Raw genomic sequence first — 144,179 nt, forward strand, 5'->3', positions numbered from 1 at the left:
GTGCTTTGTAGGGACCTGGCGATGTTTAGTTCTTAGTCCTGAGCAGTTCAACTTCCACTGGGTCCAGAAAATGGGGCAGAATGGGTTATTCCAGTGGTTGGTTGTTACAGCCTCCCACATGCTTGAACACAGACCATGGATTTGTGAAGTCAGCAGGTGCAGTTATAAGACACAGCTGGTTATTTCTAATTATTTCTTCATTTCCTCTTAGTTGGTCCTGTTGATTGGTAAAAACAAATTGTAGAGTCCTAGAATGGTCTGGGTTGGAAGGGATCTTAAAGACAATTTAGTTCTCCCCCTGCCATGGACAGGGACAACTTCCACTATCCCAGGCTGCTCCAGGCCCTGTCCAACCTGGCCTTGGGATCCAGGGGCAGCCACAGCTTCTCTGGACAACCTGTGCCAGGACCACACCACCCTCACAAGGAAGAATTTCTTCCTAATATCCAATCTAAACCTTCTCTCTGCCAGTTTGAAGCCATTCCCTCGCTTCCTGTCACTCCAGGCCCTTGTAAATCATCTCCCTCCATCTTCCTTGTCAGCTGCTTCAGTTACTGCAAGGCCACAGTTGGGTCACCCTGAAGCTTCTCTTTTCCAGGCTGAACAATCCCAGTTCCCTCAGCCTTTCCTCCCAGCAGAGCTGCTCCATCCCTCTGATCATCCTGGTGCCTCCTCTGCACTCACTCCAGCAGCTCCAGGTCCTCCCTGTGCTGGGGACCCCAGAGCTAGATACAGGACACTATGGGTAGGAACAGGATTCCTGCACAGACACCATAAAGATCATCACGGAAAATTGTACAAAAAAAAGGAAAGCCAAAGCAAAGCCTCAGTGGAAGCGTTCAGCTCTGCACAAACTGAGGCTGTTTTTGCAGGAAGGACCTTCCAGGCCTGATTTCATTTTTATTTTCCCTACAGATGGAATTCCTGTCCCTCAGTTCAGACATTTATAGCACAGACATGTCCCAGGGAGCAGGTCAGCCCAGGTTGTCTTTATTGTTAATGGCAAGAGAGAGACACTTTTAGAAGACAATTTATCTGATCCAATTTAAGTGTCTTCTTTATGGTGACAGAAATCATCCCAGAGAGTCCACTGACTTCACTGAGTGGATCCCTCTTGACTTTTAAGGGAACCTGGAGAGTTCTCTGCCCCTGACAGCTCCTCTGCAGACCATAAATGATCCCAGCCACATCAGCTGCAACTCAGAGGAGTGCTGGCAGGAGCAATGCCCATCTATCAATTTTTTATGGACTGTTTGGTTTATATTTTCTGCAGGTTTTGCCTCCAGCAAAGACTTTTAGGGAACATAATCCATAAAAACCGGTGTAATTCTTGTGAAGAGGGGCAGTGTTTTCTTCTAAAAACCATAAATTTCTTCTTATTCTCAGAAGTTTCTTAAAAGGATATGACCATTTTTTATCTGAAGAGGGTAAATTGGGCTGCTCTTCCATCTCTATAAAATAATCAATTATTTCAAATGAAACCATGGCTTCCATGGTGTGGGGGAACGCTCAGTTATTGATTTCTGTGGAGAGTGGAATTTTAGTGTTAAACTCACAGGACTGTGTTGGAGGAATAACCTTTGCTCATAATCATAGAATGGGTTGCAAGGAACCATAAAGTTCATTTAGTTCCAATGCCATAATAATAATAATAATAATGTATATAAATAAATCAAATATATAAATAAATCAAAATATATAAAATAAAAAATAGAGATGGAAAAGGAATTCAGCTTAAAAAAGTTAAATACACATAATGTAGACAACCACAGTTAAGTCAGACACCTCAGGCTCCACTTGTAGGAAATTGCAAGTGTTGGATCCAACAGGTCCAGCCTGGCCTTGAACACTTATCAACACCTAAAAGTTAGGGATCCCAAGTATTTATTTCATTTGGGAAGCTGCAGATTTCAAAAAAATGTAGGAAACTGATGTAAATTCCTGCTCAAAATTTTACACCTTTGTTCTTCTGTCTACATTTTCTGTCACCTGGCAAACTAAAAATCCAGTACAATTCAGACTAAATAATTAAGGTGTAATTTAAATGACCCCTAGGATGTTTCAGCCCAACTCTAGCTAATTTTATATTCAAAGACAGAAGCAGAGTCACAGAGGCCAAGAAAATCCATTTGTCCATTATCACTGGTATTTTTTCTATCTGTGTTAGACTATCTCAAAGGATTTGGGATAAAATGACCACAGCCAGGGCTCTTTATTCAAAGCTACTTCTAATTCATGGAAAATAAAGTATTTTCTGCCATGCCTGATGGGCTGGCTGGCTTATATCTCACTTGGAATTAAAGATATTCAAAGTAACTCAGAGAAGCCATACCAGGATAATGGCAAAGTCCACATCCCTCCCTAGCTGGTAGTGACAAAATGGATTTTGATTCAGGATGTACCAGAGAGTTTGGTGAGCTGTGAGTGACAGAGGTGAAGGGAAAAATTGAGTGAAACAGGGCTCTCCAGCTGGCTTTGCTTCATCAGCAGGGAAAGTTCATCCCAAATTGTTATTCTGGGGTAATCAAAGCTACTTGTCTTTTATTTGGGTACTCGATGTGGCCTTAAGAAAATATAGAAAAAATCGTTCTGTTTCCACAAAACAATTTAGGTTTAACTAACTCAGCCCTATTAATCAAAAAGAAGCAGGGGAAAAGGAAACAGTGAGAAATTTTCATTTGGCAGTAGTCTGCAGGTACTCACAGCAGTGTGGACAGAACATCCCCCTTCCCACACAGGAATGGAAAACCTTAAACAATCTCCTCTTTCCACAGGAGCAGCACTAATATGGAAAGGATAAAGATGATTGATCCATCAAGAGCAAATTGAACCAGCCCAGGAAATTGGTATTGAGGTGGGATATAAGTTAGAAATGAGCTGGCAGAGGGCTGAAATCACACTTAGTTGAAAAAGGAATTGAGTTGTGCAGTGATTTCAGAGTGAAACGATGCGGCGTGGGGAGGAATGGGGGATGAAGGCAAACACTGCTGGCCATCTTAAACCCATAATCTCTTGTGCAGTTGATAAACTTGTGTGGAAAAGGAAATTTTCTCTTCAGGGAAATTCATCTCTTACTGTAGCAACACTTTTTGCTGCCACAGACAGGGCAGTAAAATGCGGTTTTTTCCACATGTGGATCTCTGGATGAACCAGTGAGCTCCTCCTGTTTTGACAGCTGCTGATTTTGCATGCAGGTAACGACGAGCAGGTTTTCTTTTGCAGTGTTTCTGTACTCCATCAGACGTTTCCTTTGCAGTAATAAAGAATTAGGAGAGCCCTCCAGTGGCCGAGGGGAAGGGCTGAGCTCTGGCAGAGAGCCAGACCAGCCCAGAAAACAGGGGCAGAAATATCTGTCGCATATTCCAGAGGTAGGAACTTCCAGCCCTGTTAAGGATGACTTGTACCCTGCTTACACTACACCTTTGATCCAGAGGAATTCCACAGCACTTGAAAAACTCTGTGAGTGAAATAATATGTGTGTATTCCTTCATTATTTCCATCTGAGAAAAAAAAGGCTATTTGCGTGAAGGGGATAAACTTGAGAGATAAAATAATAGCTTTTATATCTAATAACTTTACAGGAATTGAAAATGAAAACAACTTGGCCCTCACAAAATTAATTTTTAGTTTAATTTTTAATTTTAAATTCAGAATGCAATAGCTGCCAAAAAAAATCTCTTCAAAAGAAAATTAATAATTATTATTTCTTCATTTTGTAGCCCCCGAAGGTAAAGTTATGATGACCAGGTGCTTGTTGCCCAAAATATTGCTGTAAATGATGATTCTGACGATCTTATTAACTGGGAAAGGGAAGAAATGCTGAAAAATAATCTCTTCTCCCAGTCATTAATCATGGATTTTGACACCTGCTTATGATAACTGGCAGTTAGCAATGTCATGGATGGGCACTCTGAGAAGTGGTAAGAGATTTTGGAAGGTTAACGAGGAGATTTGAGTCCAGAAGAGAAGCAGCGCTTGCTTAGCACTAAGATGTTGTTATCTTCCCTTTTCATTGAGTGTGAGAACGTGTGAGTGACAAAATGTTTAATCAGAATGTTACATGTTTTCCCCAGACTCATTCTTTAATATTCATTGGGGTGAGACGTGCAGTTTTCCAAATAAAAAACACATTAACACATGATGGGGAAAGAAACCCAGCTGTGCTGTCAAGCAGATTGGGAGTGCCACACTTTCCCAGGATTAATTTGTTGCTGCACCTGTTATTAAAATATCTATCCTATTATCATCTACTTGATGATATTTACCCATGTTTTACATCTACACTGAAATAAATCTGTTTCAATGTTGGTGCTTATTTCAATTTTCAGCTGTTTTGCTTTGAATTCTTGTGGATTGATCCACGGCTTTTGTAAAAATCCACTGTAACCAATGCTGATGCAAGCAGTTATAGATTGAGATCTGAGCATCCAAAGTCTTGATAAGAGCAGAGAAAACTTGGGTTTTGAGGCTTTAAATTGTTTGCCAAGGTTTATACTTACTGTGAAAGTTCTTTCCCATAAAACGGGCACAGACAATTTACAAGTGGCTCAAAAGGGATGATTTAGAATAACGAGGTTCTGTAAGCTTTATACAGGGTCAGTAAAATTCAAAGGAAGACACAGTATTTGAACAAATATGTGTGCATTTCAAAGCAGCATTAAAGTCCTAGTCCTCAATTTCTTCCTGACATGTAAGTAAAACTCCAATACCCATCTCAGATACGTGATGTGTTGGCAGGTGAGAGCACTTTGCAAAGTACAGATGTATCTTGTGGTGAATAACATCCTACTAAGTATAATATCTAAGAGTTGTAAATTTGAAGAAGGTATTTGTCTCCAAATTAAATGAATCATCATTCTCTGAAAGTGGCCGTTTTCCTGGAGACTGTTAGAGAACCTGGTTTAGTCTAGACAGCCAAATTTTAGGTGGCTGGAAATAGGTGAGATGAATCCCTCTGCCTCTATGGACCTCTCGAATACCCTAAACTGTGCAAAACCTGAAGTACCTTGAGCTGCAGAATCAGAAATACTGGCCCTGGTGGTAAAAACATCAAAGGGTAGTGAGCCAAGCTAGGGAGGAGATCTAGAGAGAGGTAGAGGGATTTTTTATCCTAGGAGGTATCCAAAATGATGTGAGGTCACTGATTCCAGACACAGGCATAAACTATTGCAACAGAATTGTTGTAGACATCCACTCTGTTCTTCTGGGGCTGCAAATGTGTACAGCAGCAGTTTGAAAATCACAGATCAGGCATTCATTACATTCTTTTTCCTCAGTTATCATGGCCATAATAATATTATGATAATCCATTTTCATGCCTAATCATTCCAGCTGGTGTCTGGTGTGACTGGATCCTCCCCACTGTCTGTTGAAAATGATGTGTTTGAGAACCACTGTCTCAATTCTTAAAGTCAGTATTCTGCTCAGGATTCCTTCTGTTTAATTTCCAGGGCTTTTCTCTGGTGTTTGCTGAGTGTCCTGGAGTCCTTACAATAATCAGGTGGCTGGCAGAGAGATGCAAATCTATTATACAGTGTTTGTGTTGCATTGATTTCCTCTGGTAAATAATTACATTAAATCTAAGACATGGAATCTCTAAACATGATGCTGCTGGCATTGTGATAGTCCTGTCCTAAAAGGACATTTTTCTTCTCATATTTTTTCCTGATGTGTTTAATTTCAGGTATTTTTGTTTGCTCTCCCGTGAAATGATAGGCCCAAAGTCATGGGATTACAGTTACCAAAAGCTCCAGGGAGATGAGGTGGGCCAGTGGGGAAGAGCTCAGCAAACAATTTGATCTTTGTTCTGGGCATCTGGAATGGGATTAATCTGATTAATGTAGACATTTACATCAATCCAAGTTGGTTTTCCTCTTACAGACAGCAAAGATCAACTCAGGGTATTGGTTAGAGCTGGGGACAAAATCAATCTCATCAGGTGAATCACATTACAAAAGTTTTTGGGTTTTTTCTGATGGCTGCAAACCTCATTTAATTGGCATCTCTGGAAACATTTGCTCTGGAGACACCATTATAGATGTGATGTGTCCAAAATTTGTTTCCTCTCTGAAGATGTTACAAACATAACAGTTCAACCAAGGGAAAGAAAATTGTCACGAAAACTCCAGTCGCTCTACAAGGCTACTGCTTGTGCTACTCTGTGTTTCAGCTGCTTTCCCATATTTATGAAGGACTTAAATTAGGTAATCCAACGAATGAAAATCTGCTACATAGGGTAAAGCCTAAGTAATAATAGTGAAAGACTCCCTGTGACATGCTTCTGGTAGGATTCTTCCCTTTTATGAGAGGCCCAGTTTTTGCCCAGTCTAATATCCACAGGTGTCCCAGAACATTTGAGGTGCCTGAAGACAAAATGTTTGTCCTGTGGCTGCTGCTTCAGAAGGGATGGATCTTCCCAAGATCCTGAGTTTCTCTGCCAGCCTCACGCATTAAGAAATGCTGGAGTGTCTCAGATCTTGCAGGTCACACACTTTTGGGCTGTTGAGTCAAAGTCTAGATCCTTCTTGCCTATAATGGCAGCTTTGATAGCTCGTGGAAAGCAGAGAGTCAGAGCAATCTTGAGAGCTGGCAGCTCTGCAGTGTTTCAATCTGTTACAAGTCCTCAATTTTTCTCTTGGTTTGGGCCCAAAGGAGTGCAGAAGCCACAAGCCCAGGGTCCCAAAGCCAGACTGATGGTGCTCCCCCAAAAAAAACCTGAGCAAACATGAGCTGGATGGTTTAAAACTGGGAGTCAAGACACTGTAGCTACCATGTGTGCTGGGCCATGAAGGCAGGACCCCGACCCCAAAGGATTAATTCTCTTACTGCTTCTGTCAAAGTTCCTTAGGAAGCTGTACTGATTTGATCATGGCAGTTTGGAGCAGGCTGGTTTTGTTGGTGGCAGCTGATCTGGGTCATTGTCAGAGCTGGGATGCTGGGCAGCATGATCATGTGTTGTTTCTTTCTGCTTTCTGAGCTACCTGATGTTTCAAAATCAGTCGCCGTGCAGTGCCTGTGAGTTTCCAGAGGAAATGAGGGATTGACTTCTGAACCTTTTGGGGCCTTTTATTTCTGTACATCCTCCCAGCTTATGATGCATGGGATGACTACTCAGATCCTCCCAACATGCACTGAAATGCAGCACAACAAAGCAGAGTGGGAGGCAGGGAGAGCAACAGTTTGGCATATCCTGAATTAAACCACAAGGAATTTTGTGGCTGATGTGCTGTGAGGAGGAGAACAGGACAAGGCCCCTGAATCTTCACATCTTATTTGGCAGTGGTCCCATTGTCCCTAACAGAAAGAGTGGGACTAATGACACACACACATCATCATGGTCACCATCTGTTCAGATGGGACTTAATCCCCCTTTATTTTTTCTATTTTTTGTGCTTATGCTGTAAACAGAGCACCAGGCCATTGCCAGGAGTAGATAAATATATCAAATGGGTTCCTTTGTGTTCTTGTGTGGCTGTGAAGCGCTGACTCTGAATTTGACCCTGTATAAAATCAGGAGTTATTCTGGAGTGCTGCTGTGCTCTTATGCAGTAGATGATGTTCTGCACATCCATCTGAAACCGTTCACTTCAAGAAAAATAACTTTGTCAGTTTATTAGTGTGTCAAGATTGGTTCTTTTGTGTGTTTTGTGTTCTTGTAATCTCTCTGCAGTGTCTCATCATTTGTCTCATGTAACATGATTCACTCATGCAGGTTTTATAGCTGAAGTGAATGACAATGTATTAATGTGCCAAAACAAATATATTGATGTTATATTGAAATATATTGATTTGACAGCCTAAATAATAAATGGCTTGCAGCCATTTATTATTTATGCTGTTGGATCTTTTTACACCCCCAGTAAATATTTTCTGGTATTGATGTAGCTGCAAAGACTCATCACCACAGACCTGCATTTATTCATTTTATCTTTGCTCAGTAGAGTCATACTTCATTTCTAGCAATAAAGGATGTCTCCTGTTTCTAACAAATGAGTCAATCAGCTGAAACAAAGATCTCTGTTTATCTGTGTCTGATCTTCCTCTCCACATACAGCAGTTTTCAACTCTGCATGTTCAGTGTAGGTCTCAAGTACATGCAGAAAGGACCAGATTTTGAGTAAAAGTGTAGTCCTCAGTTTGAGAAGGGGTTTTCTCCAGCAGTCTACTCCTGGAGCAGAGTGAAATTCATTGTGAGGAGCCACAGTGTGGTGTGGCAGAGAAATCAGCCATATATGACATTCCCATGGCAGTTCTAGAGCTGTCTGTGGAGATCTTTAAGCTGTCCTCAATCTCTTGCTGCTTGAATTACGTTGCTCCCTGTGGTCTGAACGTGTTCCCACTCTGAAAATTGCATTTACATACCTGGAATGGGAAGGGAAGATAACTATTCTACCAGATAATGGTCACGTTGTCACTGCATTTGAAAAGTGCTGTCAGAGCAGTTTTGCAGTGCAGGTTGAGAAGGAGGGCCTTGAGCTTTGTGGTCCAGAAGCCACTTTGGTAAAGCTGTACTTTCCTCAAAGCCTTGCATTCCTTACCAGGCTGAAGAGTCCCAGTAATCTGAAAGTCAGATGCTGGAAGGACATTTCAATAATACTGGGGGATTACTGGGGGACATTTTCCAGAGAGAAAAAGGAGATGAGAAAAAATTTCCTGTGCCATTTGAAACCCTCCTCATATTTAGAAGTAACAGATCCATGACTGAGCTAACAGACCAGTTTATACATTAGGTGATGAGTCTGGATGTGATATAGATGATATAGATATAGATATAGATATAGATATAGATATAGATATAGATATAGATATAGATATAGATATAGATATATACACCTGGGTTAGGAGGAAGAGACCTAAAGAGCCAACACTGGGACCGTGACTCTGTGTGACACTTCCACACTGATGAGGTAAAATTCCTGAAAGCCACTGGCACTGGGGTATAGAGGACATTGGTGTCACCAGGTTGTTTGATGGATGATGTGCATTTCCTACCCTGAGCCTTGTGTTACAAAGCAGAACAGAGGGGTGACTGCTGTGCCTGGAGAGCAGGAGCTCTTCACATTGTCAGACAGAGAACATGAGTGATAAAACTGTCTCTGTGGTGGGACAGGAGGCTGAATACAATAGCTTTTCTTCCTCTGAAGAAGGGAAATGAGGAGAGAACTGGTCTTTTTTATTTCCTTTTTGCTTTTTTTTTTCCTCCCCTCAATATTCATCCTGGGTCTTGAAATACACAGTGGTCTCTTGATTTTGTGTAGATTGAATATCTGAGAAGTGAGAGGGTTCTGGAGCTCCTTCCACCATTCTCAAACATACACAGTGGCTGTTTGAGTTTGCATAGGGCTTTGGTGCTGCTGCATAAGCAGAGCTCATCCTTGTTACTCACTGCTAGTGGGGCAAACTAAAAGCTGTGCTCTGGCTAATTCCATCAGCTGTGGCTTGGAGTGGGTTGTAGATTAAGAAAGCAGCTGTGTAACAGTGGTGTGAGGGCTGCCATACAGAGGTTTCCATTGCCGTTTATGAGCAGAGCTCGTTCCTTTCCCAGAAGAACTGTAGGTGACCTTTTAACATGTCCTCTTAAAAGGGTCTTACTGAGCTGTGTGAGTGCAGACAGCTTTATTTGTCTGTCTTGTTCACTTCCAGAACCTTGCACATGCACCCAAACCAACCAGTGAATAGCAGCACAAGCCTGCTTTGAAGCTGGCAAAGTTTTTCTGCCTGCCAAGCACCAAATGCCAGCTTTCTTGGGATGCTGAGGAATTCCTAAGGCAGATCTCTGCTGCCTGCTGCCTGACAAGGTCTGATTTGTCTCGTGCACCATGGCATCGGCAGAGAAGCAGCAGTGTCAGCAGCTGCAGGATTTCTGTCAATCTTTCATTGAATTGAATTTGCTTCTTGCATAAAGAACAACCTTTCCACATCAAGTGAGTCCAACTAACACAGTCAGGGTTTGACTAGATCCAGTCAGAGGGAAGCTTTGATGAAGTGGTTAATTGTACCCAGGGATAGCTGCAAAAGTAGTTTTTCATCAAGAGGTTACAGTAGAACTGGGATTATTAAAGAATGGTGCTGATTTGTGGACTGGGGAACAATAAATTACTTTCCTTATTCAGACTTACTCCTAAGCAATTCCTTCATCCCCTCTATATTTATTTTTAAGTGGGTTTTTTTGATTACTAAATATATGGAACACAACAGGATTATCTGTACAATGCGTACTGCTTCTGGTTTTCTAAAGTTTGAACTGAAAACATGGAAATCAGTTTAGACTGAAGATTTTCTAGCTCTTCTCACTTAAATGAAGAAATCATTCTCCTAATCCTGAAAAAATATTTAGTTTAATTCAGGGCTATTGTTTCAGGTGTTAACCACTATAAAGAACAGAATTGAAATGAAATCCAGCTTAGTGTTCAACTCTGTAATATTTGAACCATCTTTGAAAAATCTTCAAGTGTTTATGCTGGAAAACAGGCCAGCATTTAGGAACGTGAAACATTTACCAAATTTAAAAGTAGTTACTTTTTTTGAAACTGTCATTCTTTTTTGTAATTTATGAAGTGATGCATTCCTCAAAAAATTCAGGAAACTCCAGTGCCCAAAGCCTCCAACCAGGATTTTGATTCCAGTGTGCTGAACAAACAATGTGAAAAAATAGACAGGGCAGACAGTAGGTGAGAAATGAAGACTTTTGGCTGGGCTGTGTGATTTTTCTCCTGCAGAGAGGCAGCAGAAGCAGAAAAAAAAAATAAATTTACAACATCCTGGACCAGTGTCCTGCTGACTGCTCAGTCCTGCCTGTGTGGGAGTGGCCACTGGGCTTGGGTGGTGCCGCTGGCTACCTTCAGATGCTGTCCTGTGAGGTCTCAAAGCCACCGCTGAGAGGCTCTGCTTGAGGAGCAGAAAGGAGTTTTATGAGCTCAACTGCACTGTCAGGAAGGAGAAAAGAAAGTTTAGAGCACCCTTTATCCCTCGCTCTTAAAAGTTCAAGAAGAAGGGTTTTCTCCTCAAAGCCCTGTTCAAAGCCAACCAGTAGGTTGGTGGTGGTCACGTTACATGACTGATCTCTCCTGCTTTTTGGGGTTAGAGGTGCATGGCACAAAGATCAGGTGGTGTTGGAGAGGGTTAATTTGTTGCCATTGAGATTTCTCAAGAAGGGCTGCAGTTTTGGGAACATTCACTTGGGAAGGAGATCAAGGCTCCAGAGAGAGAAGCAAAGAGATGCATTCACTTGCCTCAGAATATCACAGTGTCTAGAGAGTTAGTGCACTTGTTATTCTTGTGGGTTTTTACATATTCCAAATAAAAATACTTATCCCAAAACCACAGTGGCACTCCTCCCCTCTCTGCCATTGCAATCTGAAAATGTTTTAAAATCTCCAGATTCCCAGATGGCAGAATAACATCCTGGCTAGTTCTCTCCTCTGTGCATGTTGTGAATTTATTTGTTGTTCTAACCCAGTTATTTTTTCTTTTTCCTCTCTTTGGATGCCACAATTCTTTCGGTCCTTCAAAAGTAAAGAATAAAGCCCTTCAATCTTTAATATGAATAAAGGGAAAGTCCAGGCCTTTGCAGGGTGGGAGACAGATGTTAAAGGAAGTCCTTTACCACTGCTTTGAGCTCAGTGTCAGCACCACGTCCAATCTAAAACTGTGAACAGACTGTAAAAATTTCATTTTGGGATCCATTCCTGTCTGTCAGAGCTTCTTTGCTGTCCTTGCCTTCTGTTTCTGCATTCCTCTCTGCCACTTCCATATCTACTGATCTTGGTGTACTTCCTTACAAGTCAGTTTTCTGTTTGCTTCCTAAAATCCTTCTGAATCTGTGATCATTAATGATCCTCCTTAGCAACACTATTTTTTAGGGATTTCCTCATAGCATGATGTAGCAAGTCAGAAGGGCTGGTGAGGTCTGAGCTGCTCTCCAGCACGTCCCAGAGTGTGGAACTTCACCCAGTTCCCACTCTACTGAGCTTTGATTTTATTATGGCCAGCCTTCTGGGCAGCTCCTTCCAGACTTCTCCTCCTTGCCCTTCACCAGACCCTTCTCATCGTGTCCCCTATTGACCTCAGTTTGTCAAGCCCTTTGCTCTTCCCTCTCTCCCCACACCAGGGTTTCCTTCTTCAGAGGTTCCTCCTCTTGCTCCTGGTCAGTCTGGGTGTTCCTCCTTTCTGAAAACCTTGCTCTCTCCTACCCCTGGAAAATGAGAGGGGCATTTCTTTTCTTCCTTGTCCCCATAATGATCCATCCTTTGCTTCACAGCTCTCAGTGCCTTGTCCTGCTCTACTGTCCACCCCATCCCATCTGTGTGAGTGGCTGAAGGATGTGCTCCCTCTGTGCCTTCTCCCCGGCTGTGTTCCCAGCCCTTCCCTACTCTCCCCACTCTGCCTCTTCTGTGAGTCATTATTCCAGATTTCTTTATCCCAGACGAGGCTGGACAGGGCTTGTAGCAACCTGGTCTGTTGGAAAATGTCCCTGCCCAAGGTAGTGGGGTAGGAACTGGATGATCTTTAAGATCCCTATCAACCCAAACCTTCTGTGATTCTGTGATTACTCCAGATTCCCTTATTCCAATGCCTCTCTTCTCTCAGATCATCTCCTTCATCCCTGCTTTTATTATTTCTCTTCTTTCTCAAGGCCTGCACAGCATCCAGCACTGCAGCTCCTGGACTGGGTCCCTCCTTCCCCCTCCCTGCCCAAGCATCCCTGCTCATCCTCAGTTCCACACAGCAAAGGCAGGAATTACTTTGCTGCACAAAAAACCCGAGGAGTTATATTCCTTTGATGGCTTTTCCTGTTCTCCCTGGCTTTAATTTGCAGCGAGTATTTTTGCAAAAGTGCTCATCCCTGGAGCTAACAATAAAACTGCCTCTGTGTGTCAGAGAGAGGGAGGGAGAGGGAGAAGAAGAGGGAGGAGATGCAGCAGCATAGCGGTCTGGCAAAGTGAGGCGGCATCTGCGAGCCCAGGGACACCGAGGAGACGTGAGCCCCTCACTCCGGGCTCAGCCCGATCCCATTGGCTCCCGAGCCGCTGGATTTAAAGGGAAGAAGAGCTCGGAGGGCTGAACTGCACAGGCAGACGCAGACTCTCAGCCAAGTTGTCAGCACGCTGCGAGCAGGAGAGGCTCGCACACACGAGACTGCAGGGTGCCCGCAGCTTGATGCTCGCTTGGCTCCAGAAAGGGAAAAAGAAGAGGGGACAAAAAAAAAACAAACAAAACAACCAGAAAGGGGTGAAGGAGCCTGATCCAGTCCAGCAGTTCCAGGGGGAATAATGGATGTGACCATCTCTCAGTTCATCTTAGAAGAATTTGATGTGAACTGCAGCCTCCTGGATCGTTTACACGAGACTTTTTTAGAGAGTTCCTCTATCCCTTTCCTGGGCTTTGATGGTAGGAAATGTTACCTGGTGCAGGGCTCGGGGAAAGCTTCGGAAGTGCTGAGATTTGGTTTGTTTTGTGATGCAAAGTGGGTGGCTTTTGTGCTTTCTCAACTGCTGCTTCTTCCCTTTCTGTGTCGTTTTTTAACCCCAGGTCCGTACTGCAATGCCACCACGGATCAGATCGGGACCTGCTGGCCCAGAACCTCTGCGGGGGAACTCGTGGAGAGACCCTGCCCGGAGTTCTTCAATGGGATCAAATACAACACCACGAGTAAGTACAAACTCCTTGCCTTCTCCCGCAGATCTCGTGTTCAGAAGGCGCCTGGGGACACCCAAAATATATTTCCATTAAGGAAAAAAAAAAAAAAGTAATAATAAAAGAAAAAAAAAAATGGCTTGCTTGGGAATCAACATTTCCTCCACATTCCAGCCTGTATATTCAAACTTCTTGCCTGGAATGATGCAGATTTCTCAAAAGCGCAGACTTGTGGACACTGTTTCCTCTTTGCTGAAGTACATTTAGGGAGATCTGGGCAGAAAATATCCTCTGCAGTCTGAGGAGGGTATGTTGCGCTTTGTGTTTGTGCTACGTACAGCTCAGTGCGTTTGTAGCAGTGCTTCAGCCACCTGGATAATTAAAGATCCTTTGGCTCATGAAATACTCAGTCCTAACACCTAAAAAGTGTGTTTTGAAAGGACAGTCCCTTTTCCAGGCTGGCTGTGTGAGCAGGGGTTCAAACCGTGCTGGGAGTTGTATCTCACAAACAGAAAGAAGGCTGAGGTCTGGAATCTGTTTCAGCAACTTCATCAGGGACTGGCTGCTGAGGCTGGAGCTGCATCAGCTCTGCAAGGGGGACAGGAGAGGAAATTAGGAGGCAAATAATATTCAAAGCAAGGGAGCACGGGGGCTCCTTAGAAATCTCCTCGATGTTTTATTCTTCAAGGTAAACAATCACGATGACTCACTACAAATTTATTATTCAGGCTGTGGGACCCAGGCACTCATTTCCTTTTGCTTATCTGTCAATACTCTTTGGACCTTTCATGAAGAGTTTTTAAACATATTCATTCCAAATATGTGCACCTACTTGTTTGTCACTCATTTTTTTCTGTGTGGTTTTGACTGTAGGGATATTTCATTCCATGTTTCACTCTGAGCTGTTGCTTGGGTGTTGGTGGTCTAATTTGCAGGTAGTGTTAATCTTGTGGGGCCAGAATTCTCCCTAAGTCCTGTAAAAGAAGCACCCTGATATTTTAGGTCTTATTTTTCAACTTGTAGAAGGTGAATTCATTCTTTCCCCAGCTCTGGGTGTCATGGTCAGATAACTGGCCAAAAGTTTGGTGCATTTGCTCTGTGAAACAAAGTCCTCTGCCAGGTTTAGGGACCAGCTTCTGTCACCCCAGACTTTGAGCAGAGTAAAAGGTTGCCTCAGAGAACTGCAAAATCATCCTTGAGCCCTCTAAGCTCAGACCTGGGTTCTTTGCAATAAAATAGGTGGGAACCTGAAATGGGCTGGGCAATGCTGGCTTTGATTACAGCAGGTAGTTCACTACTTTGACAAGTCTCAGTTGAGACCAGAGGAAAATTTCTGAGAATTAAGGGCAGCTCAGGCAAGAGCAAATGTCAGAATGGATCCTAAAAGAATTTTGCCTTTTTCTCTTTCTCTTTCTTTCTTTTTAGTGGGGAATGTCAATATTTTACCGCCTGTTTTTTGTTTCTCCAAAAGACAGGAGGAAAGGAAGCAAAAAAAAAAAAAAAGCCTTATGACTGACTCCTGTCACAAACATAGTGGAGAGAATTTAAATGTTTTTCCTGTGTATGGAAGGAAAAAAAAATGCTGCATACTCCAGTTCGTTTTTTATAAACTCTGTTGATGCTTTCCGAGTTCATCAATGACTTGATTTAAAGTTCTTCCCTGCTCCTCTCCTTCTCACTGGTGGCTGATGCTTGTATTGCAGTGCTAATAAGAGTTCTTAGATTCTCTGCTCTTAAAACAATGGCATGTTAATTAAAGACTGATGGAAATATGTTATTGAAATGCTGAAGCATTATTTTCTGAGGCAATGGATATTTTTCTCCTTTCAGCATAAAATGTGAGTAGCTACCTCCAGTTATCTTAGACAGTTCCATGTGTGTAGTTCCTCCAAGCTGTAGTGCAGAAACCAGAGGGAAGGATTATATCAAAATCTGATCAACTTTTTCAATCAGTAGCCTCTTGGGAAGTAGCAGTTAATGATTAAAGCTTGGGAAAGCAGTAGGAGAGCAGGTTAAAGTTTGAATACACAGGTGCAATCTCTTTTGGCATTGAAAAATATAATTGCTACATGCAGAACACATCCAGAATTTGGGAAAACCAAACAATGACACATTCTGACCACTTGCATGATTTCCCCGAGTTGATTTGTGGGCTGCCTCGTTTGTGCAGAGGCTCATTGTGGTGAAAACCTGGGCTGTGTTCCCTGTGCAGATGATAAAATAAGCACAGACAACTGATTAAAGAATGGGAAATGGATCTTGCAAATCTCAGAGGTGAATAATACAGCTCAAAATGAAGGTCTGATAGGAGAAGGCTTGAATCAACATAAGATTTCAGCCTAGGACATGAAGTTTTGTTCTCTTTTGTTTTGCATTTTGATGAGGCAGAGGGAGAAATGATGTCTTGTTATACTGGTTTTGGGGGTTTTTTTGAGAGCAAAATCAGACCAATTTAGAAAAAGCACCTTGTACTGCCTTTCTTCTACTGAGAGCTTATCCAGCTCTAGGTTGTAACTCAGCTGTTTATTGTACTGTCAAGTATCCCATGTTCGTGAGCTGCCACCTTGTAGGAACTACAGCTTCTCCTTGCATTGATTTGGTATATCTGAGAGTGTATTTTGTGTATCTGTGAGTATATTTATCATTTGAAAGCGTGTAAAAGTTTTGGATCAGTTTCAGTGATTTCTTTTTCAGTTTTAGAAATCAGGCTCTCAAAGATTCCAATTTCCCACCAATTTCCTAAAAGCAGCTCGTCAGCTGGAGGGAATGAACTCAGTTGCACTCCCTGTCAAGGAAAGCTTTTGTGTTGTAGACACTGGCAAATCCAGACTGGAAAGTGCCCAAACTGTATGAAAAGCTTATGAAAAACTCAGAGGAGCACAAGACACTGATCCATGGCCAACTTTTGGTACTCGTGGGGCTATTTCTGCACCTCACTGTAGTCTCTTTGCATGTAGGGGTGGAATTCAAGACAAAATCAGACACACAGGTTCCTCCACAGATCAGCTCATCAAAGGCTTTGGATGCACCTCCCCTGCTTTGTGTCCATCTTGTCGCCTCTCATGCTTTGATGTTCACTCTAGCTCGGATGGGGAATGCTAACAAACCCTGCCAATGCCAGCAAATCTAATGAAAAAGCATTTGAGGCAAAAAAAACCACTTAAGAATAAGAACTTGTGCTTAGAAAACTCCCCTTCTGTTTGCCATGCTAGAATAAACTGTTTGCATAAAATATTCCCATCCTAACTGCAAGAAATTCCCGTGGTGATTCTGTGCCTGGGTCTGTGTTTCTCTGTGTCTCCTGGGAGCTGCTGAGTGACTCAGATAAGTTTCAGCTGCATCCGTAAAACAAAGTCTGTCAGTCTGTGAGGATTTTTCATCTTGGACACTTTGTTATTTTGGTGATATACTGGGTTTTTTTCCTCCCTCTTTATTTGGGAAATAAAATTACATTGACAAATCATGCTGTGGTTACCCTGCAGTATCATTTGTGAATATGGGCAAAATGCTCTTTGACCAAGGATCTGAAAATTGTACCATCCACTTAAAACGTTGCAATTTTATACCAAAGCTTATGTATTATCCTCAAAGGGGAAAGAAAATTAAAAGAAACAGGAAAAAAATAATCTGTGTTGGTGCAGTGTGTGACTGTGCACTTGTCTCTGCTCAGGTTCTATATTTAGCGAAAATAACAATAGCATTGCTGCCCTCTAGATGTGTTTGTGCTTTGACAGTGTGAAGCTTGTAGTCTTGTTTTAGGAAACATATTAATTCACTTATTAGGATATCCTAAAGCGTTATTAATTCAGCAAATGGCCTGTAATGAGTCTGGTTTTGCTGCTTGCTAAAAAGCAGTCATGCAAGCACGTACTTAGAGCGTGTTACAGGCTAAAGTATGGCTACATTACATTAACACTTCCCCTACAGATTTCCCTGTGCAAGGGGAAAATCCAGGGTTAAATGTTCATCTGATGGACAAAAGGTGTTGACTTTTGTAACCTCAACTGATTGGAGTTTGCCTCAAACACCTGGTGTGGCAGGGGGTGTCCTGTGGTGACACCCGTCCGTCATGGGCTGCTCGCTTTGCTCTGGGCTGCAGGCAGGAGCTGGAGGTATTGGAAGGTCTTGCAGATCAAAACACACAAATCTAGGTGTTTCCAAGTAATATGAACAGCTAATTTAAGTATTTAAGCTCTAACACAAGTCAGTGGAGCTCTGATTGACAGAAGGAGTGAAGCCTAGGGAGTTTCTGAGCTCAGCCTAAATGTACAGCTCAGCTCAGCAGCTCCTGCAGAAGTGATAGTGCTGTTTGATATGCTCAGGGGTATTTTGTTCCTGTTTCAGAGGGCCCAGCCTTGTTGTAGGTTTGTGTTTTATCTCCTGGGCCACACAGGTGTTGCAGATGCTCAGTGACAAATGATCCAATGCCCGTGTTCAGGCAGCCGAATTCATCCCTGGGCGTGCGTTGTGCTGAACTGATCCCACACCTGGGGATTGAGATCAAACTGCTTTTGTGATCAACAGGAACAAAAGGTCTCTGTAGCTCCAACTCCCTGCCTGCAAATCCCCCCTCTCTCTCTCTCTCTCTCAGTGAAGGGAAGCTCTTTGACTGAAATAGCCACTTCACAGGAGTGTTTTGGATATCACGAAAAGCATCGTACTCACCTTCTCCAGGGACTGTGCTGCTGAAAACAGGCACAGAATCGCTGCTAACCTTGCCCTGATGGGGCCTTGGTTCGTTCTTGTTCTGAGGGGTGTGCACCACCTTTTCCTTGGCCCTACAACCAGCTGCCAGGTGGGAATGCTTTGGAGAGGGTTGGTGGCTTAGCAACGGGGCTGTTGTTCCCGTGGGTGGGCACGGGAGAAGGAGCCCCTGGCACACGGGTCACACCTGTACCTGTTAGCAGGGCTTGCTCCACACTGAGAGAAAAATTCCTGCAGCTCATGGTTGTCTCATCTTGAACACAGAGAAATAATCTTTTGTGTGCTGAGGGAAGGGTGAAGAAGTGAATTAATTGCTCTTCTGGTTTGCTTTTCCCCTCTTTTGAAAGGGTTTAAAGGGATGATTCGATTATTAAAAGAGCTAATTTGCACAGGTTAAAACCCCATTCTTTTTTTTTATGGACATCTAACCTTTTATGGACATCTAACCTTTGCTGCTTTTCCTTCTGATTAATTGTTGTTCAAAGTTCTTCTGGAGATGTGACTCCAGCCTGCATATAAAACATGAGCCATGCTAGGAAATCATTGGTGTCAGAGTCTTGTTCGTATTTTGTGGGCAAACCCTGTCCTGATAATTACAGAAATGTGCACTTTTATAAGTGGCTGGCCTAGAGGCTCAGTTAACATTTTCACTTGTGTTTTATTTCATGTATTTTAGTGTCTTGACCACTTCTGTTGATCACATTCACGTGACTTGTTCCCCAGAGGATTTTCCGGCTTGATTTCTAAAGGCCACATTTTTGAAAGCAAAGTCCTGCTGTAAAAGACAGAGAACCCTTAAATTCTGGTGGCCTTCCATCATTACTGGAGAGAAATAAAATGCCCATCACGGGCATGCATGTGTGTTTCCAGACTCAGAAAAATTACTATGAAACCCTAAAACTATTCTCATCTCATCTGTCTTCTGTAACCTTGCTGGATGTCCAGAAGGCTTTTATCCCACTGTTTAATGACAGGGGATTTGGGATAAAAATAAATGTTTTGTAGTCAATTTTAGTTATGGAGCCACTAGAAAAAGACTTTTTTTTTGGTTAAAAAACGTCTGCAGCCTTGCAGTAGCCATATATTAGCCATGCTGGGGGGTAAAACGCAATATTTTCAGCTAGGAAGTAAAGAGTACATGAAAGTTAAAGGAAGGGACTGATGAGAAATGAAACAAACACGACAGTGGAAAAAAAGAAGTCCTGAACTGGAATTCTGGGGGAGGAAATAAAACATTATTTTTAAGCTCGTAAAGGTTCTCTCTGAGGAGATCAAATCTGCAGCTGATTAGGTCAGCTTGTCTCCAATAGCTCTGTATCCAGATTAATATTTCAACCATTTTTGTGCATTTTCTCTTGCTGGTTTTGCAAGAGAAACACAAATACACAAATACACACATCTTCCACAGATACAGTGGGAGGCTCTGGATTTCAGTCATGCACAGATGGGAGAGGCTTCACTTGGTTCCCCTCAAGTTTTTCTTCTTTTTTTTCTTTCCTTTGTGAAGTATAATTTGTGGTACGAGATGGCTCTGATTTTGCAGTTTGGAAGAAAAATAATGGAATGTTGGAGTGTTGGAAAAAAATATTTACAAGGAGGAATGAAAAGAATCCATTTTTCTTGCTCCCACTACTGTCATCGTGTAAAACATGTGATTTCTTCATTAAGCACAGAACACAAGTTAATTGCTGTACTAAAATGAGGAGATTGTTAATGTTCCTTCAGTCAACATTCAAGGACCTTTTCTCCAGCCAATTAAACACTGATTAGTACTTTTGTTCTTTGCTGATAAGTTAATGAGGTGGCTTTGCTATGGTCCTGTTGTACCTGATTTGTGTTCTCTTCAGTTTAAGCTTGACTTTTGAGGCAAACTTCACCCCCACTTTACCAGAACTGGAACTGCAGCTGCCATTCTGCACCAAACCTTCCTGATTCCCCACCAAAGTCAGTCAGACCTGAGCAATGGCACGTCTTGGAGAGGGCTTTTAATCTTGGGCCTTCGGGAGGGTCAGCAAACAATGGGTTGCCCACATTATTTTGGAGGCTTCTTTGTGAGTCTTTCCTTCCCTGAGGCAGCTGCCCCATCCACTTCTCTGGAACTTGCTGTTGTCTAAGCTGGCAGTGACTGCCAGCTGGCAAACAGATGGACTGAAGTCCGTTTCTTTCCACAAGTTTGGAATTAGATGATACTTGCAAAATCGTGTGCTTCTGAAGCTGGGGAGGAAGAGGGAATGGCTCAGGAGTAGATGGGGAAGGGAAAGAATTAAATATCTTACAAATCCTCATCTCACCATATCAGAATGAGAGGAGAAATCCCACCCAGCTGCATCCAGCGTGGGAACTCTCTCGTGGATGGGGATTTCTCATTTTACTGTGCCTTATGACCCATTTTCCATCCAGACAAGCCGTGAGAGGCTGAGGTGAGGCCGTGAAGGTGGAATGGGGCTGTTCTCGCCCGTCGTGGAGCACCTGAGATTCCCTGTGGCTCGGTGGGTTCCAGACTCTGTTTGTTGTCACAGAACCTCGGGGCCAGTGCCACCGAGGGAATGGCCACCCGCCATTCCGCCTGCCAGCCACAGGGTGTCACTTAGAGTGCAGGTAAAGCGAGTGTCCCCGGCGGCTGCTCCCAGCCACCTGCGGGGGATGGATGGATGGATGGATGGATGGATGGATGGATGGATGGATGGATGGATGCCTGGAGGGCGACCCTGGGCTTGCTCCGGGACGGAGCTGTTCCCACCCTGCTGCATGGCAAAAGAGCCTTCCTGAGGGGAAGCAGGGACAAGGACACATCGGGGAGGGATGTTCTGGGAGGGATCCCGTGTCCCCTCTTCTGTGGGGTGTTCTGGGAGGGATCCCGTGTCCCCTCTTCTGTGGGGTGTTCTGGGAGGGATCCCGTGTCCCCTATTCTGTGGGGTGTTCTGGGAGGGATCCCGTGTCCCCTCTTCTGTGGGGTGTTCTGGGAGGGATCCCGTGTCTCCTGTGGGGTGTTAGCGGAGAGCAGGTCACTGCCTGAGGGTGCGTGGTGCCTGCTTTCACCAGGGCTGCTCCGAGAGGCTGAGGGAAGGGCAGTGCTGAGCTTTGTTCCCAGGCAGGTGAGGGTTGTGGTGAGGATGTGGAGCCATTCAGGGGTGAAACAAATCTATCGAAGGAGCTTCAGCAGCCAACAAGAACCTGCCCTTGGTTGAGGCAGGATTGCTCCTGGCTGGACACACTGTGTTCATCACTGCACTGCTTGCCTTTGCATCCATCTGATCTCTCCTGCCTGGGTGCTGCCCCTGACATGAGCTGTTGGATTTTCCCTCAGCTGCTCCAGGTGCTCCCACTTGACAGGAATAACTCACAGGTGTGTTAACAGTGGGGCAATATCACCTCAGCTGTGACCTGCCTGTTGCTCCTGTTCTGCAGAACAATTAAGTCAGTTAAATTAGTCACATTTAGGTTCTTTAGGTTTCCCTCTGTGCTCTGCCATGACATGGAAGTCTCTTTGCTGTTCATATAATGGTGAATCTGTGCAACTTTTGTGGCTTGGAGGAACAGAACTTCAAGCTGCATCCTCATCCAAATAAAATTCTCCAGCTCTTACAGTCATTCAAGGCTTTGCCCAAGGTTTGCTGTCCTGGGAAAGGGAATCTCCTGTTCAGTTTTGGACCCCAACATCCAGACTTGACACCCAGATTAGAACAGCCATTCTTAGCTGCCTGAGAAGTGGATGAAAAATAAGGTTTCCCATGGAAATTGGAGGGCAATGGATTTTTAGTAGATATTTTCTTTTTTTTTTTTTTGCAGTGCGGTTTTCATTCCCCTCAGATGTTATTCTTGGAGTTCATAATTGGTAGCTCTTGGGACAAATTCATAAAATCAATAAAACTCAGATTGCTTTATGCTGACTCCTTTCTCTGCAGTGCTGGGAATAACAGAGGGCCAGATGCTGCTCCATATGAGACTTGTGCAGGGAGAAGCAATAGTTTGAAGCAAATTATAGGAATAGAAACTTAGTATTAAAAAAAAAAAAAAAACAGCAAAACCTCAAGTCTCATGAAGAGTTTTCCCTGGGAAAACAGAAGAAGGAAGAACCTTTCCCAATGTGGTTGTATTGTCCCAAACCCCTGGTGTTTGGAAAGCACTGACCATGCTGTGACAGAAGAATTAATGCAGAGGAGCTGCATCCTCCTCAGGCAGCCAGGGAGCAAACAGAGCTTTGGAAACCAGAAAATGTGTTATGGAAATGAGACAAATACAGAAAATAGGAAATTACTTTGCTAGTGCATCATCACCATTTTAACTAAACTTAGATGTGACTTCCTGGGGATTCTTTTTCTCATTTCTAAGAATTTTTATCAAACTTAAGAATTGCTAAATTATGCCAGTAATCCCTGAAACATCAGCATTTGTGTATTTCAGAGTACACGATGAGCAGTCAGGACTTGTTACAGAATCTCCAGGCTCCACATTGATTCCTTCTTTGCAACTGGAGGAGCGGATGCAGAGTTTGGAAGCAGAAGAATTTCTAAGATTGTTGTTTCTGGGCTGATCTTAGCACACTTGAACATGAAAACTCCAATCTCTGTGTGGGAACCAGTGTGGAAAACAGGAGTTTGGTTGCTGGAAATGGATTTCTAGGATTCGTAAGGGGGGACACCCTATTCCTTTGCAAGACAGCAGAGTAAGAGGCTGGAAACGAAGGGGTCAGTGAGAAGCAGGACCCTTCAGAGAGATTTCCCAGTGTTCTCCCAGAGAAAGCTCCTCACAGGTTCCTCCTGGAGGGAATTTTTTCTGTTCCAGGAGGTCTGGGGGAGAGAGAGACCCCTGATTTAGGAAGGTCTTTTTCTTCAAGGTCTTATTTTTCTTTTCAGGATATGGATGGTGACACCTTGTGTGGGACTGCAGGGATTTGGACAGGAGTGCACCTGTCTGGGGGAGTGGGACTGTGTGGGGACAGTGACCCCATCACCAGCTCACAAGGCCTTTGCAGAGAAAACCCCTCTCATTCTTAACTGAGAACACTTTGTATTAAAGAAAGACAGGATCCCACAGACCCACATTTTGGGTAATTTTGGCCATCTAATCCAAACTTCTGAATTTCCCACTCCACATAAATCTGGTGTATAAACTCACCCACTTGCCCCTATGTCATTAATTACCAAATCTCTCCCTCTCATTTGGCCTGTCTGAAGATGCACATTTCCACCAGAGCTGCCTGGGACTCAGGAAGCCTCTTGTGCAGCCCAAAAATCAGGCAGCTTTTGTTTTGTGTGAAAGTGAGGGAACAAAGTCCCACTTGGATCTGCTTTCTGTTTCCAAGCCTGTCTCAAAAGGGACAGGGATAAATCCAAGTGCAGCTGTGGTGGTTCACTGCATTGCCCAGTTCCAGGGAGAGGCTGTAGCAATAGAATACTGGATTTTGCTGCTTCTTATTCCTTTTTGGGGAGAGCTAAAAAACCCCCACAAAGGTCTTTTCACGTAGTTAAGTCATCCTTGTCCACCTACAAACCCATTCTCAGTGTGGATTTATTTATTTTTTTCATCCTATTCTGTTTTTAATCCCTTCATCTCTCCTGTGTTCACTGCATGTTTCTCCTGGGGAAAAAAAAAATCCATCAACAGTAATAACAGCAATTTTATTCCCTGTGAGCCCTTTGGTTTATTCCCTCTGTGGATGCTGAGGAGGAATGAAGGGTCTCTGAGCTGACCCAGTGAGGGGAGTGTGTCAGAAGAGCACAGACATCACAGCAGAGTGAATCAGTTTATCCTGGGAATATGTAAAAAGCTCTCCTGAAACTAGAATTCTGCTAATCAATAGCTGGATTTTTCAGCAAACAGGTGCAAAGTCTTTCCCAGAGATTCCTATTTTACTGATTCTCTGTTAGATCTCAGCTGCAAATCCGTGGCTGAGTTCCTGGGATTACAGATGAGCACCTGACCACACTCACTGTAACTACAGGGCTTCGAGAGAATCTGGAGGGGTTATTTTTTCATCACTTCTTGGACTGGTCACATTTCTGCCTGTCTCCTGTCTGTCTCCAGTGCACTATCTCTTCTAGGCTCTTTATCCAACCCCATTCTCATTTTCCCAGTCCCTGAGCAGGGACAGAAAGAGGCACGAATGAGGTAGATGTGAATGAATCACTGATGCTCTGGGACCAGATGAAAATCAACTGTGTGTGCACTCAGCTTCTGGTGCACCTGAGCTAAAATTCACCTCCTGAAATCTCAGGGAAAGAAATTGATTTTTCTGCGGTAGGTCAGTTATGTGTGTGTGTGAGTCTTTAGATTCATGAGTCGCTTTGAAAACTGCACTGGGATTTTATCACTTCCTTCTTGAAACTGAGCATTTCTAGGGATTTCAAGCGCAGAGCTGAAGAAGCTCTGGCTTTGCCTGGTGAAAATAAACCTGGTGTGGCAATATGATGTTGCAATTTGGACTAGATGAACTCTCCTGCTCCTTCTAACCCAGCATTTCTGTAGTTCTGTGATATCCCTACAAATCTCAAATGGATCCTTTTGTGGCCTCTGTCACCAACTGTTTGTTTTTCATGGTCACCTGTGACTTAGGGATGGTGTTTTTTATATGAAGAACTTGTGTTACCAGGTGTGCAACAGAGTGAGAGTCGTCTCAGGCTCTCGTTTAGATTCCGTTTACCTGTTGATACATCGTTTTTCTGCACCATTAAAATAGTTTAGTTCATCCTTTGCTTGCTTTTAGGGGAGTAGAGTGATACTCACGGGGCACTGACCTTTGTCTAGTTGCCATGTTACTTCAGTGACAATCAGCTGGAAAAGGCAGGGCTAATTGCTTTGATTTAATCCTGAAATGTCAATGACTCAGTGATGGCTCATTCATGGAAGCTCTCTGCTCGAGGCAGAAGGACTGGATAAAAATAGCTTCCTTGGGATGAACTTTAAGCGCTGGAAGTTTCAAATCACAGCATCAAAGAATGGTTTGAGTTGGAAGAAGCCTTAAAGATCACCTAGATCTGACACCTCTGCCATGAGAAGGGACAAAGGAATGGGACAAACCTGTGGGAAGCACGCAGAAAGCATTTGTGGGAAAGAACTGCAGTTGCCTCACTGCCAGCTGTGGCACAGCAGGCAAAAATCTGAGTTGCTACCCCAAAGAGCAGCAGGTGAGAGAAGAGAATTGAGGATTAAATACCAGATGTAAAGAATAAGGGTGATACTGTCCCACATCCAAGGCTGGCAGCAGAGAATAACACAGACAATTCCTGATGTCAGGGCCACCAGACCCTCTGAGCAAACTAAAACTCAACAGAAGAAAATGTCAGACCCAAAGTATTTCTCTTGTAAATGAAAAGGGGATGTGCAGCTTGATTTTTCGTGTGTTTGGCCTAAGTACCTTCTCTCCTCCCACGTCTCCATGGGCAAGGGATGCCCATAAACTGTTTTGCTTTATTATTTTTCTTGCTGCCTCTCCTCTGGCATTCTTGTCCCCTGATGTGGTGGGCAGGCACATGACAGGACCCCAGCCTTACATTAGAAGCACTCTGGTTCTGGCTGTGTTGCCTTCAGTGTGAATTCCAGGACTTCCCTGGCCTCAGCTGGCATGGATCCATCTGGGGCATCCACGTGGGGTGGTTCTGGAGCCCTGCTGCAGCGTTTGTGGCTGTGCCAGTTTGAAAGGGAAGGGATGGAGGCAGTTCCATGCTGAATGCAGCTTGTTTCAGTCAGAAGAGACAGCAAATGAGATCTGTTCATACCCTGCAGCTGGCCCCGGGCGAGCTGCTTCAGGCTCCCGTCCTTCAGTTCTGCCCTGTGTAAATTAACTCCCAATATATCAGGGACTCTGAGGCTTTCCAGTTTTGGAAAGAGTTCTCTCCTCCTTTTTTTGGTTGAGAGTGCAAGAAGTTCCTTGTTAACATGCCACCTTTGTTCCTCGGTGTCATTAATTTCTTTGGGGCTGAGCCAGTAGAGTTTTGAGGAGAGAATCTGTGTTTTGCAGTGTTCTGTAAGAGTTTTCATACAAAGGCTTTTGGGTGTACAAAGTGGTAAGCAGGCAGATGGATGTCAGTGTCTTAATATTGTTCTCTCCAGGTCTCTCTTTCAGCAATAAAATCTTCTGTTCTCAGTATGGAGATGTGAACTGAATGGAAATCATCCCTTTGTGGGGTCTGGGAAAACCAGAGATACTTTCATTAACATCTTCAGAACTGCAGAAATGTCCACTGTGAGCTTGGATATTTAATTTGTGTAAGTGATGAGTACAGTCGCCAATATATTTGTGAGTTTAGCCATAAGACCTCACAGCTCTGTATCTCTTTTAATGCCTTCTTGTCTTGGTGCTGACCTGCTGGTCTGTAGCACCTGCAGGTTTTCTGTGTGCCAGATGAAGTGCTCAGTTATCACAATCACATTTATTCAGCTATTTGCTGCTCTTCTCTGCAATGCAGGGTTGTTTCCTAGGCTACATTTTCTAGTAGAATACATGTCCTGTTGTCAGATCCCATCCAGTGGATTTGGTTTCATTCCTTGGTCCAGTGAGAATAAATCAGTGAACTGTCCTGCTTTATCAGTGGAGACTGGCTTTGTTTTCCATGAGCTGTTTTATTTTTTCAGCTTTTTTTTTTTTTTCTGAAAGCACACTTCAAATACATCGTGCAACTTTGTAGCACAGATGAAGAGGAGTTTCAAACTCTGGCAAAATAATGTGAGACAAGGGAAGGAGGAAGCAGCCTTTGATCAGGCTCTGCATTGCCTTTTTCTTGCTGAAACCTAAATAACAATGGATTGATTCTCTGCAAGGTTCTTAGTGTCAGCCCCATGGGTGCAGGGGACACTTTGGGTGCGAGCAGTGCAGGGTGTGACAGGGCCAGCAGCCCACAAGTGCAAGAAATGGAGCAACAGTGAAACCAGCAGCTTAATTCTGGGTCCAGAAAGTGCAGCATCAGGGCTTATACTTAACAAGGAGTAGAAGGAGAAACAAAGCTGCTCTTAGGACAAGGAGGGGAAAAAAGAGGACAACAAAATGGGAGAGGAGAGGGCTCAGGTTTTCCTGTGCACTGTGGGGTTTGATGGCTCGGTGAGTCTGACAGCCTGACTGGAGCTGAGGTTTCTGTCTCTGCTCACCGCAGCTCTCACACACCCATCTGTGACTCAGCCCCTGCTTTGCTCAGCTCACAGCGAGCACTTGCAATAAATCAGCGTCTTTTGAGTGCCTCCGGTTAATGTTGATCTCAGCTGTGCTCTGGGCCACAGCAGAGGGCTGGAGCCAGGCAGCTTTACAGGTGCAATCCTTATTCCTGAATGGGTGTCATTAGCTCTCCCCTCTGCTCAACCTTCACAGCTGCTTTCATTGCACTGACTGAGATGAGCTAATTACACAGATTATGCAATTTTGCTGCACATAATACGTGTAATTTTGTAATGAAGGAGTGGTGCTATGTAATAACAGTTCACACAAACCTGCCTTTGACACAAGGGTCTGGCAGGAAGCTTGGCGCAAGAAACTTTGCATAAAAGAGTTAAATAAGACCATCAGATCATTGATAGGGAAAAACTCCAGACATTTCTGTGTTCTTTTGGAAGTGCTAAAATATCCACAAAGATTGAATTTTTTTTTAATTAATAAGTAGGTTTCAGCTGCAGAAGTAGCAGTGTCCTCAATGCTCAGATGAATCTCATGAATACATGCAAATAAATGATTCATAGAAGACTTGATTTCCTTTTTTTGCATGATCAGGCAAGAGATTTTTTTGCTTGTTGCCCTGGTGGTGTTTGTTGCAGTCTTTTCTTCATAGGATAATAGAATAATTAATGTTGAAAAAGACCTCTGAGATCATCGAGTCCAACCATTAAACCAGCACTTCTTGTTTGCTTCTTTCTGTGTGGACAAGATTATTGATTATTGATGGTAAAATTAGCTTCATTTTGCTGGCACTGCTGTGGGGCTGAAGAACCATTTATTTTTTTTATAAGTTCTTAACAAACTCTGGAAAATATTTGCCCCAGGCAGCTACTGGGAGGCTCTAGGAGGCCAGAGAGGAAAGAGAGGAGCTGTACTGGTTTAACATGGCAAAGGTTTGATAGCAGGAGTGGTTATTCTGAGAAGAGGTGGTCAGGGGCTGTCCCCATGTTTGAAAGAGCCAAATTAATTAATTAAACTGCTAATTACTCACTAAACTTTTTCTCATCCTTAGAGTTTTCCATCGTATTTTAATACCCCTGTCCTGATGAGGAGAGGTGGAGAACAAGAGGTCTGGTGGGCACCTAGCACTCAGCTAAGGTCAACCCACCCCAGAGGGACATCGAATAAATGCAGGAAAATTCATCCTGATACATTTTACTCAAAATTCCTCAAGCTTGGGAATATGGGTTTGAGGGCTGAATGCTGCAGAGCACAGGCTGCTCTCCTAGGGAGAGGCTTCCAGAAGGCAAACTGGAGCATTTGAACAGACTTTTGAATTGGAATTTTTATTCAGTCTGATCTCTGACTGTATTTTACAGCAGGTGGAAATGTTTTAAATCCAGCCCGTGGTTTATAGCTAAACGCACTCCCTGCTTTTTAGTCTCAGAACACAGTCAGGATTCAGAGTGCTGACTCAGAGACGTTTTTATCTCTCAGTGAAATCATGAAGAAATTCTCTCTGCCTGCAGCAGATATCCTTTCCCAAAATAGGGACACCAGACTAAAGTGATGTTATTTTTACATGAAATTCCAGCTTAGTTGTCTCACTTCAAAGAACATCAAAATCAATCATTTTTCATAGAAACAAAGGCAGTGCTCTGTGGTATCATCACCCCCTACCAACATTTTTAAATTTCCCTGAAGTTTCTGATACCATTTGCCATGACATATCCTGTTTGGCATGGTCCATAAAATCCCACAGGGATGTGTGTTTCTGCCTTCTTGTGCTAGTTTGAAAACAAACCAGGGGGAGGCACCAAGTCAGAATAACAATTTAATGGAAATTAAAGAAAAGGAAAAGAAAGTAAAAGAAAACACTGACAGAGTCAAGATACAGCCTGAGTCCCTGTTAGGCAGGGTGGTGGTAGCAGTCCTCTGAAGTGGTGATCCTGTAGTAGAAGGGGTCTGCTCTTCCTCAGAAAGTCCAGCGGTGGCTGTGTAGCTCCTGTCCTCTGGAAATCCAGTGGAGCCACTGTCTTTGGTGCTCAGAGTCCCAGATTATATCCACGATGGGATGCTTGGTTCCTCCCTCTGGGTGGAGCATCTCACAATGGGGTAATGAGTCATGAGGCCAAGTGTTGATTAGGCTCATTAACAGAAGATAGTCCGGAGGGAGTTATCTGGGAGTCATTAACAGAAGATGGTCTGGAGGGAGTTATCTCTGAGTCATGGGCAGGACAATGATGGGCCATTAACAGCAAGATAGTCTGGGGGGAGGAGGCAAGGAAACACTGCCCCACCTGATTTCCACAGCTCATGAGGATGGTAATAGAATACACCTCAACCCAGGACACTTCTCTAACGTGGCTGCAGAGCTGAGGATCTCAGTTTCCAGTCCAGTGCCATTGTTGAGGAGCTGTGCCATGACACCTCCAAGCTTTCCTTCACTAACTGCTCTCCATTCAGGAACTTCAGTTTGGACCATTTCAGCAGCATTTGTGAATCAAATTCCCTCACAGTTATCACAAGGAAAGTTGTCTGTTGAACTGCTGCTCTCTGGCTCCCCAAACCCTCCTACAAGTGCCTTCTGTGTAACTCAGTGTTTCCGTTCTGAGACCAGTCACTTCAGCAGGTCACGAGCAACATTATTTCAGGGTGGAAGAAAGTGTAACTGGAAAGAAAGTGGTAAAAAAAAGGAGAAAATAGATTGAAAGGAGGGTTTGTAAACTGGCTGTGGTCACTTGTAATCAAGCAGCATTTCCTGCAGTCTGAAGCATCCTGTGAGTGGTTTTCATAAGTGATTTCGGTAGGAAGGTAACAGGAGTCACTGGCTTATGCATTTTGCACTGTAAATCTGTTTAAAGAGATAATGAACTGTATTCTTCTCTCAGACTGAACTAAATCCTCAGTAATCCTCTGAAGTAAATGTTTCTTCCTGACATATTAATGAGGTGCAGTTGTGCAAGGGCTAATTACAGTGATTAACTGCATTTCACAGATGATGACCAGAAGAAACAGTTACACGATGTGTATTGCATCTTCTTCGTGTTTCAAAAATAACGAGAGGAAATTTTAATTACCTTTGTACTGTCATTAGAAAAATCTTCTAACCTTCTTCTGTTGATTAATCCAAAGATAAATCCTCGAGCACAGGAAAGGAACAGACATTCTATTCTACACACTTCATGGGTAATTACTTAAAGAATCTTCCATCTATAGAAAGATTTAGATTCTATTTTTAGAGGAGAAGAGTTTGAGGGTGGTGCATCAAATGATCTCATTTCACATGATATAATTAAGATCAGACAGCTGAGAAAAAAAAAAAATCTTGGTAATCATTTAATTTTAAAAGCCATTAATGGGAACTACTCCAGCAGTTGTAGCTGCATGACAGTAAAGTCATCTTTTACTCACTAGCATTTCATTTGGGAACTGTTGTGTAGCAAATCTCTCTTTGTAAGGCACAGCAGGGGAAATGAAGATTCAGCTGTGAACTCCCTAATCAGAGAATCAGAGAATGGTTTGGGTTGGAAGGGACCTTAAAGATCATCCAGTTCTAACCCCCTCTGCCATGGGCAGGGACACCTTCCACTAGACCAGATTGCTCAGAGCCCCATCCACCCTGGCCTGAAACACTCCCAGGGATGGGGAATCTCTGTTTTTGTTATGGATAGGATTTACAGAATCATAGAATCAGAGAACATCCTGAGCTGGAAGGGACCCACAAGGATCATCGAGTCCAACTCCTGGCCCTGTTACAAAAAGGATAGGATATTGGATTTTAGAAGTAGTAAGGCTAAGGCTCTGCTAGGCTGTAAGGCCTCAGGTGTAGAAATAGTTCTCTGGGGAAACAGGAATAGAATGTACTGGGTGGGGAGGTTAGGAATAGTGAATTAGCTGGGCATGGTGAACCCGTTAGTGAATTAGCTGGGCATGGTGAACCCGTTAGTGAATTAGCTGGGCACGGTGAACCTGTCTAAAAGTAAATTGTTCTGGGTTGATATATGTTGCATGCAAGGGGGATTTCAGTGGTAGGAGCTCGTTGAGCATTATCTAAGACTAGACAACCATAGAGAGATATGGCGTAGGGTATGATTATCAATTGTTAATCCTTGTGATGTATGTTTTACTTTGAAGATTAAATCTTGTATGTGTGCCAATGTTTGAAACTGTATAAAGAGCTGAGTGAAACGATAGGCCTTTGGGAAGCCTGATTTGGGACACTAGTCCCCAGGTCCCCGGGCCCTGAATAAAGCACCGCATAAACTGACTCTCTGTTGGTTTGTGTTTGTGGTCGGTGGGCAACAGCCCCACACAGACACTCCAAAATCCCACCCTGTGCATCCCTGAGAGTGTTGTCCAAACATTCCTGGAGCTCTGGCAGCCTCGGGGCCGCGCTCACTCCCTGGGGAGCCTGGGCAGTGCCCAGCACCCTCTGGGGGAAAACCTTTTCCTGATTCCCAGCCTAAACCTCCCCTGACTCAGCTTCAAGCCATTCCCTCAGGTCTTACCACCGGAGAGAAGAGATCGATGTCTGCCTCTCCACTACCTGTCATGAGGATGTTGAAGACCACAATGAGGTCTCCCCTCTGTCTCCTCCAGCTGAACGAGCCAAGTGCTCTCAGCCTCTCCTTGTATGGTTTCCCCTCCAGACCCTTCACCATCTTCATTGCCCTCCTTTATATGAGAGTCAGGAGCACTTGTGTAAAAGCCATCCTTGCTGTGCTCGCTGTGGTCATCACTCCTTTGGGCTGTGATGTGCAACTGGGGTTTTTTGTTGTGCTCTTTGAAGTCTCCTCACTGCCTGGCTTGGATCCTGCACTCAGCCTCCAGTTCCTTGTTCCTACACTGCTCCTTCCTAGCCGTAGCTCACAGCAATTTTGGAAAGGTGCTGTTTTTTGTCACAGCACAAGGGTCTGGGTCTCTGCCTGAGGCTTCTGCTGCAGTAACTGAAGCCAGCGCTGTAGAAAACTTCCAGATGCCACTTCAGCAGAAAGAATCGAATTCCTAAGAACCCAAAATGTTCTCTTGTGGGTATTAATCCATCACTACGCCTGCTAAAATCATTGAGGGATCAAAGTCCAGACTTAGGAAGTATTGACTTTTCTTCAGGCTGTGGCTTTCTGCATGGTCTATGTGACCATGCCCCATCACAGGTGACCCTGCCCCATCACACCCATCCTGAAAGAATACACATCTTCATTTAGATTTTATTACTTTTGAATTCTTCTAAGCCCAGTGCTAGAAAACTGTACCACTGAACCTCAAGATCCAAAATAAGGGGGGTTTTGTCCATGTGAGGTGGGATTTATCTCACTGAGCTTGAGCCATCTGTGAGTGATGACTCCTCAAAGCCTTCTCAACTCCATTTCTGGTGAACAGAGAAAAGTGCAGAGACCAAATCACCCTCTGAACATACCCAGTTTTAGCAATAATCCCAAAGGTTTCCGCATCTGCACTGTTTCTGTGGCTGACAACAAGTGAGGAAAGCCTTTTATCTCATCTTGAAGATGGATGGGCTGCTTGGATGGGCTTGGAGTGGCACCACTGCAATCCAAGCAAAAGAGGAACCTTACAGAATTATTTAGGTGTATTTTGTGAACAGATAATTAGAATGTAGCACTATGGACCTGTGTATCACATTTTATTACCTTCTAAAAAGTGCTTGGTTTTGCTTTTTTTTTATTCCTCTCCCCATATCTTGTCCAGAGATAAGGTCTAACCTACCTCTGGAATTACATTCCTTCAGGAGGGGCATTCCTGAAGGAAGAACCACAGGTATCCCAGAAGGTCTTTGCCATTTGGCATTGCTCTGGGAAGGGGAGATGACAGAGCAGTTGGACACAGACTACTGCACTGTTTTAAAATAAAACTCATAGAGTAAATCAGGAACAGTGTTAGAGCTTGATAGAACAGCACTTACTTAGTCCCTTGAGGCACTGATCCAAAATGAGCATTTCCAGTGGAACTGTTAAGTAATTGCTTATTTTTCTTAGAGAAGAGGCTTCAGGATTTGGATGCTCATTTGTGCAGAGGTTTTATGTTGCACTGCAGACCTTTTTCGTGTTCACATTAAATTAAAAGTAGGTCTAAACTGTCAAGCTAGCATTGATGCCATGAAGATCTTTTGCCTTTTCTTTTATACCCCTGTTATACCTTTTTACAACTTCTGTATTCCTAGTGCTTTTTGCCTACATTCTTGGACTTGTTTGTTAAGCTGAGACTAAACATTTTAGAAGCTTCGTAGCCAGGGATCAGTGTGCCCCAGAGCCCAAGGTCCTCTCCAGAACACATTCTGTAAACCAAGATAGAACCATCCAGGGGAAGGTTCCTTAGAGAAGGGGGCTCACTTGAGCCTCTCATTGGGGAATCTTTGATAGATCTGCTAATTAGTAACACCTGTAGTGTTATACCAGATCTTTTGGGTGTGCATTGTGGGGTGCATTTCGGTGCATTTGACCTGGATGCATGCACCTAAGGATCCTTAAATACCAAGGTAAAATCCCTTTTTCCCTTCTAACCGTGTTTGACTCTTGATTTTAAGACCAGGAAAAGGCATCAGCATAGTTTTCAAAAATATTGTGTAGCTTTTCTGTACGCCATTCATGATGTGCACAGGAAGGTTTTATTGCTGTAAAACATAATTCGCTGTTTTTCAAATGCAATCCTGAATGCTCGTTTCCCCCTACCTTTAAAAAAACAGTGAAGTTACCTTTTAATTCATCTATTAAAGAAAACAACTCTAGTATCATCATATCCCCTTTCCCACGTTTGATATACAAGTCAGTAGCTCATTATTACTTGGCAGAGGAAGTCGAAAGCTGCATTCATTTGAAAAATGTTATAAATTTAAGACACTTTTTCATGCACTTTGGATTCTGTGAAGCCCAAAGCAGTTTATCTGCCCATTCAAGCATCTTTGTTGTTGTTGTCTGTTGGGGTTGGGTTTTTTTTCTTTTTTTAATTCTACACCACAGTCGTTCATGGCTAACTTGGGATTTAAGGTTTTATGGTTTGGTACCAAGGAGAACTTCAATTAAGCAGTCCTCACTTGACTACCTAGTGGTTAAATATTGCTCACTCTATTTGCTCTTGGGGAGCTCGTTTTGTAGTTGAAAAGGAAATGGCACTGAGGATAAATCTGCCTGGGTTTAGGAGATGTAATGTATGAGTTTTCAGTAGTTTTTCTTTTCATAAGGAGAAGATCTTAGAAAATCTGTTAACAAAGTGTCTAAATGGGAGAGTCTCAGCTAAGTGGAAGTGAATGATGAGCACTAAACACTTCTCTGAGGTGAATGAGCACTTTCAAACATATCTGACCTGATCTAATTGCTGTCTTTGTTGAAAGGAGATGGTAAATCTTTTTCAAGAGACTTTTTTTCCATCTAGTTTCTGAAACTCCTCTTGCATTGTCACTGTAAACAACCAGTCTTAGTGCCCATCTTCCATGTCAGCATGACAAGAAATCAGTGGGTACTTAAAGAGCAAGGAAATTCATCTCTGAAGGACAGGAGCTTTCTGAGGCATCCTCCCTTACAGCCCTTTGTGCAGTTACCTGTGTTAAACTAAATCTGACACTTGCTGAAGCATCACCAACTCTTTTATCCTCTTTGGAACACCTGGAACGTTTCCTCCACCTCCAGTTCTTGCCTAATGTCCTTGCTGGATGCAGCATTTCTTTAGGGATGGTGTTGGCATAAGAAGACTGCCTTGCTCCCCTCTTTTGTTGTTTAATTTCATCCGAGACCAAATTTATTGTGCTGCTTCCAAATCCCTGGAGCCAGTGTTTATGTCTCAGCAAGGTGGTACATAAACCTGTGGCTGATGAAGCCAGCAAATTTGGGGTTTGGAAACTTCAGTTCTGGATTTGAAGAGAAGATCTTCATATCAGCTTTAGAAAAAGAAGGGGGAAAATGAAATATAGGGAAAGAATGTTGAGGAAAACACTGAGCTGAGTGGAAACAGTGACAAGTGTCATTTTTAGTGCTCTGAGAGGGGTCTAGAATGTTGGGGGTGCTGTTCTGTCCTTTTTTGGATTGTGAGGAGATTTATATGACAAAGCCTAAGATAAATGCCCTGGATGTAAAGCTGTGCAAGGTGTGCAGAGTTCGGTGCCAGCATGAGATGATGTATTCTTTCCATCCACATCCTTATCATCATGGAACTGCATGGAGAATGAATACCCCTGTCTACTGCAGTTCCCAGAGCTGTTTGAGTGGTACAGACAGCACTGACATCACAGATATGTGGGTCTTTAAAAGATGTGTGTGATGATGTTGGAGCTGCCACACCACGTTTGCCAGGCTACAGAGAACCCAAAACCACACGGGATGGTTCAGAGATGGCCCACTTATCATTCCTGCTTGAAATAAGCTCCAGATCTTAAGATTCATCAGGGAGTTTAGCCAAGAAATGAAGCTGGTGGAATGCTTTTCTTAGACTGTCACAGCATGTGCTGACAGCGTTTTAGGCGCTATAAAATTAGAAGAGATTTTAAAATCCCCTTTCTCCCTCCCATTTCAAACCCCCAAAGAGACAATAATTACCAGGTGATAAGAAAGCACCTTCCCACATAACAGCAGGCTTTCCACATGAGAGAGGCAGTGTATTAATCAGGTTATGGCAGGGGAACAGCCTCTTTTCCTCTTTTCCAGCTGCCTTTTGCAGAAGATTATTTGAGGTCTTCCTGGCCAACAAGTGATCACTTGGCTCCTTGTGCACGGGGGAATCTCTTGTGGAGGATCACTTGTGTGCAGGCTGGGAGATGTCTTGGGAAGCTGGTCTGGAACAGAGACCCAGGAACAGTGCAGACAGTCCCATCTTGCTCTCAGAGAGCCAAAGGCATATCTCTGATCTGCCTTTTCTGATTGATAAGGTGCTGTGAACATGAAAACAACCCTTACAGAACAATATGGTGCTTCACAGTTCCCTCTCAAAATTAATCTTGTACTTCTTCACTTCCTTTTTGCTATCACTTGCAAACCCAATTTCCTGGTGCCTGTCCAGCGCTAGCAAACATTGTATGAGGTATTATTTCTCTCAGGTTTCTGATCTCCCTTAAAGTTTCAATATGTGCTGTCCTAGAGGGAAGGACTGGTACATGATTCATAGTCCATGCTATATTTTGGAAAAGGGTAGAAATGCAGCAGTGGAAGCAGCAATATAAAGCATGGGAAGGGGAGCCCTGGGTGGTTTAAGCAGTTGGTGAATTTTTAAATCCGGGCTTTAGCAAGTAGGTGCATCATCAGCCTAGCAATTGCTTATCTACAAACCCAGCTATTGCCTGCTGTCCTTCTTATCAGGTAAAACATCTCTGGACACTGAGTTCCCTGTAGCACTGCTGTGCTGGGCGATTAATTCAATAAACTTTTTGGCACTATTTTCAAGGATGGGAAGAGAAAAACTGAGAGGGAGGCAAAATTGGAGCTCAAAAACCCAGTACTCGATGGTAATTGCTTTAATGAAAGTTTCCTGTTCCTCATTGTGGCTGTGTAAGAAAGAAGATCTGAGCTGGGTGTTGCTTTTCTCCTGGCAAGAGCTGTTTTTAAACCTTATTCTTCACCCAGTGGGAGAAGGAATTTATGTGGAGGGACAACCCACAGAAAATGTAGCACTGTTAGTGTCTGTAATAGGCTTTTGAGACTTGGAATTATTGTTGTGTTTCCCTGTATCTGCAGGAACTTTACTTTCTCACCTCAAACAAACCTAATCTGTGATGGCCTAAAGAAGCTGTTTATAACCTCCACATCTGCAATGTCCACAGTCAAAATTCAGCCTCTTGATGTTGCTGAATATTTTGCTTATCCTGTAAAATTGTGTGATTAGGGAAGGGGTTCTACTCAGACACCTCAAGTTCATTTCACAGAAATTGGGAGGGCTTGCCCATTCTCATCCCCTTTTTAAACTTACATTATTAGAAGGGGAAATGTGGTTCAGCAAAACGGGCTCATATCTGCCAAGAAACATCTGGAATTTTTTTATGTTCCTTTTATTAGGCTTAGCTATGAAAGCTGGCAGGGGCTGCTTTGGCAAATGGTCACCCGTCTCATGTTTGCAGGCTTTTTTTGTCTTGCAGACAGTCTGTTTCTTCCCTGCCTTCTCCTGATGAATATTTAGGCTTGGGGAAGACACGGTGCTTCCTGGCAACCACACACAGCACGAACTGACAGCAGCGTATGTTGTGTTTTTGTCCAGACGTCCCAAGACGTGCAAGTGTGACAGGATCTGTCTGAATCATCCTGGAGGGCTGTGATTTTCTAAAAGGCGAGGATTCTTACAAAATGCTGGATGTATCATCTGGACAACAGTTTGAAATGGGGAAAAAAAGCCCCAAAAACCAACTAACAAAGTGAATCCCTGTCAGGCCAAGCAACTGTTGTGGTTCCTGATGGGCGTTCCTGTGGTGCAGGCAAACCCCCAGTGCTGACTCAGGAATAATAATCAGGTTTTGCAGATCCTCCTGGCCTGTTAGCCCAACTCCTTCCCTGTGTTGTGTGTGGTATTTTCTCTCACCTTCCTGGGTTGCTCTTTTTTTCTGTCTCTCCCATGTGGTGCTTTCCTCTCACAGCCTCTGCTGCTGGAGCAGAGGTTTCATCTGAATTCCTTGTCAAAAAGTGTTTGGACCCTACCAGGCAAACATCCCATTTTGGGTGCATTTTGGAGTCTGCTCTCATCCCTCCTTTTCTCAGCCACCTTTCCCATTATTTTTGCGGAGTTCTGGGAGCAGGTCAGGATTATTCCCAGTGAACATTGACTCTGTGCTCCATCGTGAACCATTCCTACAGCTGCTGTGCTTTGCTTTTGTGACTGCAACTCATAGATTCCTGAATAAATTCCAGGCAGCAGAGGCTCTGTGAGAAGAGCATTGCTTCCCACATTCCCACTTTGCTGAGGCAAAAACTAAAGTAGAGGGAGGCTGCACACACTCATTTCTTTCAAGAGCAAAATTGTCTTCTCAAGTCATCTGTCCTGTAGCTCCAGCCTGCAGCTCCTTTCCTCTCCCTTTCCCTCCTTGTTAATCAGATCTTAGTGCTTCTCAATTCCACAGTGCTTTACTACAGGTAATAAAGTACAGTTACACCTCTCATTATCATTGCTGTCTCTGTGCATTCAGTAATTATGCCAGGTGACTAATTGAATTCTGAATTTCAACTAAGAAGCAATTACCATAAAGATCAAACATCATTACCAGCCTGTGCCCTGCCAGCCTTCCAGAAGGGGGTTAGGGAGGGAGTTTCATGGCTCTGTGCTCTCCTGGCCAGTCAGGCTCAGAAACAAATTGTGCTGCAGCCCTGGGTGATGCCTTTCCTCCTCCTGGTGCTCTGCAGCAATTCACTGCCACTACACAACAAAGGGAGGATTAATGACCTGTTGGACTAACCAGCAGAAAAAGCATTTTCTTAGGTTCTACCTTTCTCCCTCGTGTGTTTTTTTAGGTGGCTGTGTAGGTGGAAGTTCCCTTCCATGTGGGTGGAAGTGTTCTGGCCTGGGGAATCTTCCCTAGTAACTCGTGCATGATCAATGCAAACACGAGTTGGATGATAGCCTGTTCCTTAAAACAATTGCATCACCCAGAGTCAAGTGAGGGAAGTCTTTAAAATAAACATAAAGTGTTTGTTCCACACCAAATTACAGGCCCACCCAGGCCAGTGTTTTGTTTGGCCCAAGCACCTAAATTTATGTGTGAAGATGCTTCTATTTGCCATAGTGATTAAATCCCTCCTATTATCAGTGTGGGGGTCTATGGAAGAACAACTCAGCTCCATAAAGTAAATGTCTATGGATCAGCTGAATCTTTCTAGACTGTGCTGGCTGTGATCTTGAGATCAATTAATCAGCTTAAATTTAGGAATTTAGTATGGTTTGATGGCCTGGATTAAGTAGATACGGTGGACACTTCAGGTGACCTCAAATAGTGCTGGATGTCCTTCTGTCAGCATGGACATTGAGTCTTCACTCACTCGTGAGCATCTGCATCAGGACATCAGGATTTAAATGGCTTAATCTTGAGCTAGAGAGGAGTGTAAGAATAGGAGCAGTATGAAGAAAGACTCTTCTGGGTGCTCTTTGAGTTTCCAGCAATCCAGGTTTCTGTGACTTGCTGAAGTACAAGTGATGTCTGTGTGTCTTTTTGTGTGTGTGATGGCTTCTCCTGGTCTTAAAATCAAGAGTCAAACACGGTTAGAAGGGAAAAAGGGATTTTACCTTGGGATTTAAGGATCCTTAGGTGCACACGTCCAGGTCGAATCCACCGAAATTCACCCCAGAATGCACCCACCCCCAAAAGATCTGGTATAACACTATAGGTGTTACTAATTAGCAGATCTATCAAAGATTCCCTAATGGGAGGCTCAAGTGAGCCCCCCCTCCCCAAGGACCCTTCCCCTGGATGGTTCTATCTCAGTTTACAGAATGTGTTCTGGAGAGGACCTTGGGCTCTGGGGCACACTGATCCCTACCTACAAAGCTTCTAAAATGTTTTGTCTCTCAGCTTAACAAACAAGTCCAAGAATGCAGGCAAAAAGCACTAGGAATACAGAAGTTGTAAAAAGGTATAACAGGGGTATAAAAGAAAAGGCAAAAGATCTTCATGGCATCATGTGTGATACCTGGCCTTTCAGGAAAGATTAATTTGAGTAACTGGGTGTGGAAATAAGCCCAGCATGAATGCAGGACTTTTTGGGGAGTCATATAATTTCTGGTTTCTGTTCAGCTGGAAGTGAAGAGGTTTGGGTTGGGGGTTTGGTTTGTTTTTTATATTTTGTTGGGCTTTTAAAAATTAGTTTATTTTTTTGCCTTGTGCTGAAAACCAGGCGAAGGGAAAAGATGATAACCTGAGTACTAGAGCTTTGTAATCTCCCTCTTTCATCTTTCTTCTTGAAGACACGTGGAGGTCTGAGCTGGAAACCTTTGGGTTCTGTGTGTGGTCACAGCTGGGGATGTGCTGTCTCAGGGATTTACCTGCAGACTGCACAAAGCCCTGGGAGGCTGCAGGCAGGATTAGCCAAGCATTTATCTAGTGCTGCTGAGCCTCTTCACTGGGATTTCTCTCCCTGTCTTCTGGGTGTTCCCTCAGCTGTTTCTGTAACAGCCCAGCCCTGAGATTTCAGAACAAGAGTTTCCTCAATCACCAGCCGTGAAATAATTTCCTAAGGAAATTAATATTATATAGAGATAATCATTCTATAATTGAATAATTATTATTTTTATTATTGAGTTGTAATAGGAGGCTTATCACAGAAGCTGTAAGCAATTTGGGATGAAGAAGGCAGCTTCCAGGATGATTCCCCAGTCGTCCTTCTCAGGAGTGATTATCTTGGGAAAGGGCAAGTTTGGGAATTGCATACCACTGCCCATGCCTCAATCCTGAAACAATTCAAAATTAAGGTGTGAAGAAACAGAATATTACTATAAAAGAGTTATATTTTATGGAATTTATGTTTTGTTAACGTTGGAGGAATGCAAGGAGTGAAAAATACTGCAAGAAGTTGTTTCCTGCGGTGAGCCATGTGGGGTTAACTTTCCAGGAATCAGAAAGTCAAACAGATTGTGTGTTTTCTTTTGTGAAAAGTTTTATAGAAGCAGGTATTGAAGGAGGTTGAAAAGAGCCATTTTTCGGACAGTTCTGCACAATTCAGTCTACAGGATTTTTCTAATGGCACTGCTTGCTGCCAGGAGCCCCAGCCTGGGGCAAGGAGAGTTCAAGGCGGGGTTGGTTGGGGCTTGGAGCAACCTGGTCTAGTGGAAGGTGCCCCTGCCCATGGCAGGGGATGAGCTGGATGATTTTAAAGTCCTTTCCAACCCAGAATATTCTGTGATCCTCTGTACAAACAGAACTGAGAACCTCAGGTGCCCTTAATCTTTGTAGGTCCAAAGGAGAGTGCCTTGGGCTAGAAACCCAGAGAAATGTTTTTCTGAACTCTGAAGGAGCCTGGAGCACTTCTAAACTCCTGAAAGGTTCTGTTCCTGCCTTTGCTTTTGACCTGTTCTATGACCTGGGTGAAACACTTGAGCTCTTTAGCAGCTGGGAAATCAGTGCAGCAAGTGAGCATGATTAGGCTGCTCGAGCTTCTCGTAAATGTTTTTAGGATTTCTTGGCAAAGGAAAACAATAGAAAACTCATCAAAGTTTCTAATGTGCTTGAAAGCCTGAAGACACATCGAGCTGAGCCAGACAGAGCCGAGTTTAAAATATTTTTCAAGAGGAACATTTCTTGCCTAAAGTTTGATTTTTCTGCCTTCCAAGACTCTCCTATAAGTGCATTATATTTCTGTACAAATGTAAAAAAAACCCCAGCTGTGACATCTGGAGAAAACCTCTCGGCACAACGCTCGGCTTTCAGGTTGATGTTGGCTGATGTACAAAGCAATAAGCCTTGGTTGGGTAACTGTTCTTGCCTCTCCTTATTTTTGTCAGAATATCCCTCATTCACAAATAAAATATGTGGAGACAGATTCTTTTTGTTTTTTTCCCAGTCTCTTGGATGTCACAATTATGCCACTGTCACTTATGATTTCTAGAAATAGTAAGCAGCTGTCCTGATGCTTTGTGAATCCTACCTGGCTCGAGCTTGTCACTGCAACAATCAGAAAAAAATAAAAAGCACCAAAGAGGGAGGGTGGCACATGAATAAATAATTTATAGCCCCATGATTCAGCCCCTATTTTTAGAGGCTCACTGTTTTTCTGAGACTTTGAAAAGGGGCTAAGAATAGTCTATACATGAAGTGATGTGTCCCTTATGCAACACAGGGTTTTTTCTGTCTCATTTGATCTGACTCCTATGAAATCTGGGCAGCCAATCTGAGGAATTTGTATCACGCAGTTCCCGTTGGATTTATTGGGGATCATGGTGGATAAGTACCCAAGAGAAAAATTTTTTGCTTAATACCAAGCAAAATGTCTTATTTTGAACTTTGAATGAATAAAAATTCTTTGGAGGAGATGCTGGGAGAATCTTGCAATGTCCCAGCATTTAGAACCCCCTGGAAAAAAAAGGAATCTTTTAAGCTGGATTTCATGATTTCATGAATTCCTCATGAAATCCAACATTGGAAAGACCTGAGTTGAACTCCATGTTGTGAGCAACTGAGCAATTGTATTGGGATACAATATTCAACACTGGGATATTTTGGGTTGTTTTACTCCTGTTTTCTTTTAATTTATCTAAATTTTTTCTTTGGGGGAGTAAAACCTGGGTCCAGTTTCCATTTACGAAACCTAGCAAGTGATTTTTGCTGCCCCAGAACTGTGTGTTTCAAAATCCATTTATTCAGCTCAGAAGATGTCATCCAGCTTTAATCGTGGCACTGTGACAAAATGGGTTTTCTCCACTGTCTCTTCTGATTTTGCAGGCCAGCATATCACAGAAAATATTTTAATGTATATCTAAGGTGAAACCTCACTTATTTGGTCTTGCTTTCCATTGGAAAATTTGGGATAAACATCTTCATATTGGGGGCACCATGGACTGGCTGCTTTGCTGTGCCCTGAATCCAGAGTAGGAGGGTATTGGTGAGATGTGGACAAGACTGGCTGCAAGTTGATATTCTAAAATTACAAGGTTGAACTCTACCTGTGGCATATATTCAGAACTAACCTACCCTGAAATGGATGGCAAATTGCTCAGCTTGGTCAGAGGGCAGTACAGGGGCAAAAATAGTTCAATAGTTGTCTTAAAAAGTGAGGAAAAAATATAGATACAGGATATCAACAAAAAAGAATCCCAGTGGAGAGACTTAACAGAGTGTCCGTAATAGTTTTACAGAGTAATTACTGAAAATTCTTGGGGTTTCCACTTTTTAATGTGGACTGAAGAAGTCCTGTGGGTAGGGAGGTGGATGACATGACCCATTGTGCTCTTGCAAGGTGTTCATTGCATCTGTGAGTCTCTGGGACTGCCACAGTCACTGCTAACTCCACTTCCCAAAGCCCTGTGTGTTCTAGGGAGTGTGTTCAGTGGGGTTCTGCTGTTCTGATTGATGGACCCTTCATTCATCCCAGCTGACAGCTGACATGGATCAGCAAGCTGTCAAAGCAGTCACACACCCTCAGCTCAGGACTTAGCAGGCTGTCTTATTTATTTACTCATTTTTCTGTTTTTTCCCTTCACTCAGTAGCTGATGAACTTGTCTCAAGATTCCATGGCCACTCTGTGTCCGTGGAATCCAGGAGATGAAAGTCATAAATAGCCAGAGAAGTCAGATTTCCATTTTAATGATAACTGGAAATGTAAACCTTGTCAAAAATCATCTACATGACACATGGCAAGACAACTAAAATCTCATTCAAAACCAGCTTAGTTCCAGTTGCCAGGGACAAGATCCATTATAGCAGTGCCTGCGTGCAGTGTCTGAATTGTCTTTCACTCACTAAGGACTGGGAGGATGTGGTAAACTTCCTGCTGAGAATGACATCCACTTACCTTTACCCCGTGCTCCCGTCTCCTGTTTGTGTTGTACTTTTAGTGGACTTTCAGTGACTAAACACAAGCCTGCCACCAGGCCAATCCATACAGATTGAGTTAGCACTACCTGAAGGGCTTTGTGTTCTTCAACGGGGTCAATAAAAAAAGAAAAAGACAAAAATACCACTCATCAAACACTTCCCATTCAGAAATGCAGCATCATCTGCAGTTAGGAATGAAATTAAGGACAAGGTTTTACCTCTTAAACTGATGTCAAACATTGTACCTGAGCTGTGTTTTAAAGCTGTTTCAGAAGGTAATTTTGTGTTGTTAATCACAGAACCATGGTGTTACAATCTGGTTTAAAGCCAGAAAAGCAAAGCAAGCTCAGTCTCTGTGCATAAACCGGAAAGAACTTAGAAGGTTCTAAATATTCCCGAGATTAAAACCAAACGAGGTTAGATGTTCATGCCAAAAAATTGATGTATTTTATTTAATAGTAGAGAGGCAAAGAGAAGGGAAGAGAAAAGAAAGAAAGAAATAGAAAAAGAAGTGTGCGTGGGGGTGGGGAGACAGGGAGAGGTGACAGGGGTTAGGTGGCAGCACATCACCCATCCGATGTCCCAGCGATGTCTGGTTGCTCCCCTCCATCTGCTCTGCTCGTGGTGAGGGTCCCCCATCGCCGCCGTGACTGTGCTGCCACACGCCACGCCACAGCACCACAGGCCACGCCACACCACCACACGCCACACCACAGCACCACAGGCCACGCCACACCACCACACGCCACACCACAGCACCACACGCCACACCACAGCACCACACACCACACCACAGCACCACACGCCACACCACAGCACCACACGCCACACCACAGCACCACACACCACACCACAGCACCACACACCACACCACAGCACCACACGCCACACCACACCACCACACGCCACACCACAGCACCACACGCCACACCACAGCACCACACGCCACACCACAGCACCACAGGCCACGCCACAGCACCACACGCCACACCACAGCACCACAGGCCACGCCACACCACCACACGCCACACCACAGCACCACAGGCCACGCCACAGCACCACACGCCACACCACAGCACCACAGGCCACACCACAGCACCACACGCCACACCACAGCACCACACGCCACACCACAGCACCACACGCCACACCACAGCACCACACACCACACCACAGCACCACACACCACACCACAGCACCACACGCCACACCACAGCACCACAGGCCACAGCACAGCACCACACGCCACAGCACCACACGCCACACCACAGCACCACAGGCCACACCACAGCACCACACGCCACAGCACCACACGCCACACCACAGCACCACAGGCCACAGCACCACACGCCACAGCACCACACACCACGCCACAGCACCACACACCACACCACAGCACCACAGGCCACAGCACCACACGCCACAGCACCACACGCCACACCACAGCACCACACACCACACCACAGCACCACAGGCCACAGCACCACACGCCACACCACAGCACCACACGCCACAGCACCACACGCCACACCACAGCACCACACACCACACCACAGCACCACACGCCACACCACAGCACCACACGCCACACCACAGCACCACACGCCACAGCACCACACGCCACACCACAGCACCACACGCCACACACCACACCACCACACGCCACACCACACCACCACACGCCACAGCACCACAGCACAGCACCACACGCCAAAGAGTACAGAATCCCGTGGATTAATACATGGTGTGGGCCAGGTGGGAACGCCCACATGCCTCCTCTTGCAGGGGCTGGTTTGACACACTGTCCCTTGCAACACTGAGGGTCTGTTGCATCATCTCTGGTGTCTGGTGCAGGGTCTGGGGACCCCTTGGAGGGGGGCCCCTGTGATGGGCCATGTCACCCCTTCTGCTGTGGATGAGCTTCCCCCCCGCCAGTGAGGACCCCTCAGCCGGGCTCCTCTGCACAGTGGAGGATGGGCGCTCACTGCACCTCTGACCAGAGGCTTTCCAAGATACCCAGAGCCTCTCCTCCTCCCACTCTTTGGTGTGAGCCTGGCAGCTGATAGCCCTGGGGCTGTGGTCTCCACCTTGGAGGTGTTAAGCCTGTGCTTTGTGAATGTCCCCAGCCCTGAGTTGTTACTTTATCTTATCTTCATCAGTGTCAGGCCTCAGGGCCCCATTCAGGGTGTGGGAGTCTTCTCTGCAGCTTTTGTAATACAGTTTTAAAACCCCAAACTGTAATACAGTTTTAAAAGTCCCTCAAGAAAATATTGAAGTCATAAATTACAATATTTCAGTCTCTGACACACGGGATGGCTGAGGTCTGGTCCAACACCCCTGAAGGGCCACCTGCAGCCTAGGAGCATGTCTTTAAAAGTTTTTAAGTATCTCCTAAGAGGGAGACTCTACAACCTCCCTGGGCAACCTGTTCCAGTGTTCTGTCACCCTCACAGTAAAAATGTGTCAGTGGATTCTAAGGAGCAGACAAATCACGGTTGGGATGGCAAATGTTGGATGTTGCTGCTCCATTTTCTGTTCAGACACTCACTGAGGGCTCTTTAGAAGAGTCTCTGGCAGTGTTGTTAATGAAGTATAATGAATTGGGATGGAATTCATTTTGCATGTGTTTAGACGACTAAAAGCCACAGTTGTGTCTGGGATAAAGGTCCTTGGGTTTATTTATGAAAATCTGCTCACATCCCGCGCAGGTTTTCCCAGAGGTAGTCTGGTAATACTGGTGCTGAGTGGCAGGGATGCTGAAGAGGGTTATGGGAAAACTGGAAACAGAATTTGTATGTCTCCCCCTGTTTATCAAACACCAGAGTGTGAGGAGTCCTTCAAAACTAATAAATAAAGTTGGTGAGTTTCTCTCATGTCCTCCCATGTCAAATGAAAATCAATTTTCATTATTGATGTATGGGCTCAAATCTGGGTTGATCAGATTCTTTTTATTGAAACAACAAATATGCTGGAGTTACTTAAAAATCCTGTTTGCCCTGAAAACAGACAGAGTTGTGATTATCACAGTCTGTTTTTTTGGATAAATGCAACACTGATTTTCTTCTCCATTCATGGAACTTTTGCTCTCCACACGGGAATTTCTCACTTGCTCTTAAATGGTTCTACTCCACCAAGAAAAGTTCAGGCTCTGTGTAGTGTGCATGTGTGGGCATGTGGGTATAAATACATAAAAGTGAGACATTCCTGTAGGTGTTTCATTGTTTATCTGGATCTGTTCTGTGAAGATCTATAAAATAATAGACTGAGCTGGACTTTCCCAAAAGCTGGAATCAGGGAGAACTGGGTATCCCAGTTGTATTCCTGCCAGGGCTTTGCTGTAGTCATGCTCAGATCTTTTACCTACCTATTTGTGGTGTGGAATGAAGTTTTTTTTCAGGGGTGGAGACCCCTTTTACGTCACCTTGGAGTCCATGAGAGCTGCAAATGTTGGTGCTGCTGCTGTTGTGGTGCCTCTGGGCTCTACGTGCTGTCCTTTTTGGTGGAATATGACTCTGATCAGCACCCCTGAGTCAGCCCTTAGGGGAAATAGGCATTTGTAGCCTGGAGGGGTTGAAATATGTTTTCTGAAAGATAGAAACCCTGAGCACTCCTGGATATTCCTTTGTGTTCAGGCAGTTCCCTTTTACCTCCCTGCCTGTCTCCTGAACTGATGATTAGGCAGAAAAAAACCAAGAGCCACAAATCTACAACAAAAGGAAATCAACCTTTTCAGAGTGGAAGAAGAGACCACAGACTGAGGCCCAGAAATGGATATTGGATGATGTGTCAAGAGCTCTGTGCATAAAGGCTGAGTGCTGCCTGTGCTATCCTGAGTCACCTACTGCTCGTTATTCATTTGCATGAACATTAAATCTCCTTGTCCAGTTGTGTTATACGAGTGCAAATGCACAAAGAGCACAAATAACCACATGTTGTAACCACCAAATCTCTGTTTTGTGTATTTCTTCTTTAGAATAAAGTCAGGAAGGAAGGGGAAATTATAAGAAAAGTATGCTGAGTTCTTCAGCGTGTCATTTGTCTAGGAAAATGAAATTTTACACAATTGTTTTTCAACTAAAAAAAATAGTGCTAATAGCTGCATTTCTTTCTTTTTATAATTAGCTCTTGTTGCCCTAGAAAGATCATGTAAGTGTTCTTGTCTTCCTGGGTATTCATTGTTTGTTGCTAAAATGGAGTTCTCCATTATGATTCTTCCATTTTTTTCTTATTTTTTGGTGACAGTCATTAAGAAAAACTGCACTTAATCCAGGGTCTTTCTGCACACAGTGCATGAAGAGGAGCTGCTTCCTCCAGGTGCCTGCAGTGAGGTTCTTACCCTGCAGTGAGGTATTACCTCACTCAGTAAATGAGATGTTTTGCCTTTAAAGCACTGGGTAAAAGAGCTGCATTTTGTCATTAAAAGAGAGAGAGACAGGGAGGGAGGGAGGGAGGGAGGGAGGGAGGAAGGAAGGAAGGAAGGAAGGAAGGAAGGAAGGAAGGAAGGAAGGAAGGAAGGAAGGAAGGAAGGAAGGAAGGAAGGAAGGAAGGAAGGAAGGAAGGAAGGAAGGAAGGAAGGAAGGAAGGAAGGAAGGAAGGAAGGAAGGAAGGAAGGAAGGAAGGAAGGAAGGGAGGGAGGGAGGGAGGGAGGGAGGGAGGGAGGGAAGGAAGGAAGAGAGGGAGAGACTTTGCTGTAGGGTATAAATTAGTGACAACTGGAGTTTGGAATGAGATATTCCCAGAAGCCAGATCTGCTTGCTGCTGTTGTTTCTGAGAAGTGACTGATACTGGAGGAGATCCTGGAGTAGAGAAATTCCGAGTTTGATTTTACCCCCTCCTGTTCATACACTCACCATGTGGGAGATCTGCTGTGACAGCTTGAAGAGCTGCACTGATGTGGGTTGTACGTTCCCGGTGCTGATTGTGTTTGTGCTTTCTCCAGCTGAGCTGGAGGGATACAACCAGGGAAAATGAAGAGTCAGAATGAGTAAAACAAGGGTTTGAATGAATAAAATAAGGGTTTCATATGAGCACTATTCTGAATGTGGGACTCAACATCCGACTAAGCATCAATTCGTCTGGAGTTAGGAGTTTGCACAGAGAGCTTCAGCACTGGCCAAAGGAGAGGACAAATGCAAGGGCTTTTAGGGATGTAGATCGGACCCTACCACCTAAACCCCACTCAGACTGTTTTGTTTTGTTTGGCCTCGTCACTCCAAAAAGAAGCAGCAGAAAAGTGCAAGCAGACAACAGCAAAATGACATTCGGTGATCCGGGTGGATACGGTGTCCTCTGGAGCATCTACAGGAACTGTTATGTGTTGACTTCCCTTCTCTGTAAGAAAAAGCACCTTTTCAAAAGCCTCTTTATTTTTTCCAAGGCTGGTGTCAGCAGCACATTTAGGACCATTTGATTTTCCTGGACTAAATGACCATGGCAAAGGCCCAAAAAGAAACTGGGTAAAGGGCAACAGCAACATTGTGAAGAGTCCATCAGGAAGTTGCCTGTATTTGTCCTTTGGGGATCCTTCTGTATTTCCTGTTTTATTTTAATTATCTTGTTTCTAAGAAACAGTTCAAAATAAGAATGGATAAAAAACAAAAACCTCTTGCTTGGAATTGGATGTGCTTTTGATGAGTGGAGGAAGGTTTGTACAGGAAAACTGCAGTTTTCTCTCGTAATTCCTTGGGATGAAGATAGTGCTTGCCAGAAACTGAACTTCCCTCTTCACCCCAGTATTGCCACATGTAGTTCCCAGAGCCCTGCATGGTGACATTGAATTTGGACATTAAATCTCTGCTTCAGTAAAGTCATTTGTGATTTTACTTATGCTCTGTGAGAACTGGCACCCTGGGAAAACACCAGGAGTGGTTTCTTTTCCACAGACAATGGGTGAACACATCCTGACCTCAATGTCCCCATTTCTGAGATCATTTTGGAGAGAGTCTTGTGTGCCCCCCACCCTGCCTGCCCAAGGGCTGGGAGATGTTCTTCTCTTGCTCCTTCATGTTTTTTGCCCAAGTTTTACCAGTGACAGTATTGCACAGGAAGATTCTGGAAAATGAGGATGTCCAGGTATTTTTCTTCTAGCTTACAGCAGGATAAATGGGAGAGAAATAGAGCAGTAAGTTTACCTTACACATAACATTGTCCTCCATGGAGCACTGAACATCTAAACCTTTCTGGGTTTGAATACATCATTTAACTCTTTTTAAAAGACTGTAATAACATTAAGCTTTCTCTTGCAATGTTCTCATACCTTTGCTGTCTTCTGAACTCATATTCTGTACGAAAAAAACCTATTAATAAATACCTTTAAACACTCATAGCTTGTAGATGTGTTTGTTTTTCTTTCTCCTCTTCTCAGTGGGCTGCTCCAGTCCTCACGGAGGTGGGATAAGTTGATTTGCCTTGTAAATAATCTGTTCTGTCAATCTTTTCTTGAACCTGTGAAATGTCTAGGCTGTTTAAAGTCCAGCACAGAGTGTTCATCTCTCTTTTATTTTGGTCTGTACCAGGAAATGCCTACAGAGAATGCCTGGGCAATGGGACATGGGCTTCCAAGATAAACTACTCTCAGTGCGAGCCTATTCTGGATGACAAGGTCTGTATTTTTCCCTTCATTCTTCTCAATGACATTTCTCAGCATAAGGGAATGCAAAGCAAAATGTAAGGTTAACGTGCTAATTTGGGACTTCCGAGAGAGATTCCATTTCTGTCTCCACAACAAAACCTCCCTGTGAATTCAGGCAAATCGCTTATCCTCTCTCCATGTCCCCTACTCACATGGTTTTTAAAAAAGGATGCTTTATCTCACTCTGTGAGATGTGTGTGTTTATGCAGATTTTTCCTAGCTTTGTTCAGAGCCTACAGCTGCTACAGTAAATGTTAGTAATAATAACAATAAGACCAAAAGCCTCTTTGGCACTAAAAATTAAGTTCAACCAGCTGATTCCACCCTATATCTGCCCATTCTGAGGTGTCATCAACAACTGACCTTTACAGATCTCAATGTTATTTCTCCTTAAGCAAATATGTAAAGGGGCAGCAGCAGAAGAAATACATAAAAAGCAGATTTAGGTCCCAGCTGTCTTTAAGAGATTGAACCAGTCTTGCATGATAGAGGAGTTCAGAGATTTAAGTTAGCATATAGGGTTAAGTTCCTTCAGAAGGGCTGTGAGGAATTATGCAAAGCCCTTTTCTTGTCAGATGTCTCAGAGACATCATAGACATTCACCCTCAAACAGTTTAAGCCTTCAAGCCCTTCATACTCTTCCTCCTGTGTTGAGTGCTGTGGTGGGACACAAGCCCACAAAGACTTTGTGCTGTCTCTGCCAGGAGTGGTTTTTCCCTCTAGGAGCCAAGGTGGAGCCCAGCAGCTCAGACTGGTCTGTTTTGGGGTTCATTCAACTCATTCTGTCCTTGTAGTTGTGCCACGCCACGTGCAGACAGAGAGGAGGAAGACAAGATCCCACATTTAGCACTCAGGAACTCTCTGGAGTGGTGCTGCACCCCAGACAGCTGGGATGTCCTTTGGCTGTGGTCCAGCATCCATCCTCTCAGATCCACGTGGTTGCTCAGTGTGGGTTTTCGCCAGTGAATCAGAAAACAAATAATGACACACCAGCTGCTGAGGAGGACCTGCTCTTACCCCCTGGCTAATTTAATCCCCCCTCCTCTTGCTAGAGGCTTCTAGGAATTAAGAAAAGTTGTACCAGTACCTGACTGCCACCCAGGGGGACGTTCAAGGTGTTCTAGCACGGTGGAGGTGCTCCCATGGCAATTTAGGCCAACCATTGGGACCACCCCAATGCAACCAGTGGGACCCCCCACCCTCCTTACAATTCACTCCCACTTAAAATGAAAAGCTAACTTGCTCTGGGTCATTTTTTTGGATGAATCAGTTCCCTAAACCATCTCAGTGCATCGTTGCGGGAATGCTGGGGCCAGCACAAGCTGGAGGGACAGACCAACCAACCATCTCTTAAAAGTGAGCAAGAGAGGGGGTGTGGAGCAGCCAGTGCTGGTTTAGAGAATGGGGAGCAGAGCTGGGCAAAGACTCGATGTCTGTGGTGTGGTTTAGGTGGTACAGGAAACCTGAGCTGGCAGCAGTGAGCTGCACCCACTCAGGAAAACACAGCTGCATTTTAATTACACTCATTATGTGTTTGCATGACTCCCAACAGTTGCTGTCTCTGCACGAGCAAATACAGAGGGGTTTTATCTGAGGAGGCTGGAGAAGTGTTGTGACTAGGGGACAGGATTATTCCCTTTACTCTGTTTTTGCTTTTAAAAACTTTGCAGCTATGGTGATAGCTTAAGACTCCTTAAATAGCACGTTTCTTAGACAGATGGAAGTGCAGATGTTCCCCCACCCTCGCTTACAGCGGCTTAAAAACTCATTTATTAGATCTTTAAAGATTTGTGACAAGCTTTGCAAATATTAATATTTGTGGATATTTTTGAAATCTCTCATAATGCTCAGTGTTACTGATGAATACTTTGTGATCTCAAAAAAAAAAAAAATAGAAGAAAAAAACCCCACAGATTTGCTCCATTTTGAGTAAAGGTGAGATTCAGGCACACAGGTGGTCTATTGTTATTTATTGAGTTTAGCAGATGCTAAACATCAGCCAGGAGGTAATGCCCTGTGATTTATTTTTAATCCAAAAAAACCAACACTGCTTTTAAGCTTGACCACTCACAGGCAGAGTGCTAAAGAATCACATGGTTTGATTTTTAATGTGGTGATTGATAACAGGGGATAGGAGCAGAACTTTTCAACATCAACCCCATGCTTTATGGCAGAGTTTGGGGAATGTAGCAATGGAAATTATAGGTTTTTTTCAGCTGTGAGTCAGTCTCAGGGGGCATCAGCTCAGTAACACACATTCCCTGGGTTATATTAATGCATCATTGCTCTGCTTGTGGTTGGGACCTGTGGCAGTAGCTGATAAAACTCTGCCCTGGGACTGATTTGCTGCTAGATCTAGTTCTGACTGAGATCTACTTCCTTAAATGTAGTTGTGGGGTGTAGTTTAAAATGTCCCAGTGAGTCTTCATGCATCTGGCAGGTGACAGTCCTTGGGAATATGTGAGTCCTTCATGTCCAGAGGAGGGAATGGAGCTGGGAAAGGATCTGGAGCACCAGGAGAGGCTGAGGGAGCTGGGAAAGGGGCTCAGGCTGGAGCAAAGGAGGCTCAGGGGGGACCTTGTGGCTCTGCACAAGTCCCTGACAGGAGGGGGCAGCCGGGGGGGGGTCGGGCTCTGCTCGTGGGAAACAAGGGACAGGACCAAAGGGAATGGCTTTAAGTTGCACCACAGGAGGTTTAGGTTGGATGTTAGTGAAAGTTTCTTCACTGAAATGGTGGTCAGACATTGGAACAGGCTGCCCAGGACAGTGCTGGAGTCACCATCCCTGGAGGTGTTCAGAAAACTTGTGGTGTGGCACCTCAGGACAGAGTTTAATGGTGAACAGGGTGGAGCTGGGGGAATGGTTGGACTCGGTGATCTTAGAGGTCTTTTCCAACCTTAAAAATTCTGATTCAGCAGCAGCCATTGAGGTCAGTCAGCAAGACCAGCTGGGAATCACAAGGTGTCCCCAAGGCACCTGTGTGTGCACAGCTGCTTCTAACCCTTGCTTCAGATGCTGGGTGGACATCCAAGTGCTGGTGTCCTCATGTCAGACTGAATCTCACCCTCTGAACAAATAATTGCCTCCTCCTCCAGGCACAGGAACAAGGTACAGAGATAGTTTTGATCCAGCTGGCTGTTTGGTGGCACAATGTGTGACAAATGGAAAGGTTCTCCTCAGCCTACAAGCTCCTGTGTCAAAAGGGCCTTTGCTGCATCCGGCACAAATCTCTGCTCTTCTGAGAAGAAAAGTGAGCATCTCAGGCAGCAAAAGATACATCTTAGCCTCCAAAAAGAGCTGTGAAACAGGAACTCTGGTCTTGTGGTCTGTGGCAGCTGGATGTGAATGTGCTTCTGCTGATGTTTTGAGGCGGCTTCAAGCTGAGTAGCTGAGTTAGCACCATGCTGGGCTCAGACTAATGGATCCTTTATAGGAGCATGGTCACATCAACCACAGCAGCTCCCAGCTGGCTCAGAATGGGAAAGCAGAGTGAGTTCAGAGGTGTCTGGGATGACAAAGACACTTCCCAGTTGCTTCTGAAAGTCTCTGGAGAGGTGTCTTTAAGCTGTGCTGGTGCTGAGATCATCCTGGCAGCAGGAGGAAATGGGAAGTGACTGAACTGGCAGTGGCGTGTGGAGCCTCCCAGGGAGACATGAGCTGTAAACACTGGCAGGACCTGTCAGTAAGTCCTGTTAAGAGGAAGCAAGATCCTTGTCAGCTGGTCTAAGAGTGCTGTTATTAGGTGGTTATTGATTCAAACCAATAGCTGAATTGTTTAGGACTGGTTAGCAGTCACGTTCCAGCTGAAGCAAGGGGAAAAGTCTCTAGACAGAATAACTCTGTCATTAACCTGAAACACCTGCCTGTAGATTTGCAAAGCGAGTGCAGGTAAAGACCTTGTGCTGTGCTTCCTCAGTTTACCTGGTAGAAGCTCGTGGGAAACACCTCTGCACTGCCTGGTGTGACATGGTTGTGGTGCATAAGGTGTGTCATGGAACCAGACTCCAGGGCAGGGAGTAAAACCATCTCTCGATTCCCCATCCCTGAATTCCTCATCCCTGGAAGTGTTCCAGGCCAGGTTGGACCAGGTCAGAGGCTCTCAGCAACCTGGTCTAGTAGGTGGCATTCCTGACCATGGCAGGAATCATCGTTAAGATGCCTTCCAATCCAAACCATGCCAGGATTCTAGGATCTCCTTTTCTAGCTCTTTTCTAATCTAGCAACCCTCCTCCTAAGCCTGAACAGAATTTAAATATTTTAGTGAAGTGAAGCATCTTCCTGAAAGCAGAAGGATATTGGGTAACAAACAGGAGAAGGTTGTTGACATTTTAACTGCATCAGTGTCCAAGAGGGCGAGCCAGAAAAGAGCTGTGCAGGTTTTTCACATGAGCTGAGCTTTGGGGAACAAACACGTGATTTTCTGGACACGTGATTTTCAGCCCTGAAGGTGTTGCCTCCCATTCCAGCAGAGATGAAGAATGCATGTAGGCTGGTGGAAAGTGATCTTGCCACCCTGTCAGCTTAGTTTTTCATAAGCACCAAGGCAGTTCTTGTTTCTATGATACTTGAATTTGCCTTCAGGAAACCTTGTTAGTGTCAGAAGCCAGCAATGTGAAAGTCGTGCCTGTTTTTTCTTCAGCATCAGTGCATCAAACAGGAGCTTAAGAATTTTATTTTTCCAATTAATCTTCTCATGTTTTGAACCACACCTTCTTAAAACTTGAGTGAAGTTAAAATAGCGGTCAGGAGCCAAAGGAGGATCTGACTTCAAGAGCAGGAACCTTGGAAAAACACAAGGTTTGCCATCTTCCTGGAGATTTCTAGCACTAAATGAGCAATTCTGAGAAAAGTTCTTAGTCAGATGGTTTGGGTTTTGACAGTGCTGCGAGAAGCAGTGAGTTGGATTCAATGATCCTTTTGGATCCTTTGAGATGTTCTATGATCCTCTGGCTCTGTGAATTAAGCAGGAGGCAATGAGCCCTGCAGTTTGCCAGGGCATTGTTGAATAACACAGCATTGCACAGGTAGGCACATCAGGTCAAGTGAGTTTTCTTTCCCTTGAGGTGTCCCCTCGACTGAAGGATAAATAAAACACAGTGTGGAATTTGCATTTCGTAGCTTTGTTTTGTTCCTTTTTTTCTTTTCACCTCCAAGCAATTCAGAAAATGGGCCCGTGGACGGGGAAGTTTATTTTAGGGGATTTTATAATAGGCTTAAAAATACTCTGCATGGTTGAGTTCTGTCCAGAAATAGCACATTACTCCGTGAGCTGAAGATACAGGCAGGTTTAATCACAAAAACGATTCCAAGAGAGCTCCCTGGCTCTCTGGCAAAGTGCTGGAAGATGCTTATCTTCACAGAACAATGGAACAGATTAACTACAGCTGCTGGTTGTAGTTGCAGCCAAACATTCATTCACTGACAAATTCCTTTCACTGGAGTAAAATGTTAAGGGAAATTGTTAGGAAAAAAAAAATAAAATAAGTTCAACCAAAATTTAAAAAAAAAAAAAATGATGCCATTTATATGATTTTACTTTCATAGCTTTATCACAAGGGAGGAAATGTAGGTGGTTGGTTTTTAAAAGCCTCGTTCTTCTAAAGGAGGGCAACATCCCAAAGTGGGGAAAGATCTGCTTAGCTTGAAAAGAAATAAATGACAAAACTAATGAATAAATATATTTTTCAGGGAGATTTAGTCTTCCAGTAGCAAACCTCTGTCCATTTTTAGTCAGCTTCAGTATTTATCTGAATAATGTCTTTCTACTTCTTCCTAGCCAGGCAAAGAGAGAAGATGCTTCTCTTTTCTCTAAAGCCAACAGCAGCCCACCAGTAAAGGTGTTTCTGCAAGGTCAAATTTTGGTCACATTCCTAAACTCACTAATTTAGGTGGGAGCACTTTTGTACTTACTTCTTTGTTTTCAGGATTCCAGAACCTACCAACAACCTCCCCTACATGCTAGGAAATAGACACTGATACAGGAAATTTCACCACATATTTGGGTTGCTGCTAAAAACAACAGGATCTCTGGTTTGTCCGGCTCTCCCAGAACTGAAGGGACACCACTGAAACATAGATTTAGAAGAAACATAAAGATTTTAGTTATAAGCTAGCTGTGTTGAGATTAGTTGGAATAGGAAAGAACTTGGGCCCAGTAAGAGTTAATTAAAAGTTAGGAGAGCTGGACCTGAAATGGGTTTTAAGATGTTAGTAACTGATTACCAAATAACTGATGGTCATTTGTATGTTTGCTTTGCTGTGCTTAGAACGAGGAGTAGAAACATTGATAAGTTGGTGTAGGGAACAAGGACAATTACCAATTTCCTCCCTTGGTGGGAACCCATCCAAAAGTCATGCAAGAAGAAACTTAGAGGTCACTCAAGTAATTAGGATTGTTAAAGTTCAGAGAAGCAAAAAGGTCAAAATGAGGAAGATGAGTTACTTCATCTTTTTAAGACCACTGACCCAATTCAAGACCACTGACTCCATTCAGGACACACACTATGCATGCTTAATGACATTTAATCTCATTTCCATATGAAGCAGAGAATGGGAGGTGTTAATGTTATGAATATGCATTTGTATTTTGGATATTCATAATACTTGGAAATAAAAGGTGTCGTGTTTGCTTGGATCGGGGCCCTGCATCTTGGGGAGCTATCCCACGCAGTGCCTGGCGCCAAATAAAACATGCACTTTCTAACTCTAAACTGTTAGAGAGCTTTTGTCCGACTCAGTTGGATATCAATATTAGATCCATATTCATATTTTGGTAAATCACCACCAGGTTCCAGCTTTTTCAGTCTGCGTTGATTCTGCCCTGGGTTTGAAGGATTAAGATCGTAGCCTGCAAGAAAAGTCCCTTAGAGGAAAATCTGCCTGTATGAGAAGGGCTTATTGTTTGTTCTTACTGACATTTTTGTGTAAAAACCAAGCCATTTGAGTTGGAAAGTGGCATAAGCTAGCTCATTAAGATCGTGCTGTTTCCTAAGAAAAGAAAGTTTTATTTTGAAACTCTGAGGAGATGTGTCTTTGGTAGGTTTGTTGCCTAAAATGACAAAAGGTTTAAAATAAGAAAACCCAAGGAAATGGGGAAAAAAAAAAAGGGAAAAAAGTGGGGACAAAATAACTTTTTTTTTTCAGAAATTTTTAAGAAATTGTGGACAAATCCTAAACTGAAGTGACACCAAGCCTGTACTTGTGTGCCCGGGCAATACATCTGCCTTACACAGAGGCATCAGCCCTGGGGCTATGATGGCATTGTAAAATTGAGAAAAGTAATTGCTGTTTTGTGAAGTGATAAACTGTTCCTGAATGCCAGTGCTTGGAGATCGATGCTGATTTAATCCTGTTATCTCTTTACCTCCAGAGGAAGTATGCGCTCCATTACAAGATTGCTCTCATCATAAACTACCTGGGGCACTGTATTTCAGTAGGGGCCCTTATAGTTGCCTTTATGCTTTTCTTGTGTTTGAGGTGAGTAATGTGTTTGCATGTTTCTAACTCGGTTGGGTGATGATTTCTGGGCTGCTCAAGCCCTCTCATGGCTCTGTCCAAGTCATGGATGGTCCTGAAAAGTGGTCGTGGCTTTTATGTCCCTGAGCACATCCACGGTTTTGCTGACTAATGTGCTGGATGAGTTCCTCCTGAGCATAGGAGCTAAAGCCTGTTTGTGTTCAGGGAGAGAACTGAACATGATTTATTGATGCAGCAAAAAAAAAAAAAAACTTCGGTTAGCACAGTGTTCTTCATTAAGGGAAATCAGGATTTGAGTGTGTCAAGTTGTAAGTTTGGGGGGCAAGTTTTGTTTTTTCACAAGGCAGAACATGGTAGTGTTTTGCATTCCCTGACAGCTAAAACCCAGATCTAAACCAAAGGAGACAGAACGAAGTCTTTCCATTCTGCTTTGGGCTAACTTCAGTTTTTCTTCCATTAAAGGGCTTAGAAGTTTTCTTAAATAAAAAGAGGAGCATTGTTAGTGGAGCTTAATCCCCAGCAGTGCTCCTGAGATGATGAATGCAAATCAAGGAGACTGCATAGAAACCCCTCCCTGGTCCAGGGTGCAGAAGGGAGTTTGGCAAATGGAGATGTCAGTGAGAGCAGTTAGGGCTACAGGGAAAAGGAGGAAAGGAAAATTAGTGGAAAACAAGAAGATTTGCATCAGTCATCATATATATTGCATGTCCACAGCCTGAATCACAGGAATATATTTTCATAGGAGTGGCCTGGTGGGTTAATTCTGTATTATTTCTTGGATTCCCTGACTGGCATTTCTGTACTATTTGTGCTGTGTTGTCCAGGAGAGTTCAACCTGAACTTAAAACCAGCTCCACTGAGTGCTGTGCAATGATAATCCTTGAGAAAAACCTTGTCCTAGTAGCAGAGGATAAGCTGTGGGTGGAGGACATCCTCCCCCTGCCCAGGTTTACAGTAGGATGATTGACGGTGACCTCAGTGCAAGAAATACTGGAGTGGAGCATCCCTAAAGTCTTAGCTGAGTCTTCTGAGCATTCCTAACAAGGTCTTTTCTAATAACAGTAGGAATATTCTTGCACTCCAGCATCTGTAAACAGAATAATCTATGCTAATGGAAACAGAAAGACACCTTAAAACATTAGATGGGAACTTTTATGATGCATCAATTTAAACTTCCATTTCAAGCCCTCTATAGTGAACATGAAGTTAATTCCCACAGTGCTTCGAGACCTGAATTAATTTGCACTGAATAAAGAATGCAAATTATTCATTGCAATAACTATATTCCCTGCTTTTATGTTCAGTCTTTTATAAATGTTTGAGTAAATAACACAAAAACAATTAGGTGGGATGGTATAAATGTATCAGCTTCCAACACAGAGGTGGCCCAGCTGATCTCTTCTAAATTGTTCTTCTGTTATTTAAAGTTTAGATTTTGCAGTCAGCTTCAACATTAAAAACAACAACTGAGTAGTGTCAATTAAGTGTTCCCTTGATATGCTGTGAATTAAGATAGTCCATCTTTTCAAATTCCCATTGTGTCATGCAAAACATGTCCAGTGTCCAGCCAGAGTTAACCAGCATGAGATACCTCAGGGTCTGTCGAGGTACATCCACTTTCCAAAACTCTAGAGATGTTCCAGTGAAGGCAGCCCAAATTCCTGTTTCATTACACATTGTCCCTACCCAGATTCTGGGTTTTGCATGTCTTCATCACACTTGCCTCTATAAAGTGCCCCAAGGACAAATCAGTTTAAATAATCAATTTATATTATTTGGGGCTTTTTAAAATCCTGTTTCATTTTGGATGGAAGAAGGTACAATGGAACTGGGTGAAAGGAGAGAATTTAGGTAAATCCTGGCCAAAAAAAAGACAATCTGATAGCTCCTCATCTTGACCTAAAGTAGAGATCTCCCAGTTCCTTGTTCCTGCCCCTCTCCATCCACCTCACTCCATGAGTCCCTGCTGAGGGTGAAAATAGACGAGACCTCCAGGAAGATTCCAGTTTTACATCCGCTCCTTATTTTTATGCTTCTCCCTCATCACCTGCTCGATTTTCCTTTGCTCTGTCCGTGCAGTAGATCCCAAAGGCAGCCCTGTCTCAAGGGGGAGGCTGGAGCACACCTTCTCTATTGGAACATAACTGCTAGGAAAGCTTTGGGATGTCGCACTCTGGGGGTTTTAGGAGAAGGTGGAATATTTGGCTGGCATGGCAAAAGGTGTTGTTGTGGTGCCCAGCTGGTCAGGAGGGTGTTCTGCTTTTGGAGATGAGCTTCACCATCGCTGGTGCTGCCCCAGCCCAGGGTGCTTGGTCCTCAGTTGTGCTGAAGTGGGAAGGGGAAAGAACTGGATCCAAACCTTATAATTCCAAATTTATCCTGTCACCTTGTCCCCAGCTTCATTCTTCCCCGGTTCCTTAAACAACTTCATCCTTCTTTCACAACCTACCCTCCCTTTAGCAGAAAAGTCCTTACTGCCCTAAACACTGAGGAATCACACACCTGTTTTGAGGTCTCAGACGTAGCAGGAAGTGATGAAATCATCTGCCATTTGTGTCCATGAGACCCCAACACATCTGGGAAGGGATGAGAGCTCAGCCAAGGCCCCCTTTTTCCTGTGAAGAACTATTTAGCCTTGTTTTCTCCAGTTCTGTCACATCTCAACCTGTGCAATGACAAACAAGCCAGTAAACATTTCATTTAGCACCTAAACAATAAAAAGTGAAGGACAGGGCTTGATTTTTGCTGGCACGCTGGCTGAATGCCAGTGAGTCATCAAGGCAGCTCCTAAAGGTCAAAGTCAACATTAATTTCTCAAGGTCTAAATGTAGGTGGTCTTAAAATTGTGAGAGCTGTGCTGTCTGTACCATGCAACACCAAACAAACTCACAGACAAAAAGGAATACACCAAGAAGGAAAAAGAAAGAATTTGTTCACAAAGTGTGCTGTAGAGGTGGATTGATCTCCAGTGCAGGACCTGGAGAGATTTGCTCAGGGCCCTTCACTTGGCATTGTTGAATGGATCTGCACTGCTGGGAATCTCAGAGTCTGTTTGTTCTCATTAACAGTCAGGGTTTTCTCCCTCCCTCAGGTGCACACAGGCAGCTCCCACTGACTCAGCCTCATTGTCCCACTGAATCACAATCTCACACTGCTAGAGAAGAAATTTTCCATAGGAGGAATCCTGCTGTCAGTAATACTAATCAAGCTGAAGGAAAAAAATAACAATAATAAAAAAAAAATATATAAAGGATTAAAATGCTTCTTTTGAATCACATTTTTCCTTTGCTGTTGCTGACAATGCAGAAACCCAAATTGCTTCGTCCTGGATTTTCCCTTGTCACTGTGCTGTTAGAGCAGCCTGTGAGGTGGAACAAGAGTCCTTTGTAAAACTCCTGACTTGTTATTAAACAAAGGTTGGCAGTGGCCAGCAGTGACCTGAGTGGATTCCATCAGATGAAGTTTTATTTGTGCAGTGGTTATCAAAGAAGAAGTAGGGGAAGAAAGGTATTTGTTCTGGGAAGCATCTATGTCCCTGCTGAGTTTTGAATCTAATAAAGGACGGTGCTGACAGGAAGATAGGCTGCAGATTAAAAATGACATGTCCTTGCTGGATAAAGGCAGCTCTAAAAACAACCAAACCCACAAACATTGTCATAACATCTTTTGTCACTGCTAGGGTGGCAGTGAAAGCAAATTGCGGTTTTGAGGGAAATTCTGCTTTCCTGTTGCCCTTAAATTTAGCTCTATTTCCCCAGTAAAGCATCTGAATTGTTTTTTCTCATAGGCTTGAGGCAGTGTCCCTGTTCTTTCTTATGATTACATACAGATTTCCTAAATCCCACATATTATTTCTCCCCAGAAGACTGAAACATTTTTTCCTAGAACAATATAGCCATTTTCCCCCTTTTTTTCCCCCTAGCCATCTCCTATCTACTTTCCTTTATCCTCTCCTGTTCCAAGCTCCTTTCAATTGCTTCTTATTCTTCAGTCTGGTGTGCAGTTGGCAGGATTGCTGCTGCAGGCCTCTGTTAGTAAGAATGGAAGAGTTTGATTAAATGATCTGTAGAAACCTGTCAGGAGAAATGTAGAGTATCAATAAGCTTTCATAGAGCAGAGTGATCTGGCACCTCTCAGAACCTGCAGGCTGAGGATGTCTCAAGCGGGGAGGAGATCTGTGCAATTAGTTCTGGTTTTCACTTAAAAAGGATGAGATTTCTGATGTGATTAGAGCAGAGCAGGCTCCAGATCTAAGGCAAGATCCTTTCTTGTGGTGGAACAAGAGGAAAGAGCAAGTCCCAGGTCAGGACATCAACTAACAGAGTTCATCTCAGTGCTCCATGCCCCCCCCCCCATCTCCTGCCTTCCCACCCAGCCCAGTTCAGTCTATTCCATCTGCCACTTGGAATAGCAGAGCCTTCATTAATGACTCGGGCACGCGGCAATTTTAAAATTCCCCAGAACTCCTGGGGTGGGGTGGGTGCAATGGCTGCAGGTTTGAAGACAGCTCTGTCCCACCCTGTCATAGTCCACAGTAAAGTTCACAGAGAAAGGCAGGAATGAAAATGATGGAGCTCTGTAAATAAGAGTGAATCCAATGAGAGGGCCATCTTCGAATACAAAACATCTGAAGTGCCTGTACTGCCTGAATCCTTGTGAAGAGTGTCATCTGATGAACTCTGATAAAGGCCAGAAACACTTTTCCTATTGATTAACCTCAGGCCATTGTCTTTGCTTCCCACTGCCTTTACTCGCCCCCTCTTCATCTCACATCTGTAGGACTTGTTCTTTAGACTCTTTGTATAGAGCCTACCCCACACAAAAAAAAACCAGAGAGCAGGGCCCTCATGAGCTCCTGGAATAATACCAGTAATTAAAAGTGTGCCTGGAGAGCTCTGTTCTTAAAATGTGAAAGGTTTCATAAGCTGCATCTGAAATCGTGGTATTGTAACCTCTCACAATGAGAGCCACTGAGGAGAGTTGTTGCTGCCTATCAACACATCACCACTGGATAAACATTGGAAACTGAAGAGCTGCCTACAAACAAGGACAGTGTCAGTGCAAGAAGAAATGGATATAGGTGTTCTACAGACAGATTTGTCAGTGGATATGAAAGGATGACTTCCAGCCCACAGAGCAGAGGGGTCGTGAAGCAATGTGGTAGAGGAAGAAATTTAAGTTGGAGTTAAACTGAAGTATCAGGAATTTATAAAATGCTTTTACTTAGTTCCTTTCTTGACCTGAGATTTGGAGGCCACTTTTGTCCTGTGCTAGAAATATGTTAGTGCTGGTGTATTTCTGTTGCTGCCAAGATTTTGGCTGTGAATCTTTGGAGATGGACACGAACTTGTTTGAATTTTGATTATAGAACTGCTCTTACAAGATTTAGATCTATGTTGACTGACAAGCTAAAAACTTGTCTGTGTTCTATTTCTGATGATGATGGAATGGTTTTGGGAAGAGTGGAGAAAAACTTGCAACTTTTCCAAGATTTCAGAGAAAGGAGGAAAGCAAAGTTGGGTCTTTGCAGTTTATATATGAATCATGCTTGGGAGTGCAATTTGATTGAAAAAATCTACTTCCTGAGCCATCTCTGGGAAGGAAAATCAGAGAGTATGTTTTCAAGGTGATGTTTAGAGTTATGAACTGCAGATGCACCTGCAGCTGTTCAAGTGTTAAATGGTTCCATTTCAATTTTCATCCCTGGAATTGCACATGCAGGTCCCTCACTAACACCATAGTAGTTGTTCAGCACTCAGGAACCTTCTCTTCTATCTAATCTAAAAGATGATTTAGGTGCTGGAGCATGTCCAGGGAAGGGAACAGAGCTGGGAATGGGTCTGGAGCACCGGGAGCAGCTGAGGGAGCTGGGAAAGGGGCTCAGGCTGGAGCAAAGGAGGCTCAGGGGAGACCTTGTGGCTCTGCACAACTCCCTGACAGGAGGGGCAGCAAGAGGGGGGTCAGGCTCTGCTCCCAGGGAACAGGGACAGGACAACAGGAAACTGCCTCAAGTTGTGTCAGGGGAGGTTTAGATTGGGTATTAGGGAAAAATTCTTCCCAGAAAGAGTGGTCAGGCATTGGAACAGGATGCCCAGGACAGTGGTGGAGTCACCATTCCTGGAATGTCAAAAGGCACGTGGATGTGGCCCCTGGGGACAGGGTTTAGTGGTGCTCGGTCAGTGGTTGGACTTGATGATCTTGGAGGTCTTTTCCAACCTAAATGATTCCATGGTTCTGTGAATTCTGCTGCTTCACACTGCTCTGTCAGCTAATACACAAGACATGGGAGAGGTGGAAGTTTCTGTCACCCCTAAATGGGCCGTGGACACTCCTGGCAGCATCTGGGCTGCCTCTGCCTATTATGGGAACAGAGCTTCCCTGGGGAGGTGCCCAGACTGAGCCACTGGACACATTACCTACTGCCCAGTGAGCACCATGAGGCTGAGCAATTTAGACCAAGCACAGGAATGATTATTTGGAAGGTTTCCAATCTTTCCTGAATTCCTGGCCAAATGCTCCAAAATAATTAAACATTTCACACCATGTCTTGGTGTAAATGAGGCCAAGGAGAGTGTGAACAGCAGCATCAGCAACTCAGACTTTCCTCCTTGGTTTATCCCCACAGTATCTGCAAATGTAGATAATGTAATCAACTTTGCTAATTGTGTAATTGTATTAAAAGAAAAAAAAAAACCATAACCTTTGAATTCTCTAGCTGGTCATTTAAATTAATTTTGTTTCAGATTTTTTTCTTTTTTTGTATAATCCCACAAGGGGATTGTGAATGAGGACATGATGTGCACTCATATTTCCCAAACAGTAGCTGTAAACCAGATCAACTACTCTGAGCTCTCAATGTCTGGCTTCTGAAGTCCTTCCTCGATTTGTGCAATCCAGCTGCAGTGGTCACTCTCCATGGAAAACACTCACCTTTCCACAGTGTGGACTGATAACTACAACCCGTGTCAGAAAACCTGAGCTGCAAGGTGTTTTCTGCTCAAAAAGATACTTTGCAGCCCTGTTTTCTCTTTGTACAAAAATTACTGACATCTGACCACCGTTTAGTGAAGCAAATTAGAGCAGAGTCCTAAGCCTTTTTTTTCAGCCACAATCACAAGCTGCACTAAACGAAGTCATCTTTATCATTCCTGTGAAAATAACAGGAATTTCCTCCAGTGCAAGACTTGATGGCACAGTCAAGGTTGAAGCTGTGTTCTTGGAGTATTCAGGGGCTGGGTTTCAGTTATCCCTTGATTAAGCAGTGAGCACAGCCAGTCGGGGGCTGCCCTGCCTGTCAAGTGTTGTGTTGGCTGCATCCTTCCCACCCCAGGAACATCAGTGCTGAAAGCCTTTGTGTCTAAAGCAGGCAGGACGCTCCATGTCCTGGGATTAAAAACTGGCATAAAGGCAGGAGAGTGAAATTTTGGGAAAGACAGATACACAGATGGTTCCACAGTGGGTTTATTTTTAGGGTCTCTGCACATCCTAAATACTCATGGAAGCTGCTGCTTCTCCTCTTCACCTGAGCCTTTCACTCCTGTCCTTGTGATAAAGTTGTCACTTCCTTCCCGGCTTTTATTCTTCCCTTGCAACTGCCCCTTGCTTTTCCTGTGGGAATATTTACATTCCCCCAGGCAACTGCCACCAAGAAACTGATTTTCCCCGCCAGCCTCTCCAGCTGCTGTTCCCATCTGGAAGCATTAGGAATTCCAGAATATGTGCACTGATTGAGCACATGGGGGAAACCGTGGGGACCTCAGGGGAGCCTTCCATGTGGGTGAAAGCAAATAGGCCCTGACAGGCACAGAGGCTGGGAAATAACTTGCTGTTGGGTATTCTTCCCACTCCGTGCCATTTATGGGTTTGTCCATGTGCTTTGCCTGCCCTGGAAAAGACTAAAGAGGGGAAATAATTTTTTAGGTGTTGTCCATGATTCTCCTTCTGGCATGTTCCAGTCATGGAATGGGAAGGGCTCCAGCAAAGTGCACTCCTGTTTCTCCTACCAACTGTTTTCAGAGAGACTTTGGGACAGCAGTCTTAATTAAACATCATTATTAATGGAATACTACATGAATTAATAGAAGGTTTCTACGCTTCTTTAATAAAGTTTTCATTTGCAATTATTTCTATGCAGATGATTCAACTAATTCAGCAAGCTTTCAACCACACTGGCACATTATTATGATTGTTAATGTTAATTGTTTGCCTCATGTTATGAATCAGAAAACAGTAGCTCTGTGCATCCCAGAGGAAAAATACCACTGTATGGATAGAGTGAGAAAAAACCCAATAAATCAACAGAAAGCTACTTAAAGTTTTACCAGTGCTATTTATAGACATCCATTTCTGAATCAGTGAGGCCACCTCTACAGAAAGAGTTGATGTGATTTTCTTTCTGCTTTTCCAGATCTCACAATTTCGCAAGTCAAAAGAATGGGGTTTCTATTTCTCTGCTTTCTCTGTCAAATCACACAATTAAGGTCATTTCATGGAAATAACTTGCAGGATGTCCTCTCTCTACCAACAACCAGAAGCTCTTTCTGCCCACCCCTGACCCAGGCTGCAGTCAGCTGCTGGAGAATTTTGCTTTTTTCCCCCTTTGCTGCTGTTTTCCTTGGGGGAAGCCCAGCTCTGACACCCTGCACACGAGGCAGTTCAGGATGCCGGTGGTAGGAGATGGAGTCAGGGAACAGCATGGTCTGTTCTCAGATCAGACAAAGGGGTTGTTGTGGGGAATTTCTCACAATACACCTGGCTCTTGATTTATTCATTAGGAAGGCCAAGGAGAAGCGTGTTGGCTTTCACCTTAATTGTTTCTTCATGTCCAGCCTGCTGCAGAGCTGAGCCGAGTGCTCTGTGTGTGTGGTGAGAGGGAAGCTCATCCCAGATCCCAAATTACCTCATCTGGTTTGGCCAGCGCAGCCAGAGATGGGCTCTGGGACTCTGGATTCACTGGAATACACACATTTTCCTATAGACCCAGAGAATCACTGAGGCTGGAATAGACCTCTAAGATCATCGAGTCCAACCATTGCCCCAAGCACTGCCGGGTCCACCACTAAGCCCTGTCCCCAAGTGCCACATCTGATTGTTTTATGAACATTTCCAGGGATGGTGACTCAATCACTGCCCTGGACAGCCTGTTCCAATGCCTGATCACCCCTGCAGTGAAGAAATTTTCCCTAATATCCAATTTAAACCTCCCCTGGTGCAACTTGAGGCTATTTCCTCTGGTTCTGTCCCTTGTTTCCTGGGAGCAGAGCCTGACCCCCACCTGGCTGCCCCCTCCTGTCAGGAGTTCTAGAGAGTGAGAAGGTCCCCCCTGAGCCTCCTTTTCTGCAGACTAAACACGCTCAACTCCTCAGCTGCTCCTCATCAAACTTCTGCTCCAGACCCTCCCCCATCTCTTTTACTCTTCTCTGCACAAGTTCCTGTACTGTTGTCCCCAAATTCCTGTAAATATAAAACAAGGCACTTCATAACTCGGTGTCCCATGAGAGTGTGCTGTCACTTGCTACACTCCTCCACCCAAAGCCTCACATCATCAGCCTTTGAAACAGGTTTGGTGTCCCATAAACCAACCCATGATGACAAAACCACAAAATTCTCCTGGTGACACTGTGCTTGGAGGCAGGTGATGATCTGCTGCTCTTCCTGTTTCTTTCTTCATCATTCCCTCCAACTGGAAGGATAGAGAACAGTATTCGTTCTCCTGATTCCTAAAACAGTTGTCTGGGTCATGAAGACATGAAAACATGAGGGCATTTCTGTGCAAACCCTCAGCAGGACTCTCGTGCATCAGGCCCTCATCAGAAACTCCTGCCCTGTCAGGGGAGGTTCTGGATACCATTCAGGAGGGAAAGCTCTGGTTCTTCAGAAATCATGAGGAACCAATGAACCCTTTCACTTCCAGAGCCAAGATGCCTCCAGTAGCAATATCTTCTCCCTCCACGTCAGAAACTGTCTGTCCTTCTGTTCTCTCCTCAAGGAAATCCTTTTCCTTCCACCCCCTCCTTCACTCAGGGTGACACACAACCCCTGAATGTGCCTGTCTGACCTGCTTGCTCTATTTCAGGCAGATATTTCCTGCCCAAAATCTGCTGTCAGTCACAACCAGAAATGAAATTTCTGCATGAACTGTGTGACTCCAGGATGCAGCACCAAGCACTCCTCCCAGCTTGCTCCCACAGCCCATGGGCGAGCAGTTTCCTGCTGTCCAGATCCAGGATTTTTCTGTTCTTTCACCTTGCATCTCCCAAAGGACAGGAGGGGGTGCAGTTGTGAGGAAATGCCTCCACATCCAGTCCTTGAGAGTGGGCAGACGAGCAGAGAAGAGGAACCCACACAGACAAAGGTGTTCTATTGTGAATGACAGGTTATGAGCTCTTCAATCCATCATGTTAGTGGAGTAATCCATGGTCTGACCCTGGTGAACACAAACCACAGAAGGAGTCCTGTGACTCCTGTGGGGAGTTGGGGCCACCAGCGAGGTCATTTCATGCATTTAAAGGTGGTCTCTGAATCAGGAATGTCTTCTGACTGCCAGAAGCAAGGAGGTAAGAGCAAGGAACAACTTGCAATCCAAGTCCGCTGTTTCCAGTGCTCTTTCCCAAATTCATTCTTACTGATCCCCAGAGGGACCGAGTCCCAGCCTAAATGGCACACTGGTCTGAGTGAACATGGAAGTTCTTATGTCTTTATGTTCTGGCCTCTTTAAGGCTATGGTGACTGAATTGCTGCAGCTTCTCTGCTCCATCTATCCTCAGACCCATGCACCAGGGAAGAGCTAGCGGAAGAGTCCAGCCAAAGCCCAGGCCAATGTTTTTTGTCTTAAAAGGATTAGAGTAGGAAGGAAATACTGGAGATAATTAATTTCCCCTCAGTGGAAGCCCATAGCCTCAGTCTGTGATGCCTTGTGACATGCCTGCCTTCAGGATCTCTGGGGTGGTGATTTGTGCTGCTGTTCTTGGAAGCTTGCACCATTCAGCACACATCAAGGCTTGTAAAACAAGTGGAAATGGCATAAACGATGTTACCTGACATGGAGAGGAATAGGAAACCTCCTATCGTCAGAGCTTTTGGGCTAGGGGACTCTAAGTGGCTCTGTAAGTCACAATTCCTTCCCAGCAGTGCTGTAATTGTGTCCAGAGCAGCAGTTCAGCCCCCAGTCCCCTCAGCTCCCATTTCTCCCCTCTCTCACATGACTCTTTCCCCATTGCGAGGTAGCTCTCTGCTCTCTGTGCTCTCATTTTCTTCATGTTGCCACTGCCACAACCCCCAGATTGTGACATCCCCCTCCTGAGGTAAGAACAACCCTAAATTTCTTACCTTCTGGATTTTGCGGGAATTCATTCATGCCAACCCCTGTGCCTCCAGGAAAGCTCAATTCACTAACTTGTACCACAGCTTAATGGGTTTTAAATTCCACCACCTGCCAGTTGCAGCATGATGGGAATATTCTTTTTCTGTGCTGCCTGTGAGGGCAGTTATTGCTGCTCCTGGAGCACAGTCTTGGTTACTTTTCCACTCCACAGAGCAAAGCCAGCAATTAATCAAGGAGAAATGAACTGTGGGGCTCATTGTCATAGAAGACTAATATGACTGGTTTAAGTTTTCAAAATGGGACAGGTCATTTTCATGAATAACAGGAGTATTTACATTTAAATTAAGGCTTATAAATTTAAGCTACCTTCTATCTACAAAGAGCCGGGAAAAGACCTGTGGAGGACAAATGACTCCTATGAGTACTCTGAGGTTTTTTCCTCAGGCTTTGAGATGAATATGACAAGGTCAGCTTTGTCCTTTCAGCAGACATTAGCTGTGCTGCAGGTCTCCTGTTGTTCACCACTTTTGTTGCCCATGTTGGGAAATGTCCTTCATTCAGTGCCCACCTGAGACTCCAGCCTGGCTGCAGAGATGAATTCTGTGCACAGGGTGAGCTGCTGAGCCCAGCAGAGCAGTCTCACGTGAATAAAGCCTGGAGTGAGGAGACCCTTACCCCAGTGCCCCTCCAGATGCTTTACACGTACTGAATTACAATAATCCCACTCTCCAGCAGTGCCTGAAAATGAGAGCAGCTTTCTCAGGAGGCTGCCAAGAGAGTGTTCTCTTGCCTCATCGACTGCAGCCCCGCACTGCTGTGCCCTGCAGCCTCCACACACTTTATTATCCTGCTGATTCTCCCTCCCCACCACAAACCTGACACAGTTATTTCTCAAGCTTTCCCTGCCCTTCGCTGTGTATTGCATTACTGCCACTGTGATTTCTGTGCTGGTGCTAGTTAGGAGACAGAAACACGGGCTCTGGGCTCTTTGTGAACAATAACAAACTTTCAGCCTCCACTTGGGACTCTTATTAAAAAAAATGAAAGGGAAAAACAAACAAAAAGGCAAAAGGTTAGAATCATTGTGTGCCTGGGGTCACATCACTGTCTGAGCTATTTAAGAAGGTCTGTGGCACTTTCAGACATCTCTCAGATTATCTTTCATGGCTCTGTTATCCCCAAGACAGGAAGCTTTTAGCAGGTGAAAGCATCTATTTACCAGCCAAGCTACACACACAGTGTCTCCAAAAGGGACTGAGGCAGTGGTATGAGGTTACTTGTACCCAAAATATGGATTTTGCTAAAGGCAGTGGGACAGGGGAGCCAACTCTCCCTGCTTCACGTCCAAAGCCAAAGCCTTCCAGCTTCATTTTGGTCAATTCCAGCTGCTGGCCACATTTATACTTTACTTAATTTTACACCAGGAGCACACCTTCCCTCAACAAATGGGGCTTTTGGAAAAGAAGGAGTGTTTTGAAAATTATCTGTACAGATCAGGGGTTTCCAACATGGACCCGACCCTCTTGCTCTGGGTCCTGCACAGACATCACTAAAAGTCTGAAGGATGCAAAGTGATGGGCAAAGAATACAAACCAATAGGAACCAAGAAGTAGTAAGGAGGGCAAAGACCTTACCAGCAAATAAAAACATAGAACCATAGAATTGTTAAGGTTGGAAAAGACCTTTGAGATCACCAAGTCCACTGAATTTGTCTTAAAACACAGAAGACAATGGGGTTTTGATGACTGGGATCCTCCTGGGGGGAAAAGCTCTTGTTAATGAACCAAAAATCTACAACTCTTTATTGGATCCTGTTTGCCTGTGTGCCCAGTCCAATGTCCTGCTGTAAATCTTGTGGCACTAAGATTTCCCCTAGCCACATTTAGTGATGTTCCAGCCTATGGGATGATTAAACTACAGCTAAATGGATGCCTGCAGCAAGGATTTCTTCTTTTTCCCCCCACTCTTTTATCTTATCTTTGCCAAGAAATGCATTCAGGTGGCAAGTGTGCCTAATTTGTTTTGTTGTTAGAGCTCTCAAAAGCAATTAATTTCATCTCAATACCTCACAGTTTGACCTGAATTTCCTTAGTTTTAGTCCCCTGCCTCCTTCTCTCCCTAGGAGCAACATTTCAAACTCATCCCTTCATCTGCTAATCCTTGACCTGGAGGGAGTGAATAAAACATGGAGGTGAAGAGCAGCTGCAGGACATTTATGTGCAGGATGATCAACAGAGGACAGACCTTAGCAGGATATTTCAAAGCCTGTCCAGAGCCAGGTGGGCTCCTGGGGCTCAGCAAGGGCAGCTTGGTTGCCTCATTTCTTTGAAAGTCAAACCCAGCTGAACCTCAAAGCCAAAAAGCTGAACCTCAGCCTTTTGTTAAAAGTGAAATTCTCAAAGTGAGACGTGTCTGACATGTCCAAGAGCAGCATTTTGGGAGTTTGTAAGTTAAGTTTGTAGCTTAAATAAAAGAGAAAGGGTCTGAGCAGCTGGAAATTTGTTCTCCAGATTAACTCATCGTGAGTTACTGAGGCGTTCAGAACCAAATACCAGTTTCATACTGGCAGCCTGAGTTGGTAAACTCAGAGGCTCTTTTAACATTGGCTTAGCAGAGTTTTATCTCTGAGCATCTCTCTGTAAGTATCTCAAATGTGAGAGGTCTTCTCTTTGGTTTTTTGCTGGATTGCTTGAAAGCTCTGAGAGACTTGTGAGGCTGAAGGACATAACAGAATTTCTTCTGGCCCTACGACTGACTAATTTAGTCCTAGGAAATGTACAATGAGTGTTTTATGGTAGGAAAATAGTGATTGTTGTTAAGAAGAGTGGCTTGTTTGCCTTGCAAAAGACCTGAGGCAACAAAAATTTGGTTACTGGATTGTGCCTCTCTTTTTGCTGTCCCTGGGGTGAGCTCAGTCAGTTCCAGCTGAGCAGCTTTGAGCCACTTTCTCTGTTTGTCTCACATTATCTGGCAGCTTCCTTGGCAAGCAGGGAGCCTGATATGGCCACTGCCAAATCCCAGGAAGTGCTCTGGCTGAGCCCCTGTGGAAGTGATTTTCCTAAATGCAGTGGTTTGCATTTAGCAGAGAGATCATTTAATTGAAGACTCTGTAACTGCAGCGCTGCAGCTTGGCACTGGCCATCCTTTACCAGTTCACAGAGAATCAGAAGAGAAATGTTCTGGTCTTAAATGACTGAACCTGTCACGAGTTACTCTGTCTTGCTTCAGTGGTGCTTTGGTTTCTGGCAGTAGCATTGTGCACTGGCTGCCACCTGGAGCCATTTCCAGCAGCAAATATATTTCAGATCTCCCCTCTTTTGCTTTATGGTGCTGTGTCCCAGCTTACTGTAGCTCATATTTTACATTGTGCTCATAATTTACATTGCATCCGAATGGGAGCTGGCAAGGGACTGAAAACTGACACAAATATTTCCTGATGAAGGAGGATGTGCAGCTCTACCTCGTTTAAGGTACAGCCAGCTAAGCCCAGGACTGAAAACCAGGAAGTCTGTGCTCTCCTGTGGCATTAATTCAAGCTCACACAGGTGAGCCTGTTCAAGAACTAACCAAATGTAAACTATTCTAGCTTTGCCACTCCAGCACAAATATTTGTCACAGAATCTTCTGTAAGCAACTCAGCAGCCTCTAGGGCAGCCTGGTTGTTCAGAGGCTTTTCTATCAATTCCAGTTATTCTAGAGATGGAGGGAAGGGGAGCAAAACTAATAACCAAGGATGAAATGACAGCTTGAATATTGGATTTTTTTTTCTCTAGTAGATCCTGTTTCACTTGTTTGAATTGATTTTTGAAAGGGAGCTCCCTGTGTTGTCCACACAAATTGTTGTACATGGCTTTGCAGAAACACAAGCCTCCTGTTTCATAGAGTAAGAGAGGGACTGCAGGGGGATAAGGCATGCAATGAACAGAATTAAGTAGATTGTTTTACAGAGTTATTAATGTGTGTGTGTGTATATATTCACTGTATATGTTAACTTAAATGTGTTTCCCTGCTCAGGAGTATCCGATGCCTGCGGAATATTATCCACTGGAACTTGATCACCACGTTCATCCTGAGGAATGTGATGTGGTTTCTGCTTCAAATGATAGATCACAACATCCACGAGAGTAATGAAGTGAGTGCTGGGAGGTGGCAGGGCCCTGCCCTGGAGTTTGGGGTGTGTGGGAGCCCAGAATACAGAGAACACTTCTCTGCCTGTTCTGAAGGGTTCTATCCCTCTGGACAACAGTGTCTTTGACCTTCGTCCGTGGGGAAAATTGCCTGGCCTCTGGGAAGAATTAGAATCTACACTGGTGTGAACTAGGTGATAGAATACTATGTAAGATTGTCACAGGGTGAAACAGTTAGAGGTTTTGGGTTTATTAATATAGTAAATAGATAAAAGCAAAAAACTTCAAAATGGAGGATTGTTGTTGTTCTCCAGACCTTCTTCTTCTTCTTCACCTACTCCATATTCTGCAGTAGACGTGGTCTGGGATGACTGGATAAAGAATTCCACAGTTCCTGCGTGGATGACTAGATAATTTATTACACATTGGTAGAAAAGTGAAAATATCTTGCCTTTTAAGTTTTCATTGGTTAATTTACCTTTAAAAGGGCTGTGCAATCTTGGTAATTTCGCTTTTCCTGCATTCTCTACTTCACGCTATGTCTGGGTCACATCAGTGGCTTGCACTTTCTAGGTAAGACAATAAACAACTACAGAAGAAAAAGAAGACTAGAAGTCCCGTTCATCTCTGACTCCTGGCACAGACTCTAAAAAGCCTCCCCCATCAGGGGATGTGAAGAATGAAACAACTCTTAGTAAAAATTAAAATAATTTATTAAAAATAGAAAAATTGAAAAATTACAAAAATTAGCGAGACATAAAAATGTGGGATCCTAGTGGCTCAGGAGGTATGCCCCAGGAGCGCAGGGATTAGAGATCTTCAGGCTTTGACAGCACTGGACCTCTGGTGGAAGAACTTGCAGTGCTGGGCTGACTTTTAACTAATCCAAAAATCAAACGGAAAAATTATTAAAGGCTCCTTATCAGGAGTTAGGCTTAAGTATCCAGCACAGGCATCCACCACAGCTGATCTGCAGTGGTCTGTGCCGCTCTGATGCTTGCTTCGTTGTTTTATAGTGCCTTTGCTCCGTCCCAGTCCGCCCACAGCCCGCCCACAGCCCGCCCATAGCACACCCCTTTGGTCCAAAGTGATTGGTGCTTTCCTTTTGACAGATCATCTCTGTCCACCAATAGCTCATCGTTGTCAGGGGGGTGGTAACAGCTGAAGTAAGGGTGGTAACATGCCCTCATTAAGATTCAGGTTGCTATGGAGCTTACTTGCAGAATAACGGCTATGGGGCTAAAAATAGCAATTGGCTGTTAGGACTGGGGTTTTGGAGTTAGTCCCGAGACTAAAGTGCAAAGCAAAACCCTCAAAAAAAAAAAAAATTAAAATACATCCAATACCTCCCAAAACATCCACAAAAGCAGACAATGAACATAGGAGAAACAACTCTTACAGTGTACAAGTGGTTTAAAGTTTGAAAAAGGGATTTTTAACTAGGAAACTTTTAACTGGGAATTTTAGCTGGGGCTGGTGCAAATAAACTGCTTTGAACAAGTGAAAACCATAATAATAAAACTTGATTTGTGTACCTGGGCTGATGGGTTAATTTCAACATTCAATTTAAAAAATTGTTTAACTCAAAATTAACTAATTAAAGCACTTAACATGCAAAGGCCAAGCTAATTAGGGATTTCATGTATGACAGGGGAGACACAAGGCACGGATTGCGTCAGGGGTGCTGAGTTTGTTGGTATAAATATTGCAAGGGACACTTATCCACGTGCTCAGAGTGACTTCCATGCTTCCCTTCATTTTAATGTCAGCTGGGCACTCACTCACCATCCTTGATTAGCTCTTCAAACGTAAGGTTTGACATCTGAACTTCAGTCCCATGCTCTGGGAGAACAAATAGAGAAATCATTAGTGCCCAGATAAAGGAGATGTCCGTGCATAAATCTCTATTATTATTCATCCAGATGCTCCTTTGAGAAAATGGAAATTCTGTTAATTCAGTGTTCGCTCTGTCTGTGTTTCTGGCATTCTCCCACTCCAGAAGATGGGGGTTTATGAGCTTCATGGTCAGTGGTTTCATGCTGTGTGACTTGCTCTCATGACAATGCTGCAAATCTTTATTGAGATTTTTACAGTTATTTAGGAAAAATCTGTTGGAGACTGGCACTCAAATACCTTTTAAAATGTGAGCACAAAGTGACAATGGAAATATAAACCTGCAAATATAAGGACAGGTCATCACATGCCTCAGTTTTCATTAACTCATCTTTTCTCTGCAGCCTTTTTGGGAAAGGTGCTTTATACAAGCTTGGTGATAACTTTGTTACATGATTGTGGGATAAGTCAGTCAAAATAACACCACCAAAATGAATGGGAACATCACTTATTCTAGATATTCATATGATCTCTTCTGTGCTGATCAGTGGAGATTAAATAGCACAGATACAGCGGCATCAATGTGGAAATATTTTGCATGAAGTTTATAATGCTTACAGAAAATTCCAGAAGGAATTGGTGAAGTTATCTGGAGCCTAATGGTGGGTACATATGGGGATCAAGAATCCTCAGTCAAATAAACAGAAAGGTGTAAACCAACGAGCTCTGCAAATCTGGTTTACTATTCAATGTTACTTAATCCACAATTCCCAAAGGACTTGCTCAAAATTCGTTTTATTCTGGTCTCCTCTGGAAGTCATGCAGGGGGAGTTTTCACCACCGTTATTTGTATTTGTCTGTATCTACCAGAATCTTCCCAATCCATGGGCCAGTTCCTCTCAGTTCTGACACAGGAAAACGTGACTTGGATATAACTTCTTTTTACAATTCCTGTAAAAACAGGGGAGGGAAGGGAAGGAAAGGGAAAGGGAAAGGGAAAGGGAAAGGGAAAGGGAAAGGGAAAGGGAAAGGGAAACTTAATTTGGTTTAAACTTCTGAAAACAAAATGTTTAATCTTCTTCTGGGTTGTTTTGGGGTTTAATCCTATTTTAAGGGTGAAGCCAAACTAAATTTCAAAGATTAATGAAATAATACAGTAATGAAGGCTTTAAAACATCAAAAGATTTCTTCTTTTTATTTCCATTCCACAAACAGAAGCAATCACAACTTGTGGATGGGCTGTCATTTTGTAATTGTGCTTCTTGCCCAATAAATTCCTAATCCTCAGAATTTTACTGGGTTTCATGGTGCATCTGCTGCTCTGTTGGCTGCCTGGAGACCAGCAATATCTCCTGCATGTGAAGGCTAAGATAAAATTAACTGAGGGTCAAAAGTTTCAAATAATTATGCAGAGTTAATTAAAAGGCTGGAGAATGGTGAGACCAAAATGACCAAAATCAGTGATAGCAGAGAACCCAGGTAATTAGAGTTGTGCTTCAAGAAATACATTCCATGTATGGTAAGAAAGAAGTTTTCCCAGACTTAGGTGAGCAGCACTGTGGAAATTACCACCAGTTCCTTGTGATTTATGGCTGGGATGTTCCCATCTGGAGCTAATTGTGCTTCCCACAGCTGTGCTCTCACTGCACAGCCATTCTGAGGAGAGGCCTTTACTGATAGACCAAAAATTCCTGTTGAGGTTGTGGCAAAATTCAGAGGTGACCCGTGGCATGGTGTGACTTACAGAGTGTAGTACCCTCAGCAGGAACAGAGGGGATAAAGTGGCTGATAAAAACATGACTTTAAAGTATTTTTTTTCTAAATATCAGTGGTCCTCCTTCCTTTCAGTGGAAAGGAAGCAAGATTGTGGCACTAACAGAGATCACCTGTGGTCAAATGACCTGCAGCTCTTGGAGGCTTGTTCTGGAACCTGAATTTTCCAGACGTGTTTAGATACAGCAGACCCTGGTCAAAGCCAGCCTCAGCAGAAGGTCTCAGATGGAGCTGTGAGTTCCTGTCAGCACCTAAAATACTGTGATGCCAAGCCACAGGATAAATCTGCATCCCATGAATAAATTCTACCATTGATTTTTTACGGGGATAACAACATGTAGAATCTCTTAAATGTTCTCACCATGATTTTGAAATATTCTTTTCTGTTCCCTTTCCAGCCCTGGTGTCGATGTATTACCACTGTCTACAATTACTTTGTGGTGACCAACTTCTTCTGGATGTTTGTGGAAGGCTGCTACTTACACACTGCTATAGTGATGACCTACTCCACAGATAAGCTGAGGAAATGGGTCTTCCTCTTCATAGGATGGTGTAAGTGCCCTTTGTGGTTAAAATGGTGCTATGTGGTACCTGGCATTAAAGTGTTAAAGACAAGAGAGGCAAGAGTAAATATTACAAATCCCACTGAGGTGAAATCTGGATCTCTCAGTCTGAACAGACACTTCTAAGTGAGGAGCTGACTTGAAAAAAAGCCTAATTATCTGCCAGTCCAGCTCTACAGCTGTCGTTTGGACTGCTGAGGGATTTGTTCCTAGAAAACAGCCTTTGGCAAAGAGTCACACGTCATCTTTGTACTGTCCTTGGGGCTACTCAGAGACTCGGCTGTGGTAAAGCTGCCTTTGGGATGCTGCGGTCACGTATGGCCTCTGGGGTCAAAAAGGGATGTGGAAAACTGGAGATTCTCCAGGTGAAAATGTGATCAGGGATCTGAAGGACATGAGCAGTGATGTGAGGCTGAAGGAGCTGAGCTTTAATCTGGCAAAGAGGAAGATGAGGAGGGATCTGTTTGGTAGCAGGAGTGATTTGAAAGATAATTATAAAAATGATGGAGCCAAATTCTTCTTGGTAGTAGCAGATGTTATAAGAAGGGACAACATCCATAAACTGCAGACTGGGAGGTTCCAGTTGGACATAAAGGAAACAGAAAATGTACCAGGGATGGTGCAGCCCTGGAATATGTGACTTACAAGCTGTGAATCCTCTGACCTTGGGGATATTGAAAATACTGCCAGGCTAAGCCCTGGCTGAGGTGGGTGAGTGTTGATAGTTCTGCTCAGAGCAGGAAATTGGAGCAAGCAGCTTCAGAGGTCCTTCCCAACCAGTATCTCCATGTTTTGAACTTGGCCAGGAGATGTTTGGCAGGACAGGCCCCGTGCAGGCAGCTTGTTCACATGGAAGGAAATCTGAGGTCTAACTGAACCAGTGAATCTGGCAGTTCTTTTCTGTTGAAGGAAGAAGGTGGGAAAAAGTCATCAGTATTTTCTTTTGTGAAAGCAGAGTGACATTTTGTTCAGAAGTGCCTCTCCCTCTCTGCAGAAGTAATTGGATTGCAGTTCTGAAGGCAGAAACAGCCTTTGAAACAAAATACGTCATTCAATCCAAAATCAAATGGGAGGAAAGAGGAGTTGTAGTAGAAAGAAAATGTTTATTTGGGGAGCTGATTCAGTTTTTTCCCCACCAGTTTCCAATTCTCTCAGCAAACTGGAAAATCAGCTGCTTACACAGCTCTCACAGACCCACAGGATGGTTTGATCCCTGGTGTTTTCCCTTCCTACCTCTGTCAGAACCCTCTGGGTCTCTCTTTACTAATGCAGGAGTGGTGTGAGCTACACATACTTTTCCACCCACCTTTTGGGTGCATTCTGGCTTTGCTCTGCCTCCCCATACACATTTTTTTACCAGTCTCATTCTCAAATCCCTGTTCTTCACAAGGAAAAGTAAAATAATTTCCTTCAGGAGAGAGGACGTGGCTCCATTTTCTCTGTCCATTCCTCACAAGAACATGGGAACATGAGTGCACCAGACCCTTTGAGGCTGTGGTGAACAGAATGAAAGACAGCACAATCATTTGGAGGGCCACCCAGGCCCTTCAGTCACTCGAGGAATCACCAGGGATGTTGGGGCAGGAGATCAGAGCACTCCTTGCTGAGGTTAAAGATGACCCCTCAGCAGCTCAGGCCCATCCCTTCTGTGTCATGGTTTTCTTTCCATCTCTTTAAAGCCTCCATTTCCCACGAGAGACGCAGCAAATGCGAGGTTAAAAGGCTGTGTTAGAAACAAATCCACCTCTGCTCCTCCATGAGGGTTTAAGTCACGTTGCTCACACAGGGGTAGAAGCAGATACTCGTGAGAGTCACTGGATCTGGGCCCTGTCCACGCACTCACCTCAGTGATTTCAGAGGGATATGAACCTGGAGTTTGGAATGAGGGATGGAGCTGGCGAGGCTGGACTTGTTTGGGTTTTCCTGAGGTGAGAAGTTAAAGGGGGAATGGAGAGGGAAAACTCTCCCCTTTTAATTTTGACGTCAGTCTAGTCCTTGCTTGAGCGTGAGTCAAAAGGCCGGTTCCATTTACTCTTCCTCCCTTCCAGGTTCCTCCTCCAGCAAATCCCCTTCAAACCAGCTGGTTTGGAAGGCCTAACACAAACATTTCTTAGGGAATGCAGTGATGTCTGTAAAGTTAAAAGTAGCTGGATCCTTCAGAAGGAGAAAAAACCCAAGAATTCTGATACTGCAAGATATCAAACTATTCTTTCTCACAACTCTGTTTCATAGGGAACACTGAACTCAAAAAACTTGTTGAAAGTTTTGCAAATGTGCTTCATCCAAAGATCCCATTAAGTTTACAAGCTTTTTGGAGTCGGGGAAATAAAAACCTAAACACCCACTCCCAAGTACTGTCTTTTAAGATTTTGCTGTGTCAGCTGCAGGAAAATGAAAAGGGACCAAAACTGCCTTAAAGTCAGCCACAATTGTTCTGGTCACTTCTCTGGAAATACAGGTATTCATGTCTGTGTTTGCTAATATTTTTATTCCCTTCCCTTATTGGTATTGAAGTTTTGTCAAGATTATCTTTTTTTTTTTTTTAAATTTTTGAACTAAAAAATCTTAGCAGTTGTGATGTCTCAAGCAGACCAAGATAGGACCACTTGTATTTAGAGTCTCCCAGTTCCTTAACTCAGACTCTCCTTGCACAAACCTGAATTTACTTTGGTACCATGGATCCATCCATCCATCCATCCATCCATCCATCCATCCATCCATCCATCCATCCATGATTAACTCCTGGGTTTTTTTGCTCCTGCAGGTATTCCCTGTCCAATCATCATTGCCTGGGCCATTGGCAAGCTGTATTATGAAAATGAACAGTAAGTGACGTTATTGTTTGTGTTTGTGTGGCTCCCTTAAACAAATTAGGCCATGAATACACATCCAAACCATATCCCAGGGCACATATTCCTGCTTCCACTGGCTGTGCATTTCCTTCTTCCTCAGTGTGAGGAGCTCAGCCATGCCCATTCCCTGCCTGTCCTGCCTGGTTTCTTACACATGGGATTGGAGAGCTCTTGTTCTCTTAAGAAAAATGTCCTTAAAGAGCTGCCAGGTCTGATCAGTTCCTCTGTCCCTAAGGACAGGTTCCCAGGGGGATTTCATCCACTAATTATTTAAACAGCTGCAAGTTCCTCTTCTAAAATCCAGGGTCCTGATGTTGCTCCTTGCCAGGGCTGTTGTCCATTTGTCCTGAGCACTGAGGGGGGAATCATGTGCCGCTCCCAGGAGGTCAGACCCAGCCAACTGGACATGGACAGCAAACGTGGATTTGCCTGCAGCTTCCAACACTGTTTGGGACAGCCCAAAATTCAGGAAAAATGAGAGACTCCTCTTTCTCCATCTGAGTATCCATTTAAGTTGTTTGGGTTCAGGTTGTGTCGCTCATCGTAGTTTAAAAGCTCAAAAATAGCACACAGAAAGAATGTTAAGGAAATGCTTCAACCAACTTCTTCACTTTTTAGTCTTTGTACTTCATAGAGATAATTTTTTGCACTGTGAGGCAACTATAATTGGTACTGTGGCAAATATCCTGTCTGGGGTTTACCAGTTCTTTAGCAAAATGTGGCAACTCCGAGAAAAAAAAAAGTACTGTCAAATCTCAATTTAAAAAAACCCACACAAACTATTAAGAATTATTGCAGTAATTTCATTGATGGACGTTTGTTAAGGGGAAGAACATTAGTGAGATCTAATGAACAATAGTGATAAAACCAGTGGTGGGTTTGGTTATATAAAGAGCTATTGGAGAACCCTGTAGAATATTAAGTAGTGCTATTCAACAGAAATGTATTCTACATATCTGAATCTTATCACAACTGTCTTCCTAAATTGTCCTCTTCAATATTCAGGGAGTGTTTGTTTATCCTTCCAGAGGTAAAAAAAAAGAATAAAAAGTGGTTAAACGGCTCTTATTTCACACAGATGCACCAAATAATTGTCAGTGATTTAAGTTTCTCTTTTTGCTTTTAAAGAAATTATTTTATTTTATTGCAGAAACAATGGTGTGTGCTGGATTTAAAGTAAGACTTCAGATGACTGGCAGAACAGTTTGCAATACCTCAGCTAAAGGTCCCAGTTAGAACAGTTAAGACTCTAAATATGAAATATTGCTAATCAAATGCAGACATTTATAATGTCTCTGGCAAATAGCTGTCTCCTCTCGGCGTTACTCACCAGATTTCATCAGAAATGTTTCAATTGTAATGTAGCAGAGCTGGTTTACAGCCCAGTGAGAGCAACACAGACCTAAAAATGCTGATTTTTGTTTTTTCTCTGCCACCTACAAAAGGAACCTGGAGCACCAACTCTCCTGGAGAGTCCTGTGTTGCAGAGTCTGCCTTTGGCCACAACCTTGTTTCCTCAGAGTGCGTGGAAGTAAATCCCCATTAATTCTTCACTCAGCACAGCCTTGGTCTAATACTGGACTTCAGATAATAAATTTCATCATTTTGGTCTTCCAGCTAAGCAACATTTGAATTCCAGAGAGCAGTTAGCAGCCTTTGCCCTGGAACCTCGTTTGTGCTCTACCAGCTCTGTTCCAAATTCTTTGCTGACTTTTTCTAGCCCACTAAGTTCTGCCACATGCCTCAGTCTGCTTCTTATTAGTCCCTCTGCTAGATCAGCCAGCTTCCCAGGAACTCTGTGCTTCTCTTAGTTCTCTGAGTTTCAGGCAATAAAAAATAGTTCTCCCAAAATACCCTTCAAAATCTTCCCTCAAATGTAGGTCTTGCAAGTTCTGGAGAATTTTGTTTCCTGCCCTGGCATATCTTGTAATTATTTTTTCTTCATATCTTTCCAGCTACATTAAAAAAAAAATAAAATTCAAAAACCCAGTTTCATTCATTTAAGGCTGCCCTGGGGATTCTTCTTGGATGATAACTTGGCTTCAGGAAGTACCTTATTCCAAGTCTTGCTCTCATGCCCAAATTTTGAAAGATGAGTTGCAAAATTACCAATTCACACTAATTTTCGCCAGGGCACCAGGGAATAGCAGACATCTTTCAGATTTCTGAAACATTCAAAGCTCCCTCATTCGTTTGGAACTCAAAGGATGTAGGAATTGAGCCAAGAAAAGGCAAATAATTGTGAGGTACTGAGCTGTGTTCCTGATTCCAGCTGTGCATACCTCAACTCTCCTGTCCACTCAGAGCATCTTGCAATGGGCAACCAGCTCCTCCTGTTCCAGCAAGCACATTTTGGAGGGAGGCTTTGAGGGCGTGGTGTGATCCATAAGGGTCCCATCTGAACCAGAGCTTTCCTAATCCCAGCTCATTTCCCCTGGACCCGTGAGGTCGTGTCTTCCAGACTGCAACCTCTTGGAGGCAACACCTATTACATCTTGCTGCTTGTAAAAGTGCAAATCTGGCTCCATGGTCTCCTTAGCTCAGAATTCCCCTTGTTTCCATGTCTCCAGTGGCACTAAATTATCTGTTCCACAAAGCAAACATGGGGAAGGCATAAGTTCTGCTGTATAGACTTGTTGTGTGGTATCCATGACAGGGAAGAAAACTCTCAGACCCTTGGACTCCAAAATCTACTTCCTGAGGGATCTGGAGCTCCAATGATCTAAGCCTTCAGGAATTATGAACGCAAATCTGTCTTTGCTTGGTGGAATCCTGGATCCAGACCCCGTGGCTGTATCTGTAATGCTAAATGAGTTGGGCCTGGAGTAATTCCTGGGGCTCAGCTTCCAAATAGCATGGAATCATTCACACCCGTATTATTAAACCTTCTTGGCCTCCAAAATCAGGGGAGCTGCAGTTTGTGGACTATTGGGAATGTCCTCTGACTCCTGATAGCTTCAGATATGTTCCCCAGGAATAGTTTTGGACTTGGTTAGTTTTTGGCCTGGTCCAAAACTACCCCAAGGAAAATGGAATGGCGCTAGTTCAGACCTGAGCCCAGTCTCTCATTCATTTACCAGCATGACATTTATTATTCCCAGTGAAGAGGATGAAGCGAGTGTCAGTGTGGGTTGCTGTGAAATCACAGGGGTATTTTGTTGTATAACACAGCAGGGAGAAAACACTTGGAATTAGTGGAAGTCAAGCCAGCGCTCGGTCGCGTGCGACACCTCCAGGCTCTCTGCTGCTCTGAGGCCACTCAAGTTTATCTGTGGTTCCACTTCACCTGAGTCCATTTCCCCATCCATTTTGGGTTGTCCCAGACAGTTTGGAAGGTGATGTTGGAGCAGAAATCTGGTACCATCAAAGGATGGCTCTGTTCTGCCTGCTGGCTTTGGTGGCCATGGAATCATTAAGGTTGGACAAGGCCTCTCAGCTCACGGAGCCCAGCCACTCACCCAACTATGCCAGGTCCTCCACTAACCCATGGCCCCAAGTGCCACATCTACGTGGTTTTTGAGCACTTCCAGGGATGGTCACTCCACCACTGGAGTCTCCAGTGGTCCCCAGATTCATTCAAACCCAATAGGGTGACTCCTTATTCTTTCAGTATTTTATTTAGACAGCATTTCCATGCAACTTGAGATGTTTAAGGTACAGCCCTTACTTTGTGCAATGTGTCTTTGGGCACTGCAATGGATAACAGGGGTTTTTTTCTCTTACACAGAATATTTCTTTGATCCCTTTCTCAGACATCTCCTGCATCCTCCTTATAGCAGGTTCTCACATTTCTTGGAAGTATTTCCGTAGGCAATAGCCAAAAACATAGAGGGAACATGAATGTTCTAATGGGAGGGGAAAATGGGGCTCAGATCTGTGTCCAACAGCAGGTGATTTGCAGCAGAAAACTCAATTACTTGCTGATAATTTATATATGATTAAACAATACAGTGAAAAAAGGAACACCTCTCTATATCCAACATATTACAGTCTAAAATAAGTGAATTTACCTTTACAAATTGTTTTCTCACTTGTTTTGTTTTTTACAGGTGCTGGTTTGGAAAAGAGCCAGGGAAATATATTGACTACATATACCAAGGGCCAGTGATTCTTGTTCTCCTGGTAAGTGTTTACGTGGGTGGGAGGACACTGCCATCTCCCACTGAGAGGAGATATGATCTGTGATGTTCCACATCTGCTTTTATGGAAAATAAGATGCAAACAAGGCCAAACATCTTCAGGTGTTCTCTGAAGTGGCTGTGGTAGATAACACTGCAAGAATTGAAATTAGTTGGTTTTGGCTGTTTCTTTGGTTTTGGGCCGTTCTTTCCTCCTCCTGCTGCAGTGCTGTTTGCCTTTGTACAAGGTTTTGAGATGTGGGAAGGAAAAATGTTCAAAACCAGGAGGTGCAGTGCAATATCTGCTCACCCACTTGGGGCTCTGGACAGCTACAGCAATTCTGTCACTCACATTATTTAGAAAAGTGTAATAATCATGGTCAGGAATTGCATCTTGCACAGTCATGTCCATTTTCTGCATCACCATCACTGCTGTGTGTTTGTTTCTAGATTTCCTTTTGTGAAGTTTCCTTCCCAGTGCTGCCCACAGTTACCAGGCTGTTTTTCTGTTTACCCAACAGTCCGTCTCCTGTGCCAACCAAGAGTAGGCAGAGGGAGAAGGAAGCTCATTCAAAACCCATTTCGAGCCTTCAGCTGAAGCACACTGGTGCTTTCCCAGAAAAAAAAACAAAACTGGCTGTGGATGGAAGGCATTAGTTAGCTATTAGTAAGGACAAAGCTGAAAAAAATTATTCTACTCCTCCAGGCAGATGAATGAACAGAGAATTCCCAGGGCTCTGTGGGTTCCCCTCTTTTAGGGAGCCAAGGTTTGCTGTTCCTTTTGTCACTCCAGCCCCCATGGGGAAGGTGCAGATGCTCCAGAACAGGCACCACTGGCAGCTTCCTCAAGGCTAAGGAGCCTCATGTTCTCACCTTGTCAGTGCTCTGTTCATGGGATTCAGTGTGACTGAAGTTCCTGTGTTGCCCAGGAGCACAGCTTGCCCAGCAGCTGATGTGAGTGTGTGCCCTGAGAGCAGGAGAGTTCATTTCTGTGTTGTTAAGATACAGCAAAAAAATCACCTGAAAAGAGGAAAAGACCCCCATAATAGTAGTATATTTTTGTGTAAAAATTCTTTTCTTTATGTTCTAAGGAGAGGAGTAGCAATGGGTGTGGTACACACAATATAATTTGTGTTGCTGAGGGAGCCATCACAAAACCAGAAACAACCTCAGAGTAAATAGACATGACTGATACAGAGACTCCCTCACAAATAAATCCTATTTAGACAACACAAGGTGGGAGATTTGTGATACTTGGAGCACTTGGGTTTCACATCATTGGCTGGAAATCTGTGGCTGTGAATTTACCATAACCCTTTTAATCCACAGGACCTATAAAATCCTTGGGTAGCATCTCTGACAGATCCCATAGTAATGAAAATAGCTTTTTCTCCCCAGAACAGCACTTTAAATATTTAAAGACCACAAAGAGCCACAGAAGATGGAGGTATAGTTGGGGGCTGCCTCTTTCCATACAGGTCATTACATCTGCCTCATACTTGGGGCAGCCTTGAGACCCCTCTAAACTGGGCCAGTGACTGAAGAGCTCAGATGTGAGACTGGGAGTTGAACCTTCCTACCTTGGCCTGCCTGCACGTGAGCTCTGATTAAAACACTAATGAGATAACAGCAGTAATTGCACTGTGCAGTGGAAAGCAGCTGATAACATTTAGAGAAGTGACATAAGGGTGAGCTCTTCCTCCCCTCACTTTAGGGTTATTCCCCTCAGAAAGCACTGCTGGAGGAGGAAAATACCTCTCTGCAAACAATCTAAACAGAAAATCTGAAAGTTCCTGTTACAGCACACTCCTGATTCCTAAAATCTGCTCCCCCACTTAGCTTTTTTAATTTGCACTGTCATTTCACCTTTGGAGTGTTTCTAATTAAAACACACAACTCCACGGTGTCTTAAAGCCACTTGACTTGCTCATGTTTTGATCCTTATGTGAATAAATTCAAAGTGCATGTGATGACTGAAGCATCACTTGCTGTTATTGGAGCCACTGACCCTTTCAAGGGTGCTGTGAAAAGTGCTGGGCTAAGAGCCCTGCCCTTTGACATCTGCCGTGCACTCAGGGCAGCTCAGCCAAGCTCAGATGTGATTATGTCTCTCCCTTAGCACAGATGGGGACAAAGTGCTACCTTCCTCTTCCCTCCAGTGAGCAGTGGTAACCACAAGTGGAAAACACAGAGATTTCAAAAATAGGATGACTCTGTGACCTCTTTCAGGCACAGCTCATGAGTGGGGTTTGAACTTAGGAGGAATTGAAGTGGAGCTGCAACTGTGTTTTGTGAAAGAATGGACAGGACAGGACAAAGTCCTGATGGGACAAGGAGGAATGGCTTTGAGATGATGGAGGGTAGATTAAGATGGGATATTAGGAAGGAAGAAATTCTTCTCTGTGAGGGTGGGGAGACCCTGGCACAGGGTGCCCAGAGAGCTGTGGCTGCCCCTGGATCCCTGGAAGTGTCTAAGGCCAGGTTGGACGGGGCTTGGAGCAACCTGGGATAGTGGAAGGTGTCCCTGCACCTGGCAGGGGGGTGGAACTGGATGATCTTTTAGGTCCCTTCCAACCCAAACCATTCTGTGACAATTCTGTGAGACAGCTATCCCAGGACTCGGCTGGAAAAATAAAGTTACATGAATGTTACAAGAAGAAATTAATGTTATTTCCAAAAGGGGGCTAACACTAAAAGCTGAAAGTCTAAATACTCCACGAAATTGCAGTTCCTGTACCCCTGGGAAAAACTCAGCCTGGGGTGGTTAAAATAGGGTTCACCCACCTGAGTGAAGAGCCAAGAGCTCAGTGTCCAGCTCAGGTGAGCTTTGGTTACCTCTTGGACACATCTTTATGTGATGCCTTTTCCTGGTCTTAAAATCAAGAGTCACACACGGTTAGAAGGGGAAAAGGGATTTTACCTTGGGATTTATTTAAGGATCCTTAGGTGCACACGTCCAGGTCATGTGCATCGAGATGTACCCCACCGAGTTTATCTCTGTCTTCATCTTCTGTCTCCGCCTCCCCTCTTCCCCAACATTGGGTATAACATTATAGGCGTTACTAATTAGCAGATCTATCAAAGATTCCCCAGTGAGAGGCTCAAGTGAGCCCCCCTCCCCAAGGAACCTTCCCCTGGATGGTTCTACCTTGGTTTACAGAATGTGTTCTGGAGCGGACCTTGGGCTCTGGGGCACACTGATCCCTGGCTATGAAGCTTCTAAAATGTTGAGTCTCTCAGCTTAACAAACAAGTCCAAGAATGCAGGCAAAAAGCACTAGGAATACAGAAGTTGTAAAAAAGGTATAACAGGGGTATAAAAGAAAAGGCAAAAAATCTTCATGGCATCATTGTATTCCAGGAGCATCATTACACCAACCAGTGGCAGTATGATTAGAGTGCTAAACATTTTCAGAGGGATAAAAAGTTGCTTCTAAAGATGCAATTCTGTTTAAATATTATTTTTTAAGGATTTTTTTCCTGTCAAAAATTATTTCCACTGGTTTCGATTTCTCATTTTCTTACATTGAGCTGCTGCAGCACAGGACGGTGTAACACAAGGAGCCAGCCATGCTGAAGCTCTAAGCCTCACTGGGAAATAAAGATTGGCCTAAAAAAGGCCTTTGATTATGGCAGCAGCCCTCAAGTCCATTTTTTGATCACAATATTGTGTTGTATGTCAGGGACAAAAACTTTGAACTATGTAGTCGAGTTGTTTGATTGATTTTCTACTTGTCTGAAGAAGGAGCTTGGAGATTGACTTGGGCTGAAAACAGGGAAACAATTGCAGAGACAATTCCAGAAAAGAAGGAAATGGAATATAAGTGCTGATTCCGTACATTGGGCAAGAAACCTTTGTTTTTAATGACAAAAAAATCTACGGGAGAAAATGTAGGTAATCATCCTTTTTTTTGTTTCATTCTTGAATGGATTTTGGCTTGAGCACATCCCTCAAGAGATATAATAATTTAGCACATTGGATGCTTTGAAATTTAATTTCTGGTAGCACAAGAGAAACACACTCTATTAGGTATTTTTTCTTCAAATTAATGCATTGGGTGTTTTTAATTCTGATCTGTTTCCTCAGAGTCACGGAACCGAGTTTTAATCACACACCCCTCTCTGAAGCTAAACAAGGGGCAAAGGGTTGGAAAAAAACAACAGGGAAGTGAATTTCATCCTGATTTTATTAAAGAAAATACATTTATTGTGTTCAATTTTAAATGTAAGCCTGCCAAAGAACTGGTGAACCACGAAAACACAGCAGGGTCAGAGGAGAGACCTCAAGAGAAGAGGCACCAGAGGCAGTTACCTGAGGCTGCTTTTTCCCTCAGTAACTTCTGCTGTGAATTGACCCCAGCTATGAACTGCTCTGCAGTATTTCTCAGAGCTAAGATTGTATAAATCTGTAATTTTTCAAGTAGGCAGATCAATGTTTTTCCCCCCAAACCTTTCATTCAGCTTTAATAGATTTTTTTTTTTCCCCTTTTGTGCTTGAGAACTGAACAGTTTTGCAGCCTCTGGGTTTTTATGTGTCTGGTTGAAAATAATTCACCACAACCAATTAGCTGCTGGAGTGAGTGGGTGTATGAGGTGGGGGAGGATCTGGAGTTCACTTCTGCCTCTGCCTTCATCAGCTGTTTAATTTTGAATAAGCTATATTGCTGCTCAAAGCTCAGCTCCCCCAGCTATAAAGCAACTTTAATGATTATTTTAAAATTATCTTCCTTTGCTTTGAGATTCCTGAAAGACAAGTAGAGGAGTTAAGTGTCCTTATTTCAGTGTGGAGTTGTGCCCAGGAGAGAAAACCACAGATACCCAAAAGGTCTTTATGATGTGCTGGTCATTAAGGATGTCGCATTTTTGTGGTGGCAAGATCAAATCAATCAAGGTGTGACCACACAAATGGATTTTTACAGTAGCACCCTGTTACCTGGTTTATTTTCTTTTACTTTCTCAGTAATTCCAGACATTTTTTTGTTTCCTTTCTTCCACTGGCAACTGAGATGAGCCTTTCAGGGAGCCAGTGAGTGTAATTGCAGCATTTCTTTTGTGAATGAACACTCCCGGAGCTCATAACTCTCTGTGTAAAGCTGAGATTGTTGGTCTCCCCTGTGGTGTTACCTTTACATCATGTGGTTTCCTGTGCCACATTATTGCCTGATCACTCAGTCCCTGGACAGATCTTTGCAATCAGTCTTGATTTTTGCTGTTCTGAGCAGTTTGATGCCACTAAAAACCGGTCAGCCTTTTACAGATCACTGAGATCTGTGTGAAACAGCACAGGTCTGCTGGTAGCCTCTTTGCATTGAGAAATCAGAATAATATATGTGTATATATACACATATACATATGTATTCCTACCCTTTTTTCCTCATGTGCATAGTGCTCTTCCCTCCAAACCTCCAACAGCCAAATTTCTGTGGGAACCTTTGGAGTTTGGAATTTGAACTCCTTTCAGAGGATTGTCCACTGGATCTCCCTTGTCCTCATATTGACTCTTTCAGAGGACTTCACAAACCACGTCATTCTTCCCCTTCACACCTTGTTTCTCTTCTCTACAAAGAAATCTGCCCAGCCCAGCTTCAGGTTATGGGAAATACCAGTATCTCAACATAGCAACCACTGGCTGATGCTCTGGAAGGCCGTGACAGGAAGTAATTTTCAGTAAAAAGCTGAGTTTATTCAGTTTTTCAAAAACCAAGGCTGTGGAAAGACAGGTTTTTTAAGTGTGTCTTATCAGAGGGTGGAGGTGCTTAAGCTTATTAACAAAATCAGCTGATTTATTGACAGAAAGGAAGCTTTCATAAGTGAGAGTTATCCTTCCATTATCCCAGGCTGCTCCAAGCCCCATCCAGCCTGGCCTTGGACACTTCCAGGGATCCAGGGGCAGCCACAGCTTCTCTGGGCACCCTGTGCCAGGGCCTCCCCACCCTCAGAGGGAACAATTTCTTCCTAATACCCCATCTAAACCTACTCTATTCCAGTTTGAAGCCCTTTCCCTCTTGTCCTGTCACTGTCTTCACTTCTTGCTCCATTTAAAACACCACAGTCCACATTGCTGAAGTTCCTTTCTTCTGATCTTCCAAAGAAACAAAAGTTTGCTCACTTGCCATTTTATGTATAGCAGCATCTCACCTGGGTATGTGGCTATAAGCATTTCATTTATGGTTTTTTTTTGTTGTTGAAAAGCATTCCCTGGTGCTGTACAAGCCTCCTCCTTGCTGATGCAATTGCTTCTCTAAATATTTTCTTCGTTTCTGCTGACTCTCTTCACGCTTCTGCTTCCACTTCTGCATTGTTGTGTTCAGAGACTGAGATTTTATTATTATTATTAATATTTTTTTCCTTTCCCCTTCTCCTTCCTATCTGAATGGCTTATGTTTTTCCTCAAACACTGATTAAATTAGTTTTCCTATTGATTTTTTTAAGTTTTTCTTTTTGCTTTAAGGATGAGCAGTTCCTCCACTGCTGCAGGTTTGCAGTTCATGACCTGTTGACATCCCCGAGCTCTTCTTGCAAGACTTTTTTCACAATTTTTGCTGGTTTGCACTCAGGCTGTGCTGGCTGCACAGAGCACAAAGATAATGTGCTGGTTTGATTACAGTCCATCCAGAATTTATCTCAAATTTTTCCACCATTGCTGTTACTGCTGTTTACATTCTGTAGTTGTGGAGTCAATAGGTGCCCAGCAAGGTGTCCAATACCACGTACATTCTACAGATTTTCTGAAATTTCTACTTCTGTTTGTGAAATATTCATTCTTCTTAATCACATCTCGTTATTTTTGATTGTATGTGAAAGTATTTTCCAGCCCTTTGCCCAAAGGACTCATTGTGGTGCCTGTGACCTTTGAAAAGGAAACTTTTGTGATAAAAGGCCCCGTCTGAGGATCAGGTCAGGCCAGCATGGTAGAACAATTAAAACAAAGCATTAATTAACTGGCAGAGTGCTCATCTGAGGTCAGGATGGCAGCATCCAGAGCTTCCACTAAAATGACTGCTCTGATCCCAGTTTGGGATACTTAACCCTGAGGTGATTTTACCACTTTGCATAAAAATACAAATTCTAAATAGAACAATTTTTACCGTTCCTGGGAGTGAAGAGGAACAAACATTCTGGGAAGCACAGGAGCACAAGCTTTCTGTGAGGCATGAAATAAAAGCTTAGCAGAAAATGAGCAAAATAAAAGCCAGTTGTCCATTGAATTCCCAAAAGAGAAAGAGCAGAGCTTAATGACCTCCCTTTTAAACTCCTGGGCTTGGGGAAAACTGCAGAGAAGCCCTCAGAGTCAGCATTACCTCTTTTGTGCACTTTGGCTATTTCATCTTGCTCAGGGAGATAAATTTCCTCTCAAATGGAGTTTGGTTTTTATGAGAGAAAAATTTTATCACCAAAATCATTTGCTGAAAAGTTTCTTTTGGTTCAGAAGAGTTTCTGGGCTCGTGTGTTCAGGTTATAAGAGAACGGTGCCAAAACAGATGGCTCAAATACTTTTTGGATCACTGGCTTGTAACTCCATTTTGGGGGTCTGAATTTTCATCCCCATTTAGAAATGAAAAGACTAAACTTCTGGCAAGATAGGAAAACTTTTTCATTCCCATCTGTAGTTGGAGAGGGCCTTATTCCAGCAATAAGGACATTCTTAGCATGGTATAAATAAAGGAAAAGAAGAAATAAGCCATTTTATTCTGTCTTCAAGACTTTGCCTTTGGATTCATTTCATCTACCAGTAAATGTCAAGGTAAAATTCCTTAATTATGTTTTCCATTAGGAAGCAGAAAACAGGGATAAACAGAAATGAATGAAAATCTAAAATGAGCCTAAAGATAAATAAAAAGGATGCACTGCCTGTCATCATTACCTCTCTTAAATGACCTTTCCTCAGTCTCCATTTATGGACCTGATGTGTGGGTTTTGATAGAGCTGCCCAGCTCTGAGGAATTAATCTGTTGACATAGAGCTCCAATAATAACAAAGAAGTCCTTGACAAATAATTGTGTACTTTGCTCAATGCAGCCCTGAGGCTCTTTTCTGGGAAAACTCACTTTGCAGTGCAGTGAGATCCTTCTTCCTTTGAAACACTGCGATCTGTCTGAGGAACAAACACCAGAGGCTTCATCTCCTCTGCCTGCAAATCAGGCTCAGTCTGGTAGCCACTAGAACTGTGTGGATTCTCTCCAGCTGAGAAAACAGCTCCATTTTCATCTCCAAGCCCTCAGCTCTTGCAGGCTTTGTGCAGCTGCCTGTTCCTTGCTTAATTCCCAGATCGTGTCCTCTCTCCTGAGCAAACTCCCCCCATCAGCCCCACGAGCTGTGGTCTCAGGCCCAGCGAGGACAAACAGACATTAAAACCCCATCTGATTATGCACTGAAAATTGATCTTCAGATCAGACCTCTCTGAGTGCTGCTAAAAGGTCCTACTGAGCCAAATGTCTTTCTGAAATGGAGTGAGGGTTTGTTTTTTTTTTAAATCATTAAAAGTGAACACATTGAAATGTGCTTCTAGAAGGCAAAACCAAAAATAAGTATTTTGCTGTGCCCACGTTTTCATCTTTTCCCTTGGAATTTTTTGCTTCCTAAGATCTGCATTTTAGGGGTGACCCTATCTGAGTCTTAAAGATCTCTCAGAGAAACCTTAATAGAGACAAAATGTTGGCGCCTCAAAATATTTTTAAGCTTCCTCAGACTGAAATGTCACAGAACCTCAGTAGATACAGCCACATTCATTCCAGTGAAGCTCACGTGGGATATCCTGGGCAACCTGAAGATCAGTGGAAGATTTGTGTGGGCAGCTGGTTCAAGTCCAAACCCTATTAGTCCAAAAACACTAATTTAAAGTATGTCAAATGAACCACTGTTGAAAAGTTCCCATTTCTTTCCACTGAATATACATAGATCCTGGGATAGCCAACTGCTTAATCTAACAAGAAATGATGCCAATCCAACTCAGTTTCTTATGCTCTTGCTCTTCTTATCCTCACTCTGGGATGGAATTGATTTATAGTCAATGCCAAGTCACTTGGCTTTTCTCTCTTAGCTACTAAATCTAGAATGGGGAAGAATTAGTTACTCCTTTTCCTGGAGAAATTGTGGGATGAAGCCAGCAGCAGGAGCTGTGTGTGTAACAGGGCTGCACTCATGTCCTGTCCTGCTACAGCACAGCTGGGCAGAGAAACTTATGAAAAGGTGCAAAACCAAGCCTTGAAGGAGCTTCACACATTATTCAGAGATTCTAAAGCCAGAAGGAGCTGTGAATTATTTTTGTAACCTCCCTTTATGCACTCGAAAGGCCACAGGATTCTCCTGACTTGATGGTCCTCTGCATCCACGCCATCGCCTCTTGGACATAGACATGAGACCCTTTATTCCAGCACCTTCCATCCAACTCAGGATAGCCTTCTGCCACCTGTCCCACTTACCAATGCTTTAAAAAAAACCCCAATTCTCTGGTTTTCAGGGAAAGGCAGACTTGTAAAAGAAGACTGCAACATTAATGGAAGAAGCAGGGTGACACTCGCTCCGAAGTTCAGACTGAGATTACTCAGGAGGAGGATTCAGTTTGAGTGGCCAATGTCACTGTTCCCTTCTCCTAGAAAATATAATTAGGAATAATGTCCTGGCAGGGTTTTCTCAGACACCTGAGAAAAAGCATTAATTAACTGGCAGACACCTTTTTTTGCTGGGCAGTTTGTTAAAAGTCAGCATTGATGTATCTGCCTTCCTGTTGCTCCTGGAGAGAGCTGAGGTCTCTTACCAGCGTTGTGTCACGTGTGCCAGTGCCACCCACAGGCTCCAGCTGTGCAGGGGTGCCTCAGGTCCTGCTCTGCTCTGGGCTTGGGCAGCTGAACTGGGAGAATTAAAAACAGACTTTCATAGAATGAGAGTGTTTCTGGCGAAATAACTCCCAGAATTTTCAGCTAGCAATTCTTCTGGACTGATGAATCACGCTTCTGCAATTGAATTTCAGAAAAGGCCAGAATCCCTAATTTTCTGATGCAAGCTGTGGCAATTTGAATTTCCAGTTCAGATGGCAGGATGCTGTCACATTGAAGCAGGACTCGTGAAACTTGAAATGCCTTCTTCAGCCCAGTTCATCACATTAATGCCATGTGATCTGTCCTACTGATATTTGGAATTTGCTCTTACCTAGGGGTCTGTAATTCAGTCTGGCACTTTCTGATTGCAAAGTTGGCACGTTTTGGATTGGTGCCTTTTTTGCACCCTTGGTAGAAATAACCCAAACATGGCCCTGAGCTGATGGAGAACCTCAAGATTTGGCAGCAGAATTTCAGAGGTGGGAGTTTTCTTTCTGTGGGTGAAGGTCACCTCCATTTACCTGCCCCTCAGCAGAGGCTGCCTGAATATTTCTCTTTCTGTTACTGAAGAACAGTGCAATCACCAGTGTGAGGAGTTTAAGATTCAACTCAAACCACTGATACGGAGCTGGTTTTGTCTCTGATAAATGAAGCATGAACCAGTTGACTTGAAGCTCTTAATATGACAAAAACAATGCCAACAAGAACAAACACACAAGCTGAACTGTTTTATTTACTTCTTGTACTCCCTAGGGCCCTGCTCTGCAAAGAAAATCATTTCCAAAAATGCCGTGTTAACTCCTAGAGCAGCGTTTTTGTGTCTCGTGTGATAAGTGTTTGCTCAATTCCCAGTGCTGCCAGTCTCCCAGTGTCTGCTCAGGTGCTTTATTGCTCCATTAGTTCTAAACCATGTTCCAGGAGCCACAGGGAATGCTCTGATGGATGCCAAGATATGTAAACATTGAAATACACCCACAGCACGGGGCAAAAAAAAGCATATTTTGAGAACACCTTTAAATTGTCAGCTCTGCTACGATGTTCGTAAATATTCAGATGTCAGTGACAGAATTGTTCCATTCATGGGCTGAAAAGTGCCAGGAGCTCTGAGACCCTGGAACTGTGTGTGAGGTGTAAAGATTTTCTCACAAGCTGTGCTGGGACCTCAGCAATTGTGTAGTTCTGACAGCTTTGGGGCACACCCATGTCTTGTAAGCTGCCCTGCTTTATGCTCTGAAAGCAACTCAAAACCTGCTCCTAAGAGCCAAATCCTTCTCCTGATCACAGTCTACAAATCAATCTTCTCTTCAGTTTTTGTTTAATTTCCTGTTTATGCTATGCAAGAAACTCGCTGGCAGATGCTACAACAACAGCAATTAGAGCAAATCTCAATTCTCAGTGGTGAGGCTGCAGGCCAAATAATAATTACCCAGCTCAGCAGATTGAAAAGGTGAGTGGTAAATCCATCAATCTCACCTTGAGTTCATCATTGCACCCAGAAAAGGGGAAAAGGAAGTAAAAATAAGCTCCTTGCTAGGGCCAGTAATGATGCCCTCCATTTTCACTGCTGTTTTGGAAATGGTAAGAGCTCTTGGATGTTTGCTGCATAATCTGGTATTTCTAGTAAACTTCTGAGTCTGTTGCAATCAATGGTAAAGCCAAAAGGCTGTTTTCAGTCAGATTGAAACTGTAAAATGTGCCTCTTGGGGCGTATCACATCCTTTAAGCCCTTATTTGACTGACTGGTTGTATTTTTTTCCTCTCCTTTTTTTTCCAGATAAATTTTGTATTTCTATTTAACATAGTTAGGATTTTAATGACAAAGCTGAGAGCTTCAACCACTTCAGAAACGATACAGTACAGGTAAGTCAGCTGTGATTCCTGCTGCTCTGGTGCTAACAAAGCACTGCCTTAATTGTCCTGTCCTTGTCCCATCTTTCTCTTCCAGGTGCCACTGTTGATGGAGCTCAAAAATTAGGCCCACAGTATTTATCTGTGCAGGCTCTCTATAAAAGCTTGTCTGTATTTTTTCTGTCCACTCCATTTCCCTTTGGGCCTGCACGTGCCCCAGCACACACATGAAACCCCTCCCCTTTCCATGAAATCTGAAGGATTTGATCTCATGTGAGGACAAATTTATCCATTTCTATGTGTACACAAGTATATATGTAATAAGTGCAGCCTCCAGCTCTGGGATCCCCAGCACAGGACAGGTGTGGAGCTGCTGGAGCCCATCCAGAGGAGGCACCAGGGTGATCAGAGGGACGGAGCAGCTCTGCTGGGAGGAAAGGATGGGAGAGTTGGGACTGCTCTGCCTGGAAAGGGCTTTGGGGTGACCTAATTGTGACCTGAAGGGAGCCTGCAAGAAAGATGGGGAGAGACTATTTAAAAGAGCCTGGAGTGACAGGAAAAAGGGAGATGGCTTCAAACTAACAGAGAGTAGGTTTGGATGGATATTAGGAAGAAATTTTTCCCTGTGAGGGAAGTGAGGCCCTGGCACAGGGTGCCCAGAGAAGCTGTGGCTGCCCCTGGATCCCTGGAAGTGTCCAAGGCCAGGCTGGATGGGGCTTGGAGCAGCCTGGGATAATGGAAGGTGTCCCTGCCCATGGCAGGGAGTGGAACTGGATGATCTTTAACCTTCCAACCCAAACCATTCTGGGATTCTGTGATTAATGTGTGCATACAGGTATTTAATGCTCCATTTAAAGTGTAGGGGATGGGAATGAAGGGTGATTGTGTCCCTTCCCTTCAGCTGATGCCAGAATTAGGGTAACCACTCATTGGGTTGCATCACAGAACTGATCCTTAGCTAATCAGTACCTTTATTTGGGGGGTAGATCAAGGTAGATCAGTTCTCATACCCAGCATAACCCCACAAGCACTGGGATGGCAGAAAGGAAAAGTCAGGAATGTTTAGCCCAGGATAGCAGAGGGAAGGTGGCCTGGCCCCTTCAGGCACCAGTGTGGGCTGAGATCAGCATTAGCAGTCCAAAAGCAAATTCTCAGACACCAGGAGATGCTGGGTGCTCTTCTCTTGCCATTTGCAGTATCTTGCAAGATATTTGGAGGACTTGGGGACGGACAGGTCCTGGCAGTGGGAAATAGCACAGGTTTTGTGGAGTGAGATCTGTTACTCTAACTCATTTCTGGATGAAATCTCAGTGTATCATGCTAAATTGAAACTTGATGTCCTCAAATCAGGCTGCTCTTGACTTTGGAGGCAGTTTTGCTGCAGTAATGGGCTTTGTTGTTTTGCCTGATTCCTGCCTTTTACTTGTGTCGGGGTTTTGGGAAAAAGTGAAGTTAGTGCAATGGTCTGATGTTCCAACCCTTCTCTGCACATTTCCTGAGAAATGAAGGGAAAAATAACCCTTTTTCATGATCAAACCTCATGCCATAAAACTAAAACTGGCCTGAAAAAGCCCTGATTCAAACCTCAGTACATTTTTATCCCTTCTGCAGCTTGCAGGGAAGCATTAGAGATATTTGAGGGAATCAATCTACAGCAACTGCCGTTGTTCTTGAACAGATGACAGTGGTCTTGTCCTTGCAGGCTCTGGGAGGGAATTGTCTTTTCCACAGCCTAAATGGAAACCTTTACAATTCCAGCAAAGCCTGGGGCAAGCCTTGGTGCTCTACAGCAGAGCAGTGCAGTCTTTTGCTAAGCAGGTATTAAATCCTGTGGCAGCTGGTTCATTAAGGCTGTCACTTTATCCTGGTGGTGGTTTTGTGCTCCCCTGCCTGTCTTTATCTACCCATTAGGCATTATGCAGAGATTTATACAGGCTTAGCCAGACTGCAGCCTTTGTGTTTGCACAGTGTCTAGCATGATGAGATGCTGCTGTTGGTGACACCCCAAGATGCTGTTAGACACCAGTAATAAGGATTAGCCCCTAATAATTCTGTTAATAATCACTGATGCTTCCCTGTGCACCACCTGCTTTGTGATTTGTGGTTTCTAAGACAGCCCTGAGCAGCTGAGTTGGGTGGGCAGGTGTTGCAGGCAGAGAGAGAAAAGTGTTCACACTCCAGACAAAATCAAGTGATGGGAACAGAGCAGATCTCAGCTGAGCTGTGCACTGATCACATCTCCCTGAGGTGTGAGAAATCACTCACCAAACCTGCAGAGAATCCCAAGGCTTCAGCCTAACGCAAGCCTCGCTGATAGGAGAGAAAGGGAAGGGTGAAAGGGTGAAAGGGAGGGACATAAATGAGGTTCCCATTCCACCTCTGGACTTCAGAGTGTGGGGGGAAACAGCAGGATTCAAAGGCTTCCCCAGGATACCTTTCCCCAAGTGGACAGGCACTGGGCAGTCAGGGGAGGCTCTCACTCTTTCCATGCTCCTCCTTTCCACTCTCAACTCAGTTGTCCTTCCCTGTGATCACTTGTTTTCTGTTCCCTGCCCACAGGAAGGCAGTCAAGGCCACGTTGGTTCTCCTGCCTCTGCTTGGCATCACCTACATGCTTTTCTTTGTCAACCCTGGCGAGGATGACATTTCCCAGATCGTTTTCATCTATTTCAATTCCTTCCTTCAGTCTTTTCAGGTAAGAGACCAAGTTTACAGCTGGTATCAGCTGCTGCTGAAAGGATCCTCAGTGCTTTTCAGCCAGGGAACTCTAGGCAGTGAACTGTGTGATACAAATATTAGTTGCAAATAGCTCAGCCTAGTTCACACATGCGTCATAGATAGTGAAGTGTGTCATGTGGAGTGGAAAATCCTCTCAGGTGTGGGCTGGAGGGATTCATCTCCCTTAACTCAGCACTGTGTTCAGCTCCTCACATAAAATCAATGGAGAGAGAGAAGATGTTTCATTCCACCGGCCTGAGAGAGGTGAGGGATCCCCTTCCCGAGGTGCCCTTCTCTTCCCAGAGCACACAGTGGGCTGAGACTTGGACTCCATGTTGCTAAACCAAAGGGAAACAGCTCCTACCTGTTGGAATTGCTGGTTTGTGCAGCTTATAAGAACATCCAGACAAAGGTTCTCTGTTGGCTGCAGAGGACAATTTATAATCAATATTAGATGCTATGTAATGTGGTGATTTCTTAGAGACGATAGGGATGTATTTCTGTTTTCTCTGATTCAGAAAAAAAACCCAATTGTGAGTGTAAGTTTAGAACCAGTTGCTTAAAATCAAAGTTTAGGCAAAGACTCCCACAGGAAGACAACAAAACATTAACCAGCTGCTTCCAGAGAAAATTTTAATATTTTGCCTTCAAAGATCATTCACCTTTCAAAGGTGGATGGATCACTGAAGAAATCTTTGGTAGAACTCAGGAATTTAACTGGGAGGAGAGGGACAATGTTCCAGGCACACTTGAGTTGTGTTGCCCAGCCTGTTCTGGTGCATCCCCTGAGCCATCTCCCCTCTCCCCTGAATTTAACTGGAGTTCTTCCAGGATGGAAAGGGCAATGGAATGTGAGCAATTGCCCCACCTCCCTGAATCTGACACAGACCCAAAAGCAACTGAAGGCCCTGAAGGATCTTTAGCCCCTCCCTTGTGTCCTACAGCTTTACCTCTTGAACTAGCATGGGAATTGGTTTGACATTGATGTTTTACCTCCTGTGTGCAGGAACAAGTGCTCTGATACTCAGGATATCAGTACAAACATACAGCTGGCTGGCCAAACCTACAGTAGTTGTGTTGCTGTTTTTACTGGTGGAATGTTTATCTTAGAAACACAGAGCATCCCAACAGAAATCCCAGCTAAACATCCAAAATGAAAAATGTCCCCTCTAACCTGTGAAGGAAGGAGCCTTAGCCTTTACCAGGGAAGAAACCCATGCTTTTCATTCCCTAAAACTGATTGTATTTTTTATCTGCTGATGCTCAGTGTCTCAAAAAAATGCTGCATTGTTCATTAGTTCTATGAAGATGTGTGTAAGAAAGCAAGCACAGGGAGTCTCTCCTTAATGGTGACAATAATTCCAGCCCTTAAAACAAGATGGGCAGAATTCCACTCACAGGAATTCCAACCTTTGCAGTCATTACAGGGCTTTAGTCACTGCTGTCAGCAGATTCCACAGAGCCATTGGGCTCAGGTGAATTTCAGCAATCTGATGATGCACTGGCCCACATAAAACCATCTAAAGCCATTTAACACCCCCTGTGAGTGCTTGGGACATCCCCCCAGAGCTGTCAGCTATGGCACAGCTCCTGGGAGGGGTCTCAGGGACTGGATGCTGTAGAGATGTTTGTTGTAGCCCAGCTGCAGGGGCAATCCCCTCTATCAGTGGAAGTGTTAAAATGTTTTCCTGATAATTGACTGCTTTCTCTTCTTTCCAGGGTTTCTTTGTGTCAGTATTTTACTGCTTCTTGAATGGTGAGGTAAGTAATTAATCCTTGGGAGGTGGAACTTGTTTGAGTGCCTGATTACAGAGACCTGAGATGTTTTTATAGGGGCTCACAGTCCCATCACTCTCTTGTAGAAGGCTCTTAATGTGTCCCTGAATTTCCCAGCCCTCTTTGCTGGTGTCCTGCATCCTCAAAACTTTATCAAATTCAGGCTATTACCTGTGAGGTCAGGGCAGAGGGAAAGAAGTTTTGTCAGATTATAAAATTTCTGTTCTTCATCTTAAGACTTCTTTGAAGTTTCTCATTAATTAAAAATACGATTTCTGGGCATAGCTAATTACTGCTGAGCTGGACTCTTGTTAAGGATATGCTGCAGGTGACCCATTTTTGTCTTGCCATGCTGAGCTGAGTGAGTTTGTCCATGCAAGTCACTATCTCTGACTGATTAGTGCCTGTTGCATTCAGAAAAGAGGGTTGAAAACAGATTTAATCAGGATTAATTTCAGGTACTGCTACTCAAGCAAGAAATGTTTCACTAATATCCCTCAGTGTTTGACTCCCACCCCACCGTGTGAGAGATTTGTATCTTTCCCCTGCTTACATTGCCAGTGTCTCATTTACCTGCATTCAAGTGTGTCATCTTTGTCCAGCTAAAATTTTAGTCTCTGCAGAAATTCATTCCATATTTCATCATTCCTGCTGTGTTGGTACAAATTTTGTTTGTGCTGCTTCTTAATTTCACTGTGGGCTATGAGAAGGAATGGGCATGGCTTCAAAGCAGGCGCATTTTAATTTTTTTAAAGTATTTCGTTTTCTTTTTAAAATTTTATTTTTAAAACTTTATTTGGTTTTTATTGTATTTATTTTGTTTTGTTTTGCATTAGTGACTTCCCCTCTTCCTCATTAATTCTGAGGCGATGTTAACAAGAAGCAGCTCGGCTTTCTCACGTTAAGCATGTGCCACTTTTATATCCTGGCAGCAGAGTGTTCTCAGTTCTCCTTCCAGCTTCCCTTCCATAAATTCTCACCGTTCCATTTGCCTCTTAAAAAATAGGGAGTTTAAATCTTCCTCCAAAATACGGGTGCCTGTAAAACTACATTTACCTCAGGCTGTGTCAGCGGGAGGTTTGGGTTGGATTTAGGAAAAGGTTCTTCCCCCAGAGGGTGCTGAACAGGCTCCCTGGTGAATGCTCATATTCCCAAGGCTCCCAGAGCTGCAGGGGCACTTGGATAATGCTCCCAGGGATGCACAGGGTGGGATTGTTGGGGTCTCCCATTCAGGATTTGGACTGGATGATTCTTGTGGGTGCCTTCCAGCTCAGGATGTTCTGTGATTCTGCTTGTCATATTCACCAGGTCTACACTGTTAATGCAAGAGAATCTTCCTGTAGACAGCAGGCTTTTTTAATGGGGGGTGGTGTTGGGGTTTTTGTGGTTTGGGGTTTTTTGTTCACTGGTGTCCCAGTAACCATCATGATTTGGAACCCACGCCATGTGATTTCATAGCCAGTCAGGACTTTCTGTCACCCCACTTCGATTTTGTGGCACTTAGACTTGGAGCTGTTAGCTGTTCACAGCAGGTTTTCATTCCTTTGGCTGTTCTGGCATTCTTTCAGCTCTTTTTGCTGGGAGAAATATCCAAATATCCCCTTCCCTGCAGCAGTCTGAAGGTGTCTGTCCACAGCCATGAGCCAACTTCCCATCTCCTGTAACTTTGGTGAGTTCAGACATAATCAATCCTGTCAAAGGAGGATCATTCACTTCATGCACTTCTGGGCCTTGATAAAAATGCCCTGGGAAATCTGGAGTGATTCCAAAACTGATTTTCCAGCTGTATTGTGCTGCTGTCGTGGTGGGAATGGGCATTTCTGAGGGAGTCAGTCCAAGGTTGAGACACCCAGGTTGGGATGTTGATTCATTGCCCTAAATTCAGATATCTGGTGCTGCTGGAGAGGCTGCAGCATATGAGGCATCCACATGGCTCTTACCAGCTGATACGGGATCTGGAGAAGATTCACATCCGAGTGGGAAGTGGGAAAACCAAGTGGGATGCAATGGGGCTTCTCCAATGGCTCCGTGTCAGTAATTCAAGCCAGTCAATACAACTTTTTGCTTTTTAAGCTTTGCATCAGCTTAGTCTACAATAGGCACCTCCATCTGCTCACCTGAGCAGCTCCAGGCTTTGCTGGCAGTCTGGCCTCTCCACTGCATGCCCAGACATTCTGCTGGCATGTGGACACCCACAAAAGCTGAGCTTGGGAGGAAAACCTTCCCTGTAGCCTTTTTTTAACATCTAATGTGCAACTTCCACTTGCCTAACTAAACCATGGCAGCTCTCTGACTACTTCTTTGAGGTAAAATGTAGAGAGCTTCTTGCATGAGAATGGACATGGAAAAATACTGGAACTGTATAACCCGGCATATGAGCCCCCAGAAGGTCGTGATGAGAACACAGAAGTAAACAAGTTTGAGGAAGCAGAAGCATGTTAAATGTCAAGCGGAACTGAAAGACGGAACACAGTAATCCCAATCCAGACAGCCTGGCGCCAAGGCATACAAGTGCTGATATTTATCTTAGTGATTAGGGGAAGCCAATCAGTAACGTACATGTAAGCTTAGGACATAACTGTAACCAATGAATTGTTAGCAAAGACAGTGCTTATCGCTATATAATGGCATAGTGCTCTTGCAATAGACGGAACAGATCTGAGTAACTCCATGAGTATGCGTGTCTGATTCCCGCTTACAGCGACCTCTATCGACATCTGGCGCCCGAACAGGGACGACGCCGTGCTGATACTTGATATACAGCGGAGCCCTATATCTCCCATTTGGAGGTAAGGCTGATCGGTCTCGAGTAAGGACTTGGCCGGCCGGCAAGGTTTAGATACCGATGAATACCATGGAGACGGAGTATGCTGCTGCGGAACGGCTATTGCTAGCTATTCTCTCTAAGAGAGGTGAAGCCGTGTCCGAGAAGCTGTTGCAAAAGCTGATTACGTGGGCGAGAGGACAGGGATTCTTCCGCCACCCTTCCTTCCTCTTCCAAGCTCCCGAATGGCGGCAATTGGGGGATAAGATGTGGGACCTTACGATTCTGGGCAAAGATAAAGATATCAAGGACTGGAAAAGTACGTGGCGAACGGTGATTAACTGTCTACAGGACATGCAGGCTGAAACGAAAGTGGCTGCTGCTGCTGTGCAAGCGCTGACCCCTATGACGGAGCAGCCGAAACCCCGTAGCTGCTTAGCGTGTCCTATTCAAACGCCAATGAAGGGCTCTTATGGAAAGCCTGCTCAGTCGCTAACTGAATTAATCGGATGGGCTGGTGCAACAGCAGCGCCCTCGACAGCCCCTTTGCCTGTAATTTTACCACCCCTCCCGGAGGCTTCTCCACCAGCGGTTCCCACTGCTCCCCCCTTACCTCCTGATCCCACCGATGTCCAAGTGCAGCAAGCACCAGGGCAAGGAGGAGAAACGTGCCACCCGGCTGTCGACCCTGTAGCAGTCCCGTTACCCTCAGATCCTATGGAGGGGACTAGCAGCCAATCCGGGGCATCCAGTGGTCCTGTTCCCCAAACCGCTTCAGCTACATCGGGGGAGGACCTAACGCTGAAGGTCATTGCGGACTCATTGGGGCAGGCAATGAATCGGCTCGATGAGCGTAGTAGACGGGCCCTTGAGAGAGTGGAACAGTTTTTGCGTGACACACATACCATGCAATCAGAAACAGGGTCTGTAAATTCTGAACAACAGCCTGGCCTAGCAGAAGTAATAAAGAAGCGGCGGGCTGAGGGCGGTCCACAAGTTGCCCAGCGCCGTTGGAATGGAGTTATTAAGGACGCTATCATAGAGGGTGACTGGACCCCTTCACTTCTCTCCTGCCCCGTAACTGTAGACCCGCAAACTGGGCAAATTAACTATGAGAAGCGTGAGTGGAAAACATTATATCAAGCTATCCGTACGGTCCGTGAGCAAGGTCACAAGTCGGAGACGGGGAGAGCATTAATTGATTGGTTACACACATCTGACTCTAATATTCCTATTGATTGTGCAGAGTTGGCTCGTCTGCTTCTAACCCCCTCCCAATATATTATTTGGCACAAAGAATGGGAACAATTGGCTGTGGCCGAGGCTAACAGGCCACACACTCCTCAAGATCCCCTATTCGGTTTGACCTCAGATATGCTACTGGGAAGGGGGCAATATGAAGCCGCTGCGGTGCAGGTGCAATATCCCCTTCATCTTTTAGATGTTGTCGGCCGCATTGCATGTCGAGCTTACTCAGCGGTGCCAGATGCCGGCGTTTCAGTTTCCTTTACAAATGTCCGGCAAGACTTGACAGAAAGCTATTCCCATTTTATTGATCAGCTCTCGGAAGCAATTACAACCTCTAGCCAACTTCCGGAAGAAAATAAAGACACTATGTTTCGTTTACTTGCCTTTGAGAATGCAAACGCAAAAACCAAAAATTTGTTGGCCACTCTCCCGAAGCATGCTGACGTCTCGGATATGATAGAAATGGTATCCCGAGCTGATCAGGGCCGGCAGGCTCAAAACATAGCAGGTGCTGTTGCTGCGGCAGTACAGCCCGCAGTTTCTGCTGCGGTACAACCAACAGTCTCGATGGTGGCAGCTGCAGTTCAGAAAATCAGTCGCAATCCCCCAAAGACATACCCTGCATCCCAATTGTGCTATCGTTGTGGACGGAAAGGACATTTTCGGAAGACTTGTACCGTGACAGTCTGGTGCGATCACTGTCAGCGCGACAATCATGCCACGTCCGTCTGCCGAGGAAAGCAAAAAAACTCCACACGCAGCGCGAGCTCCCGCGCAATGACACAAGCAGGAGCCCCTACGTACACAATGCCAGTCAGCTTGCCCGACCAGCAACAAAAGGCAGCTTGGGAATCGATCTGGAAACAGCAGAGTCAGTAACGTTGCTGGATTGCAAACCAGTAAAAATCCCAACAACAACATATGGCCCGCTAACAGCTGGAAACACTGTGGGAGCTCTCTTAATTGGACGCTCCTCATCGGGGCTAAACGGCTTGGTTGTTCTACCAGGGGTAATTGATGCTGATTATCAGGGACAAATATGTGTGATTGCCTATACCCTACAACCTCCGCTTGCCATTCACGAGCGACGCGTGTGGCCCAATTGGTGCTAATAGAAAGGCACCCGGAAACGCCAATACCTGAAGGCAAGGAACGACGCAGTAAAGGATTTGGCTCTACGGGGCGGCAGGTAGTCAATCTGGTGCAACAGATGAAGCAACGACCACTAATGAATGTCACTGTGGCATATTCGGGTCAAACCTGCACTCTACTTGTCATGAATGACACGGGAGCCGACGTGACCATCTTTTCACAACGGTGTTGGCCGCATGGATGGCCATTACAACCAGCCCTTGACGCGGTTCATGGCGTTGGCGGAGGGCAGACGCCTATGCAAGCTCAACACCCAGTCCAAATTACCCTCCCTGAGGGTCAAAGAATCACCCTACGACCCTATGTTATGCCCCTTCCCGGCAATTTACAAGGACTCTTAGGACGAGATGCCTTAGCTCAACTGGGAGCTACCATCCACATCCCTCAGCATTTTTAGTTGAGGCTGCTGTTCCCACGCCGCCCACACCTGCAATTGTCTGGAAGACAGACAGTCCCGTCTGGGTCGAACAGTGGCCTTTAACTGAAGAGCGTCAAAAAATCGCTGCTCAACTAGTAGATGAGCAACTTCGTGCTGGCCATATTAAACCTTCTATTAGCCCATGGAACACACCCATATTCGTTATTCCTAAGAAGTCTGGGAAATGGCGCTTGCTACATGATCTGCGACGAGTCAACGATCAGATGCATGCTATGGGAGCATTACAGCCAGGCTTGCCCTTACCTACCATGCTGCCAGCTGAATGGCACCTTGCTGTCATTGATCTCAAAGACTGCTTTTTCACCATTCGCTTGCAACCCCAGGACACGTGTAGATTTGCGTTTACGCTTCGGTCTACCAATCACGCAGAACCTGACAAACGCTATGAATGGGTGGTTCTCCCACAAGGAATGAAGAACAGTCCCACGATGTGCCAGTTGTATGTCGCTTGGGCCCTACAACCTCTACGTGAACGTTTTCCGCATGTTCTAATTTATCATTACATGGACGACATTCTGTTTTGTCAGCAGCAACCCATCCCGGATGAATTTTTGACTGAGATCACACTGGCCCTACAAGAGAAAGGCCTAGTGGTAGCGCCGGAAAAGGTTCAATGCCAATATCCAGTTGCATATTTGGGATGGCAAATTACAGCCAGCACTGTTCGCCCTTTACTACCAAAGCCAACATTGTCTATTTCCACTCTTGCGGACGTGCAGAAGCTTGCTGGAGAACTACAATGGCTCCGCCCCCTTACGGGCCTTACCAATGCTGATCTTGCTCCGATTACTGCTCTTTTGCGAGGCACGGATCCAGCAGCACCCGTGCAATGGACAGCCGCTCATGATAAACATTGCTCTCTTCTTTTACAGCGACTCATGGAATCCGTGGCAGATCGACGGGACCCTGACTTGTCTGTCTGTTTCGCTTTTTTGTCCTTATGTTCTAACCCTTTCGGTCTTTTATTTCAGTCTCACTTAAAGAAAAAAGGGTAGAAGACTTGGGTCCTGGAATGGGTCTTTCCACCGCAGACCCCAGCAAGAAGCTTATGTACTGTCGCAGAAATTGTAGCGCACCTTATAGTGAAAGGGCGAAAGCGTTGCGTAGACGTGTCTGGAACGGAGCCTGCGGAAATTTGGCTTGCCCTCCAGACACAGGGGGCACTTGAATGGTTGTTGGCAAACTCTACAGCTTGTCAAATTGCCTTGGAAGGCTACACAGGAGAGCTGTTTGCTAAAGTTCCCTCTGACCCCCAGCTAAAGTTTGCTGCAACTCATCTGTGGGCACCCCGAAAAACTGTTATTTCCACTCCCATTCCCAATGCGCTTACGGTATTCACAGATGCAGGACGTAGGAGTAAAAAAGCTGTCTGCACCTGGTTGGCAGACTCGGGTGAATGGGAGCAGTTTGTGCAAATTGGAGATGAACATGACACACTTCAAACATTGGAGCTCAAGGCGGTCGCCTGGGCCTTATCAAATTGGGTTAATGAGCCCCTGAACCTGGTATCTGATTCACAATATGTTGTTGGGGTCATTACTCGATTAGAAGATTCTTTTATTCGACCCAATAAGAGGGATCGCCTCTATGAATTGTTTCTGCAGGCCCAATGTGCATTGCGGCAACGGCAAAGCCCCTGTTGTATCCTCCACATTCGCAGTCATCTTTTTAGCACAGGTTTAGGTGAAGGAAATGCGCGGGCTGACCAATTGGCTGCCTGGGTAAACCAGCAGCCAATGGATGCCTTCCAGCAAGCGCGTATCAGTCATGCCATTTTCCACCAAAATGCAAAAACATTGAAGCGTATGTTCAGCTTGACGTTTGCGGATGCGCAGGGTATTGTAAAATCTTGCGATACCTGCAGTAGGCATAGTGGTCAGCTAGGCCTCGGGGTTAATCCCAGGGGATTACGGTCTTGTGAGATCTGGCAAACTGATGTAACCCATTATCCAGCCTTTGGCCGGTTGAAATATCTGCATGTCACTATCGACACCTTTTCACACATGATCTGGGCCACAGCGCAGACTGGAGGAAAGGAAATTGTGCAATGAATTTAGTGCCTGTATTTTAAAGTGCACGTAGAGATTTTGCAGTGAGATTTAGTAAATGTTGAGACTATTTCTCAGTCTGATGTGAAAATCACTTGGTTTGGGTACAGGGCAAGCATTAATGGCAGTTACTGGAATCTGAGCAAATGGCAGAATTATTCCTTGAGACTGCATTTTGATGGAGTCACAGGAAATGGAACCGTGTGTCCTGACAAACCTGCATGAACTGAAAATAAAGTGGAAAATTCTGCTGGCTCTGGTAGCTTTATGCTTTATGCACCCCTCAGTCCAGCTCCCACAAGATCTGAGCATCGCAGTCTGTGTAGCTTCAAAACTTCTGTACAACTAAAACTGGGTTTAAAGATCAAAATCAGCATCTTAAAAACACTCAGGATGCAAGAGGCTGTTCCAGAGAAGAGTTTGCCTACAGTGTTGGCAAGGGTTGGACTTGATGATCCTTATGGATCCCTTCCAAGCTGAGATATTCTGGGATTCTGTTCTGTGAAGTTTCTGTCTCTTTGTCAGAGGTCTGTCTGTGAAGTTTGGAAAATGAAACAGAAAAGAGTTTTTCCTCTGTTACCTCCTGTGATTTAAACAACATACCTTGAGATCTAACCAAAAGTGACACCTTGGTAATAGCTGATACCGCCATAAAATGTCCTGATTTTCAGTGATTAGGTCTGACAGATGTGGCATCACTGAAGGGAAAAAGTGAAGCTATTAAATTGCAGTCCGTGCAAAGAATTTCAAACAGGATGATTTTATTTCCTTAATTTTTGAGTGGACATTTGACCTGGGCCTGCAGTCACGTCCCTTTCCCTCATTTCCACAAAACACAGTGTTTCACACAGCTCCTGGACTGGCTTTGTTGGCTGCAGTGAGAGAGGGTGTGTCAGCCCCTCAGCTGTTGATAAAAAAATCATTAACTCAAAGAACCAATCGAAGATCATCAAGTTCAACCATTAACATCACACGGCCGAGCCCACCGCCAAACCACGTTCCCATCTACACGGTTTTTGACCACTTACAGGGATGGGGATTCCACCACTTTGGTTGTCAGCCTGTTCCAATGCCTGACCACCCTTTCAGTGAAGAAATTGTTCCAAATATCCAATCTAAACCCCCCCTGCTGCAATTTGAGATCATTTCCTCTTGTCCTGTCGCTTCTGACTTGGGAGCAGAGCCCAATCCCTCCCTGGCTGCCCCCTCCTGTCAGGGAGTTGTGCAGAGCCAGAAAATCCCCCCTGAGCCTCCTTTTCTCCAGGCTGAGCCCCACCAGCTCCTTCAGCTGCTCCTCATCAGATCTGTGCTCCAGACCCTTCCCCAGCTCTGTTCCCTTCCTTCTTTCCAAGCCAACACTTCATACACGAATTATTGCAGTGAATCCACGGAGGAGGAGCAGTTCAGATTAAAAGTTTACAGTTTTTTGTGTTTTATTGCTTCTGAAGTGTTCTGAAGCTGTTTTGCATGAACTGTGTGTGCCATGGATGGGCACAAGAGGCACTTGTTGGCACTTGACTCATTAATTTGTTTAGAGACTTTATGGAAAAAGAATTTTTTTGGACACGGAGAAAAGATACCAGCACTAGAGGGCAAAATATGCAAATGTCATTTAATCCAAGTGGAAAAGAGCATCTCTGGACTTCCAAGAAAATTGAGAATGAGAGGTTTCTGAGAATTGAAGATGTTATGAAAACGGGCATAATGAAAAATCTGCATACATTTGTGTTGATTGCCACTTCAGAAGAGTGAATGCAGCCTGTGAACTTCCTTTTCAATTACTGCAAAAAAAAAAGATGCTCCTCAGAATCTTTTCAGTCAACTCACAGATCACAAGGCTGAATTTAATTTCAGATAATACTGGATTAAAAAAAAAAAAAATTGAAGATGGAGATTCTTGGAACAAGAATAGATAGAATTTACAAGAGCACATAGTGACAGGACAAGAAGGAATGGCCTTAAATGGAAAGAGAACAGGTTTAGATTAGATGTTAGGAAGAAATTTATTCCTGTGAGGACTGGGAGGCCCTGGCACAGGGTGCCCAGAGAAGCTGTGGCTGCCCCTGGATCCCTGGAAGTGTCCAAGGCCAGGTTGGACATTGGGGCTTGGAGCACCCTGGGATAGTGGAAGGTGTCCCTGCCCATGGCAGGGGGTGGCACTGGATGAGGTTTAATGTCCCAACCCAGGCCATGTGGTGATTCTGTGAATGGCTTGAAGCTGTGCTGAGGGAATGTGTTCCCACAAAATCCCTGCTGCACAATTTTTCCTGCAGGTCAGTTTCTCCTTCCAGTTCTTCAGTGTGTACCTTCTGCTCATGGGAAGATGGGTACAGCACTCCCAGAATTTCTCTTCTACCTTTGTCTGATTCCAGACAAAACTTCTCTAAAGGAAGATGGACCTTCCATCCAGTTCCCTTTCTGGTGTAGTGTCTACCTTTCAGCCAGACCTCCTTAATAGTGATGGTTTTCTCCTGAGATAAACTGAAGTATCTCAGAGAGAGAGGGAAAGAGTGCATTTATAGTGTTTCATATTCCAAGTAAGGCTGGTGTTGCTCCTGCTACCTCAGCAGTGATGATGGAAACGAGTGTAATGGAGGAATCAGAATGCCTGCCTCCAGAGATCACTTGTCCTTGTTATTAGGTGCTTCATGCAATTTCCAGTCACCACCAGATCCCTCAGAGAATTCTCTGATCCTTGGAAACCTTGCAGCTATGGTGGGAGATCCCAACACAGCCATCCCAGAGCAGGGGCTTGGGAATGGGGGTGGCAGTGTTTGAGAATGACCTACATCTGTAAAGGGATGGTGCCTGATGAGGGGCTGCCCAGGGAGAGCAATCTGCACTCTGAGACTGAATGAAGGGAACAAGGCAAATCCTGGTTAAACAGGGCAGCAAAAATATCATAGTGAGGATGTTTAAGCACTGGAAGAGAGGCTCAAAGGTGTTTTGAGATCTCTGTTGTTGTTTGTGCTCAAAATGAGTTGACAAGACCCTGGCATAATCTCAGAACTGGATGAAACCACTGTGGTGGATGTGTTCTGATCATGGCATTGGACCAGAGGCCTTCTGAGGTCCCTTCCAGCCTTAATTATTCTGTAATTAAATGAGTTCCATGTCCTTCATTTCTGTCCATGTCCTGGAGGGATACATAGCTAGCCAGGCCTGTGTCTGAAAACATCCTTTTAGAGCCTGAATTCTTAGCTCAGGACTCGGATTCAGTGTTACCTGACCAATATCAATAACCACGTTATCTGATCAATATCAATAATCACCTATGGACTGACATTTCAAATGGAAAGCAGCTAGCTGGCTTAGAGAGAAAACATGATCAGAGAGGAATAGATCAGATGCCACTGTAAATTATTCTCACAACAAGGTGTGAGGCAACAACAAATATGTTTAATTTTTTTCTGTTGACCTTTTAGCCAAGCACCATCTGTCTCTCAAAATCTGCTAAGCTCAAAGTGGCTTCCTTTGATCTGATCACCTTGGGAGGCTGCTCATTAGAATTGCCAGCTCTGAATCACCCCTGGAATGGTTACTCATCCCCTGCCCATCAGCTCAGGCAGGCTCCACATTAATCATTCCGAGCCCAAAGGACATGCATTAAGCATTCCTTAAAATCTCTGAATAAATGTGAATGTGGAGGTGGACTGGAGGGCTCAAGTTCAATTCCATCTGCTCTGAGGGTCCTTCCCCACCCCATTTTCCTTCTCATTCCACCACTGCTGATGTCAGGGTGACTCCAGAGCACCCCACAATAAAATCATGGGGGCTTGAGGTGGGCTGGGTGCACCCATGGCCTCCCTCTGCTGTGGTTAGTTCTGGTCCTTTGTGGCCCAGAAGAAACGAGCAGCATTTGTTTCCACCCAAAAATGTGTGGCAAATCTTTATGACTAGTCAGAATTGTTCCAGCTTCTTGAACTGTTCTCTGTGATAACAAAATTGCACTGCTGTGATCTTAGAAATAAACTTTGACATCCCAGTCTGGCAGGTGCTGTGAAAATATCCTCCTGTTAAGGGGTTATATGGAATTGCTGCAAAAGACTCTGGGGGAGGAAAAAAAAAAAAAGAGGAATTGCAGACCAATTCAGCAGGATACTTTTTATAGGGAGACAAAAAACCATAACAATGTTACATAAATAGTGGTGTGATGTAGGGTACCTGGGAAAAAAATACCCCACAGTGTTTTACCTGAGCTTTGTTTTTGTTTCCTTTGAGCCCTACAGATTGTTTTGACTACATCCCTTCCTGACCTCAGGAGGATTGAATACTGATAATGGCACCTGTATGGGGATTTCAGTTCAGTATTTGGTGTGATGGTAACAGGAGCACCCTTGGCCCCAGGGGCTGGGTCTGTGGGAGCTGTGCAAAGCCACACCAGCAGGGTAGGACACAGGTGCAGTTGCTCACTGATGTAGTTTATTTACAAAACATAGATTAAACCAATCCTGTCTCTCTGGGAGCATTAGAACTCCTCACTTGGACATCCACAGGTCAGTCCAGGGGTCTGTGTGCTTAGGCCACTCTGTTTCTTTGCCTCAAATCATTCTGTGCTTAATCCTTCCGAGGATCTGGAGAGGTTTGACCCACGGCTGCTTCACAGAATTTTCTATTAAACCCAGCATTTGCCATCCTTCCTCCCTGAGGGACACCCTAACCCCTCTGGAAAACTTTCCAGGTACCATCTAAGGCATCACCTTACATTAGTTTAAGTATTAAACAATTAAGTAATGGATGGGATTTATTCCCCTTAACATTAGACAGCTGATAGATGCACATAACCAGCTGAGCTTATCACCTTCAGCTTCATTTATAGGCAGTGATTCATGCAGATGAGGGTAGATTCCAAGTGATCTATTTTGGCTGTCTCTTTTTGATGAGCTGTTGCCAATACCTTATGGCCTTTCCCGTGTCTCTGATGGATGCAGGGAGAGGCCAGGACTTCAGAAACCTCATGGAAGTGAATTTCTCTGCAAAGTCAGACGCAGTGAGAGCAGTGTCTTGAAATTTAAAGTTCCATTTTGCTGGTCTGGACATTGCTTGAAAGTCCCTCTTGTTCATCTGTAGCTTACAAAAACATTGATTCAATCTTCATCCACTTTCCACAATTTGCACCACTGTTCAAAGATGTTTAAAGCCCAGAGTTATTCTCCAGTCACCTCCAACTGCAGCACAAGGATCTGAAACGCAGCACAAAGGTGCTTAAATGTAGGTGGAAGTTGTTGAATTCACCACTGAAACCTGTTTTCAGAGAAAAAAAAAAAATCGGTCTGTTTTAAAGCCCATCGAGATCTATGTAAATCTTACTCAATTAATTTGCCTTCTTACCAGGATTTCTGGGAATAAAAAGTTGCATTTGAGCAAAGCAAGAAGTTAATCAGTCACAGACTACTGAACACCATGAATGTACAGAGTGGGTATTGGAAAGAAATTCTTCCCTGTGAGGGTGGTGAGGCCCTGGCACAGGTTGCCCAGAGAAGCTGTGGCTGCCCCATCCCTGGAAGTGTCCAAGGCCAGGTTGGACAGGGCTTGGAGCAGCCTGGGACAGTGGAAGGTGTCCCTGCCCATGACAGGGGATAGAATGAGGTGATTTTTAAGGTTCCTTCCAACCCAGACCATTCTGGAATTCTGTGCTTACTCTACAGACCGAGGGCCTGCTGTCCCCCTGGCCCTCACTTGTTAACACTGCCAGGTGAGGGATGTCCCCTGGGGACAGAGGATGGTGGCATCCCAATAGTCCTAATTCCAGCTCCCATTCCCATGGCAGCTCATTTATTCCTACTCTTCTTATCAGACACCTACATAACTATTGTATTTTAGTGTTATTATGTCAAGAATCCCCTGGTGAATGGGCCCCTTTGTTCTGTGTAAGTGGATCAAAACTTCTTCCTCTCTGCTCATGACATTTCTTCAAAAATCTGATTTTTAACGTTGCTCTTTTTTCAGCTCATTTCTAATTGATGGCTGCAAGAAATTAGCCAGCAGCCAGTGTCTAGCACAGGTAATAGCAGTCCAAAGTTGATGTCTACTTTGTCAAAAAAAAAACCTTCTCTGACTATTTTCATCCTTCTCTCCACCTCTTCCATTCTTCTTTGTTGTTCTGCTGTGGAGGAGGGGGAAGAGAGGTTTTTAACAATATTTCTTAATTTCTTATTCAGATGTGATCTAAAAGTTTGCCAAGTCCCCGGTTAGGTGATCCAGTCAGAAGAGAAAAACTGTCACCCATTGATTGCTTTTCATCCCATTATCCAAATCCTTTTTCTTGGCTGTTCCGAAGCAGTGCCCACACTCTATAGGCACAAATATGTTGGCAAACCTGATTTGACCACATACTCAGAAACTGTGATTATTCACGGTACACAAAGCTCTGTGCTCAGAGCTGGGATAATTTTGGTCCTCTCAAGCAACTGAAGTTCCACAGAGGTGAGGCTGATAATTTGTGTTCCCAAGACTCCTTGTTAAGCTCTCACCACTGATAGCAGCAGCGTCCTTGGGCTATTACAGGCCAGTGCTGGTAACTTCAGGTTATAAACGTGCTGATGCAGACTCTGGGGCATGGTTCTGACTCTAGAAATGCTTAATAAATAGAGGTAGCTGCTCTTACAGAGATTAACAGCCATGTTTGAAGTTCCTATTTTGCTTTCTCTTTTTCTTTTACTCTTCCAGTCTGTAATAGCTTTTTCTGGTGTCTTTTTTAACACATTACTACAGCAGCCACAGCCAGTTTTTTCTTTTCTTACCTAAAGTTAACCTAGCATTTTGTTTCTGAGTTCAAGTACAAGGTATAAGTTTTACCTTAACCTTTTCTGCTTCCACTCCGGTCACATACTAATTGCAGTTAATTATTCTGTCATTAAAAAATGCTTTGTCCTCACCCTTGAAAGTGCAGAGCCCATTTCCATGTGCCCAGTCTGTTAGGAATGGCTCCAGCTGTACAAGAAGACAGCATTTTTGTTACTACTTTTTTATTCTGTCTCAAACCATATCACAAAGGCCAGCTGCTTGTTTAGACTCGCGTCTTTATCTCCAGGTGGCTCTTTTTGACCTGGTTGGCTTGAAGCACAAATGATAAATCTAATCTGGCTTCGCTGGCTGAGTAAGTATCTCTTCACACTGGTTTCTCAGAAAAAAAAGCCAAAATTTCAGTGCAGAAGAAAAGGAGGAAAATTTTCTCTAACAGTATCTCAGCATTTGGTGACATCTGGGGAGAAAGGAGCATTCGAGAGGCAACATCCCTCTGCATATCAGGTCTTCATGGGACAATTTTCCATGATCTGACACTTTATGTGTTACTTAAACCACTTGTCTGAGGAGCCCAACATTCAGTTAAGCTGGGTTTGTACCCAGAGGAGCAAGGACTACTTCCTTCCACATGCCTAAGTCCCATCCTGAGAGGGATTGTCTCTTTCTCCACTGTCTGTATTGGAAGCATAAATAATGGATCCAGTAACTGGACGGGGCTTGGAGCAGCCTGGTCCAGTGCAAGGTGTTCCTGTCCATGACAGGGGGTTGGACTGAGATGAACTTAAAGGCCTCTTCCAACCCAAACCATTCCAGGATTCTGTGATAATTGGCCAAGACTGGGTGTGAGTCTTTCAGGGGAGGTGCCTCCCCCCTTGCATGGACTCTGGCACCTGGATTTGCCTTTGGGTGCACATTATATCCTCCCTCCCACCCAGAATCAGGAGCGAGGATCCCTCTGCCTCTCCAGCTGGAGCCATGGTAGGTTTGCAGGTAGTGAATGTCCAGAAAAGTGCAACACGCTGGCACAGCTTTCCCGTGTTTCTCCTGTTTTCCCAGGAGGGTTCAGTGAGCCACAGAGGTCAGTTTGATGAGAAGGGGATGGCCAGCAGTCCAGGCTGCTGCAGTTTGTGATTGAGTCAGTCCATCCCGACTCTGCTATCCCATATAACTGTGTCATTCAGCTCATTTTATAACCTGACCAAAAACCCCATCCTGAAGCTGGTGGAGAGATGTTGTAGCTACTGCTTCAGAATGAGAGGCTCTTCCAGAAATCCTCTGCACTGTTGTTTAATCACACTATTCTCATTCTCATCTCCAAATCATTCATGACAATCCTGCTCTTCCTGACAGTTCTCTTAGTTTTAGTTCTCCTTTCACTGGGTGTTCTCTTTCTCCAGTCCTATTACCTCATATTATTTGTTTCATTAGGTTCTGTCTGAGCCCTACTAAGTGTAACAAACATTATTATTTATATAGAAACAAATCATTGATTCAGAATCAGAAGAAAGAAACCCAGTGTGGCTTTCTCCTCACCTTACTGTAAAAATCTGCAGCTGTTTGTCTTAAACCACAGAATCACAGCATCAATTAGGTTGTTAAGGACCTCTGAGATCACTGAGTCCAAGCTATGACCTAAAACCACCATGTCAACCCTGGCAGTAGCACAGATCACAGATAGTCGAGAAAACACCCAAAGAAAAGAATCCTCTGGTCTGATTTGTCCAATCTCTGCCTTCTAGAAGGGCTCTGATAAAAAAGTCACACTTCCAGGTTCAGGCTTCACCAGAAAAGGCACCAAAGAGGCAACTGCAAAACTCTTTTCCAGGCTGGTACTCACAAACCTGTGGTGGAGTGTTGTGCTAGTTTGAAAACAAACCAGTGGGAGGCACCAAGTCAGAATAACAATTTAATGGGAATTAGAGAAAAGGAAAAGAAAGTAAAAGAAAACACTGACAGAGTCAAGATAGAACCTGAGTCCCTGTTAGGCAGGGTGGTGGTAGCAGTCCTCTGAAGTGGTGATCCTGTAGTAGAAGGGGTCTGCTCTTCCTCAGAAAGTCCAGTGGTGGCTGTGTAGCTCCTGTCCTCTGGAAATCCAGTGGAAAGAGTGTCTCTGGTGTTCAGAGTCCCAGATTATATCCACGATGGGATGCTTGGTTCCTCCCTCTGGGTGGAGTATCTCACAATGGGGTAATGAGTCATGAGGCCAAGTGTTGATTAGGCTCGTTAACAGAAGATGGTCCGGAGGGAGTTATCTGGGAGTCATTAACAGAAGATAGTCCGGAGGGAGTTATCTCTGAGTCATGGGGCAGGACAATGATGGGCCATGAACAGCGAGATAGTCTGGGGGGAGGAGGCAAGGAAACACTGCCTCACCTGATTTCCACAGCTCATGAGGATGGTAATAGAATACACCTCAACCCAGGACAAGTGTATTTCATGGGCAACGCTGTGATGAAAAGGGATTGTCTGGTGCCAGACCACAGTTTCTCAGTAGCAGTTCTACAGCCCAGGGGTCTGTCCAAGTCCCTGAAAGCCCACCCAGAAATGGGAAGATTGAAACCAGCCAAGAGAAGGAGCGCAGTTTCCCCCTTTCTGTGTCCTCCTTGTGAACTCTTGTATGTTTTAACCATCAGGCCTTCATCCTGTTCAGCTGGGGCACCTCAAACTGACAGGGTGTGGTTTGGGTTGGAAACATCTGCACTCCTGGAACTCTTAGACTCATCTGAGCACCCTTAGCACTTTGGAGCTGGTCTGAAGTGTGTGTGTTCCTTGTATTTTGAGTAGACCGCACAGAGCCCCTGCAGACATCCCCAAACTTGCAAAGAAACGAAGAAAAGCAGTGACTGTTCATTTCTGGGCAATTCTTTTTTTTTCGACTCCACCTTCCCTGCAGCACCAGTGGTGGTGACAGACACACCCAGGGTGGCTTTGATTGACCTCACCCACGTGCTGGTAGCTGAGAACCTGTGCCAACGTGGGCTTCACAGGCTCTGCAAGCTCCTCCCAAGCCATGTGCAGTTGCCATGGCAGCTGATCCCTTTGAGGTCTTCTCCACAACCTCATCACTGCTGATAATACCCAAAGTTCTCCTTGTCTGTGGTAAAATTGGGCTAAGAGCAATCCTCTTTACTTTTGAGGGATGAAGTACAATAATGTACTTTCTGAAGTACAAAATAGGTACATTAAAGACTAAAAAATACTCAGGGTTAGATACCAGTATTGTCTGAACTTAGCTACATTTATAATCCAGACATGTAAAATAGAGCTGGTTGTCTCGACTCATTTTATAACCAATTAAAGGAAATAGGTATTTTTCATCTGACCACAAATGTCTGGCCTGTTTTGGACACGTGCTTTAGAAGGAGATGAATCAGCCCCTTTGAGCACACTGACTGGTCCCCTCTTGGTCAGGAAGAGATCTATGGGTCAGTAGTTGAGGTGCAATGTCTATATTACATTATTTATAGCCTCACCTTCTAAAAAATGTGCTTTTGGCAAAGGAGGCCCTGGCTTGATACGGAAGTTTTACGTAACAAAGCTTCTTTCACAGTTCACCAGATTTCAGGTTGGCAGCAGAACATCAGCATCCTTTCCAAATGTCATGAATACATCAGGCTTTTGACTCTCCAGGAAGCTGGGCCCAGATTCATCTCACCTAATTTTGTAGGCTTATTTATCTCCCTGGGGTCTGAATTGCTTTTCTTTCTACAGAAAGCAGAGATCAACAAGAATATCCAGAAATTGGTCCAAATGCTTCATCCAAGATTCTGACTTTGAGTCTTCTCTGCCAGGGATTTGGCAGGAATTGTTTATGGTCTATATTAGGAGTATCTCAAGCCTTCCCTCCCTCTGCCTTTGAGGTTTAGGGTTCCTTTCTCCTGTTTTTCTCTTGCTTATGTACGGATATATTTGAGCCAGAGTTCCTGGGCTCTCTCTGTACTCCATGGAAAAAAAAAAAAATTACACTTAAATTCAAGGTTCATCTGACCTATTTGTCAGCACCTGCTTGAGGATGACCTTCTGTTGGCGTGGAGCAGCTTCCACTGCCCTCACCAGGAGCTCACAAGGGCTGGGTCATGTGTGCCTGTGTTGCAGAACCAGTGCTTGGTTACACCACCAGTGCTTCTTCACACACAAGGGCAGCAGGGGCAGCTGTACCCCTGGGATGGGGCTCTCTAAGAATTCCATCGGGTCTTGGACAGACCTTGGATGCACCATCCATCAGGTCCACCCATCCTGAGGGCGTGGTTCAGTTGCGTATGTTTAGGCCTGTTTGAAATGCTCTGGGGTATTTAAGATAGCAGATATGAGACACGAGATGTGTAAAAGTCATGTTTTTTCCCAGAGTCAAGTACCCAAGAGAACAGCAATGAATTAGAAGCTCCTCTTCAGGCCTGTGAATCAACCCTGTTTCAGTGCCTTGACAATATGATGACTCCTCTCAGCACTGTCCAGCACCCCCTTACAGAGGACACCTGAAATTCTCCCCTCACGTTCTCTGCTCTGTTTTTTCCCCAGGTCCGTTCTGCCGCCAGGAAGAGGTGGCACCGCTGGCAGGACCACCACTCGCTGCGGGTGCGCGTGGCACGGGCCATGTCCATCCCCACGTCCCCCACACGGATCAGCTTCCACAGCATCAAGCAGACGGCGGCCGTGTGACCGCCCCGCACGGACACCGCCCACCACCACGCCGTGGCCTTCTGAGTTCTTCTGTCTTCACTCACACCCAAAGCCCCTCTCTGCAAACTTCCCTCCTTTGTCCTCACTGATCTCTTTCCAGTGAGGGGCCCATCCTGTTCCGGCGGACTCTCATCTCCCACATCTGTGATGCTGCTTTGAGGCAACCAGGAAAAAGCCTCTTGGAGCTGGTGGTGGTGAAACAGATTCAAAGAAGGAGCAGGTTCAACCCTGACTGCATCCTGTGGAAGTTCACAACACAAAGTCTAAAACAGCACACTGGCAGGAATAATCAATTTTTTTCTCCTTTCTTTCTTTTTTTTTTTTGTGTTTTTTTGGGGGTTTTTTCCCCCCTTCGTATTGTGGTGAACAAAGACTATTTTTAACACGCTGCCCATCTCACCCTGTACATTGATTCCCAATGATTTCAGCAGTTTGGTGTATAATAGCCCACCCCTTTCTTGTTTCCTTTGTAAAAAGTTTCTTCTCTTCAAAACTGTCATTTGAGAACTCGTGGCAGCAAGAAAAAGAGCATCTGAAAGGTGGTGTTAAAAGCCCAAATTTATCTGCCTTCCCCATTTCTCCCTTGGACAGACTGGGAATTGTCAGGGCATCGCTGGACTGTTCCATCCACACAGGGCACTTAGCCTGGCAAGCACCATGCCCCTGCTCTTACACAGATTTCCAAAGGACAGGAGTAGCTCTAAGTCGCTCTACAGAATACCCTCATTCCTCTTAGCCCCATGCTTCCAGCACAATGTAAGTGGAAAGCCTTTGGAAAGTGGGTTTTTTTCAGCTCAGAGGATCGGGGTGGGGAAGGACAACTTTGCTGGGTTTAAAAAAACACAAAAGGGAAGCACTGTAAAAGTAGCAGTGATGAGAAGAGGATGTTTGTGTTCTGAGGATAACGCTACGTGCTGCACAAAAGGTATCCACTGAGCATTTTGAACTAGAGCAGTTGTATCTACCAGGCTTTTTATGTGATGTTCAAAAATACTGTATATTTTCAATAATAAACACTACTCTGGGTTGGTTTCAATAAAACCAGGCATCATTTATTTTACTCTGGAAAGGAAGAGGACACCTGTCTTGAGAGTGGTTTTGTAGCTGAGATCAGGGAAGGAAATCCTGTTTGATAATGAGCCAAGAAGAAGAAGAACAACCTCGTGATAAAATCCTAACAAGGGGGCATTTAAATGCAAGAATTGCCTCCCTTCTCAGCTCATGGTCTTACACTGGATCCCTGTCCCTCTGCACTCGCTCCACTGGGCTTCGCCACAGCAGGATGAAAAAAGTTGTGTAATATATTCTCCATCACCTGTATCTCAACAGAGCTGGAGTAATTTCTCTTTCCACTTTTATCAAGCTTATCCTAAATTTTCTTCAGATGTTTTATAGGACTTCTCAGCACAAGCTCGATTTAAACCTCCAGATTTATGTTGCTCTAGTTTTCAGGGGCTGGAAAATCTCTTGGAAGACGCTGTTACAAATCCCCTGCTTGTGGAGGCATCCTGTCCTAACAGCTCAGTCATATTCAGCTTTGAGCTTGCTGGCAATGAACAGCAAATTTAAATAAATGACATTTTGTAACTTTTCCCTCTCTAACTCATTTGGATTCATGTGCCTCAAAGAGATAACAGAGGGAGGAGGGAGATTTGAGTGCCTGACGAGTGAGGACCAGGTCAGTGCTTTTACTCATCACAGTAGCAAGGCACAGCCCCTGGCATCTTGTGTTTGAAGGGAGGGATACATCTACAGGTTAGAAATCTGTCCAGTGAGTATCTCTGTGTTTGCTCTGGCTCGAGGCCATGCTGGGATGAAAAAGGGATTTGCAGTGCAGCAGGTACTGTCAGAATTGCAGGTTGTTGTAGCTGCCAGGAGCACAGCAGATGTCCAGACACTGAGCAGGTCTGAGTAGAGGAGAAATGTGGCAGCTGAAGCAGTGAACTAATGGTTAACTCTGAGGTCCTTTAGAGCTCAGAGTTTCCCTCAGTGAGCCACTGGAATACATCAGAGCCAGGGCACTGAATTTGTGCCACTGTTTTTGGGCTATTGTTGCAATGCCCTGTTTTCACTTACAATAAATACTCACTGGACATTTAAGACCAATAAATAGGTGAAGACCCTGAAATTTGGTGTCTGTCTCAGTAGGTCAGGTGGCTGATCTCTCACTGCACCTGGTACCTGCCCAAGGAAATTGTGCAGCTTGAAGAAAATAAAAAACCTTTTCAACTCTGCAAGTTCTCATGCATAGGACTTTAGAGGAAGTTCACAATTCACTTGCCTGACAGTAGTGGTGCTGCTCCTGTCTCTGCTGTCCTGTCTGGTCCCACAGGTGGAGAGCTGACATCTGTCCCCAACAGCATTTGGCACATCCAAGCTGGGGTGACAAAATGTTCACCTTTCCTGGAAACACCAGCCAAAGTAGCTGCTGATGCCATCCCAAGGCATGGGGCTGCTCAGAAATTGATTCATTTCAGTTTAGCTCTTTAGAAACCCTTCCAGGAGAAAAATACCTGGGAGCAAAACAGATCAGGAAGAACTTCCATTTCCCCTGGGTAGCCCTTGACAAAAATGCTGGAAGAACTGGAGATGAGCCACACACACGTCAAGAAAACAAACATTTCTGAATTTGCACTGAGTGATGTTGATCCTGTCTTTTAACAGTGAGTTAATGATTTGATGATTATCCAGGATACCTGTGAGCAGAGCTACTGAGATGTTCCCCAGATGTCTTGGGCAGCAAAGGGGAGCCCCTTGGCCGTGTGTGCCCTGTCCTGAAGGGGAGGACTTGGCTGAGGAGCAACAGTGTGGAAAAGCACCCAGGGCGCTCGTGGATGCTGAAATGAACCCAAAGCAGCCGTGTGACCTGGCAGCAGAGGTGGCTACCAGCAGGCTGGGATGTTTCTAAGGGAAATGATTGTTCCCTTCTCCTTGGCTCTCCTTAGACCGCAGCCAGGTGCTGGGCCCAGTTTGGGGACCCCAGTACTAAAGATAGTAATAAACTAAAGCAAGGTCAGCCACAGAGAAATCAAGGTGCTCAGGTCTGGAGCACTCTCCATGTGCAGAGATGCAAGAGGAGGTGCTTCAGAATGATGAAAGGATTTTGGATGGAGCTAAAAACAACCTGCCAGTACCTCTGAGGTGGCTGACAGACACAGGCCCTTCACAGTGGTTTGAGGCAAGAGGACAAGAGACTTAAACTGTAACAAAAAAAGGGCCGGATAAGATGCAAGGAGAAAGTTTCTTCTCATGAGGACAGTCAAGCAATGGGACAGGTTTCCCAGTGAGGGTGTGCAATCTCCATCTCCAGAGATTTTGCAAGACCCAACTGGATAAAGCCCTGAGCAACATTCTGAGGCTGCTGTGTGTAGGGGGTTTGGGCTGGAGACTTCCTGAGGTGCCTTAACCCCTGGATTATCCCGACATCCCAGCACTGATACTGCCAGTCATGCCTCTAAGACAAGGGAAGAATGAGCATGATCAAGGTTTGGCTGCTGCCTTTTTTTCATGTGCACCTCAGGGGTTTTGGAAACATGCTCATGTCCGCTCTCTTCAAAAGAAGCTTCTTCCTTTGCTGTCTTCTGGCAGGAACATAAAGATGAATAAAGTCACATCTCTTTAGGGAAAACTCTCCTCTTTACTTTGTGATGCCTTTTAAAGCCGTATGTCCCTTTCAACAAAATAATTGCTCATGGCACAGGTCTGGGATGATTCTGATGTCGCTTTTGGATCAGCAGGAACAGTCTCAGCTCAGCTATGCCAGGAAAATGACTGTGGATCTGCTGGACTGACAGCATCTGTGCACGTGTGTGTATCTGTGTGTGTTTAACGTGTGTGTACGTGGCCTCTTGTGTGTTTGAAGAAAATTGATGGAATTGCTCTGGATTTATATCTTATCGTGTAGGAGGAAAACAAAGCTGCTTGTGTTCAGTGAGTCATTATGGAAATGAACATCTATGAGCCCTCAAGTGCTTGAAACAGGACTCTCCAAAGCTCTTCCAGGAAAATGTTTGCAGTGCTGAGCAGTGCAGACCACGTGTGTGCCAACTGAAGTGGGGCAGCAAGTGTGAGCTGACTTTGGATCTGGGTAATTGCTTCCCTCTGACACTATTTAAATCTTTTTTCCCCCTCCTCCTGTGCAATAAATCCCCAGTTCCAGCTTGCAGTGGAGGCAGCTATGCTGCAGTTTCTTGGATGCAGGGATATCAGTTTAGGATTGGGTTTGGGTGCCATCACACTGGCACAGGGCAGGCAGGGGACTGGGGGCTGAGCACGGGGTGTGGGGTACCCAGCTCCAGCTGCCAGCAGGGCATCACACCACTGCTGCTGGGCTCTGCAGTGAGAGAAGGTCGTGTGCTCCAGCAAAGGGGTCTGGGGTGGAAAATGTGTTTTGCATGTCGAGATGGAGTTGCTCAGGACAGTGTGGAGCAGGAGGCTGGGCAGAGAAGAGCTGTGAAGGGACAGAGCCATACTCTGAGCACCCTGGTCTCTGGTCAGACTCACTGTCTGTGTGGTGTTGGTACCTACTCCTGCAGACAGCCACCACAAGGCTTTCCCCTTAGTCCATGGAGAGAAAAAAAGCAATTTTGGGATTACAGTCTTCTGAGTACTGAGTATCCCTGCGTGGAAAGGATGTTGTAGGTTCATGAGTGTGAAGATTTCACGTAAATTTCTTCAAATTTTCATAGATAAATTCACTTTATTCCCTTTCTCATGTAATGCCGTAGAGCTGGAAGAAGCATCTCAGGAGAAACTTTTGGAAAAGAGATAGTATCTGTAAATTTACTGATGGTAAAATACATAGTTAAAACAAAAACCTGCATCACCTGGATGATCCTGTTGGATTGTACAACGGTTTCCTAAGATTCCTAAGAATTGCTAATTCGTGTAGGAGAAAGAAAATCCTTCTGTTTAGTTAATTACCACAGAGCAGTGCTATAGTGACCTTGTGCTCTGAGGGGCCAAAGCTTTAAAGAAGAACTCCTCAAACTTTAATGAGTTTCCCAGATGCTGAGGAGCCTCCACGAGGGCTGAGTGTGCTCAGCACTGCCCAAAGGCTGTGAAAAGACCCTCCTGACACATCTCCCTCCTGCACTCCCAAGCTGCAAGGGCTCCTGTCAAAGGCTGAACCAATTAATTGCACTCTGCTGATTGGCATGTGCCAAACGAGTGATTCAGTCTGCTGAGGTGGGCAAATGACAAATTGCAACGCTGCTGGCGAGGTCACAGGGAGCAGCACCTGCACCCTGCAGGGGGGTGGCCTCAGGGTCCAGCAGGGCTGTGTTCATTACTGGCATGGTGCTAATGAGCAGGGAGCAGTGGTTAACATGGCTCTTCCCAACCCTGACAAGCCACAGCCAGCCCAAAAGTGCACTTCCACAGTAGGAATTCTGTGTGTCCCTCAGCTGGCTTTCCTGGGATTTAGTGGCTGACTCATTCTGACCTTTGCTGGTTGCTGACTATTAGCCCAGCAGTTCAGCCAGAGGCCAATGGATCAGCAGCTGCGACAGCCCAGGGATCCTGGCACACCAGGGATCACCTCCAACATCAGAAACAGGGATTGCTGCTTCCTAGCATGGCAGAAAAGCTGTCCCTGTGTGCAGCAAAGCAATGCAGGCCACAAGGGCAGCCCAGCTGCTTGTTGGGGAGGTCTGAGATTGCCATGGTTCTGTGTCTCCCTGCAAGTCTCCTTGTTGAGCAGCCAGGCAGGGATTGGCCTCAGTTCTGTAAATCATAGGATAATTTGGGTTGGAAGGGACCTTTAAAGGTGATCGGGTCCAGCCCCCTGCACTGAGCAGGGACATCTTCAACCAGGTCAGGTTGGTCAGAGCCCTGAGCAGGTACCTGTGCTCAGGTACTTCAGAAAGGTCATCAAATCTAGAGCAGCCTTGCTTGAACAAAAGGATTGTATAAGCTTTTGGGGAAAAAACCCACACACAAATCACAGGATCGCAGAATTACCCCTTTGGGGTGCAGACTTCTCTCAGTTCCTGCCCACAGAGCAGCTAACACAGTGTGGGCTCCTTTTGCAATGTACAACACCAAAATGTGCAAAATCCCGTAACAAACTGACAGGTGCACAGCTCAGTCCACATCTGAGACCCGGTGTACCCACGGATTTGTGGTGAAAATATATCAGGCTCAACTGGTTTTATAAATACCCTTACATGTGCTTGTGTGTTTGTCAGTGTATATGAACTTCTTTGAAATATTTCTGACAGATCTTCTGCAAATATCACAGATCCATCAAAACACAGAACGGTTTGGGTTGGAAGGGACCTTAAATATCCTCTCATTCCAACCCCCTGCTGTGGCTGGGACACCTTCCACTAGAAGGAAAATAGTCCTGGGGTTGGAGAGTGATGTTTTCACTGGTCCTGAGCTACGTCCTGTGCATGCAGGTGCATTGTCTGCACAAAGTAGCTCAACACGAGCATCCATTAAGTTTGCTTGAAGGTTTTGTTTCAGCTTCGCTGATCTGCATTTTCTCCTTTTAATAAAATTATTCATTTTGCCTGTTTTACAAACTCACTGGTAAAAATCTGTGCCCAGCAATACTCCTCCACATTTGTGCTGTGCTCCAGGCTCACCTTTGCCTTATTAACAGCAGCTGCCTCTCTCATCCTCATGGTTTTCCCCTTCTTGGTGTGCACAGGCTTTCAATATGTGCACGGATTTGCTTTGCTCAGCACTGACAGGCACTGGGAAGTTGCTTGCAAAGCAAAAAAAAAGAGAAAAAGCTGCATAAAAACATTTTCTCAAAGCTGCCAACATCATAAATTTTCAGGAACCATGCAGTTCCCTCTCCTGCTGAACCCATAAAGGCAGGGGTGTAAAACCAAGGAGATCCAATCTGCAGCCTCTCCAGCTCGCTGCGCTCCCAGGGGTTGGGGGAAAGCCTTGAGCTCGTGCAGCCCCACAGCTCATGGTGTGACTCCTTCCATAAATCAGCCCTTCCCACACGTTCTGCAGCGATAGGAGCTCCCAGCCACGAGGCATTTGTGGCTCACATGGGATGGGCTCCTTGCGAAATGATGGCAGCAGTCCCAGCTGCAGCATGAAGCTGAAATGCTGGGCAGGCCGAGTCAGTTAAAAACCAAACGCATCAGACCTCCTGCTAAGGATCACATGCCTTCCTCCATCACTTGCACATCAGCATCTTTTTGGGTGGTGTTATTTGTCAGTTGGTCATAAATGAATCAACAGCCTGAGCTATCAAACTGTCTCAGCTCGGTTATTTTACTGTTCACAGACACTTTTATTGGCACAACAGTGTGTGTACCTCTGGAGTAGGCTCATGCATCCCATCTGTGTCACTGCTGAAATGAGAATATTTTGTTTGCCAGGACCAGATTAACATCTGCATCCAGGAGCACGTGGAAGACTCACCTCAGACCCTGCAGAGACCATGCCAAATGTGTGGGTGTTGCCATACAGGGAGCCTTTGGTGTGTGGCATTCAAAACAGGCTTTCAAGAGGTGGGGGTTTCCCAAATATCTTCTTGCTTTGTCACAACTTCACAGGATTCCTGGCCCACCTCTGTTCCAAGCTAAGGAGAAATCTCAAATCTGCTGCAGGAGCAGGTACCAACAGCTCAATTCCTGCCCCTCTCCAAGGGCAGGTGAAGCTCACACCTCTCCATCAGGATTCACCTCACTGAGAAGGACAACCAGGCTGAGGTATCCCCATGCATGTGTGTGCTTTCTGCATCCCCTGTCTTCTGGGAGGATTAAGCTGAGAGGGGGAAAAAAAAAAAAAAAAGAGAGAGACATCAAAAGCTATAAAATAATTGTAAGGCACACAAAGTGCCAAGGAAAACATTCCCAACTTACAGGGCAGTTTTCCACTGGAAAGCTGCTGGTTTTGGCTGGAGAGCTGAAGGAGGAAAAGTCCATCAAAAGCAACTCTGAGGCTTTCCTGACTCAGCTTTGGGACTGGGATGTGCTGTAACCTCTGGAGCAGGCACGTGGCTGGTAGGCAGGCTGGAAGGAAGTGCCTGCTGTGGGATGGAGATGGAAGCAGCCAGGGCTCCTATATCCAGCAGTCCTGGGATACATCAGCCCTGTGATCAGTGGGTGGTGGGGAGATGGCTCCTGTCTGCCCAGCCAGGGAAACCAGCAGAGCTTGCACACATGGCAAACATTTCCTGTGAGGAAAGGGTGGGAGAATTGTTCAGCCTGCAGGAGAAAAGACTCTGGAGAGACCTCACTGCAGTCTTTCAGCACCTAAAGGGTCTACAAGAATCCCAGAAAGGGACTTTGGACAATGGCAGGTGGTGACAGAATGAGAGGGAATGGCTCTAAACTGGCAGAGGGAAAGTTTATATTGGATATTCGGAAGAAGTTTTTCCCTATGAAGGTGGGGAGGCTCTGGCACAGGGTGCCCAGAGAAGCTGTAGCTCCCCTGGGTCCCTGGCAGTGTCCAAGGCCAGGTTGGATGGGGCTTGGACCAACCTGGGATAGTGGAAGGTGTCCGTGCACGTGGCAGAGAAGTTGGAAATGGTTTTAATACCCTTTAATACCTTTTGCATATGAGATCTCTTGTCTCACCAGAGAATATTTTACCATTTTTCCATGTGTTGCAGAAGAGATTTTTCAGTTTTGGGGGAATTTATCTGCCTCCTTCATGAAAAATAAGGTAAACAGAGCAGGGTTTCACATGGTGCCAAACATGATTTATCTCCAGTCCTCTGTTGTGGTTTATTAGCTAATTCATGCACAGCTTGGATCAGGAGTCATTATGGGCTTGTGTTTTTCCAGCACAAATACACTGTAAGTAAAGAAAAATTAGCTGTTCACATTAGTGCTCAGCATCAAATTAAAAGGGAATTATTCAAAGGTTTGCCATGAATTAGTAAATGCACAGGGAGTGGCATTTTGGAGTCAGGCACAGCAAAGTTAAAAACCTCTATTTTGCCTTTTTCACAGATGCACATTTTATTTGTAGCTGTTTGGAGAAATCAGTGAGTTTAACAGACTCGTGGCCATTTCATACTTGTCTAATTCCACAACAACAGTCAGGAGCTTTCAGCAAGTGCCCAACTCTCAGATGGCAAAATCCAGGATCCTCATGTCCCAGTGCTACAGCTTTTCCCAGATTTTTCTTCCTTTCTCTACTGAGCAGGAATATTTGATTAAATATCTCCATGTAATCGATCCATCACCAGGTTTTTCAGACTCTAATAACCTACCCAGAGAAGTTCAAGGTTGGATGGGGCTTGGAACAACCTGGGGTAGTGGAAGGTGTCCCTGTCCATGGCAGGGGGGTGGAACTGGATGATCTTTGAGGTCCCTTCCAACCCAAACCATTCCATGATTCCATGACAGTGGTGAAAGGGGCATTAATTGAAGTAACATTTTCCACACTTGTTTTCTTTGTGCTGTTCCTGGCAGAGGGTGTAGCAGTGGTTGATTTTTAAGCAGCCTAAGAGCCCTTCCATATCCCTGAAGCTGGCAGAAGCCTGGGTGAGAAAAGTTCATCCCAGGGTTTTAACAAGCTCCCAGCAATGTTTGCTCTTCCAGAAAACTGTACCCTTATTACAGAAAGTTCCCCTTTGCCAAAAGTTAACCCCTGGATGAGATCTCAGATATTTTCCTCCAGTCCTTGTTCTTAGCACTTGTGAGAGATCAGAAATGTGGACACCTCGAGATAAAAACTATGAATCTTCTAAACCAGCTTTTTGCCAGACCTCTCCACTCTCAGGCACCACTTTGTGGCTGAACTGGACCAAGCCCCAGTCATTCCAGGCTGGGGGCAGAATCATTCCTGCTGCCACAAAGGGTGGATTTCACTCTCAGCCACTTCACTGGGGAGAAAGCAAAACCTAAAATCCTTTCACTCCCATGGTTACAGCAGCTCTGTCTGTCAAGAGTTCACAGGAAATCTGTCATGGCATCATAGCACAAATGGACTTCACCAGGACCATCTCAAAGGGAGGAAAAAAGGGGAAGAAAACATGGATTTTACAAAATGTTCATGAGCTTGTTGGAAAAAGAAATTTCATTTTGATATTAGTCTTCTAAACTTTTATCACTTTTAATGAATATTAAACCAGACTTTGGAACCAAGAATGATTTTCAAGATGGAAAAAACAAAACAAAACAAAACAAAAACAACCACCATGCAAACGTGGGCAATGTCAGGAATGTTATAACAAATTAGCTTTTACTATTAATAGCTGTTATCCCTTGAGAGTTTACAAAACTAATGAGTTCCATCAGTCAGCTCTTCTTTCAAGTGCTTGCTGCTTTCTAGAGTTTGATCAGAAATTCAAGGTCTCCTTTTCAGTCCGTGGTCATTCTGTAATTTAGCCCTGTCTTAATTTAAGCCTTGTCCAGGAGAATCTGGTTAACATTGAAATAAAACCCTAAATAAATTTGAAGTGCAGATCCTGCAGTCTTCATTCAAAAAGTCTTAGTGCCACCCCCCAAGTGCCTAGTGCTTTGATTTCCTCTTTTTTTTTTTTTTTTTTTTTTTGTCCTTTATGGATAGAATAAACTAAAATCAGTCACTTTAACCCCATTTTGTGTTATTCTTGGATGTGGTCTTGCCTTGTGGATGACAAACTCCAACAGCTGCTGAAGGTACAATGAGGACACATCCTCTGGTGCTGGATAAAGGGATTCATCCCAGCTCATGTGGGATGTCCATGATGCAGGAATGTTTCTTTGAGCTTCTCACTCTGTAAAAGGGAGAGGAACAGGCACTGTGAGGCCACGACTCACCTGTCCTCTCACAGGCACAGATGAGATGAATTCCCCTTTTATCCCTCAGCACAGAAATTACCCACATTCTGAACCTGCTTAAATCCACCGGCATTATTTCACTGGGGTCTCACTTCCCTTTTGTTTTAGTCCAATGTGATGATGAATCACATCTATTGTTTTCCATGGAGCTCCTTTTGGATCCAGAGTGGCGTTAAGTGGGAGGAGAAAACTGCTAATGATATCATCATCATCCCTTTAGGGGAAAGCAGCTCCTGAATCAGACTGTCACTACAAAATTCACTTTGCCAACTTGAACATTTCAATATTTATTTTATACAGAAATTCTACGTGGGGAAAATACATAGAGAAAAAAAAAATTAAAAATCTGTCCTCAATGGAAACAACAGAGGTAAAGCAACCAGTAACTAAAAGGAGAGAAGAAATGTCTTCTTCTGAAGGGAGAGATGATATGAAATGAAATAGATAGGATAGAAATGAAGATACTCAGAATCTTCATTACTTGTAGTTTCTTTTTCATTCACTTTCAGAGGAAGCAGCCAAGGAATACCTCAGGAGATCCTAAAGGACAGGAGATGCCTGAGTGCTGGTAAGGGAATGAGACCCTTGGACAATGCCTGGGACCATTCCCAGTGTAAAAAAGGCCTTCACAGATTATGATAGGAGCTGGAAGTCCCCACCAGAGGCAAATGTCATTCTCATAATTACTCTCCACTTACACAGCTCTACTCCATTATAACCCCAGTGAGTCCTGCTGCTCAGATTCTTATCAGTGTACACCCAAAACATTCCCTGAACACCCACAAGATTATTTCCAAGTCATTCTGGTGTGAATCACGGGGGAATTTGTTTGTGGAATTAGCCCTAATCTAAAGAACACACAGGACTAGAGTGACATCTAGCACAAGAAATGCTCACTCTGTCCTTTTTGTGTCCTTCCACCCATGCTCCAGTAAAACAAAGCAATTCTGTGCTCTTTTGGAGCTGCCTCCTCCCTTATCTACATGTCTACATCTCCATCTACCTGAGGCACCACAGAAACACAGTGCACACAGGTATCCCCTGCAGGGATAAGAAAATGCCAGGTTGGACAGGGCTTGGAGCAACCTGGGATCGTGGAAGGTGTCCCTGCCCATGGCAGGGGGTTGAAACAAGATGGGCTTTAAGGTCTCTTCCAACCCAAACCATTCTGGAATTCTAGGATTTAAAATTTTCCTGGAGAGGCCATGGAGATGGAGATACCACTGCAGAAATTCCTCTCTGCACAATCCCTTCTCCTGGGCTGGAAGAGACAAAGCATAACACAAGTGAGCACCATAGCAACTCAAGCACCTCTTATTTTTCACTTTTTTTTTTTTTAAGAAAGAAGCAACAGAGTGTGGAGGGAAGCCAAATCAAAGAAGTCAGAACAAAGAGGTGACCTTGTGTTTCTTCTCTGATTAATGCAGGTTATTTATTGTGAATAGCACCACTAGAGCCTGTACCTTCTGCTTAAGGCACTTTTCTGTCTATAAATAGACAGTGCTCAAGGCTGTTTTAAAACACATATAAAAAATGAAGAAATAAAATGTCCCAACAGTTCATGTTTTGGACGGATTAATCTAAGGGTGACTTCCACTGGAACTGAGGTCACAGAAGAGAAAGTGCACTGAGATTTAGAGGTGTGCCCTGCCTCATGCCAGGGCTCTGAGATTGCTGGTGTTTTACTGGAGAAAATCAGTGTCTGTGGAGAGATCTGAGATGATCTCTATATTGTAGGCAACTTATCCTGTGCTGAATTCCCTCCTGGAACTGGGGGGACTCAATGGATCTGAAATACCCCAGGGTACTGGAGACCTCCCCATGGAGCTGGGAGATAGGGCAGGTAACAGCCAGCTGGAATAACCCAGCTGGGCTTCCCTGGGGCATAGAATCATCAAATTGTAGAATAATGGATGTTCAAAAAATCTCTCAGTGCCAGGTCCACCACTAAACCATGTCCCTAAAGAGCTCCAGTAGCAGGAGATGATGTCTGGGCAACTGATCAAGGCTCCTGTGTCTGTGTAGTAAATGTTCTCAGTGTCCTCCTCATGGCATTTTCCTTTTCCTCTGAGCCCCAAAGAGCCAAAATCTGATAGGATCTGTGATCTTGGGTGATTTGTCACTGTCCCCAAGCATGTCACCACCTTTAATGTGTTTCTCCAAGGAGAGGGAGTGGTGCTGTTTCCCAAATGTTGCAGATGGACTCGGTGCGTGTCAGGGACCTGTTTCTGTCTGGATGATGGCATTTGATGTGGAAACACTGAAATACAGAGTCTGAGCAAGGCTGATCTTCTGCAGAGCCACTTTTCCCCACTTTCAGCACTGCAATTTTGCCCGTGCAGTGTAAAACTGTGGCACTTTGGGTGTGTCTGCTGCACTGCAACGACTCCACTTCCCAAGTCACTGCTCTCACAGAGAGAAATTATTTCTGTGTGTGAGAAGGAGGTAGGAGAGGCGAGGTCACATTAAGGTATTCATTATCTGGAGATAACACGGCACTGTTAATTGGGAGAAAACCAGGGAAAAAACAGAGGTAACAAAATAAATAATATTTTTTTTAAATAGCAAGAAAAGAAAAAAGCCTCACTGAGATAATTCAGTCCTGGAGACAAGGCAGACCAAGCCATGGTGAGCAGAGGTGGAGATCACAGCTTTCTTACACACTGCTCACACACAGATCAGCAGAGCTGTCCCTGCTGGCCTCACCTCTCTTCCATGGGGTGTTGGGCTGGTCAGGCACAGGTTTTGACTTGCAGGTCAGGTGGGTTGAGAGAAAGAGCACAGGGTGACCATTTATCAGCTGGACCCTGCTGCTGGAGCACCACGATCAGCCCTGACAGACAGATGAGCTCTGCCTGCTCTGCAGCACTCAGGGAAAGGCTGGAGCTGCCTGAATCAGCAGCAACAAGGCTTCTTTTTTATGATCAAGCTTGACTGGAAGAGCTGCCTCTGCCAGAAGTCAGTCATTTCTACCACTCTGGACACAAGTTATGTTTGGCAGTGAAATCCTGCATGAGCATGCATGGCATCCAGTCCTGGCACTGATCTTGGGTAGAGAAGTTTCTTGTATTTAATTGCTCTGTGTTCCTTCTGTGGTCAGCAGAGAGCCAGTTACCATCAGGAGTCCAGAGCATGACTTATCTAAAAGAGGCATTTGAAAGAGATTTTTAGGCCTCTGTAAGTGTCTTTCTCTCTGAAGGTAATAAAGTGAGCCAAGGGGAAGTGGGCCATGTTTAAGCAGAAGCCCATTAAATCACAGAATAATTTGAGATTGAGGGGACTTTTAAAGGTCACAGAGTCCAACCCCCCTGCAAGGAGCAGGGACATCTTCAATGAGATCAGGTTACTCCAAGTCCTGTCCAACCTGGCCTTGGATGATGGGGCAGCCACAGCTTCTCTGGGCAGCTGTGCCAGGGCCTCACCACCCTCATCCTAAAAAACTTCTGCTATCTACTCTAAACCTACTCTCTTCCAGTTTGAAGCCATTGTCCTTGTCCTGTCACTCCAGGCCCTTGTCAAAAGTTCCTCTAAATCTATCTTGGAGCCCCTTTAGGCACTGGAAGGGGCTCCGAGGTCTCCCTGGAGCCTTCTCTTCTCCAGGCTGAACAATCCCAGCTCTCCCAGCCTGGCTCCAGAGGTTGCCAGATGGATTTTGCCTGATATGTTTTTCCCTGCCCACAAGACCTGCTCCAAACCCATCTGAGGATCCAAGACATTTATTGAGGACAAACCTGTGGCAGCAGCAGCCACCACCACAGCACGGCCTGGCCTGAAACAGCCCCGCTGTAACTCACAGGCAGTGTGTGCCAGAAAACTGTGAGTAACAGCAATTTTCTTGTATCAAAATGTTTTGCTGACTTCAGACTACAGTAAAAGGAGGGAAAATAATCTTGAAGGCCTCTTTTTGTCAGTTCAAGGTCCTGTTAAATACCTCCAGTTCACAAGTGCGTCTATGCAGCCAGGAAATTGGTCCTGAAAACACATTTTCCCTGGAGCATCAACACACTATGATCTAAAGAAAGAGGGCAAGAGTTCTCAGCAAAAATCCCAGCCTCTTTAGGTCTGGCCGTATGTGCAATTTCAAATCCATTATCCACCAATCTACCAGCTGTGCTTCTTCCACCACTTCTTCCAACAGGAGTGTTATATCAAAGGCTGGCAGCTGTCGTAATGCTTTGATCCATCTTCAAATTGCCATTCTGGATTTAATATGATATTGTTAGCTGAGTCAAAGCAAGAGAAATTTCTCTAATTCCAGTGTTTAACAACCTTTCTGTGTGCTAGCCATCCTCGGCCATGGGACCAGACAAATGTCTATCTTGGGTCGGTGTTCCTGTGCTCTGTGATAGGCACTGGCCTAATCTTTGCATTTCAGGCAGAAAAGTAAACCCACAGCACGAGCCCACCCCACCTTCTGAGGCTGTTCCCTGGCTCATTTTTTAAAGAGAGGAGATAAACAGCTTTGACAAGAGGCTCCTATCCAAGGAAAGTGAAGGAGCTGATGAAGACAGAGCCAACGTGCCTGAAATGATCCCTGTGCCCCCAACACCCAGTTCAGGGACATCTACAGAGCAGTGGCAGCATTGCACCTTCCAGCACCTCACAGTGATGGATGTCTGCATTTCCCATGACGTTTTCCCTGTGGAGGAGGAATCAGGAGCCCAGAATGAGCTTTGTGGAAGCACTGGCTCAGAGTAACTCCACGCACTCGCGTGCACACCTACAGTTTGCAGGGCAAGCCCTCGGCAATCCCAGCAGAAACACTGGGGATTCAACAAGCCACTCTTAACTGGAGCTTTCCAAAATTAGCAAACTCACTCCTCACCCACAGGGGGCCATCCCTGCCCAAGCTGTGAGGACTTTTTTGGAGTAAAATACCGTTTTTGTAGCTTGCAACAGCTCCAACACAGCGGGGAAAATCCTGCTTGTTCAAGCACCTTGTTCTGATGTATAAAAATAGATGGGGTATTTGTTGTCCTCCCATGTGAATGGGAACAGTGTGGGAAACAGGACCCATGAAAGGAAATTATGGAGGAATTGTGTTGTGCTTTAGTCCTTTGAACAGCCTGGGCTGGAACACCAGCTGAGCTGACTCTGAAGCCACAGCAGGAACATGAACATTTTCTGGGAATCATGAGGGATGGATGGGTCAAGATTGGCTTCCTCAGAGATGTCCGGGAGCCAATCCCAATGAAAGCCCATAGAAATCATGGGATGAGGCAGTCACCCACTGAGGCTAAAGACTGGGCTTGTCTTGATGTCTAGCTATTAAAAGACAGCAGGAGTTTCAAAGGAAACTTCTCTGTCTGTTCACTGGCTCCTCTCTGGTTTATGCAGCAGACACATCACCCATTCAGCTGTCTGGAGGGAGTGCTAAACCTTCAGAATGCAACACAAATCAGTTTCTAAAAGGAATCAGGGTTAAAGGACCCAAATAAATGCATTAAACTGCTGGGCACCAAGTGAAAACGCGAAATGCTCGACACAAACTCCAGATGTGTACAGAAACCAGCCATTCCTCTGTCCCTTCAGAAATGCCTCAGGGAGAGCAGGCCATTCCCTATAAACATCCCTTTCTCAAGCTGGACATGTCACACTCCTGACTCTTCACCATCCAGGGGCTGTTTGTTGCCTCTGTGAAAACCCCAGGGCAAAGCAGAAAATCATGGAGTCCCTGCTCAGCCTGGTTTCACCTCACAATGCTGCAGAATTGTCTTCTCCTGATCCTTCTCTTACATCTTCCAGGAGACAGTAGCTGCTCTAAGAATCCAGGCAATGCAGTCTGAGAAAAGATCCATCCTACTCAGGTTGGGCTCATGCCATGAAAGGTTTGAGAAGCTCTTCCCATTCTACCTCTGAGTCTGAAATCCTTGCTGGATTTGCAGAATCTGGGCTCAAGGGGCCGTCGGATGCATTGGACTGGTGGGGACTGAAGACTTCTGTTCTCTCCCCATTTTCTTGCAGACACAGAAGCCAAAGTTCTGCAAGTTCAAGCAGGGATTGATCTTCCTGTTCCCAACCCTCATCTCCCCTTTTAGCCTCTCCAAAAAGACACCTGTAAGGCCTCCTTAAGGATAATCCTATTTGGCATCCTCTCAAAACACCTTGAAAAAGTCATGAAGGGACCCCATGTCACCAAGAAAGCACCAAAGATAAAATCCCACAGCTCTGGGAACAGTTCTTTCTGCAGACCAAAGAGCTTTGTGAGCCACCCGCTGCTCTCCTGAGGGGTTTTTGGTACCCATGAACCAGCACTGGGAAATATCCTGTGTGGCTTGGAAACTGCCACTGCTGGTTCTGGGGATCTGGGGAGGGTCAGCCTGGCTGTCCCCCAGCTCGACGTGCTACCCCTGATGTACATCCAGAATGTCTGGGATGTCTCTGCTGCCTGTCCCTGCTCCTGCACCCCTGAACCCTGACATCTCCCTCTGCCTTTGCAAGCCCTCTCATAACCTAAGCTCTCCTGCAGGTCATGCTGGCTCCAGCTTTTCCCCTTTCTAGAGAGCTATTTCCTCCTCCACGTCCTCTCAGGCCTGCTGAGGAGCTCTCCAAGGAGTTTGCAATGTCAAAACACCCTCGTAAATCAGTTCTCTGCAGCATTCCCAAGAATGAGCGCACAGGCGCCGCCGTGTCCCTCGGAGCCATTTCCCACCGTTCTCTTTGAGAGACTCCAAGCTGCTCCCTGGATTCTCAGCCCCCAAAAATTCCTCCAATGTTTTTCTCATTGCATTTCAGAGTGCACAAGTAGGTGTTTGCAAACAAGCCCAGCCAAACACAGAGCCCCACACTCCCCCATCCTGACTCAATGCAGCATCAACGGGGAATTTGACGAGCTGTGCAATGCATTATCTCATCCCTGCAGCAGCTTTCACCCACGCCTTGTCCAATCAGGAGCCAGTTACCCCACTAAAAATGTCAAACCAGCTCAGGAAAGGATGCTCAGAAAAACCTCATTGCTTTGCAGAACCTTATGCTATTCATAAGTGTTTTCAGCAAGGTTTTGTTTGGTGGGGTTTTTTTTGATTGCTTCAGCAAGTTGGCAGCTCACCCTGCCCTGTGCCACTGAACAATCAGCTGGGTACTCAGCAGCAATGAAGGAACATTTCCAAACTTGCCATCCCAGCCTTCAGGGCCTGATGGCTGTTGGTAGCAAAGTGATACCTCACACTGACACAGCTGAAATCCACTAATGATCTCCTGCTGGGATATTGCTTTCTCACCCATCCAGCAGCAGTACTATTGAGAAACTCCCTGCCAAAATAAATGCCACTGAGAACTCTGTCTGTCCTTCCCTGGACTTTTCAGCACAGAGTGCCTCGAACAACAAAAAAAGTGGCATCAGGGGTGGGAGAGAGTCTGATAAAAAGCCCATCTCTGAACTTATGTTTGCAATGAGAATTTTGTAATACACAGGAAAGCCAATTGACACTGGAGAAGACAAGGAGGGAAGGAGGACCATATGTCTCACCTCCGTGGCTGTCAGCACATTTCTGACTTGTTAGAAAACCTGGTTCTCAGCCAAATGCTCTGTTGTCACTTTTCCGAGCAAGGCCTGGAGGGCACATCCTTGCACTGCCAGTCCTTGGCTGTGAGATCCATGCTGACTGCACAGCAGCAAAATGCCCTCAAGAAGTGCAGTCAAAAGAGTGATGTGGTTTGGAGCTGCTTTGATAGGAGAAACCCACTGAACACCCCAAATCCTGCAGTCTGGAGGCAGTGCTCTCCAATACAATCCTCAGAAATGTCGGCAGTGTCTTTGTATCCATCCCTCTGTGCTCCAAATGTATCTCAGATTTTAGTGCAGCACCAGCACAGTAGGATGCCTAACGCAGACTTGGTGTCCCCCTGTATTTTCATTCTGGAAAAAAGTACCCAGGTTTGAGACAGTGTGCTGGAATGTGGCTGGTCTGTCACCCAGATCCCCAGTCTCTTCCAAATGCCAGGGGTTCCAGGGAGAAGCAAAAACCTACTCACCTCTAGATGGTAAAAGGCATCCCCAGAATGTCTGGATGTGCCTGGAGGAAACTTGTGCTATCCAGCTCTGCCAGAGAGACTCCTAAAGGTTTCCATGGGATAATCCCACCCCAGAATCCTTAGGGCAAGGCAGAATTTGGTGCCCCTGCCATGTCTTCACTGCAGGATGCCTCCATACCCCAATCATCCAGGACAGCAGCTTTGCTTTCCCTCGCTGGAGCTCCACAGCTTGGTGCCAAATATCTGCTCTACCACCTCCCTGTTCTTCATGCACAGTGTCCATCCTTGTGAGCAGCCTCCTGCCTCCCCATCTGAATTGCTGAAGATCCTGGAGTCTGTAGAGCCCCCAGGGATTTTCCCTTTACCAGACCACAAATAAGAGCTGTCCTGGAGCCCTTTCCATCCTGCTCACCTCACCAGTTAATAAACCCCATCAAACTCCTCTCTCTGTCACCTCCTTCTGCTTCTCCTTCCCCTGGACCCACTAAATTACACAAACCTGCTCCAGCCACAGGTTCACAGCTGGTTCTTGGGATCAAAGCCTAACCAAAATCCATGAGGTAAAGCCAAGCATCTGGATTTTTATCCTTATGGCAGATCCAGGAGCCATAGCTGCTCTTTAGCCAGGGAGAATATTAAGGAATAAATCTCTGGCCAAAACAGCTTTTAAACCTAACTTGAACTAAGATGTCACATTGCCTGGACTGTGAGCCGTGGCTTTACCCTTTTAGTACAGGTAATAACTTCCCACAAACCCCAAATAGTTATCCAGACACTGTGAAGGGGTCCCTGGCCTAGGCTGACCCTCTGTTAGGACAGCCAGTACTTCCTAGGAAAACACTGACTAAAATTAGCAGTGGGAAATACAGAAGGGCTATCGTGAATAAGGTTCACAGGCCAAAAAACAAGCTGGAAGTAGAAATAACTTTGATTAAATGAACTGGTGCGTCTATAGAAAGTAAACAAGCTGTTGGGTGCACAGGATGTTTCCTCCAGAAGCAAATGCCTCCAAGCTGCTACTCAGCCTTCAAAACTCAACATGATTTTGAGCAATCACACAGATTGTAACCAGTTGCTAAAGCTGGCAGAAAAGTGAGGCTTCCTTGTTGTCCCAAGTGCATATGGAATGCAGGATGCTTGCCAGGGAAGGGAGGATGTATGTCTGGGAGTGTGATGTGTTTGAGTGACAGGGAGAAAGCAACATGTTTCGTGTTTATTTTTGTCCAGGGTCAGTGTTGACTCAGAAGGAAGGCAGCAGAAACTTGGGCAAACAAACAGAAAATAACCAGGTTTTCTGGTGGTTGGAGCTGCCCGTGTCTGCAGGTGCTGAGGGAAGCTGGCATGATCCTGGCCTCACGAGTCGCTTAGAGGTGCGAGGACACAAAGCCCTCAGCCCCTTCCCAACCAGCAAACCAGCACGGGGCTGGGAAACTCACAGGGAGAGTTCATTGAAACCTGGATTAAATATTCCAGCCTTAGGCTGAAGATATTTTTAGATTGAACTTTGTTTCACTGTAGAATCTCCCACAAGCTCCTCTTAGCTTGATCCTTCATTGGAAATCACCAAAGGAGAAAAGACAAAGCAAAACTCCCTCCAGGGTCCCTAAGGCCACATTTGTGCAGCTCTGCACAAGGTGAACAGCATAGACATACCCAGGACAAGGATGAAAGACCAAAGAAATCCACAACTGGGCACCTTATTCCAACCTCTTTGTCACAGAATTATAGAATACCAGGTTGGAAGGCACCTCAAGGATCATCTGGTCCAACATTTCTTGAGAAAAGCAGAGTCCGGACAAGGTGGCCCCGCACTCCAGAAAAATCATGAAAGAGTCCAGTGCTGGGAATCCACCACTTCCCTGGGAGAGATTATTGCAATGGCTCACAGCTCTCATTGAGAAAAATTTTCCTCTTGTGTCCAGTTGGAATGTCCCCAGGAGTAACTTGTACCCATGACCCCTCATCTTTTCCATGTGGCTCACGGTAAAAAGGGAATCTCCATCTCTGCAGCCACCCTTTCAATACTTTGAAACACCAAGAAGACCTTGATTCTTTACACTGAGATCCATGGAAATGGACACAGACCTGTACTCCAAAATACCTGTGTTCCTGAGCTCCAGACCCAGAAAGACAGAATTATGAAGGAAAATAAGTCAGCCTGGGAAATGCTGAGCCCATACTGCCCCTGACCTGAGCTGCAGACCTAGATGGTGTTTCTCTTTTCTCCCCTGGAGACACAAAGTTTCCAGGTGTTCTGCCACCTTCCAGACTGCAACAGATCTCCCTTGCCAGGGAAAAAGAAATCCATGTTCACCTGCCTGTAAAGGTCCTGGAGGCATCTCCTTGGCAGGCAAGCAAAAGTCCCAGGGTAAAATTTAATCCCTAATGTAAAATTTAATCCCTGTTTTTCAATTAATCACTTCACCTGCAATTAGGCTAAAGCAGGCTTATCAGCTGTCTGGGTCAGATCTCCCAGTTCCACTTCCCTCTACCAGGCTTCACCTTAACCAGACACAGAGAGTGGTAAGGGCTGGTCTCCAGTGAAGGTAACTCATTTCTCTGTGGTAATTAGTGATACGTGCAGTAACAATACTGTTGTACTTCCCCTCACAAGCTTATTTCTTCAAGTGACTGTATTCCAGTAAACCAAATAAAACCCAGTTTGTTCATTAAGTTCACAGGATGGATTTTCAGAGCTGTGACTGTGCACGAGGCTCTTCTATCTCACATTGTGCTAATCTCTGGTGTGAAAACATGAGAACAGCACACATGGCCACGGCGTCACAGGACTGGAGAGGGCTCCATGTGATGCCACTGGTTTATTTATTTCTCTTGCACCTTCCAAGGTGTCTGGGATGAGAGCTGTGCTGTGCTGAGTAAGCACCATGCAGGAATCAGGAGAGCCCAGATGCAGGAAGAACACAGGGCAGGATCTGATAAATTGCAGGTGGGTAAACGAGATGGAATTGGGGAAATTATAATGGAAAATTATGGAGATGCAGTACTTGAGTAAATAAAACTTCTCTAAGAAAAAAACCATAATGTTGCAGGAGGCAGCAATGTCACCACTGCCTCTCAGACCATCTCTCACCATCAGCACTTCAGAGATGGGATCAGTATCTTTTGGGACAATTGCTGGTAGACTCCCAGCAGAGCTTATCTTTCCACATTTCCAGAGCTGCTTTAGAGAACTGGAGGGAATTTCACCTTGTTAGGAGGAAAACTTCTGGGAAAACTTCTAGGCTCCTCTGGAAAAGCATTTGCCCAGTACCCATCTCACTGTATTGGGAGGACAGGCTCAAAAGCAGAACAGGGCAGGTGAGGGATGCGCCTTGCACAAATCATCCCCTCTTAGGAGCAGAGAGATTGGGGACTGGAGCTGCTGGGAAGCCACACAGCCCAAATTCTGACTGCAAAGGGCAGGTGACTCAGAGGAGAAGACAGCAGGTCCTGTGTGCTTCTGCAGAGTGGCTCATCCCACAGGAGGGACATAATGAGGTGTTCACCACTACTGGTTGTTTTATGAATGGGCCGGTGACAATTTGGCTCTCTGGTTCTTATATACCACAAAATGCATACATTCAGAACATATAACAATATTTATTTTATGGGGGTGTTTTTATATGAAATACACTCAGAACACCTAAATATCAGCACAGCCCAAATAGACTCTAATCCCAGGACCCACTGTACCACTACTGGCACAGGCAGAGGTGACAAGCACCTTGCTTGGCAATTGTAGTTTCCAGCTCTCTGCTGAGTCCTCTACTTCTCTGAGTCATCTTATAGAATATTAATGGCACACAAATTACTCTTTGAAATGCTCTTCACAAGCTGTCCATGCCAAAACCAGGGAGGAATCCAACAATGTCACAATGTTTAGGATGAAACTGCCCAGGCTGGAAGGGGAGAGAGGATGTGTCAGCTCTGGGGCTCCTCTCCTGCTGCCATGATTAAATTTATGTGGAAAGGCAATTTCAAAAATTGACCAACTGGAGTAGATTGCCAAGAGCATGACAGTGCAGGTGGAAATATTTCAGTGGCAATATCCTCTGTAAAACTGGCCAACCACACCTGGGCAATCACAACGAGCTCTACCAAACCACACACAGCTCGTGAGAGCCTTTGCTGAGAAGCAGCACGAGCTGGGGACATAGCAGAGGAATGAAATCTGGGGTGAAAAAATCCTGGAAAACTCCATGTTACAATTCTCCATGGGTCAGGTCAGTTTGCCCTTTCCCACACAATGCCCAGACACCATTTGGAGGTTAGCAGGAGGTGGGAAATATCAATCCACATCATGCCTGTGAAGAGGCTGCACCAGGATGATGTTCATCCCTTTTATCAAAGACACAGAAGGTCTTCCTCTCCAGAAAGAGTTAAATTAGGAGCTTGTTGCTTTTTTCAACATATCTGTATCCTTTAAACACAAAGGATAATACCTGCAATCACCTAGCACAATAGATGTTTTCTGCTAGTTAGGATTTTGCACAATAAGGCTTTTTTGTTTGGGAAGGAAGAATTATTCTCTGCTTTAAGAAAAAGAAAGGAAGAAGAAGGAAAAAAAATGTGTCTTCCATTTAGGCTTCTGTTGAGAGAGATTATAATGGAAAAAAGCCTCTCATTTTAAGTGCAATCATTTCTTTCAGCTCATTTTAACTATTTGACACTAACAAGTGAAGAACGTGGCTCCTTTTTCATCCCTTTCTCCCTGTGCTTTTATACATTTGTCAAGGTCAAAGCAATTAAGCTTTACTCTTTCCACATGATCAGCTGGTTGGAAGCCCAGCAGAGGAACGGGCTGACCAGACAGAATGTGATCCCAAAGGCAGGATGCTGAGGAGAGAGAGACAAGAAGAAACCCTGGGGTGCCATTTCTTCACATGAAATATTATGCTGGGAGACATTCAGCCCTTGCTCATTGCAGAAATGTGTGTGAAACCTGGTGAATGTTATGTTTATTGCTTACTTTTAATGATCAATATTTTGATCAGCACAGCACTGACCTCCAGCACACTGGAGCACTTACGGGGCCTTCTCTGAACACTCCAGTTCAAGATTGTGACAGTCTGCAGAGTAAAGTGACAGAGTGGCTCGTGATCAACATGGATTTCTCTCACCTGAGTGCAGTGATCAGGTCCATGGCTCACCTGCCCAGCCCATGGAAACCTCAGGGCCATTTCTCTAACCTTATTTTTGGGTGTTATCTGAGACAACTTGGAGCACCCTGCCTGGCTGCTGATCCAGGAGGTCACAGGTGATGACACCATTAGAAATCTCCAGCAGCTCTCATTAAGCTGACTAAATCACGCCCTTGTACTCCAGGGACAGGCACCTGGACACCTAATTAATAAATAAACTGAATTTGGACTTTGAAATGTCTTTGCCTCCCCCACAAGTTGTCCTGTCACCTCCAAAGGCAGCCACCTCCACTTACCACCTGAGTCAGACACCTCCAGGGCCATTTGTTGTCATCAGAGAGAAACTGGCTCTTCTAGATCACAAATTACCTGCTCTGGGTTTGGATCTTCTTCCGAATGCCTAATCCAGAAAATATAAACTTAGGAGCAATTGTCTCTAGCTACATGAAAATGACATTTTGTCTTCTCCTTCCCAGTTATCATCAATGATTTAGGCAAACCCTTCTGACATTTCTGTTCC

General features: G+C 44.7%; 1 protein-coding gene across 2 annotated transcripts; it reads left to right on the forward strand.

The window, feature by feature from the left end:
- The first annotated feature begins 12,951 nt into the window (after nt 1-12,951).
- Nucleotides 12,952-121,318, forward strand: CRHR2 (corticotropin releasing hormone receptor 2). 2 transcript variants are annotated; one of them, XM_069006300.1, is made up of 12 exons: nt 12,952-13,389; nt 13,531-13,650; nt 50,382-50,467; nt 57,867-57,973; nt 73,311-73,428; nt 77,428-77,581; nt 80,357-80,417; nt 84,494-84,566; nt 96,154-96,239; nt 98,787-98,922; nt 100,665-100,706; nt 119,638-121,318. In XM_069006300.1, the coding sequence occupies exons 1-12, from the start codon at nt 13,272-13,274 to the stop codon at nt 119,776-119,778; spliced, it is 1,242 nt and encodes a 413-aa protein (XP_068862401.1). In that variant the 5' UTR covers nt 12,952-13,271; the 3' UTR covers nt 119,779-121,318. The 2 variants fall into 2 exon arrangements, with proteins under 2 accessions (XP_068862401.1, XP_068862402.1); XM_069006301.1 differs by lacking the exons at nt 12,952-13,389; nt 13,531-13,650; nt 57,867-57,973 and having other exon boundaries at nt 50,404-50,467.
- Nucleotides 121,319-144,179: the final 22,861 nt, after the last annotated feature.

This window comes from Aphelocoma coerulescens, chromosome 2, assembly GCF_041296385.1.
Source record: "Aphelocoma coerulescens isolate FSJ_1873_10779 chromosome 2, UR_Acoe_1.0, whole genome shotgun sequence".
Taxonomy (NCBI): Eukaryota; Metazoa; Chordata; class Aves; order Passeriformes; family Corvidae; genus Aphelocoma; species Aphelocoma coerulescens.

Bases quoted from the DNA above. Each gene is read 5' to 3' on its own strand.
- CRHR2 (XM_069006300.1), top strand. From the start codon at position 13,272: ATGGATGTGACCATCTCTCAGTTCATCTTAGAAGAATTTGATGTGAAC. The intron at 57,974-73,310 runs GTGAGTAATGTG...TTCCCTGCTCAG, and splicing joins ATGCTTTTCTTGTGTTTGAG to GAGTATCCGATGCCTGCGGA. The intron at 73,429-77,427 runs GTGAGTGCTGGG...TTCCCTTTCCAG, and splicing joins ACATCCACGAGAGTAATGAA to CCCTGGTGTCGATGTATTAC.